This window comes from Carcharodon carcharias, chromosome 21 (assembly GCF_017639515.1).
Source record: "Carcharodon carcharias isolate sCarCar2 chromosome 21, sCarCar2.pri, whole genome shotgun sequence".
Taxonomy (NCBI): domain Eukaryota; kingdom Metazoa; phylum Chordata; class Chondrichthyes; order Lamniformes; family Lamnidae; genus Carcharodon; species Carcharodon carcharias.
Window position 1 is genome coordinate 84,227,440 of NC_054487.1, and position 118,374 is coordinate 84,345,813.

The following is a 118,374-nucleotide window of genomic DNA, read 5'->3' on the forward strand; positions in this document are numbered from 1 at the left end:
CAATGGCTTTCACTTTCCCATCACTAGCCGTTTCACTGGGGATCCTCGCTGTTTGGTAAGTTTACCGCTGCCACCATGGGGCGTATTTAAGAGAGACTGCTGGAAACAAGCATCCAGGGACTTCCAAATGTTTATTAACTATTTACAGTTATGTACACGGATCGATAAACACGAGGCTCCAAATCATCTCTCTCTCTCTGAGTTCCAGTGACACGGGATCTGACATCACTGATGATGTATATCAGCTGTTAGCACAAGTGGCTATTAACCCTTTCTACTAAATGGATGGGATGAAGTTACGATGGAAATACAGTACGTGATGGTGGCACCATGCAATTGCCAGTGCTTGGTGGTGTCACCACGCAGAGGCGCAGAAGGCTTGCACGAACTGGTCCTGGCAATGAGGCACTGATCACTGGACAGGCCGGTTAGGATGAGGTCACCAGACATGCAATTTTCCATTTTATACGGACATCTTCCCATCGGCCTCAGGGAGAACTCCTTTATAAATGCAACCCACACCCTCTCCGGTCCGGGGGATTTCAATTCCTCTGGGTTATGAGGAAAGACGGAGCTTGCATTTTTATAGCGCCTTTCACAACCATGGGACAGCCAAAAGCACTTTACAGCCAACGAAATACTTCTGAAGTGTGGGGCGGGATTTTACAGCCCCTCCTGCCAGTGGGATTTTCCAATCTGGCCGAAATCAACGAGTTTTCGGACAACTCGCTGCATTTACCAGCCCCATCCCCACAGCCACCTACAGTCACTGTTATAATGTAGGAAACACAGCAGCCACTTTGCGCACAGCAAGCTCCCACAAGCAGCAAGGCGATAACAGCCAGATAATTTGCTCTTGCGATGTTGATTGAGGGATAAATATTGGCCAGGCCACCGAGGAGAACTCCCCCGCTCCACCCCCCCCCGCTCCTCTTCAAAATAGTGACCATGTGAATCTCTTACATCTGCCTGAGAGAGCAGACGGAGCATTGATTTAACGTCACATCTGAAAGATAGCACCTCCGGCAGTGCAGCCTCCTTCAATACGTATCAGCTTTGATATTTGTACTCAAGTCCTGGATTGGAAGTCAAGTCAGAGACAAAAAGTGATGAAATTCCGTGTTTATGATATGATGCCAACTCACTCAGACAGGCAGTGAAGACAAGGGCAGTTAAATCAAGGGCAAAGGGCAAATCATTAATTGGGTCTTTTGTAAGGAATTAATAAGTGATTCATAATCTGGATAAAACAACTTGCACTTAGAAAGTAACTTAGCACCTCATGAACAAAAATCTCACATATCACCAATCACATTAATTGCTGTTATGCTGTTTGACAGACGACAAACTTCAATGAGTTGTTCAATCTGGTTACATTCCGTACTCGTCTCAATTCTCCGTATCTATGGTGATGTGGGCTGGATGCTGAAGCGGTCTCTGCTAACCATTAACCCAATGTGATGGGCAACTGCAGAAAGAAACAGTTCAACAGAGGCGCTATAGAAATGCAAGTCTTTTTTTTCTTTCAAACAGTTCCAGACTGAGAGGTTACAGTCATGGAAACATTACAGCACAGAAGGAGGCCATTCAGCTCATCGAGTCCCTAGAAAAACTCAGCAGGTCTGACAGCATCTGCGGAGAGGAACACAGTTAACGTTTCGAGTCGGTATGACTCTTCATCAGAACTAAGGAAAAATAGAAAAGAGGTGAAATATTTTTCCTTAGTTCTGATGAAGATTCATACGGACTCGAAACGTTAACTGTGTTCCTTTCCGCAGATGTTGTCAGACCTGCTGGGTTTTTCCAGGTATTTTTGTTTTTGTTTTGGATTTCCAGCATCCGCAGTGTTTTGCTTTTATTTCAGCCCATTGAGTCTGTGCTCGCTCTCTGAAATCCAGTCAGTCCCACACCCTCTGCAAGATGAAAGCTTAATGTCTCATCCAAAAGACAGCACCTCCAACAGTACAGCATTCACTCGGCACCTCGACTGGAGAGTCAGCCTTGAACTTTAATCTCAAGCCCAGAACCTCAGAGATAGGAGTATGACCAACTGACCCACAGCTGACCCACAGCTGATGCATTTTGCAAAGTAAGTTTGAGGCACGAGCAGTTATGTGTCCCACATTCCAGGGTCCGTGGGCTAACATTGCTGAGTGAATATCACAGTGTCTGTACATCACTCAGTTTCTGAGATCATTCTCTATAGTTTTAACAACAAAACAAGACTTTGGCTTTAGTTTTTCAGTCCAGCCTCTAGCTTACCAGTTTCTGAAACTCTATCCTGCAGGCTTGAATTACGCATTCACTTAGTAAATTCGTAAAATTCTTCAGGTGTCAAAGATACACATTGTGTCTGATGGATAAGGATCTTGGTGCTGTACTTCATAGTATTAAATGTATTCACATCAAATCTCAATGCTTGGGGCAAGAGCTTTGTAAAAATGTCCCAGTGTCAGAATGGTATGTGACTGAATCTATCATTCATGATGCTTCCTCTTTCACAATTTCATCCTTTATCTTCAAGTTTGGTTTGTTGATTGTTGCCCATCTTTTAGTTGTCCTGATTGCTTTGGGGTGTCAGCAATGTTGTCTGGGTCTGGAGACACATGTAGAGCAGACTAAGCTGGGTGGTTCCCTTCTCTGGAGGATGTGAGTGGACCAAGTCCTTTTTTATTTGTTTACGGGCTGTGAGCTTTGCTGGCTGCACCAGCATTTATTGCCCAACCCTAATTGCCCCTTCAGAAGGTGGTGGTGAGCTGCCTTCTTAAACCGCTGCAGTCCATGTGGTGTAGGTACACCCACAGTGCTGTTAGGGAGGGAGTTCCAGGATTTTGACCCAGGGACAGTGAAGGAACGGCGATATAGTATTCCCACAGATGTCATGTTCATTTTTCTAGGTGTCAGCCCAAAAATTAATTTCACAACATTAACTAATGAATTTGAGGTTTCTAGTTTGGTATCATAACCACACTACAATACATACTTAAACTATGGCCTAATCAGCAGCATCTCCCTACAACTGTTGCAGAGAGAGTGGAATATAAAGGCGTGCAAGGTATGTCAACATTATATAAAGCTCTGATCAGACCACATCTGGAGTAACTGTGTTCAGTTCTGGTCACCACACCTCAGGAAGGACATATCCATCACACTTCATCACGCCGGGTGCCATATTTAAAATCCAGCCGTGCGCACACATCTCAGTGCTTAGTGAGTTGTATCCTATCTCAGCGCGACTAGGGATGGGCTATAAATGTCAATCTTGTCAGCGATGTCCACGTTTCAAGAATTCATTTTGCGGATTAATGCAAATCCAGGACGATTCTGCCCGTCGTGTCAAATTTCGAATCCCACACGCCCTTCACCACAGCAACCCCAGAACCTGGGTAGGCAAGGAAATTTAGTGAGTAGACACAGCTCCTGTTCTACCAGTGATCATCCTGAAACAGTCTGTAACTCTTCCCACGGCACACTGAAGTTTGCTCAAGTCATTATTTTATCCCGAACTTGTCAAGACGTGCGATGCACATTCCTTGGCAACAATCACCAAGGTCTGAAGGACATCTTTTCAACAGCGCACTACATTAGTGCAGCTTTGGAGCACACCTTACTTTTCACCCAGCGTAACATTTCCAAAATCCTTTGAACATTCAGAGTCGAGTGGAAAGCAGCCAATAGAAACCTCCCAGGAATACTGCAGAAGCTGGCAGCCTGCAAATAGAACAGAAAATGCTAGAGATATTCAGCAGGTCCGATTGCACCTATGGAGAAAACAGGCAAGAAATAGTTGCTTGGGAGTACGGAACTTGAATGTTGCTGAAAAGAGAGACATGTTGTCAAAGCTTTTCGGCTTGCACTCATCAGGACAGATGCAAGAATGCCAAATTTCAAATGATCACAACAATTTATACTACAGGAGAAAATGGTGCTGATTGGTTGGGAAGTCAACTCTGATTGGCCAAGGCATTTCCACAGAGAAGACAATGGGGAAGTACAGGCTCCCCAAGCTCCTGGGTAATTCAAAACAGATGCAAGGCTTGAACATATCCTTTTTATTTGCAGAGAACAGGTCCCTGCAAATGACTGTATGGCATTTTATGCAAGTATAAATGAGCCACATTACAAGATCAACTTTAAGATTAAGATTATCTTAAATTGGTTTTTAGTGTAGCTATTACTCGGGATTGTTCAGCAAGCACTGAATTGTGGAAGGTTGTGACGGTTTGAAATTTGGCATTCTTGCTTTTATCCTGAAGAGTGCAAGATGAAAAGCTTTGGCATTATGTCTCTCTTTTCAGCAATAGACAAGGAACGTTTCTGTTGTGGATGCTTCATCAGCTCTGGCAGGTGTGACAACAAAGTCATAATGTCGAGGTAGAAATGGGTCATCAGGTGCCCGTGTTCCAGATGGAGAATGTGGGAATAATTGATCAATTTTGCAAGACACCCCAAGGATGCATCAAAAATATCTAATGTTATATTGGTCTCTGACACCTTCCAGGCAGATTTCCTTCACCCAGTCAATGGTGGTTATCTTGTCAGTCATCTCGGCCCTAAGTTTTGGAATTCTCACCCTATTGTATGCAGCATATTATATGCAGCATCTCAGAATTAATAGGAAGGGAATTCCAGAATTTAGGTCCGAGACGACTGAAAAGACAACCAGCATTGATTGGGTGAAGGAAGTTAGGGAATGCTCAAGGGGCCAGAGTTGAAGGAGTGCAGGGATCTCGTAGGGCTGGAGGAGGTTAGCTAGATAGGAAGGGGAGAGGCCAGGGAGAGATTTGAACACAAGGATGAGAATTTTAAAATTAAGGCATCAGTGGAACTGGAGCAGAGGGGTGAAAGGTTGGCAGAGCTTGGTGCGAGTTAGGATATGGGTAGCAAAGCACTGATCAGGGATAATTAATCAGTGAACAGTTTCAAATCCCCATTAGTCTCCTTGCGGGGAATCAAAAATCTGCAAAATGAAATGTTAAAACGTGGACATCATTGACAGGATTGACATTTGTTATCCATCCCTATTTCACTCTGAGATACGATACAACGGAATAGCTTAGTGGACTATTCCATTCAGGCGACACTTCAGAGTCAAGTTCATTCCATTGCTGTGGACTGGAGTTACATAGAGACTCTAGGACAGCAGGTTTCCTTCCTTCAAGGATATGCCAAGTTTCGGTAAGAACTAACCAATGATTTCAAATGGAAATATTTTAGACATGGGTTACACAAGCAGATAATTTGGTCTAATTTTAGAATCTAGACATCAGGCATTTTCTCTCCTGATCAGCCACTGTAGCTTTGCTACCAGTTTCGTGGAAATCCCATTGACGCTTCCATCTGGTGTCCCTGACAAAGCTTCAGTGGCTGACTGGGGAGAATCACTGAGGGGAATCCTTGATGATATTGTGGTTTAGTTTTTGGCTCTGATTTCATAGATCTGAGGTTAATAATATAGAATTTCCAGCACTGATCAACTGGTCTCCGCTGGTGTTTCACACTAGCCTCCTCCCACCTCTCATCACACCCCATCAGCATATCCCTCTATTCCTTCCTCACTCAAGTGTTTACCTAGTTTTGTCTTAAATGTAACTATGCTGTTCACCTCAAGCTAGGCCTTCTGATTAATGAGGTTAAAACAAATATTTGTTAGCACCGATCTGGAGCTCCGTTTGCAAAAGCTGGAAGTGACAGTGAGGCTGAATCAAGGTATGGACATATATTGCAAAACAAAAACAGAATTACCTGGAAAAACTCAGCAGGTCTGGCAGCATCGGCGGAGAAGAAAAGAGTTGACGTTTCGAGTCCTCTGTCCTCTGTCCTTTTGTTGAAGGGTCATGAGGACTCGAAACGTCAACTCTTTTCTTCTCTGCCGATGCTGCCAGACCTGCTGAGTTTTTCCAGGTAATTCTGTTTTTGTTTTGGATTTCCAGCATCCGCAGTTTTTTTGTTTTTATGGACATATATTGCTCCTCCTCGATTGCCAGCAGCTTCCCACTGGAATACTATTAATTGGCTAATTAAGCGAATATTAATTCAGATATTAAACAGCACTCGAGAGGTATCCTGATGGAGCAAGTTTCTAAGAATAAGTAAATTCTGTTGAATAAAAACATCACATAAAGGACTAAAACAATTAGCATAAAATGAACAGAAAGTGGAGAGTTTAAACCCTTGTTTCCTTTTGAAAGTGGAAAACATCAGACTAACTTCTGGTTCCAGGTTAACATTTATTCACCCAGTCTTTGGATTCAGGCACTTGGTGGAATTGAAGCTCTGACCAGCAAAATATGTACACAGATGCTCAAAGCACTCGCACACTATACCTGCTTCCCATGTCCTATCCCGCATCATCGCCCATCTTCCATTGTCCCAACCCACACTGGCTCCCAGTTGTCCAGCATGATTAATATTCTCATCCTTGTGTTCAAATCCCTCCATGGCCTCACCCCTCCCTTTCTCTGTCACACTCTCCAGCTCTACACCCCTCCAAGGTATCTGTGCTCCTCTAACTCCGGCCTCTTCAGCATCCCCAACTTTCTACACCCATCCATCTGCTGTCAGCTGCAAAGTCCCTAAACTCTGGATTTTCTCCTCTGAGCCTCTCCAACCCTCTGACTTTCTCTCTCTCTTACTTTAAATCGCTCCTTAAAGCATACTTATTGGAGCTAAATTTTGGTCATCTGGTCCTAATAGCTCCTCCTGTGACTCAGGATCAAATATTGTCTGTTAATGTCCCAGTGAAGCAGCTTAGGGCAGTTTACTACGTTGAAGGTGCTGACATGGACGGAAGTTGGTATTTTAATGTAAACGAGGATTGTTTTACGCAGCTGCCCACATGTCACATGACATCACCAGAAACTCCGGGCAGGATTTTCCATTCCAGGAGTAAGTCCCGTGGTGAAGGGGGGGTGGGGGAGGTGTGGAAATGGGGAGAGTTTCCCGCTCTGCAGAGGCTGGTGGGAATCTGCGCTGTATATTACGACACTGATCTAACGAACTACGCAGTCGGAGGTTTCCTGACGTGTTCCGTGAGCATCGAGGACTGGACCCCAGCGCCATATTTAAAAGGTGCCCTGACATCTACTGACCCACCACTGAAGATAGAAGCTCCATCTCCTGGAAGGTCTGGAAGATGCAAGATCCACATGGTTGATGCTCCACCCACCCCACTGCTGAACGTGGTGTTCCAGAGTCTGGTCACCGGGAAGCCTCCATCTTCCCTTCCGATGTCCACGAGCTGCACCCCTCCAACCACCACCCCCCCCCCACCCCCCAACGGGCCATTTTGTAGACAAGTCCGACATTCGCAATCCACACCAGGCATGTTCTGGGCCGGTGTGAAAACTCGCTGGCTGCACGGGTGATTGGGCTGGGGTGGGGGAAGCGATTCCGGTGGGACCTTCATCTGCATCCCGCTAACGGGGTGTAAAACGGTTTCACCGCCGGCCTCTGGCAGGAATGGTGGCCCACCCACCGCGACAGGCGGGAGTGCACATTTCCACCGTCATTTTACACTGGCGGGAAACCAGCTTTTCACCTCCCGCCACATTGTCCCCCCCTCCCTCCCCCCACCCACTCCCCCCACCCCGCACCCCCACCCCCCCACCCCTTCCCCATCTGCTATTAAAGGAGAGGGTGGGCTGGAAAATTCCACCCACAGTAACTCTTCCTGTTCAGGATGCAAATATGCCCTTAACTAAATCTACCCTAACACCAGCGTTCCAACTGATCTCTGAACAAAACCATAACCTGCATTTCTCTAGCACCTTTAATGCAGTAAAACATCCCGAGGTGGCTCCACAGGACAGATTTTCAAACAAAACGTAACACGGAGCTACGTAAGGATGTAGGAGGACAGGCGACCCAAAGCTTCGTCAGTGAGATTGGTTTCAAGGAGCCAACTGAAGGAGGAAAGCAAAGTGGGAGGGGGAGAGGTTTAGGGAGGGAATTCCAGAGCTTAGGCCCCGGCAATGGAATGTACAGCCGCCAATGGTGAAGCAGGTAAAATCCAAGATCCTCAAGAGACCAAAATCAGAGGAGCCCAGAGGTCTTGGACTGGAGAAGTTTGCTGAGAACTCAAAGGACACTGAGTCCGAAAAAGGAAATCCGTTTGCAAAATTGTGCATGAGATAAAAACAGAAAATGGCGGAAATACTCAGCAGGTCAACAACAGTGACGTGCATTGATGTAGCGCTTTTATGTAACAAAAGGTCCCAAGGCATTTCACAGGTGTGTCATTAAACAAACAATCCACCGAGGGACATGAGACAATATCAGCACAGATAGCCAAATGTTTGGTCAAAGAGGTAGGTTTTAAAGAGTGTCTTAAAGAGCGAAAGAGAGGGAGGGAATCGGAGAGGTTTAGGGAGGGAATTCCAGAGCTTAAGGCCTAGGCAAAGGAAAGTGCAACCACCAAGGGTGGACCAACTTAAATCAAGGATTCTCAAGAGGCCAGAATTAGTTGAGTGCCAATATCGTGGAGGACTGTAGGGCTGGAGGAGGTTACAGAGGTAGGGAGGGGCAAGGGATTTAAAAACGAGGATTGAGGCATTGCTTGGTCGAGAGTCAATGTAGCTCAGAGAGCACAGGGCCGACGGGCGTACAGGGACTTAGTGTGGGTTAAGACACCGGCAGCAGATTTTTGGATGACCTCAGGTTTACGGAGATTAGAATATGGGTAGCCAACCAGGAGTCCATTGTTATAGTCATGCCTGGAGGTCACAAAGACAGGGACGAAGGTTTCTGTAGCAGATGAGCTGAGGCAAGGACAAAGTCGGGGATATTGTGGAGGTGGAAATAGGCAGTCTTCATGATGCCAGCGATATGTGACCAGAGACTTATTTCAGGATCAAATACCCTTGGGGTCAGGGTAGACGTGAAAACTAACATTGTGTAGTAACTGAAGCTATAGCCTTTCCTACTACCTATCAGGAATCACGTGATTGCTTGCGGAGACTCCAACCAATCAGTCCGAAGCATGGGTAATCTGGGGGGGTGTGGCTTTCTTGTTGAGAACCTGGTTCAAGCAACGTAGCTACTGAAAAGCTCTCTGTAATAAAGTTATCCGTTTCAAGTAGAAACTTGTCCGGTGTGTCAAGTCATGGCAGCCTCTGTGGAGAAGGAAGTAGAGTTAATGTCGATGTACTTTCATCAGGCACATGGGGCTTGATTATAAGGGCGGGATTCTCTGGCCCTGTCATGGTGGGTTCCCCCACAACGGATGCAGCGAGCCAGCCAAAAGTCCATTGACTTTGGCGACGCAAATAAATCCCGCTGGCGAACGGGACCGGAAAATCCCGACCTAGGATTCCAATCTGCTGGCAGGGGAGTGAGCGTGGGGAACCCGGAATTTGCAGCAACACGTTTGTCAGCAGCTTCTGCACACAGGCACTGCATTTTGTGTCTGATTTGGAGTTGCACAGGTGGATTCACTTGGGTTCTTTGATGTTGCATTGAAATGTTACATTTCTGTTTCATTTTTCCGCACCATGAAACATATTTCATTTCTCCATTATCCTGCCTCGCCCATTTTTGGTGCAAATTGACACGCCAGCATTTCTGACCCTTTTAACCTGTCTTCCACTCGCAAAGCCACCCACCTGGTCAGGTTAAATTTCCCAGTGACATAGGTCTGCACTGGAGTGCTGCTTTGAGTGCGTTAGTGTGCTTAAGTTGGGATTTGGCGAGTGAGGGAGTTTGGTGAGTGAAGGAGTTCAGTGAAAAGGGAAAAGAGATTCTCCTTTCTTTTCCTACCTTTTGCAGGCTCCAGAAGCTGCCACTTGCTTTGTTAAAGGGGAAGAAGCTGATTGGTGAGTATCTGGTAAGTTATTCTGCTTATTCTAATTATAATAAATAGTTTTTAAAGTTACAGTATGGCAGGTCAGCTCGGCTGAGCAGAATGTACATCCTGTGGTATGTGGGAAGTCATGGACGCACCATGTGACCTAGACAAACACATCTGCAGGAAGCGTCACCAGCTGCAGAAGTTTGAGCCTCAGGTTTTGGAACTTAAGCAGCAGCTGGAGTCATTGTTGTGCATCCACGACGCAGAGAACTACCCAGGGACCTGGGTTTGAACCTCAACAGGGCAGATGGTGGAATTTGAATTGAATAAAAAGTCTGGAATTAAAAACCTAATGATAACCACGAAACGATTGTCAATTGTTGTAGAAATCTATCTGATTCGCTAATGTCCTTTAGGGAAGGAAATCTGCCATCCTTACCTGATCTGACCTACATGTGACTCCAGACCCACAGCAATGTGGTTGACTCTTAACTGCCCTCTGAAATGGCCACAAGCCACTCAGTTCATGGGCAAACAGGGAGGGGCAACAAATGCTGGCCTTGCCAACGATATTGACATCCCACAAAAGAATAAAAACTAGATGATTTAAAGGCATAAATATAGGTAAATCGGTATGATCTAATTGTTATTACGGAACCATGGCTGCAGGGTGTTCAAGATTGGGAACTGAATATTCAAGGATGTTTGACATTTAGGGAGGACAGGCAAAAGGAAGAGGAGGTGGGGTTGAGTTGATAATATGGGGTGGGATCAGTATATTAGTAAGGGAGGATCTCAGAGCAGAAGAACAAAATGTGGAAATTGTTTGGATGGATCTAAGAAACAGCGAGGGGCAGTAAACTAGGTAGAAGCTGTTTATAGGCCACTAAATAGTAATGGTAGTGCGGGACATGGTATTAATCAGGAGATTAGAGAAGCATGTAACATGGGTAATACATTAATGCAATACAGTAATCATAGGTGACTTCAATCTGCATATAGACTGGGTAAACCTAATGAACAATAATGCTGTGGAGGATGAGTTTCTGGAGTGTGTTAGGGATGGTTTTCTAGAGCAGTATGTTGAGGAACCGACTAAACAACAGACTATTTTAGATCTAGTATTATGTAATGAGAAAGGGCTAATGAATAATCTTGTAAAAGAACCTTTAGGGATGAGTGACCATAATATGGTGGAATTTTGCATTATGTTTGAAAGTGAGGCAGTTCAATCTGAAGTCAGGGTGTTAAATTTGAACAAAGGAAATATGTTAAGTTTTGTATGAGATTAAAAACAAAGGTCAATAAAGTTGCCAGAAATAGTAAAGCTGAACATTGGGAGGATTCTAGAATACAGCAAAGGAGGACCAAGAAACTGATAAAGAAAGGGAGAATAGAATATCAATGTAAACTGGCAAAAAAACATAAAAATAGACTGCAAAATCTTCTATAGGCATGTAAAAAGGCAACATTTGGCCAAGACAAATGTGGGTCCTTTACAGGCAGAGTCAGGAGAATTTATACTGGGGAACAGAGAAATGGCAGAGAAGCTAAATGATAACTTTGTGTCTGTCTTCACTGAGGGAGATACAGGAAATCTCCCAGAATCAGAGATCCAATAGACTAGGGAGAATGAGCAATTGAAGGAAATTAGCATAAGTAAGAAGGTTGTATTGGAGAAATTAGTAGGACTGAAGGTTGATAAGTCCCCGGGACCTGATGGTCTACATCCCAGAGTGACGAAGATAGTGAATGCATTGGTGATCATCTTCCAAAATTCTGTAGATTCTAGAATGGTTCCTGCAGATTGGAAGGTAGCAAATGTCATTTCACAATTTAAGAAGGGAGGGAGAGAGAAAACAGGGAATTACAGACCTGTTAGCCTTACATCACGAATAGGGAAAATATTGGAATCTATTCTAAAGGATGTAATAAATGGACACTTGGATAATAATGATCTGATAGGGTGGGCAGAGTCAGCATGGATTTAGGAGTGGGAAATCATGTTTGACAAACTTGTTGGAGTTTTTTGAGGGTGTTACTAACAAAATTGATAAACGAGAGCTGATGGACATAGTATACTTGTATTTTCAGAAGGCTTTTGATTAAGTCCCCCACAGGAGGTTGGTTAGCAAAATAAAAGCATACGGGATAGGAGGTAATATACTGGCATGGATTAAGGATTGGTTAGCAAGCAGAAAACAGAGAGCAGGAATAAATGGGTCATTCTCGTGTTGGCAGGCTGTGATTAGTGGGGTACCACAGGAATCAGTACTCAGGCCCCAGCTGTTCACAATATATATCAATGGTTTGTTTGTGTGGCCCAAATGTAATATTTCCAATTTTGTGGATCTCACAAAGCTAGGTAGGGATGGGTATTGTGAGGAAGATGCAAAGCAGCCTTAAAGGGATTTGGACAGACAGTGAGTGGTCAACAACATGGCAGATGGAATATAATGTGGAAAAACATGAAGATATCCAGTTTGGTAAGAGGAATGTGTGTGTACAGCATTTCCTAAATGGTAAGAGATTAGAAAGTGTATACATACAAAGGGACTGAGTGTCCTCATCAAAAGGTCATTAAAAGCTAACACGTAGGTGCCGCAGGCAATTAGAAAGGCTCATGGAATGTTAGCCATTATCTCAAGAGGATTTGAGTACAGGAAAAGTGAAGTCTTGCTTCAATTGTATAGAAGCTTGGTTAGACTGCACCTGGAGTACTGTGTGCTATTTTGGTCCCCTTACCTCAGAAAGGATATTATTGCCATAGAGGGAGTGCAACGAAGGTTCATCAGACTTGTTTCAGGGATGGTGGGATTGTCTTATGAAGAGAGGTTGGGGAAACTGGGCCTGTATTCTCTAGAGTTTCGAAGAATGAGAGATGATCTCATTGAAAGCTACAAAATACTTAAAGGGATAGACAGTGTAGATGCAGGTAAGATGTTTTCCCTGGTTGGGGAGTCTAGGACCAGGGGCACAATTTCAAAATAAGGGGGAAGCCACTTAGGAGCGAGGTGAGGAGAAATTGTTTTACTCAGAGGGTTGTGAATCTTTGGAATTCTCAACCCCAGTGGCTGTGGAAGTTCAGTCATTGAGCATGTTTAAAGCAGAGATTGACAGATTCCTAAATACCAATGATATAAAGGGATATGGGGAGAGTGTGGGGGGGAAAATATATTGAAGTGGATGATCAGCCATGATTGTATTGAATGGCAGAGCATGCTCGATGGGCTGAATGGCCTCCTCCTGCTCCTACATTTCTACTCTTTAGATGACAATCTTGCCAGCAGCACTCTATAAATATTTTTTAAAAAATGTTATCATCCTAAGTGTATGTTTACATTCCTGTATTCCACATTGTAATTGTAGATGCTACAAATCTAGGTTTACAGGCTGTTTATCTTCACACTCAACGCCCTCTGGGAGTTCCCCTGAATCTTTTGTGCATCTCTCCCAGAAAGGCAGCAGGCAGTGTGCACATTCTTTGAGGGCGGGTTTTCAAAGCAAGTGGCTGGAGGATTATTTTTATTCTTTCATGAACTGTCCATTTATTGCCCATCCCTAGTTGCCCCTTGAGAAGGTGGTGGTGAGCTGCCTTCTTGAACCGCTGCAGTCCCTGTGGTGCAGATACACCCAGGCGGTGCCGTCAGGGAGGGAGTTCCAGGATTTTGAGCCAGGTAATAGTGGGCTATGAAACCTCACTCAGCGCTAATTAGTCATACACAGGAGGCCAGTTGGTCCATCATGGCTGTGCCAGCTCCTAGCTCAGTTTCCCCTCACCCTGCCTTTTCCCTTCAGCCCTGCAAAAATTCTGCCCCATCAATTCATTACCCGATCCCCTTCTGAAAATGATTTGTGGAATCTGCTTCCACCATCCTTTAGGGACTGAAATGAGGTTTGCATTGATAAACTCCCCATGGAACAGGATGCCCGTGTACTATGAAAGGAAGTGTTGGCGAGTGAGTTAGCAATGAGGAAGTTTGCGATGTGTGTTGCAATCTGCAGTGTATTGGCTGGGGCTGGTTCTGTCTGTTCTGTTCTGTTCTGCAGACACACCTTTCCCCCTGGAAGGGCACCTGTGGGCGTGGGGACTCAGGCAGCAGAAGCACCGATCCTGCCTTCCGCCCCGACTCGCTTCTCCTCCCGGCAGAGACTCCCGAGATGGCAACAAGCCCGGACGCCTTTATCCGCACGGTGCTGAGGCAGGAGCCGCTTCCTGACCTGGACTCCAGCTTGGCTGTCCCCTCCGAGGAGAGACTCAAACTGTCCCGGCTCCAGCAGGATGACAAAAGCTTCCGACTCCGGCAGCAAGTCAGCCTCAGTTTGTCCCGGAGGAGCAGGAAAACCTCCACAGGTGAGACATACGCGCGCACACCCGGACAGGTGAGTCACACACGTCCACCTGGGCAGGTAAGAGAGAACCAGGTACCTGTAGCAGGGGGAGTGTTTCCCCACCTTGGAGGGGGAGTCTGTGCCCCTGGGAGGGGGATGGGTGGGAGCCTGTCCCCCTGTGGGGTTTAGGGTGGGGTCCCGTCCCCCTGTGGGGGTTTGGGGTGGGGTCCCGTCCCCCTGTGGGGGTTTGGGGTGGGAGCCTGTCTCCCTGTTGTGTTTGTGGGCAGAGCCTGTCCCCACTCACTGAGGTAGATTTACCAGCACCTGAGGTCATCACATTGTCTTGAATTTTAATTGCTTCACCATTGGCAGCCGTGCCTTCATCCACCTGGGCCCTAAGCTCTGGAATACCCTCCCTAAACCTCTCCACCTCCCTATCTTTCTCTCTCCTAATTTAAGACACTCCTTAAAACCTATCTCTTTGACCAAGCTTTTGGTCACCTGTCCTAATATCTCCTTAGCTGGTTCAGTTTGTTTGATTGTGTTCCTGTGAAGTGCCTTGAAAATGTTTCGCTCCACAAAGGTGCCATATAAATGCAAGTTGTTGTTTGAAGCCTACTTCATTTTAATTTAAATGAACAAATGTTTGGTGGGAGGCTCCTGATAGGATACGGCTTTTTACTCAGTATCAGGAAGAAGAGAGTCTACCCCATAGTGTGAAAAACACTTGAAGGTTATAGTTGGATGCTGACAGCATGTTGTCAGAGAATGAGGCCAGCACTGAACCTGTCAAGATGAGTCAGCTGTGTTTTGTTTGTAATCAACGGCTGGGAAAAACTGATGGGTGGACCCTCTGGCTGATTTACTTCATTTTTTAAGGTTATTTTAGCCACTGTGGGATTGTTGAATTACAATTTCTCTCCTTGATGGTCGTCTGTCAGAAGCAATGTTAAATCAGGGCTCCTATCTGCCCTTGCAGTTGGGTGTAAAAATCCCATGGCCACTGTTTCATCCCATTACATGGCATCTGCAACACAGAAACAGGCCATTTGGCCCAACTTGTCCATGCTGGTGTTTATGCTCAACACGAACCATCTTCCACCCCTTTTCATCTCACCCCATCAACATTTCCTTCCATTCCTCCCTCCCCCCACCCCTCCCCGTGTTTATCCAGCTTTCCCTTGAATACCTCTATACTACTTACACCAGCCACTTCCTGTTGTAATGCGTTCCACATTCTGGGTTAATAAGTTTCTCCTGAATTCTTTATTGGGTTTACTCGTGACCATCTTGCATTGCCGGCCCCTGGTTTTGGTTCTCTTTGCAAGCGAAACCATCTTCTGGAAGTCAACTCGAATGAGCTTTCATAATCCTGAAGACCTCTATCAGGTTTGGGTCAAAATCCTGGAACTCCCTTCCTAACAGCGCTGTGTGGGTGACCCTACGCCACAGGGACTGCAGCGGTTCAGGAAGGCGACCCACCACCACCTTCTCAAGGGCAATTAGAGATGGGCAATAAATACTGGCCCAGCCAGCAAAGCCCCCACCCCATGAATGAATTTTTTTTAAAAAAGGTTACCCCTCAGTTTTTTATCGAGAAAAGGGCTCTGGCCTGTTTAGTCTCTCCTGATAGGTATAACCTCTATAAGTGGCTGGTGCTGGGGATCCCTGCTCTCTTGTCATCTGCTCCACTGCCTCTGCTCATTTGAGACTCCAAAGAAGAGGAGGGGAGTTCTTCTCCCCGCTGTCCTGGCCAATATTTAGTTATCTCTTAACCAACGTCACTAAAACAGATTATCTGATCATTTATTGCTGTTCGTGAGGCTATGCTGTGCGAAATGTGGCTGCCTTGTTTACTGAATTACAACAGTGACTACACTCCAAAAGTACTTCATTAGCACTGAAACACTTTGGGATGTGAAAAGCATTATATAATTTTAAAAATTTATCTTGGGGTCTGGGCATCATTGTTACCCATCCCTAATTGCCCTTGTGAAGGTGGTGGTGAGCTGCCTCCTTGAACCGCTGCAGGGAAGCAATTCCAGGATTCGAACCAGCGATGATTAAAGAATGGTGATGTGGTTCCAAGTCAGAAATCCCTTCATTTAGATCAGAGGTAAATTATCTCCAAACCATCGCTGATAACAATCATTACAGCATTAGCTGTTGTGCTGAATGGCCTCTGAATGTTAATTGCATGCGTCCATTTCTGAATCTTGCACTGCAGTCTAGCCACTCAGCAATCCCATTCTGTCTAGAGTTCATGCCATGTTATTCAATTGTAGGCTCTCTTCATCAGTCCAGCTCCATCTAAAATCCATGTCAGATTATTCTATCAGACACTCGTCCTTTAGTTGATTCCAGTTTTACAATAGTCTGAATAACACAGTGGGATACGACTGTCTTAACTCTTCATATATTTGTCCTAAATTCTTCCTGTGTTATTTTAGACATTAACATCTTTAATATAAACAAGAAAAAAAGAGAGGAATTTCAGCGGGACTAGCTCCTGCATGCTGGTTTCTGACGGTGGAAATTAAAGAGCTGAGTTTCCTCCCCTTGTTTCTCTGAGCAAGATAGAGCGATTCTGTGATTATCTGTAAACTTTAATCCTGCCTCCCCACCCCAGTAAATTTTGGAGTGCGGTTAAGACTCCACCCTGCAACTGGAGAGCTCCTGCGGTGTTTCTCTCATTTTGATAATGTCAGTATGGGTAATGTGTTAACCAATTAGGCAGAAGGTCTGGAGTTCAGGTCCCACCCTAGAAAGTTGAGTGCAGCATTCAAGCTGAGAATTCAATGGTCTACCAGCCATCGAAGGTGGATGTTAAAGATCTCGTGGCAATATTTTGAAGACAAGCAGGGAGTGCTCCCATCTCACCAACAGTTATCCCTCCATCAACACTATAAACAAATGATTTTGTTACGTTCTACTGTGCTCATGAACTGATTGCACATTTATCTGTCAGCAAGCAAATCGATTACTGCAGACGTGGAGACCAATATAAAACGAAGCACATACTACTTACTTACACAAACAACAAAGCGCTAACATGATGTGTGCTTCTCCAACCAGACCCTACTCTAGACTAACATTAACATTGTAGCCTGTGCGACACAGCTATTGGGTCTTACAGTCACATGTTCAATCTGCTCACATTCTCTTAAAGGTGTATTACACCACAGATCTGATCATTTATTGCTGTTGTGGGATCTTGCAAATTAGCTTCCACCTTTCGTACATTACCACAGTGACCACACTTTAAAAAGCTCCAAAGGACGGCACCTCTGACAGTGCAGCACTCCTTCAGTAAATGCACCGAAATGTAATCTTAGATTGTGCTCAAGCCTCCAGAGTGGGGTCTGAACCAAGGACCTTCTGAACCAGAATGTTATCGAGTGAGAAAACCCATTACAGGAAACCATTATAAATACTTCCTGGTTTGCACCATGAAGAAGTGTAACCAGGGTAATCTTTTAATGAACGCATTGAAACAGTTGGACATGCACCTTGGTATGAACCCTTTATGGCCTCGATCCTCCCTACTCTCTAACCTCCTCCAGTCTACAAACCTCCAAGATCTCTCGCTCCTCCGATTCTGGCCTCTTGCTCATCCCTGATTTTCATTGTTCCACCATTGGTGGCTGCGCCCTCAGGTGCCAAGGCCCTAAGCTCTAGAATTCCCTCCCTAAATCTTCCTGCCCCTCCACCTCTCTCTCCTTCTTTCAAATGTTCCTTATAGACCGCCTCTTTGAACAAGCTATTGGTCACCTGGCTTATTGTCTACTTAAGTGGCTCATTGTTAAATTTTGCCTGATGATCGCTCGAGTGAAGTGCTTTGTATCCTATTAAAGTAGCAACCTTTTGTGTATAAAATCACTGCTCCCTCCTATTACAAAGCTTAAACTCCAAGACAACATTTTGTCGGTTGCATTGTAGCTTATAGGGTTTACAAAACGCTACAACCTGTGTGTGGTCTGCATGTTACTGTGACAGAATTGCTAATAGTACTATTTTATTCCTAGGTCGGATGCAGCGGACTCTCAGTGCCCCCGACTACGTTAGCTGCAAGACAACCACTCTGTTTGAGTACCCCACACTGCCGCTGCCAGTGCCTCGGTATGGTTACGCCAAGGTATGTCACTGGTGAATGATTGCCACTTATAGAGAGAAACTAGTCAGGGAGCCTAGGTCAAAGGGACATAAGTTTAAAATCAGAGGTGGGTCATTCAGAAGTGAAATTAGGAAGCACCTCTTCACACAAAGGATGTGAAGGGTGGTAGAAGGGTAGAACTCAAGCTCAAACAATTTTAAGTCAGAGTTGATTTGTGAATCAGGGATAGAAAGGGATATGGAATCAAGGCAAGTGGGGGGAATTCAGCTCTGATCAGCCATGATCCCAGTGAGTGATGGAAGAGGCTCGAGGAGCTGAATGGCCTCCTCCTGTTCCTGTGTTCCCAGCGCTGCGACTACAATGTGTTCTGTGAACTTTTACATCTTAAATTACTTAAAAGGCTGGTTGCTCCCTACGATACATTGGGCATAGTGAGTCCAGGTTACAGAGGGCAGGTTCCGACTCTAACCTGTGCAACCTGAAGTCGGTTCACCTTCTGACAATTATGGGACTGAAAGAAAAAGAATTTGCATTTGTATTGCACCTTTCATGACCTCAGGATTGTCACAAAATGCTTTACAGGCATTGAGAAACTTTTGAAGTGTAGTCAATGTTGTCATATAGGAAACACGGTAGTAAATTTGGGCATAGCAAGCTCCCACGAGCGGCAATATGATAATGACCTGATGATCTGTTTTTCTTTGTGTTGGCTGAAGAATAAATATTGACCAGGACACAAGGTAGAACTCCTTTTAACGTTTTAAACACTGCGATCTGACCCCCCGTCAACTTCGAAACAGGAGAGGATACAAGCCAAGTTGATCCAAAGTACTGAGAGGTTCAGGCACAGAGGGGTAAATTTGGAAAGTAGGCAAGTTATGGTGGATCCTTGATTTGACTAAGCACTGTGAGCAATTCTGTCCTCCATCTTATAAAAAGGATATAGTGGCACTTGAAAAGCTGCAAAGGTGATTGACAGGGATGATACCAGACTGAGAGGCTATAGCCATCAGGAGGGATTGAACAGGCTGGGACTTTTTGGAAAGGAGAAGACTGAGGAGTCACCTGATTGAAGCCTTTAAAATGATGAAAGAGTTTGATATGGTAGACGACAGGGAAGATGTTGCTGCCTGTGGGGAAGTCAAGAACTAGGGGCCATAAATATAAGATGGTCACTGATAAATCTAATAGTGAATTCAGGAGAAACGTCTTTACCCAGAGAGTGGTAAGAATGTGAAACTTGCTACCAGAGGGAGTAGTTAAGGTGGATAGCATAGATGTATTTAAGGGGAAGCTAGATAAACACAGGGTAGAAAGGAATAGAAGGATTTGCTGATAGGGTAAAATGAAGAGATGAGGGAGGGGCTCATGTGAAGCACAAACACAATGGACCTTTTGTGGGACTTTAATTACCCAAATGTAGACTGGGAAAGAGGTAGTGTAAAGGGTGCAGAGGGGGAAACGTTCCTAGATTGTGTTCAGGAGAATTTTCTACAGCAGTAGGTGTCCAATCCAACAAGAAAAGATGCACAGTTGACGTTTCGAGTCCTCATGACCCTTCAACAGAACTCATGAGGACTCAAAACGTCAACTGTGCTCTTCTCCACCGATGCCACCAGACCTGCTGAGTTTTTCCGGGTATTTTTGCTTTTGTTTTTGTTTTGGATTTCCAACATCTGCAGTTCTTTGCTTTTATCTAAGAAAAGATGCACTGTTGGACCTGGTTCTTGGAAATGAGGCGGGCCAAGTAGATCAAGTGTCAGTGGGGGAACATTTAGGAGACAGTGATCATTGTATTGTACATTTTATGATGATGATAGAAAAGGACGATAGGCAATCCAGAGTAAAAATAATTAAACGGACAAGTGCCGACTTTGGTGGGGCAAGAACAGAGCTGGGCCAGATAGACTGGAAAGAAAGATTGGTGGGAAAAACTGTAGCTGAACAATGGGCTACCTTCAGAAAAGAAATGATTCATGCATAGTCAAGGTATATTCCTTCAAAAGGGAAAGGTAGGACAAACAAATCCAGAGCTCCCTGGAAGAAAAAGGAGATTGAAATTAAATAAAGAAGAAAAAGTGTGCTTATATCAGGTAGAAAATACAATTGAGAATGGGATTGGGGGTAGTGTATTGAGATGGATAGAAAACTGGTTGGCAGACAGGAAACAAAGAGTAGGAATAAACGGGTCTTTTTACGAATGGCAGGCAGTGACTAGTGGGGTACCACAGGGATCGATGCTGGGACCCCAGTTATTCACAACATATATTAATGATTTAGATGAGGGAATTAAATGTAATATCTCCAAATTTGCAGATGACACAAAGCTGGGTGGGAGGGTGAGCTGTGAGGAGGATGCAGAGATGCTTCAGTGTGATTTGGACAAGCTGAGTGAGTGGGCAAATGCATGGCAGAAGCAGCATAATGTGGAAAAATGTGAGGTTATCCACTTTGGTAGCAAAAACAGGAAGGCAGATTGTTATCTGAATGGCTATAAATTGAGAGAGGGGAATGTGCAACGAGACCTGGATGTCCTCGTACACCAGTCGCTGAAGGTAAGCATGCAGGTGCAGTAGGCAGTAAAGAAGGCAAATGTTTTGTTGGCTTTCATAGTGAGAGGATTCGAGTATAGGAGCAGGGATGTCTTGCTGCAATTGTGCAAGGCCTTGGTGAGACCACACCTGGAATATTGTGTGCAGTTTTGGTCTCCTTATCTGAGGAAGGATGCTCTTGCTATAGAGGGAGGGCAGCGAAGGTTTACCAGACTGATTCCTGGGATGGCGGGACTGACATATGAGGAGAGATTAAGTCAGTTAGGATTATATTTGCTGGAGTTCAGAAGAATGAGGGGGGACCTCATAGAAACCTATAAAATTCTAACAGGACTGGACAGGGTAGATGCAGGAAGGATGTTCCTGATGGTGGGAGAGTCCAGAACTAGGGGTCACAGTCTGAGGATATGGGGTAGACCAATTAGGACTGAGATGAGGAGAAATTTCTTCACCCAGAGAGTGGTGAGTCTGTGGAATTTGCTACCACAGAAAGTGGTTGAGGCCAAAACATTGTATGTTTTCAAGAAGGAGTTAGATATAGCTCTTGGGGCGAAAGGGATCCAAGGATATGGGGAGAAAGCGGGAGCAGGCTATTGAGTTGGATAATCAGCCATGATCATAATGAATGGTGGAGCAGGCTCCAAGGGCCTATTCCTGCTCCTATTTTCTATGTTTCTATGTTGAGAACCAAGAGGAATACAGGAGGTTCACAGGGGAGGTGAAAAAGCATATTAGAGAAGCGAAGAGGGATTATGAGAAAAGACTGGCAGCCAACATAAAGGGGAATCCCAAAGTCTTCTATAGGCATATAAATATTAAAGGGTGGTAAAAGGAGGAGTAGGGCCGATGAAGGGAAAAAGGAATTTACACATAGATGAAGGGGCCGTGGCTGAGGTATTAAATGAATAATTTGCATCTATCTTTACCATGGTGGTAGATGCTACCCAGACCATGGTGACAGATGAGGAAACTCTGTGACTAGAAGGGATCAAAATTGATAAGGAGGAAGTGTTGAATAGACTGTGGGTACTTAAGGTTGACAAGGCTTAGGGGACCAATTGAAATGCATCCAAGGATATGGAAGGAAGTGAGAGTAGAAATTGCAGGGGCGCTGGCCATAATCTTTCAGTCTTCCCTAGGGATGGTGCCAGAAGACTGGAGAATTACAAACATCATGCCCTTGTTCAAAAAAGATTGTAAGGATAAGCCCCACAATTACAGACCAGTCAGTTTAACTTCAGTGGCGGGCAAGATTCTAGAAATGATTATTTGGGATAGAATTAGTAATCGCATAGAAAAACATGGGTTGATAAGGAAGAGCCAGCATGGATTTCTAAAGGGGAAATCATGTTTAACTAACTTGCTGGAATTTTTTGAAGAGGTAACAGAAAAGATCGATGAGGATAATGCTGTTGATGTGGTGTACATGGACTTTCTAAAGGCATTTGACACAGTGCCACACAACAGACTTGTGAGAAAAGTTATTGCTCATGGAATAAAAGGGACAGTAGCAATGTGGAAACATAATTGGCTGAAAAATAGGAAGCAGAGGGTAATGGATAATGGGTATTTTTCGGGCTGGAGGAAGGTTTCTTGTGGAGTTTCCCAGGGGTCGATATTGGGACCCTTGCTTTTCCTGATATATATTAATGATCTAGATCTTGGTGTGCAGGGGACAATTTCAAAATTTGCGGATGTCACAGAACTTGGGAGTGTTGTGAACTGCAAGGAGGACGGTGTGGGACTTCAGTAGGACATGGACAAGTTGGTGGAGTGGGCAGATAGGTGGCAGATGAAGTTCAAAGCGGAGAAGTGTGAGATGATGCATTTGGTAGGAAGGATATAGACAATATAAAATATGGGGTGAAATTTTGAAGGGGTGCAGGAGCAGAAAGACTTGGATGTATATAGATCATTGAAGGTGGCAGGACAGGTGGAGAGAGCAGCCAATAAAGCATATAGTATTCTGGGCTTTATCAATAGGGGCATAGAGTGCAAGTACAAGGGAAGTAATGCTGAATTTATATAAGACACTTGTTAGACCTCAGCTGGAATATTGTGTACAGTTCAGGGCACCACATTATAGGAAGGATGTGAACACATTGGAGAGAGTGCAGAAGAGTTTTACAAGAATGGTTCCAGGGATCAGAAACTTCAGCTATGAGGAAAGATTGGAGAAGTTGGGACTGTGTTCCTTGGAGAGGAGAAGGCTAAGAGGAGGTTTGATAGAAGCTTTCAAAACCGTGAGGGGGCTGGCCAGAGTAGATAGGGAGAAGCTGTTCCTGTTCGTAGACAGATTGAGAACGAGAGGGCACAGATTGGAAATGATTTGTAAAAGAAGAAAATGTGACATGAGAAAAATATTTTTCACACCACGAGTGGTTCAGGTCTAGAATGTGCTGCCTGGAAGTGTGGTGGAGGCAGGTTAAATCGAGGCATTCAAGAGGGCATTAGATGGTTATTTGAATAGAAACAAGGTGCAGGGGTACAGGGAAAAGGCAGGAGAACGGCACTAGGTCTCTAATTCTCATCTGGAGAGCCGGTGCAGACATGATGGGCCAAATGGCCTCCTTCTGTGCCATTAAGATTCTGTGAATGTCCTGTTTCTGCACTGTAACTCGTATGCAGTTCTCGATAAGCGCTACAAGATTTCAATCCAGCAATTAGTTGTACCCAGATTATCTGGGTTATGAGAGTTTTACTGGGTGCTCCCTAATTTCACAGGCCCTGTAGACTGCTTGAGTTAATCTGTCCCGTGAGCATTGAATCACAGAGTTGCGCCTTTTAAGAGTGTTTGGTGTCTCTTACCAAGTCCTGATCTTTACTGATTGTGATATAATATCAAAATGCTTCATGTTCTGACAATGGGCTGCTAAAATCTTAGTGCTGTGCAATTTTTCTGTGCCTATCTACCTGAATACTGATTCAACTTGTTTTAACACTGCACTAATCCCGTGGGCATTCACAGATGAGCCAACATTAACTGGCTATCAATCAAAGAAATGTCTACATTTTGCCTTTGGTTGTTACCAGGTTTCCTGACAGACGACCCCCTTCGGTTTGTGCATGTCACTCTTATAAGTTTGTTTCTGCTGATGGCCTCTCCCATTGACAGGGGAGAGCTCATCTGCTCTTAAAATTGCAGTCAGCTTGATCGGGGTGAGAATGGGAATGTGTTAGACACCCATTTAATTTCAACTGCTCCCCATTCTCCAACGACAGTTGGAGTTAAAATCCCCCTTAATAAGTTGAATCACGGGAATGCCAAGGAGGACAAGGGTGGGGCGCAGATACCAAACCAAAATGCCTACTCTTAGATGTGATTCCGTGATTGGACAGAACTTGCTGAACAATCCTGAGTGCGCTAATAGCTACACTAACAACCAATTTAAGATAATGCTGGAAAAACTCATCATGTCTGACAGCATCTGTGGGGAGGAATACAGTTAATGTTTCAAATCCATATGACTCTTCATCAATTGTTGAAGAGTCATACGGACTCGAACTGTTAACTGCGTTCCTCTCCACAGAGGCTGTCAGACCTGCTGAGTTTTTCCAGCTATTTTTGTTTTTGTTTCAGATTTCCAGCATCCGCAGTATTTTGCTTTTAATTTAATTTAAGATAATGTGTTGAATTAAAATGTGGCTCACTTATGCTTGCTAGAAGTGACATGCATTCATATGCAGGAACCCATTCTCTGCAAACAAAAGGAATATGTTCAAGCCTTGTACCTCTTTTGAATTACCCTAGAGCATGGGGAGCCTGTAGTACCCTGTTGTTTTCTTCATGGCAATGCCTCAGACAATTAGAGTCAACTTGCCAACCAATCAGCACCCTTTTCTCCTGTAGTGATTGTTTGAAATTTGGCATTCTTGTCATTGTCCTGATGAGTGCAAGGTGGAACGTTTCAGCAACATGTCTCTCTTTTCAGCAATATTTGAGCTCTGTCCTACCAAGTGACTGTTTAGATACCAGAATAATAAAATGAAGGTGGACCCAGGGCATCATGGAGATCTTCCATACACGATCAATAAAAGGTGTGAGAAGGAGAATAAAACCAACCTGGAACTGAAAGATATAGGTTATAGGAATAAATTAGGAACATAAGACTTAGGAACAGGAGTAGGCCATACAGCCCTTCGAACCTGCTCTGTCGTTCGATAAGATCATGGCTGACTTGCCTGTGGCATCAACTCCACCTTGCTGTCTGCCCCCTCATAATCCTTGACTCCCTTGTTCATCAAGAATGCATCTTGAATAAATTCCATGACCACTGCCTTCTGGGAAACAGATTTATCGCTGCTCCGGTCCCTCACTCACTCGCTGGGCCCGAACTATTCCGGGGCCCTGACGCCCTCCTCAGTCCCCCTCATCATTTAGAATCGCAGTCTCACCTTTGCTGGCTCCGACCCCTCATCACTCAAGGTCCTGGTGGAATGAATCTCTGGGTGTGTTTTTGTTTATTTATTCTTGAGATGTGGGCTTTGCTGGCAAGGCCAATATGTCTTGCCCATCTTTAATTGCCCTTGAGAAGGTCCTCCCTTCCCTGCACCAACCCTTGTGATTTTTGTTCATTTGTGATTTGTGTGTTGCTAAATTGATTTTTTTTCTTTTTCCCTTTTGACAGACTCCAGAATCTATGAGTTACACAATTAATCAGATGCTCGGCAACAGAGCTGCACTCTTTTCATCAGGGACCGGTCGGTTCTTGTCCCAAGGCCTGCAGAGCCAAACGATTAAACCAACTCGCCGGATTGAGGTTTCCCCAGAAAACAGCCCGGTCTTGTCCCGCGCTCGCCCCTGGATGGAATCGAGGTTTTTGAGGAAGGGGACAGTGGGGAGAGACCCTGCCATGTCCTACGGTCGCCATGCCAGCTACATCGAGAGAAAGCTGGGCAGTCGGATGAGCAACGTGAGGCCCGTTTTGCGCAGTAACACAAGGTACACTCAAACGGAGGTCGTTGCCACTCCCCGACCGACAGTTGTCAGCAGGGCCTCCTCTCAGAGTTCCCAGAAGCACATGGTCACCATGAGCAGGGAACCCCAATCCCCCGGGAGCGTTCTTGCCGATACGACCAACCCTATCGCAATCTTCCGTCCCGGCCTCAGTCAAAGCATGTCGAGGATCTATGAGAGGAACCAAACTGGGGCCTTGGATCAGCAGCCAGAGGGAGTGGCTTCCAGTTACCATGGTGTTTCTCACAAGAGGCATGCCCAGATTGTAAACAGATTTAACTGGAACCAAACGTCTTACCAGACTCATTACTCTACCACCAACAACGCCGTAGTTACTGAGGAGTTAACGCCAATGGAAAGCCCAACAGTGGAGGCCCAGATAGAGGCCCAGATTCAGGCCGAGGCCCAAGTCCAGGCACAGCGAGCTCAGGCCCAAGCTCAGGTCCAAACCAGCTATCAGATGTTGGCCTACCAGGAAAACTATGAGACACAAGGAGAGCATGAAAGCCTTACTGAAAGGTAATTAATGTCAGCACTGAGGGGGTAAACTGAATGGTAAGGCCAGCTTAATCACTTGGCATGGCTCCCATAATTATTCATGCTAAATCTGAAGCAGCATCAGCTATTCTCTGTACCAATTTCAGGAAGAGGATTCCGGCTGAATGATCCCGTGTTGCTGAATACTGTAGCTAATATTCCTTAGTCTAAGCAGGAGGTACGATACTTCAATAATATCAGGGATAAGGGACTTCAGTTATGTGGAGAGATTGGAGAAGCCGGGGTTGTCCTGCTTAGGACAGAGAAGGATAAGAGGAGATTTAATAGATGAGTTCAAAATTATGAAGGATTTAGATAAAATAAGGGGAAGCGGTTTCCAGCGGCAGAAGGGTTGGACACAGATTGAGGGCCTGAACTTTACATTTGTCTGGTGCACGCGATCGGCCGGCCAGAAGCGGACACAATATGTGCTTCTGGATGCGATCGCAACTGACAATTTCACGCTGGCCGGCCAATGAACTGGCTTCCAGCGTGAAACGCGGGCTGAGAGAAGGTCAGGGCTATCCGGGGACGCTGGAGGAGGACGGGCACCGAGACATGTGAGGGTTTACAATGAGCTCCCTGAAGGCTGACAACTGCTGTGGAGCTGCCGGAGGGAGGGAGCTGCAGTGTTGTTCAAAGGGATATTTACACACCAGAAAATGCCACAAACTATCTCTAATGTAACTACAACCAACTGACACCAATACTCTTAACTCCTCAACCTCCAAACACCTTCTGGGCATTTTATCCCACCCTGGATTGAGGAAGATGCAAACACGTGACAGCCGCCTGGCCGATTGGCCCATGTGCCAAGCGTAAAAGCGCAGGGGCCACTAAAAAAACCCCGGTTGACGGGGGCTGTAATTGGCTTAATTGGAACTTTGATTGCTGGCGGGCACACTTCCAACTCCTGCGTGCGCCTGCCAACTGTGGTCTGGCACGACGTCACTATGACATCGCGACCCCCCCCTTGGGTTAAGAGGAGTCGGCCATGCGTCCGATCGGGCAGGTAGAGTTCTAGCCTGAAGGTAATTGGCAATGTAACTGGAGGAGAGATTTGGAAAATTCATTTCGGTCAGTGGGTCGTTGTGATCTGGAACGCTCTGCCAGGTAGGAGGGTGAAAGAAGATCCAACAGGAACTTCCATAGGGGAATTGGATAAGTACTTGAAGGGCATAAACTTGCAGGGCAATGGGGAAAGAGCTGGGCGAGTGGAGTCAACTGGAAAGCTTTTCAAAGAGCAGGCACAGGCAGGATGGGCTGAATGGTCTCGTTCTGTGGCCGCCTTTGTTCCCATTGAAATGTTTTATGCTTTAGAATCAGGTCTTGTGTAACAACTTTCCATCACAAAGATTTGCACAGGTGAGGGAAACCCATCAGCCCATTTTCCCACATAATAGTCCCCGAAGGAGTATTTTGTGGGAAAATATTACAACACCTGGTGGCCCTTCTGAAAGAGTCCATTGAGGTTATTTCAACCATCGGCCATTGGCGTGTGTGTGTGGCAGCCAGCGGATTATCCCCAGGTGGCGAATCATTTTGATTTTAGGGTGGGGCCTGGTTAGTATGTCTACCAGCAAGTCACGTGTCACAAACAGACCTGCTCCATGACAAAGGAAAATTCTGCAGAAGCTGGAAATCTGAAATTAAAACAGAAAATGCTGGAAAAACTCAGCAGGTCTGACAGCCTCTGTGGAAAGAGAAACAGAGTTAACGTTTTGACTGTATGACCCTTCTTCAGAGCTGCTGTACGATGTGTAGGCTCCAGGTTTGTACAGTATCAGGAGTAGCACAATAACATGGGAAACTTCAATTCAACAAGAGAGAATCTAACCATCGCCCTTTGAGATTCAATGGCATTACCATCACCGAAACCCTGACGATTAGCATCCTGAGGGTTACCATTGAGCAGAAACTGAACTGGACTAGCCATATAAATATTGTGGCTACAAGAGCAGATAAGAGGCTAGGAATCCTGTGGAGAGTTACTCACCTCCTGATTCCCAAAGCCTGTCACCATATACAGGGCACAAGTCAGGAGTGTGATGGAATACTCCCCACTTGCCTGATGAGTGCAGCTCCAACAACACTGAAGAAGCTCAACACCATCCAGGACAAAGCAGCCCACTTGACAGGCACCCCATCCACAAACATTCACTCCCTCTACCACCGATGCACATCTCCCGCACTGTGGCGGTCCCCACTCCTCACTCTGCCGCGTTCCTCACTCCTCACTCTGCCGCGTTCCCCACTCCTCACTCCTCACTCTGCCGCGTTCCTCACTCTTCGCTCCTCACTCTGCCGCGTTCTTCGCTCCTCACTCTGCCGCGTTCTTCGCTCCTCACTCTGCCGCGTTCCTCGCTCCTCACTCTGCCGCGTTCCCTGCTCCTCACCCCTCACTCTGCCGCGTTCCCCGCTCCTCACCCCTCACTCTGCCGCGTTCCCCGCTCCTCACCCCTCACCCTGCCGCGTTCCTCACCCCTCACCCTGCCGCGTTCCTCACCCCTCACCCTGCCGCGTTCCTCACCCCTCACCCTGCCGCGTTCCTCACCCCTCACCCCGCCGCGTTCCTCACCCCTCACCCCGCCGCGTTCCTCACCCCGCCGCGTTCCTCACCCCGCCGCGTTCCTCACCCCGCCGCGTTCCTCACCCCGCCGCGTTCCTCACCCCGCCGCGTTCCTCACCCCGCCGCGTTCCTCACCCCGCCGCGTTCCTCACCCCGCCGCGTTCCTCACCCCGCCGCGTTCCTCACCCCGCCGCGTTCCTCACCCCGCCGCGTTCCTCACCCCGCCGCGTTCCTCACCCCGCCGCGTTCCTCACCCCGCCGCGTTCCTCACCCCGCCGCGTTCCTCACCCCGCCGCGTTCCTCACCCCGCCGCGTTCCTCACCCCGCCGCGTTCCTCACCCCGCCGCGTTCCTCACCCCGCCGCGTTCCTCACCCCGCCGCGTTCCTCACCCCGCCGCGTTCCTCACCCCGCCGCGTTCCTCACCCCGCCGCGTTCCTCACCCCGCCGCGTTCCTCACCCCGCCGCGTTCCTCACCCCGCCGCGTTCCTCACCCCGCCGCGTTCCTCACCCCGCCGCGTTCCTCACCCCGCCGCGTTCCTCACCCCGCCGCGTTCCTCACCCCGCCGCGTTCCTCACCCCGCCGCGTTCCTCACCCCGCCGCGTTCCTCACCCCGCCGCGTTCCTCACCCCGCCGCGTTCCTCACCCCGCCGCGTTCCTCACCCCGCCGCGTTCCTCACCCCGCCGCGTTCCTCACCCCGCCGCGTTCCTCACTCCTCACTCTGCCGCGTTCCTCACTCCTCACTCTGCCGCGTTCCTCACTCCTCACTCTGCCGCGTTCCCCACTCCTCACTCTGCCGCGTTCCTCACTCCTCACTCTGCCGCGTTCCTCACTCTGCCGCGTTCCTCACTCTGCCGCGTTCCTCACTCTGCCGCGTTCCTCACTCTGCCGCGTTCCTCACTCTGCCGCGTTCCTCACTCTGCCGCGTTCCTCACTCCCCGCCCCTCACTCTGCCGCGTTCCCCGCCCCTCACTCTGCCGCGTTCCCCGCCCCTCACTCTGCCGCGTTCCCCGCCCCTCACTCTGCCGCGTTCCCCGCCCCTCACTCTGCCGCGTTCCCCGCCCCTCACTCTGCCGCGTTCCCCGCCCCTCACTCTGCCGCGTTCCCCGCCCCTCACTCTGCCGCGTTCCCCGCCCCTCACTCTGCCGCGTTCCCCGCCCCTCACTCTGCCGCGTTCCCCGCCCCTCACTCTGCCGCGTTCCCCGCCCCTCACTCTGCCGCGTTCCCCGCCCCTCACTCTGCCGCGTTCCCCGCCCCTCACTCTGCCGCGTTCCCCGCCCCTCACTCTGCCGCGTTCCCCGCCCCTCACTCTGCCGCGTTCCCCGCCCCTCACTCTGCCGCGTTCCCCGCCCCTCACTCTGCCGCGTTCCCCGCCCCTCACTCTGCCGCGTTCCCCGCCCCTCACTCTGCCGCGTTCCCCGCCCCTCACTCTGCCGCGTTCCCCGCCCCTCACTCTGCCGCGTTCCCCGCCCCTCACTCTGCCGCGTTCCCCGCCCCTCACTCTGCCGCGTTCCCCGCCCCTCACTCTGCCGCGTTCCCCGCCCCTCACTCTGCCGCGTTCCCCGCCCCTCACTCTGCCGCGTTCCCCGCCCCTCACTCTGCCGCGTTCCCCGCCCCTCACTCTGCCGCGTTCCCCGCCCCTCACTCTGCCGCGTTCCCCGCCCCTCACTCTGCCGCGTTCCCCGCCCCTCACTCCGCCGCGTTCCTCACTCCGCCGCGTTCCTCACTCCGCCGCGTTCCTCACTCCGCCGCGTTCCTCACTCCGCCGCGTTCCTCACTCCGCCGCGTTCCTCACTCCGCCGCGTTCCTCACTCCGCCGCGTTCCTCACTCTGCCGCGTTCCTCACTCCTCACTCTGCCGCGTTCCTCACTCCTCACTCTGCCGCGTTCCTCACTCCTCACTCTGCCGCGTTCCTCACTCTGCCGCGTTCCTCACTCTGCCGCGTTCCTCACTCTGCCGCGTTCCTCACTCTGCCGCGTTCCTCACTCTGCCGCGTTCCTCACTCTGCCGCGTTCCTCACTCTGCCGCGTTCCTCACTCCTCACTCTGCCGCGTTCCTCACACCTCACTCTGCCGCGTTCCTCACACCTCACTCTGCCGCGTTCCTCACACCTCACTCTGCCGCGTTCCTCACTCTGCCGCGTTCCTCACTCTGCCGCGTTCCTCACTCTGCCGCGTTCCTCACTCTGCCGCGTTCCTCACTCTGCCGCGTTCCTCACTCTGCCGCGTTCCTCACTCTGCCGCGTTCCGCGTTCCTCACTCTGCCGCGTTCCGCGTTCCTCACTCTGCCGCGTTCCGCACTCCTCACTCTGCCGCGTTCCGCACTCTGCCGCGTTCCTCACTCTGCCGCGTTCCTCACTCTGCCGCGTTCCTCACTCCTCACCCCTCACTCTGCCGCGTTCCCCACCCCTCACTCTGCCGCGTTCCCCACCCCTCACTCTGCCGCGTTCCCCACCCCTCACTCTGCCGCGTTCCCCACCCCTCACTCTGCCGCGTTCCCCACCCCTCACTCTGCCGCGTTCCCCACCCCTCACTCTGCCGCGTTCCCCACCCCTCACTCTGCCGCGTTCCCCACCCCTCACTCTGCCGCGTTCCCCACCCCTCACTCTGCCGCGTTCCCCACCCCTCACTCTGCCGCGTTCCCCACCCCTCACTCTGCCGCGTTCCCCACCCCTCACTCTGCCGCGTTCCCCACCCCTCACTCTGCCGCGTTCCCCACCCCTCACCCTGCCGCGTTCCTCACCCCTCACCCTGCCGCGTTCCTCACCCCTCACCCTGCCGCGTTCCTCACCCCTCACCCTGCCGCGTTCCTCACCCCTCACCCTGCCGCGTTCCTCACCCCTCACCCTGCCGCGTTCCTCACCCCTCACTCTGCCGCGTTCCTCACCCCTCACTCTGCCGCGTTCCTCACTCCTCACCCCTCACTCTGCCGCGTTCCTCACTCCTCACTCTGCCGCGTTCCTCACTCCTCACTCTGCCGCGTTCCTCACTCCTCACTCTGCCGCGTTCCTCACTCTGCCGCGTTCCGCGCTCCTCACTCTGCCGCGTTCCGCGCTCCTCACTCTGCCGCGTTCCGCGCTCCTCACTCTCCCGCGTTCCTCGCTCCTCACTCTGCCGCGTTCCCCGCTCCTCACTCTGCCGCGTTCCCCGCTCCTCACTCTGCCGCGTTCCCCGCTCCTCACTCTGCCGCGTTCCCCGCTCCTCACTCTGCCGCGTTCCCCGCTCCTCACTCTGCCGCGTTCCCCGCTCCTCACTCTGCCGCGTTCCCCGCTCCTCACTCTGCCGCGTTCCCCGCTCCTCACTCTGCCGCGTTCCCCGCTCCTCACTCTGCCGCGTTCCCCGCTCCTCACTCTGCCGCGTTCCCCGCTCCTCACTCTGCCGCGTTCCCCGCTCCTCACTCTGCCGCGTTCCCCGCTCCTCAATCTGCCGCGTTCCTCGCTCCTCACTCTGCCGCGTTCCTCGCTCCTCACTCTGCCGCGTTCCTCGCTCCTCACTCTGCCGCGTTCCTCTCTCCGCCGCGTTCCTCACTCCGCCGCGTTCCTCACTCCGCCGCGTTCCTCACTCCGCCGCGTTCCTCACTCTGCCGCGTTCCTCACTCCTCACTCTGCCGCGTTCCTCACTCCTCACTCTGCCGCGTTCCTCACTCCTCACTCTGCCGCGTTCCTCACTCCTCACTCTGCCGCGTTCCTCACTCCGCCGCGTTCCTCACTCCGCCGCGTTCCTCACTCCGCCGCGTTCCTCACTCCGCCGCGTTCCTCACTCCTCACTCCGCCGCGTTCCTCACTCCTCACTCCGCCGCGTTCCTCACTCCTCACTCTGCCGCGTTCCTCACACCTCACTCTGCCGCGTTCCTCACTCTGCCGCGTTCCTCACTCTGCCGCGTTCCTCACTCTGCCGCGTTCCTCACTCTGCCGCGTTCCTCACTCTGCCGCGTTCCGCACTCCTCACTCTGCCGCGTTCCGCACTCCTCACTCTGCCGCGTTCCGCACTCCTCACTCTGCCGCGTTCCGCACTCCTCACTCTGCCGCGTTCCGCACTCCTCACTCTGCCGCGTTCCCCACTCTGCCGCGTTCCCCACTCTGCCGCGTTCCTCACTCTGCCGCGTTCCTCACTCTGCCGCGTTCCTCACTCTGCCGCGTTCCTCACTCTGCCGCGTTCCGCACTCCTCACTCTGCCGCGTTCCGCACTCCTCACTCTGCCGCGTTCCGCACTCCTCACTCTGCCGCGTTCCGCACTCCTCACTCTGCCGCGTTCCGCACTCCTCACTCTGCCGCGTTCCGCACTCCTCACTCTGCCGCGTTCCCCACTCTGCCGCGTTCCCCACTCTGCCGCGTTCCCCACTCTGCCGCGTTCCTCACTCTGCCGCGTTCCTCACTCTGCCGCGTTCCTCACTCTGCCGCGTTCCTCACTCTGCCGCGTTCCGCACTCCTCACTCTGCCGCGTTCCGCACTCCTCACTCTGCCGCGTTCCGCACTCCTCACTCTGCCGCGTTCCGCACTCCTCACTCTGCCGCGTTCCGCACTCCTCACTCTGCCGCGTTCCCCACTCTGCCGCGTTCCCCACTCTGCCGCGTTCCCCACTCTGCCGCGTTCCCCACTCTGCCGCGTTCCCCACTCTGCCGCGTTCCCCACTCTGCCGCGTTCCCCACTCTGCCGCGTTCCTCACTCTGCCGCGTTCCTCACTCTGCCGCGTTCCTCACTCTGCCGCGTTCCTCACTCTGCCGCGTTCCCCACCCCTCACCCCTCACTCTGCCGCGTTCCCCACCCCTCACTCTGCCGCGTTCCCCACCCCTCACTCTGCCGCGTTCCCCACCCCTCACCCTGCCGTGTTCCCCACCCCTCACCCTGCCGCGTTCCTCACCCCTCACCCTGCCGCGTTCCTCACCCCTCACCCTGCCGCGTTCCTCACCCCTCACCCTGCCGCGTTCCTCGCCCCTCACCCTGCCGCGTTCCTCGCCCCTCACCCTGCCGCGTTCCTCGCCCCTCACCCTGCCGCGTTCCTCGCCCCTCACCCTGCCGCGTTCCCCGCTCCTCACTCCGCCGCGTTCCCCGCTCCTCACTCCGCCGCGTTCCCCGCTCCTCACTCCGCCGCGTTCCTCGCTCCTCACTCCGCCGCGTTCCCCGCTCCTCACACCGCCGCGTTCCCCGCTCCTCACACCGCCGCGTTCCCCGCTCCTCACACTGCCGCGTTCCCCGCTCCTCACACTGCCGCGTTCCCCGCTCCTCACACCGCCGCGTTCCCCGCTCCTCACACCGCCGCGTTCCCCGCTCCTCACACTGCCGCGTTCCCCGCTCCTCACTCTGCCGCGTTCCCCGCTCCTCACTCTGCCGCGTTCCCCGCTCCTCACTCTGCCGCGTTCCCCGCTCCTCACTCCGCCGCGTTCCTCGCTCCTCACTCCGCCGCGTTCCTCGCTCCTCACTCCGCCGCGTTCCTCGCTCCTCACTCCGCCGCGTTCCTCGCTCCGCCGCGTTCCTCGCTCCGCCGCGTTCCTCGCTCCGCCGCGTTCCTCGCTCCGCCGCGTTCCTCGCTCCTCGCTCCGCCGCGTTCCTCGCTCCTCGCTCCGCCGCGTTCCTCGCTCCTCGCTCCGCCGCGTTCCTCGCTCCTCGCTCCGCCGCGTTCCTCGCTCCTCGCTCCGCCGCGTTCCTCGCTCCTCGCTCCGCCGCGTTCCTCGCTCCTCGCTCCGCCGCGTTCCTCGCTCCTCGCTCCGCCGCGTTCCTCGCTCCTCGCTCCGCCGCGTTCCTCGCTCCTCGCTCCGCCGCGTTCCTCGCTCCTCGCTCCGCCGCGTTCCTCGCTCCTCGCTCCGCCGCGTTCCTCGCTCCTCGCTCCGCCGCGTTGCTCACTCTGCCGCGTTCCTCGCTCCTCACTCTGCCGCGTTCCTCGCTCCTCACTCTGCCGCGTTCCTCGCTCCTCACTCTGCCGCGTTCCTCGCTCCTCACTCTGCCGCGTTCCTCGCTCCTCACTCTGCCGCGTTCCTCGCTCCTCACTCTGCCGCGTTCCTCGCTCCTCACTCTGCCGCGTTCCTCGCTCCTCACTCTGCCGCGTTCCTCGCTCCTCACTCTGCCGCGTTCCTCACTCTGCCACGTTCCTCGCTCCTCACTCTGCCACGTTCCTCAATCCTCACTCTGTCACCTTCCTCACTCCTCACTCTGCCGCGTTCCTCACTCTGCCGAGTTCCTCACTCCTCACTCTGCCGAGTTCCTCACTCCTCACTCTGCCGAGTTCCTCACTCCTCACTCTGCCGAGTTCCTCACTCCTCACTCTGCCGAGTTCCTCACTCCTCACTCTGCCGAGTTCCTCACTCCTCACTCTGCCGAGTTCCTCACACCTCACTCTGCCGCGTTCCTCACACCTCACTCTGCCGCGTTCCTCACACCTCACTCTGCCGCGTTCCTCACACCTCACTCTGCCGCGTTCCTCACACCTCACTCTGCCGCGTTCCTCACTCTGCCGCGTTCCTCACTCTGCCGCGTTCCTCACTCTGCCGCGTTCCTCACTCTGCCGCGTTCCTCACTCTGCCGCGTTCCTCACTCTGCCGCGTTCCTCACTCTGCCGCGTTCCTCACTCTGCCGCGTTCCTCACTCTGCCGCGTTCCGCGTTCCTCACTCTGCCGCGTTCCGCGTTCCTCACTCTGCCGCGTTCCGCGTTCCTCACTCTGCCGCGTTCCCCACTCCTCACTCTGCCGCGTTCCCCACTCTGCCGCGTTCCCCACTCTGCCGCGTTCCTCACTCTGCCGCGTTCCTCACTCTGCCGCGTTCCTCACTCTGCCGCGTTCCTCACTCTGCCGCGTTCCTCACTCTGCCGCGTTCCTCACTCTGCCGCGTTCCTCACTCCTCACCCCCCACTCTGCCGCGTTCCCCACCCCTCACTCTGCCGCGTTCCCCACCCCTCACTCTGCCGCGTTCCCCACCCCTCACCCTGCCGCGTTCCTCACCCCTCACCCTGCCGCGTTCCTCACCCCTCACCCTGCCGCGTTCCTCACCCCTCACCCTGCCGCGTTCCTCACCCCTCACCCTGCCGCGTTCCTCACCCCTCACCCTGCCGCGTTCCTCACCCCTCACCCTGCCGCGTTCCTCACCCCTCACCCTGCCGCGTTCCTCACCCCTCACCCTGCCGCGTTCCTCACCCCTCACCCTGCCGCGTTCCTCACCCCTCACCCTGCCGCGTTCCTCACCCCTCACCCTGCCGCGTTCCTCACCCCTCACCCTGCCGCGTTCCTCACCCCTCACCCTGCCGCGTTCCTCACCCCTCACCCTGCCGCGTTCCTCACCCCTCACTCTGCCGCGTTCCTCACCCCTCACTCTGCCGCGTTCCTCACCCCTCACTCTGCCGCGTTCCTCACTCCTCACCCCTCACTCTGCCGCGTTCCTCACTCCTCACTCTGCCGCGTTCCTCACTCCTCACTCTGCCGCGTTCCTCACTAACTCCTCACTCTGCCACGTTCCTCACTCTGCCACGTTCCTCACTCCTCACTCTGCCGCGTTCCTCACTCCTCACTCTGCCGCGTTCCTCACTCTGCCGCGTTCCCCGCTCCTCACTCTGCCACGTTCCTCAATCCTCACTCTGCCACCTTCCTCACTCCTCACTCTGCCGCGTTGCTCACTCTGCCGAGTTCCTCACTCCTCACTCTGCCGAGTTCCTCACTCCTCACTCTGCCGAGTTCCTCACTCCTCACTCTGCCGAGTTCCTCACTCCTCACTCTGCCGAGTTCCTCACTCCTCACTCTGCCGAGTTCCTCACTCCTCACTCTGCCGAGTTCCTCACTCCTCACTCTGCCGAGTTCCTCACTCCTCACTCTGCCGAGTTCCTCACTCCTCACTCTGCCGAGTTCCTCACTCCTCACTCTGCCGCGTTCCTCACTCTGCCGCGTTCCTCACTCTGCCGCGTTCCTCACTCTGCCGCGTTCCTCACTCTGCCGCGTTCTTCACTCTGCCGCTGTCCTCACTCCTCACTCTGCCGCTGTCCTCACTCCTCACTCTGCCGCGTTCCTCACTCCTCACTCTGCCGCGTTCCTCACTCCTCACTCTGCCGCGTTCCTCACTCCTCACTCTGCCGCGTTCCTCACTCCTCACTCTGCCGCGTTCCTCACTCCTCACTCTGCCGCGTTCCTCACTCCTCACTCTGCCGCGTTCCTCACTCCTCACTCTGCCGCGTTCCTCACTCCTCACTCTGCCGCGTTCCTCACTCCTCACTCTGCCGCGTTCCTCACTCCTCACTCTGCCGCGTTCCCCACTCCTCACTCGGCCGCGTTCCCCACTCCTCACTCGGCCGCGTTCCCCACTCCTCACTCTGCCGCGTTCCCCACCCCTCACTCTGCCGCGTTCCTCCCTCCTCACTCTGCCGCGTTGCTCACTCTGCCAGGTTCCTCACTCCTCACTCTGCCGCGTTCCCCACTCCTCACTCGGCCGCGTTCCCCACTCCTCACTCGGCCGCGTTCCCCACCCCTCACTCTGCCGCGTTGCTCACTCTGCCGCGTTGCTCACTCTGCCGCGTTGCTCACTCTGCCGCGTCCCTCGCCCCTCGCTCTGCCGCGTCCCTCGCCCCTCGCTCTGCCGCGTCCCTCGCCCCTCGCTCTGCCGCGTCCCTCGCCCCTCGCTCTGCCGCGTCCCTCGCCCCTCGCTCTGCCGCGTCCCTCGCCCCTCGCTCTGCCGCGTCCCTCGCCCCTCGCTCTGCCGCGTCCCTCGCCCCTCGCTCTGCCGCGTCCCTCGCCCCTCGCTCTGCCGCGTCCCTCGCCCCTCGCTCTGCCGCGTCCCTCGCCCCTCGCTCTGCCGCGTCCCTCGCCCCTCGCTCTGCCGCGTCCCTCGCCCTGCCGCGTCCCTCGCCCTGCCGCGTCCCTCGCCCTGCCGCGCCCCTCGCCCTGCCGCGCCCCTCGCCCTGCCGCGCCCCTCGCCCTGCCGCGCCCCTCGCCCTGCCGCGCCCCTCGCCCTGCCGCGCCCCTCGCCCTGCCGCGCCCCTCGCCCTGCCGCGCCCCTCGCCCTGCCGCGCCCCTCGCCCTGCCGCGCCCCTCGCCCTGCCGCGCCCCTCGCCCTGCCGCGCCCCTCGCCCTGCCGCGCCCCTCGCCCTGCCGCGCCCCTCGCCCTGCCGCGTCCCTCGCCCTGCCGCGTCCCTCGCCCTGCCGCGTCCCTCGCCCTGCCGCGTCCCTCGCCCTGCCGCGTCCCTCGCCCTGCCGCGTCCCTCGCCCTGCCGCGTCCCTCGCTCCTCGCCCTGCCGCGTTCCTCGCTCCTCGCCCTGCCGCGTTCCTCGCTCCTCGCCCTGCCGCGTCCCTCGCTCCTCGCCCTGCCGCGTTCCTCGCTCCTCGCCCTGCCGCGTTCCTCGCTCCTCGCCCTGCCGCGTTCCTCGCTCCTCGCCCTGCCGCGTTCCTCGCTCCTCGCCCTGCCGCGTTCCTCGCTCCTCGCCCTGCCGCGTTCCTCGCTCCTCGCCCTGCCGCGTTCCTCGCTCCTCGCCCTGCCGCGTTCCTCGCTCCTCGCCCTGCCGCGTTCCTCGCTCCTCGCCCTGCCGCGTTCCTCGCTCCTCGCCCTGCCGCGTTCCTCGCTCCTCGCCCTGCCGCGTTCCTCGCTCCTCGCCCTGCCGCGTTCCTCGCTCCTCGCCCTGCCGCGTTCCTCGCTCCTCGCCCTGCCGCGTTCCTCGCTCCTCGCTCTGCCACCTTCCTCGCTCCTCGCTCTGCCGAGTTCCTCACTCCTCGCTCTGCCGAGTTCCTCACTCCTCACTCTGCCGAGTTCCTCACTCCTCACTCTGCCGAGTTCCTCACTCCTCACTCTGCCGAGTTCCTCACTCCTCACTCTGCCGCGTTCCTCACTCTGCCGCGTTCCTCACTCTGCCGCGTTCCTCACTCTGCCGCGTTCCTCACTCTGCCGCGTTCCTCACTCTGCCGCGTTCCTCACTCTGCCGCGTTCCTCGCTCCTCACTCTGCCGCGTTCCTCGCTCCTCACTCTGCCGCGTTCCTCGCTCCTCACTCTGCCGCGTTCCTCGCTCCTCACTCTGCCGCGTTCCTCGCTCCTCACTCTGCCGCGTTCCTCGCTCCTCACTCGCGCGTTCCTCACTCTGCCGCGTTCCTCACTCTGCCGCGTTCCTCACTCTGCCGCGTTCCTCACTCTGCCGCGTTCCTCACTCTGCCGCGTTCCTCGCTCCTCACTCTGCCGCGTTCCTCGCTCCTCACTCTGCCGCGTTCCTCGCTCCTCACTCTGCCGCGTTCCTCGCTCCTCACTCTGCCGCGTTCCTCGCTCCTCACTCTGCCGCGTTCCTCGCTCCTCACTCTGCCGCGTTCCTCGCTCCTCACTCTGCCGCGTTCCTCGCTCCTCACTCTGCCGCGTTCCTCGCTCCTCACTCTGCCGCGTTCCTCGCTCCTCACTCTGCCGCGTTCCTCGCTCCTCACTCTGCCGCGTTCCTCACTCCTCACTCTGCCGCGTTCCTCACTGTGCTGCGTTCCTCACTCCTCACTCTGCCGCGTTCCTCACTCTGCTGCATTCCTCGGACTAGCCTAGGAGGTGGAAACTGCCCAATTTATTTACCCGCTTTCAGTTTCTGCCTTATAGCAGCATCAGCTGTAGCTCACCGAGAGGCACTCTTATCTCTGACTCAGAGGGTCGTGGGTTCAAGCTGCATTCCACAGGCCTAAGCGCACAATCTGGGTTGATACCCTTGGTGTAGTGCTGGGAGAACACTGCACTGTCAGGCCATCAGTGCCTAGGGAGTGCCGCACTGTCAGAGGGTCAGTACTGAGGGAGTGCCGCACTGTCAGAGGGTCAGTACTGAGGGAGTGCCGCACTGTCAGAGGGTCAGTACTGAGGGAGTGCCGCACTGTCAGAGGGTCAGTACTGAGGGAGTGCCGCACTGTCAGAGGGTCAGTACTGAGGGAGTGCCGCACTGTCAGAGGGTCAGTACTGAGGGAGTGCCGCACTGTCAGAGGGTCAGTACTGAGGGAGTGCCGCACTGTCAGAGGGTCAGTACTGAGGGAGTGCCGCACTGTCAGAGGGTCAGTACTGAGGGAGTGCCGCACTGTCAGAGGGTCAGTACTGAGGGAGTGCCGCACTGTCAGAGGGTCAGTACTGAGGGAGTGCCGCACTGTCAGAGGGTCAGTACTGAGGGAGTGCCGCACTGTCAGAGGGTCAGTACTGAGGGAGTGCCGCACTGTCAGAGGGTCAGTACTGAGGGAGTGCCGCACTGTCAGAGGGTCAGTACTGAGGGAGTGCCGCACTGTCAGAGGGTCAGTACTGAGGGAGTGCCGCACTGTCAGTACTGAGGGAGTGCCGCACTGTCAGAGGGTCAGTTCTGAGGGAGTGCCGCACTGTCAGAGGGTCAGTTCTGAGGGAGTGCCGCACTGTCAGGGGGTGTTATGACCGATGCAGTGTGTAAAGTGGAGTTATTTAAAAATTCTAGAGGGAAACTTTAAACAATCGTCAAAATCAATAATTTTAAATGTTATGTTGAGATGCAACTCTAAACTCAGGAATCAGACCACTAGTTCTCGAGGTTTTACATTAAACTAAATGAAACACTTTAATTTACACAGGTTAAAATATATGTACACATGGCCACAAATTACTACTATCATAACTTTTAACTAATTCCCAAACTTACCCCCATTAAGGTAGCAGCAACTCACAGACTTAACCAGACACCAGGCAAAGCATTTTCACTTTACACATTCAAAATGAGGCTCTTTTCACTGTGGAGCCAGCTGGAGGTTTGCAGCTGCCTTTTGATCTCACATTGCCTCTGCTCTACACACCCGCAAACTACTGAAGTTATCCCTACCAGCCCCATTGAATGTTAATTCTCATCATATCAACAACCTCTTTGAACTTCACCTTTTAACAATGAGACCTCTTTCATTGCACCAATTTTATTAGTAATATAAACATATTGCTTGGTAACTGTTAGAAAGGTGTCAAGTTTACATCCCACTTCTTGAATGCTCTATTCAAAAGATGCAAGTGCACGCTATCTCTCTTCCATATCAAAACTAGTACATATCAAAGCACCCACTAACTGGCTTTAATCCAATTAAGACAGATCCGCAGACTAAACCTCTATTTTAAAAGAAAAACATTTTCCTAAATATTATATATATTAATAACTTCATGACAGAGGGTCAGTACTGAGGGAGCACTGCACTGTTGAAGGGTCTGTACCTAGGGAGCACTGCACTGTCAGGGGTTCAGAACAGAGGGACTGCTGCACTGTCAGAGGGTCAGCACTGAGGGAGTGCTGCACTGTTGGAGGGACTGTACTGAGTGATTGCAGTACTGAGGGAGTGTCACACCGTCGGAAGTGCTGACTTTCAGATGGGGCATTAAACCACTCAGCTCTCTCAGGTGGATGCAAAATGCCCCAGTTATTTGAAGAAGAGCAGAGGAGTGTCCTGGCCAGTATTAAACCCTGAACTGACATCACTAAAGTCTGATCATTATCTTATTGCTGTTTGTGGGAGCTTACTGTGCTCCATTTCTTACAACACTTCAAAAACATTTTAGGGCATTCTGAGGCAGTGGAAAGTGATTTGAAAATGCAGACTCTTTCCCATGCATGAGAAATGTTGTTTGCAAATATAGGGAAATTTGCCTCTATTATGTCACAAACAAATATTTGCAAATGCAGCAGAAAACATGAGAACATTTTATTCCCTCCCTGTGCAGTGGAGCGTAAGGGTCAACAGATTCCAAGTGATCAAGTTAAGTACTCGCACCCCACTTTCCTTACAGGACCAGCAGGGAATTCTCATCCCCATTGCTTCTGTTCAAATCCATTTTTTGTTGCATGTTCAGTAAGTCTCACATGAAGGTTCTGTGTCTTGTGTGGTTGACATTACCTGTTCATTGTTAACACATTACAATGTACATATATACAGGGTTTAGCCCTAGCTAGGAGCTAACTCCATGCTTGCTTCTACACTGGCCTCTGTCCAGGACACAACTGACTGTAGTCTCAGGTCATGTGTCTCTTTACATTACACTCCTTCCCAGTCCCACATTAAGCCTTGCTAGGCCACATATCCTTATGCTACATTTTTCCCCCCAGCAGTGCTAGCATGTTGAATGCTCCTGGAGATTCTCCAACCCTGGATCTCCTCCACCACACATGAACAGGAAGTCGGTGCCGCTGTCATCACCATTGTGCAGCTGGTGTTACTCCCTCCCACTTTCCACTTCCGTCACTGTGCCAAGCACTGCTTCCCCCTTCCCCTTTATTCTTCCACGGAATGTGGGTGTGGTTATCACTGGCTAGGCCAGCATTTATTGCCCATCTCTTCAACTGATTGGCTTCCTAGGCCAGTTCAGAGGGTAGTTAAGAGTTAGCTACACTACTATGGGTCAGGAGTCACATGACCAGGTAAGGATGGCAGATTTCCCTTCCCTTAAGGGCAATAGTGAATCAAATGGTCTTTTACTTCAATCGATGATTGTTTCACCATAATTGGGATTAGCTTTATAATTCCGGATCACTAACTGAGTTTCAATTCCACCAGGACTCGAACCCGTGTCCCCAGAGCATTAGTCAGGCCTCTGGATTGCTAGTCCAGTGACATCACCACTATACCACCATCTCCCTATTGGGGAGGGGAATGAGGTACTGAGAGAGGCAGCGAGGGCTGAAGGGTTGGGAGTGGGGTGGCAAGAGGGTCACCGAGTGGGAGGTGAGCGGAATAGCGAGTGAGGTAGCGGGCAGGGTGGTGAGAGGTTGGGAGTGGGGCAGCGATCGGCAGGTATCCAAAACCTTGTTCTTTGATGCAGGCCGCTCCCTACGCCATTGCTGGCAGTGACATCACAGCAACTGCATGTGTGGTGAGTGCGCCCCCTGCAAGATCAGCCAATCTTTAATCTGTGTTATTCTCACTGTAGAAGCCTTGAAGCAATTGTCCAATCTAAGGCACCCGAACCCAGTGAAAGAAAGATGTACTGGGAATGTCAGCCTGGATTCTAAACTCAAATCACGAGAGAGGGAGTTGAACCCACAACCTCCTAACTGAGGGCAAGAGTCCTACCCACTGGACCACAGTTATATTTAGAAACCTGGTAGCTGCAGGCAGGATAAAGATAGACCAGAATTCAAAATAATTGAGACTGGGCAAAAGGTTCACCTGGGAATTAGCACCAAGAACTCTGATTGAATATGTGGATTTGGTTAATTTGATTGTACAGTTCACTGAGTGACCAGGAGATGTGAACAGTGCTGTATCCTACACGAGTACTTAACACACTGGTACTAAAGTCCTCCCCAAGCCTTATTAATAAAAGCATTGGTTCACTTTAAACCCTGCACTTCACAGCAAGGAGCACCTGTGATGTGGGGCAAATCTCACTCGGCAATAAAAAAGGATATAAATTAATACTGTGTTAACTTTCAACACAAACCACACGAAAGGAGGCTTATTATGGAGCAATCACTGAACTGCTGCGAGAAACCTCCCCTCCTTTTGAAGCTTTTATGTTTCTTGACTCTTGTAAAGTTGACTTATTATCAGGTTTTCCGACAGATAAGAACAGGAGGAGGCCATTCAGCCCCTCCAGCCTGTTCCATCATTCAGTAAGACCATGGCTGATCTGTATCCAAACTTTATCCACCCACCTTGGCTCCATATCATTTCATTCCCTTATCCAAGAGAAATCTATTGATCTCAGATTTAACATTGTTAATTTATGCAGCATCTAGGCCTCTTGTGGGAGAGACTTTCACACTTCCACCATCCTTTGTGTAAAGCGTTTCCCAGCTTCTCTCCTGAAGGGCCTGCCTCTGATTTTAAGTCCCCTTTTCCAACCATGGTTACAGTTTCTCTCCATCGACCCTATTAACTCCTCTCAAAAATCCTAAAAACCTCAATCAAATCACCCCATAACCTTCTCTATTCCTGGCAGCACCAGCCTATTCAGGTGAGGTGGTGGCGCAGTGATATTGTCAGTGGGCTTGTATTCCAGAGACCCAAGGTAATGCTGTGGAGATCTGAGTTCAAATCCCACAATGACAGACAGTGAAATAAAAATACCTGGAAAAACTCAGCAGGTCTGGCAGCATCTGCGGAGAGAAAACCAGTTAATGTTTCGAGTCCGTATGACTCTTCAACAGAACTAAGTAAAAATAGAAAAGGGGTGAAACATAAGCTGGTTTAAGGGGGGGGGGGGGGCGGGTGGTGGGACAGGTAGAGCTGGATAGAGGGCCAGTGATAGGTGGAGATAACCAAAAGATGTCGCAGACAAGGAGGTGTTGAAGGTGGTTTTGTCCTTTTGTCTATGACATCTTTTGGTTATCTCCACCTATCACTGGCCCTCTATCCAGCTCTACTTGTCCCAAATCCCTCCTTAAACCAGCTTATATTTCACTTCTTTTCTATTTTTCCTTAGTTCTGTTGAAGAGTCATACAGACACGAATGTTCCTCTCCGCAGATGCTGTCAGACCTGCTGAGTTTTTCCAGGTATTTTTATTTTTGTTTTGGATTTCCAGCACCTGCAGTTTTTTTTTGCTTTAATCTTGGTGAAATATGAATGCAGTTTTTTTTTAAAATCTAGAATTAAAAGTCAAATGATGACCATGAAAGCATTGCATTAAAATTCCACCTGGTTCACTAGTGTCCTTTAGGGATGGAAATCTGCTGTCTGGCCCATACCCACAGCAATGTGGTTGACTGTTACCCTATAGGCGATAAATCCTGGCCTAGGCATTGATGTCCACATCTGTGAATAAGGAAAAATAAATGTATTGGAAGTGAAGCTGCACTACACTCCTTTCAAATGTGAAGTGCTGAGGGATGTACACAGTCCTCCAGGTGCAGTGTTAGCCGCACAATTGTTGATTTTATTTCATCTTAAGGTATTTAATTTTGGGACACTCTTTAAATAAAACATTCTCACCCCTCTCCCTTCCAAAGGGCAGTGAGTGATGAGCGATAAAAGCTGTGGCCTGGCCAGCAAAGCTCCAACGCCACAAAGAAATATTTAAAAAGAGAGAAGCGGTGTTTCCTGTAGTTGACTGGTGAGTGAGGGGCCAAGGAATAAAGATTTAGAACAGGGGCGAGGAGAAACCTCTTCACACCCAGAGCTGTGAGGCTGCGAGATTCACTCCTGCAGCTATTGTTTGAGGCAGAAACTATGTCAACATTTGAGATGAGATTGGACAGGTGAGTGTAGGGAAAGAAACAATGGATAGGCCTGGAAACAGGGTGGTTCATTGTGATTAAATCTATTTGTTTGGCGAAGGGAAAACACTGACACAGCCTGTTTGGGCCTTGTGTTCGAATCCCTCCATGATCACAGCCCTAGGGTGGCCAGACGTTCGGTTTTGTACCAGACAGTCTGGTTTTTAGCCAGTCTGACCACTGTCTGGTACCAGAAGGCTTCACATCCAGTGTTTTGCTGCATAGCCCATTCCCTGGCTAAAGCACCAGGAGGCCTGGGCTCGTTCCCTTCCCCATCTGCAGCAGGCTCATTGCAACAGGAATGCAAATTGCCAGGTTTGTTTGGATACCTTTCCGATCTCTTAACCCACCATTCCACCCCCGCCCACCCCCCACCCCCCCCCACCACCCCAGCACTCCCCAACCACCCACCCCCACCTCACCCCCCACACCCGCTGTCTCTCCAACGGCGCAGAATCTTCGAATGGGGTGACACCACCGCACAGGTGAAACATCAGGCCTCGGACATCATCCTCCACGTGTGATGTCCAGATTTGGTGGCTTTGGGCTCTGGCAAACCTGCCCATCTGACCCAATCTGTGGTAACCCTCCCAGCCCTACCATCCACGGGACCAGCTGGCTCGGTGAGTATGACGATGCACTGTAAATGCATTACACATTGCGTCCACGCATTTGACTACTCTAATTGTTGATGATTTTTAGAGAGATATTGATGCAATGTGACGAAGAGAGGTGGGAGGAGGCTTGTATGGAGCATAAACACCAGCACCAAACCAACTGGGCCAGTTGGCCAGTTTCTGTGCTGTAAAGACCATTTGACACCATGTAACCCTCCAAGATTTCTGTACTCCTCCAACTCTGTGTTTTCGTGCATCCCCAATATCCATCACTCAACCATTGGTGGCTGTGTCTTCAGCTGCTTCGGCCCTAATACCCTCCCTGGACCTCCCTGCCTCCCTTCCTACGAGATCCCAACTACCCTTAATGTCTCTTTCTTTGGCTTGGTGTAATTCTGTCCATTTAGGCTCCTGTGAAGTGCCCTAGGATAGCTTTACTGTGTCAAAGGCGCTATATAAATGCAAGTCTATGTTGTCGTGAGTGTGCTTTAACGTCTGGGTGTTTCGGTGTAATCCCAGTGTGGAATTTTCTACGCTAAGGGGTTGTGGGTGCTCCATTGTTGAATATATTTAAGGCTGGGACAGACAGATATTTGGTGTCTCAGGGAATTGAGGGATATGGGGAGTGGTTGTGAAAATTGGAGTGGAAGCCCAAGGTCAGCCATGATTGAATGGCGGTGCAGGCTCGACAGGCCATGTGGTCTTCTCCTGCTACTGATGGTTGCATTTTTGTGATGTCATGAAAGCATAATAATTTTCATAATATTTTTCTGGTTTATTGTAAAGTACATTTATGGGGGTAAGAAGTTGGGTCCATCTGTGTGTGATTTAATCACATTTAGAGTTCAGTGGACTGCAAGCTTTATCTCATCAAAAGAAGCTAGGTGCTTGATATGCTAATGAATAAACATGGATGCTGGCTTAGTACATAAAGTATGAAGGGAATTTGCATTTTTAGATAGATGAAGGAAGATTTGGATTTCAAAGGGATTTTAGTTTGTTTACAATTAGCCAGATAAGCAAGGCTAAGGAATGTTTATTTTTCCCATAGGTTACTGACAATAAGTAGTAGCAACATGAAAGTTTTTATATTGTGAGGAATTTACAGTTTCAAAGGCATGTGAAACAATAGAATTTACATAATAAGAGAGAAACATATATAAAGGAGAATAAGGCTATGTGTCAGGAAAGGCATTGCGAGATCTAACAGAAGTGTGTGAAATAGCCTTAAGGGAACCTTCAGTATTTGTGCATTAGTCAGCTATCTACTGAAACTGAAGCTGGAGAAAGCCATTTGGAATTCCACTGTCCAGTGTATTGTGTTAATTTGCTGTAACTGTTTAAAATCTAAAATCTATTTTTGGACCATTGCTTTAAAGGTCGGGGCGGGGGGGGTAACAATGCGTCAGGTTAATTAGGAATTTTAGGAGTTATTATGGTAGTAATCTGTAGTCCTATATATGTGCTTGAAAACTTTTCTTTTATTAATAAATATTTTAATTTCGTTTTTTTTTAAATCTCTGAAAGTCGTGGTGGACTTATTATGTCTGAATTCAGTGCACACATCTCAAAATAAATCCAAATTGAAAAACCGTTGTGATAGTGCGACCAGGTCCACCCGGCAGACATCATCCACCACGTAGGGAATTCTGATCGCAGAATCATCCTTTATCTTAAACAGCCACTTAGTCACTGAGGGAGCAGGGCCACAGAGTCTAGGGACATTTAAATATTGTGGAGTGGAGCAATGTTGGAGATATTGCTGCTACTGATTGTTGAATATTTCCAGTCTAACATTTCACCTTAATTGGGTGTTAATGCTGCATTTCTAATATAAATTACTTTCTTTTAGCAGTGTAAGCGGGGATGATGACGGTGAGTGGACAATAGAAACTGCAGTCTCTGCCCTGACACATGATAACGTTGATTACGTACTGTATGGGGCTAATTTCATCCAACATGAGTGCTACCAAAGACCTGAGGCAAAGAAAGAGGTAACTTTGATTTCACCTTGTTTAAAGGCAAGGGTTTGATGGCGTTCAATAGGACTGAACGAATGAAAAGTAGTCTTGTTTTTACAAAGAGTTTCTATTTTCTGTTTAGCCAACTGGCTTGTTTTCAAATGTTTGTTTTCCACAGAATTATTTTTGATGTTCACCCTTACAGATATGGACAGATTTTTGGGCGTGGAAGGAATTTAGGGATATGGGCTGGTACGGGAATTTGCAGTTGAGGTGGAAGATCAGCCATGATCTTGTTGAGTGACGGACCAGACTCGAAGGGCCGCATGGCCTACTCCAGCTCCTATTTCCTTACGTTCTTACCTGGTCCGACATACAGGTGACTCCAGTCCCACACTTTGCAGGTGACCCTCTGGTAGGTCACCCGGTTGTAAACGTAATTGCTGGAAGAAAATGCCCATCATCACTTGCTCAAAAGTGCCTTGCCAGCGACAAGCAAGTGAAAAAGTTAGTTAATTAGTATGTGGAGAACGATCTGAAAGCAGTGCTACAAACATCACAAGACCACACTGGGAGTGTGCAGGCTTGCTAGAGAGGGATAAGTCCAATCTCCATCTTTCATAGCCATATCGGTGAGGGACCCTGGGCATCTCTCTCTGTCCTTGGCGGGAGACATAGCTTCAAGGGGCACCACTCCACATCAAACAATGACTAGGAATCTCTCCCACTCTTACCACCTGCCCTGGGCGTGTTGAAAGGGCTGGCAGGCTGATTGTCAACCTGTTTGGTTGAGTCATGAACGCTCCTGGAAGAACCGTCGGACAGAAAATACACCATCCTTAAAAAAAAAAAACACTCTACGCACGTCATCTGATTTTAAGCGACCTGAGACGCAGATCTCTCTTTTCTCAGTGGGAGAGACGTTCAGGTGCCCCGCCTGCCTATCTCCATAGATTGAAGCCCTTGAATCATCGGAGCCGCTGCGCGCTAAGATCCCGACCCCCGACCCCGGACCCCCGACCCCCGACCCTATGACGCTGCACATTCTTTACAGGATCTTCTGATCCCTGGCCGTCAGAGAAAGGCACGGCGCAAGTCTCCCGGGGAACTCCGTCCGAGTGGAGTGGAGTGGGGGTGGGGGTAGGGGTAGGGGTAGGGGTGGGGTCAGGACATGACCCCTGTTCACAGCAGCAGCTGCCGTATTCTGGTGGGTATTTAAAGGGCAAGGGTCGGGTGTAAAATCCCGCGCGATGACCCTGGGGCGAGGGTCCCCCCCAACGTCATCGCGCACTGGCGCCATTGATCAGTCGGCGGGCGCACGCGGGCGCCTGCAGCACGCCTGGCAGCGAATGAAGAGGCCGGGTGAGGCCTGGTGAGGCCCTGAAGCAGGCAACTGATCTTGCACTTTCCACCGACCGCCCGTCCGACCGTTTGGACTTCTTATGAAACCTCATCCGCGGGGCGGGGCGGGGCGGGGTTGAGGTTTCCAGAGGGAATGGAAATCTTAGACAGGTTTAAACACCATTTTAAACCGCGCCCCTCTCCGTGTGACTGAGGCGCGCCCATCGCGCCGGCCGGCCCGCCCGCCCAGCCAGCCAGCCGGGGTACAATCGCGATGGGGACCCGATCGCGGGCGGCGGACCATTTCACGGCCGCCCCCTGCGCCCGCCCGACAACAGAAACTCCTGCCCGCCCACCACCACCAACATCCAGTCTTTTAATGGGTGCTCGTGAGCGGGTGTGTGGGTGAATGGCGAGATTGAGGAGTGGGTATCTGGAGCGGGGTAGTCAGGGCTGGTCGGGGGTGTAGTCAGGAGGTTTGGTTGGGGTGGGGTGGGGGGGGTAGACGGGTTGGGTTGGGTTGGAGGTGTAGTCAGGAGGTTTGGTTGGGGGGGTTGGAGGGGGTGGGGGGGGTAGACGGGTTGGGTTGGGTTGGAGGTGTAGTCAGGAGGTTTGGTTGGGGTGGGGTGGGGGGGGTAGACGGGTTGGGTTGGGTTGGAGGTGTAGTCAGGAGGTTTGGTTGGGGTGGGGTGGGGGGGGGTAGACAGGTTGGGTTGGGTTGGAGGTGTAGTCAGGAGGTTTGGTTGGGGTGGGGTGGGGGGGGTAGACGGGTTGGGTTGGGTTGGAGGTGTAGTCAGGAGGTTTGGTTGGGGGGTTGGAGGGGGTGGGGGGGGTAGACGGGTTGGGTTGGGTTGGGGGTGTAGTCAGAAGGTTTGGTTGGGGTGGGGGGGTAGACGGGTTGGGTTGGAGGTGTAGTCAGGAGGTTTGGTTGGGGTGGGGTGGGGGGGGTAGACGGGTTGGGTTGGGTTGGAGGTGTAGTCAGGAGGTTTGGTTGGGGGGGTTGGAGGGGGTGGGGGGGGTAGACGGGTTGGGTTGGGTTGGGGGTGTAGTCAGAAGGTTTGGTTGGGGTGGGGGGGTAGACGGGTTGGGTTGGAGGTGTAGTCAGGAGGTTTGGTTGGGGTGGGGGGTTAGACGGGTTGGGTTGGGGGTGTAGTCAGGAGGTTTGGTTGGGGGGGGTGGTAGACGGGTTGGGTTGGGTTGGAGGTGTAGTCAGGAGGTTTGGTTGGGGGGGGGTAGACGGGTTGGGTTGGGGGTGTAGTCAGGAGGTTTGGTTGGGGTGGGGGGGGTAGACGGGTTGGGTTGGGTTGGGGGTGTAGTCAGGAGGTTTGGTTGGGGGGGGTGGGGGGGGGTAGACGGGTTGGGTTGGAGGTGTAGTCAGGAGGTTTGGTTGGGGGGGGGTAGACGGGTTGGGTTGGGGGTGTAGTCAGGAGGTTTGGTTGGGTTGGGGTGGGGGGGGTAGACGGGTTGGGTTGGGTTGGAGGTGTAGTCAGGAGGTTTGGTTGGGGGGGGGTGGGGGGGGTAGACGGGTTGGGTTGGGTTGGGGGTGTAGTCAGGAGGTTTGGTTGGGGGGGGTGGTAGACGGGTTGGGTTGGGTTGGAGGTGTAGTCAGGAGGTTTGGTTGGGTTGGGGTCGGGGGGGTAGACGGGTTGGGTTGGAGGTGTAGTCAGGAGGTTTGGTTGGGGGGGTGGGGGGGGGTAGACGGGTTGGGTTGGGTTGGGGGTGTAGTCAGGAGGTTTGGGTGGCGGGGGGGTAGACAGGTTGGGTTGGGGGTGTAGTCAGGAGGTTTGGTTGGGGGGGGTGGGGGGGGTAGACGGGTTGGGTTGGGGGTGTAGTCTGGCTGAGTCGGGAGGGTAGTGATGTCCCATCGGTTTTGGGGGGGGGGTATTCTGGTCAGGGGAATTACATTTGGGGGGGGGAGGGTGGTCAGAGTGTTAGTCGGGGGGGTGGGTGGGGGGGGGTAGTCAGGAGCCGGGCCGGATTGGGAGTCGGCGGGTAGTAGGGGAATAGTCGGGTCAGGTAACAAGGGTAATTGGGGGGGGGTTTCAGGGGGTTGGTAGAGTAAGGCCGGGGGTAGTCAGATGATCAGGAGGGTAGACAGTTCGGGTTGGGGGTAGTCGGGTTGGATTTGGGGGTGGGGGGGGGGGTGCAGGTTTAGATGGGTGGTTGGGGATAGTTGGGGCATGTTGGCTCAGTTGTGTATTTACCCCAAAGGTTAGATTAGATTCTACTTTGTCTCACATTTTCTGGGTGACTATCCAGGTAAGTACCAAAGTCTCAAGTCTCCAACCCTGGGTCAGAGTCGGAGACTTTCAGGCAGGGTCCTGGGAGAAGGGTAATTGCCTGTCGGAAGTTTAAAATTCCTGGCAAATTACCACATAGATCCCTGTGTTGGACTTCCACAGGGTCCTGAGGCACATCTTCTGTCGGACATTCAGGCCGGAATTTTTCCCTCGGCGGGGTTGGGGGGGGGGTCAGGAACCCGAGTGCCGCCCGCAATCAGCTCCGCACCGTGATTTTACCAGCGTTGGATGTGGCTGAAGACTGACCGAAAAGGGGCCGGGGTGTGGCAGGTGCTCGATGTCCACCGGGTCCAATGGTGACCCAGCGGCCACCGCAGCCCCGGAAGGCTCCCAGTGAAGGACGTTGACCTCGTGATGGACAGCGTCGCGGGAGGTCAGGTCGGAGGGGCAATCGGCCGCGCGTTTCTCTGAGGGGTGCCTCGTGCCCTCCTGGAGCAGGTGGCGTCCAGGAGAGAAACCCTTGTCCCCAGGGACTGGAGGAGGAGGTTCCCCCCCCCCCCCCCCCCCCCCCCACCACCCTCACCTCACCAAAAAGGCCTGGGAGGAGGTGGCATCCAGGGTGAGCAGCCTCAATGTGGTGAGGCACTCATGGGTCCGGTGCTGGAAACAGTTCAGTGATCTGCTGCGATCGGGAAGGGTGAGAACCCTGTTGGAATGGGTCACTTTGCAGAACAGGTAAGAGCTGCCCATCCACCACCTCCCCCCCACCCCCCCTGTGGACCTCAGAGATGTTAGAGTGTGAGCGGCAAATGTCAATGAAGCAACATCTGGCCAAGGGGGTGAGCCCCAGCTGCTCGGACTGATTGTCTTGCCCAGGGTCATGAATCGGCTGAGCCCTGCGAGGTGTTCCTCAGGTGGGATTGGCCAGGTTGCAATGGTGCTGCAGGTAGAGGGCGGACTAATCAATGCTCCACTGTCCTTTCAGGAGAAAACATCCCATAATAACACAGAGAGGTCACGGACAGGCGGGGGACCCCCAGACCTGCTAATCCTCACTCGATACGAGCAGGAGGCCCTGGAGCTGGAGAGGCCCCATGCCCCTCGGCCAAGCGGGTGCAGTGAGGTTGGGGTGCCAGAGGGAGGTAAGAGTGCAGTGCACTGAGGTGAGATCTCGGTTATTGCAACCATTCCAGTGCAGTCTCTATATTGATGTGACCCTCGAACCTGGAATCCCCATTGATAATGGAAAGACGAGGGCACCACGATGCAGATCTCTGTCTCATCTGGGTGCCAGACATGCACAGTAACAGACTAATGACTTCAACTAGTGACATGTCCTTCTTCTCCCTTTTAGGCTCACCAGCAGCCCATCGGGGTGAGGAGCCTGAAGGCTCACTTCTGACCCCTCAGCAAGCACCTGCGTCACACCCTCTCTGTCAAGCAGGCACCAGCACAGATACCAGCTCCTCGGTGGGTATAAGATCACTGTCTGGTATCTCAGTGCACATTGCTGAGGGCATTTTCACACTCGCTTGAGGTGAAGGTGGAGGCAGAGAGTGCCCAGGGCGCCGGCAGTCAGAGGACGGCTGGAGACCAGGATGATGCTCAGTCGATGGCTGAGGATGAGCCTCTGGAGTTGTCCCTGAGGCAGCAGATGCTGGAAGTCCAGCGAGATGTGTGGGAGGATCTGGCGGGGATACATGAGGGAATGTGTGTCATGGTCTCCATTGAGGAGGAGTCCCTGTGGAGCATGAGCACTGGATTGACCCTCATGGCCGAGCGCAATGCCTCCTCCATGGAGAGAACGGTGACTCTCATGGAGAAGCTCCTCCAGGAACAGAATCAGGAGTTTCTGGAGATGTGCTTGGACCTGCAGCCCTCACACTGACAATGGCCTCAGCTGGTCAGTATCAGTGTGGGAGATGGTTAAGGCACCCAGTATCCCAGCTCAGTGCCCATCCATCAGTGGTGAGCAGGGAGGTCCAATGTGACCTCACGTTGGCGGCCCCACACCTGCCAGTCCTCTCTGTGGGCTCCTCTCAGGGTGCTCTGGATAATGGCAGTAGCTCCTCCGCCCCTCTGTCAGTGACTGTGGTATCTGATGAGGCTGCGGTGACTGGGGAGATACCAGCTGTGGCACTGGCCACTCCCTCCCAGGAGGGGCCAGCACAGGCTCCACTGGCCAGAGGACGCCCGCCAAGGTCATCAAGGCCAACAAAACAGCAGAGTCAGCAGCTGCCTCCAATGCTGGTGCCAGCGAGGGGGAAGAACCCAGACACAGCACCTGTAAATGTAAAGCACCTTAAGCGCAACATGTCCTTATCACGGGTGATATTTGTTTCCCCCACTTTTACGTTAATTATTGTTAGGTAGGATGGATATCACCTCTCAATTTCATTTGTACTTTGCATGCCAGACACCACATCATTAAATGTGTTTTTATACAACGAGCCTCTGGGTGATTCATTAATTCTGCAGGTGCAGGGCCAGCCCATGATGTTATGAGTAATTTGTTTCTCATTAGAATTTATTGAAATGGCACATAGCGCTTGTTGTTCACCAAGCAAATGTTCCTGTCAGGGATGGAGTATGGAGCCAGCAGCCCTGGCATGTGGTAGTGGTTTGTATCTGGTAAGCGAGCTGAAGGAGCTTTGGATCAAAGCTTCCCCGGGTGTCCCTGCCTCCCTGGAGGTTGCCCAGATCAGAGTCTATCCCCTTAGCGTTCTCCTGACTGTGCTCATCCTCGGACTCACTACTGGACTCATCGTCTGTTGCTTGTGCAGCTGCATCAAGATCCTCTTCCTCCACAGTGTCCCCTCTTTCCAGCACCAGATTGTGGAGATCACAGCATGCAGCCGCTATCAGTGACACCCGCTCTGGGGGGTATTGGAGTGCGCCCCCTGAAAGATCCAGGCACCGGAAATACATCTTGAAAAGACCCATGTGGAGGCCTGGCTGTTGTTGTACCGCTGCTCTGCCTCTGTTCTTGGATGGCAGAGAGGCTTCATAAGCCACCTTTTCAATGGATAGCCCTTGTCACCCAGCAGCCACCCATCCAGCCGGGCTGGAGCACTGAAGAGCCTCGGCACCTGGGAGTGTCTCAGGATGTAAGCATCGTGGGAGCTGCCTGGGTACCTTGCACAGACTTGTAGAATCTGCATCCTGTAGTCACACATTATCTGCACGTTCATGGAGTGGAAACCCTTCCTGTTGATGAAGGCACCCGGCTGACCCACTGGTGCCTTGATGGCCACATGTGTACAGTCTATAGCACCCTGGACATGGGGGACCCAGCAATCGCTGTGAAGCCCCTGTCTTGTTCTGCCTAACAGGCCTTGTCCGTACGGTAATGAATAAAAGTCAACAGCCGCCTGAACAGAGCTTCTGTCACCAGGTTCACGCAACTGAGGACAACTGATTGGGAGATTCCACACAGATTCCCCCACTGAGCCCTGGAAAGAACCAGAGACATAGAAGTTGAGGGCCACTGTGACCTTTTGTGCCACTGGTATGGAGTGTCCATCTACATAGTCAGGGCTGATCTCAGGCCCGACCCTCTGACAGATGGAGGTTACAGTCTCCCTGGAGAGGCAGAGCCTCCTTTGGCATTGCACCTCAGAGATATTGAGGTAGCTGCCCTGGCAGCAGGATAGTGGCGTCTTCTGTGGCCCCTTCCGCCTTGAACTTCCTGCTGGCCCTACCCCCCTTGTGTTTGCGTCTCTCCCCCCACAGGTCACTCCCCTGGAGGCTGAATAGGGACAACTGCTCTCCTCGCCCTTCTGCCCCTCTCTTCCACCTCAGAGGAGGTGCCTCCAGCGGAGACCACAATCCCCATTCCCATGGTAAGGGAAGGCTGTCTGATAGCTGGAAGGCCCCGACTGGTATGAATCCTCCGGGGGCCTGGAAAACAACACTTGAGTCCTGAACTGAAGCCTCTGATTTCTGTCAAATCAGCTCTGAAGCAAAATGAAGGTGTCCTGTTCACATAAGCAAGAGCAGCAAGTTAGAAGCTAAAGCAGAAGCTACTTGCATTAACAAGCACACTCACCCCTCTTATGCTGCCCACGGATGAGGTTTTTGAAAATGTGGCCTGCCCGTTTACCCCTGAAAATCGTACAGGCCACGTAAAGTCAGAGACAATTGGTGTCTCAAGGGCCTTAACCAGCCTGTTAGTTAATAGTGGGCACGCCAGTGTCTTCATTGTGTACCCACCTGGCGAAATATGGCGAGGGTGCGCGGTGATGTCAGCATGCTGGGCCAACGCCAACGCGCTCTATTTCTCGCTCGGACGTGTCGGGCACACTCCCACACGTCGACCTGAAAGTTCTGCCCCCGAGTCTCCGACTATCCGGAGACCAGAAGATTTAGACCAAAATCTCTAACTGCGGTTATGATAAGTATTCTTTTAAAAAATCGGCTCCTGGGATTATTTTTAAAATAGGAATAGAATGCCGACAAAAACCTGCATTCGCATAGCACCTGTACTCTAATGAAATGTCCCAAGAAGCTTTGCAGGAGGCCAATCATACAAAAATTGACACTGAACCAAATCAGGTAGCGCTAGGGGGTGGGTCGGGGGGCGGGGGTGAGGGCTGGTTACTAAAAGCTTGGTCAAGGAGGAGAGAATGAGGTAGAGAGACATCCCACCATGTCCCTTCAGCTGAAAAGGCCCTGAGCTCTGGAATTCCCTCCCCTAGACTCCCTAGACACTCTCTACTTCTTTCACCTCAAGTTTATTTTTTATTCTTTCACAGGATGTGGCATTTATTGCCCTTGAGAAGGTGGTGGTGGTGAGCCACCTTCTTGAACCCCTGTCAACATCCTGGGAGTTACCATTGAACAGAAACTGAACTGGACTAGCCATATAAATACTGTGGCTACAAGAGCAGGTCAGAGGCTGGGAATCCTGCGGCAAGTAACTCACCCCCTGACTTGTCAAAGCCTGTTCATCATCTACAAGTCAGGAGTGTGATGGAATACTCCCCTTTTGCCTGGATGAGTGCAGCTCCCACAACACTCAAGAAGCTCGACACCATCCAGGGCAAAGCAGTCCACTTGATTGGCACCACATCCACATTCATTCATTCCCTCCACCACTGACACACAGTAGCAGCAGTGTGTACCATCTACAAGTTGCACTGCAACAATTCACCAAGGCTCCTTAGCACCTTCTAAACCCACGATCACTGCCACCTAGAAGGACAAGGGCAGCAGACACATGGGAACACCACCGCTTGGAAGTTCCCCTCCTAGTCACTCACCATCCTGACTTGGAAATATATCACCGTTCCTTCAATGTCATTGGGTCAAAATCCTGGAACTCCCTCCTTAACAGCACTGTGGGTGTACCTACACCACATGGACTGCAGCGGTTCAAGAAGGCAGCTCACCACCACCTTCTCAAGGGCAATTAGGGATGGGCAATAAATGCTGGCCCAGCCAGCGATGCCCACATTCCATAAATTAATAAAAAAAGTCCCTGTGGTGTAGGTACACCTACAGTGCTGTTAGGGAGGGAGTTCATTCCTTTTAGACTTTGTAGTGGTTTGACACAACCAAGTGGCTTGCTAGGCCATTTCAGAATAAGCCACATTGCTGTGGTTTTGGAGTCACATGTGGACCAAACAGGATTGGGACGGCAGATTTCCAAACCAGATGTTTTTTTTACGACAATTGACAGTGATTTCATGGTCACTAAAACTGAGGCTAGTTTTTAATTCCGGAGTTTAACTAATTGAATTTAAGTTCCACCGGCTGCTGCGGTGATTTGAATCCTTGTCCCCAGAGCATTATTCTGGGCCTCTGGATATTAAGGAACATTGGAACAGGAGTATACCTACACCACATGGACTGCAGTGGTTCAAAGAGGCGGTTCACCACCACTTTGCCTGCAATTAGGGAAGGGCAATAAATGCTGGCCTAGCCTGTGATGCCCACATCCCATGAACGAATTTTTAAAAGACCATTCAGCCCATCGAGCCTGCTCCACCGTTTGGTACGATCATGGCTGATTGCCCACTTCAATGCCTTTTCCCCACACTATCCCCATATCCCTTTATGTCGTTGGTATTTCGAAATCTGTCAGTCTCTGATTTACACATACTCGATGACTCTACTTCCACAGCTGCTGGGGTTGAGAATTCCAAAGATTCACAACTCTCTCTGAGTAAAATAATTTCTCCTCATCTCGGTCCTAAATGGCTTCTCCTTTATTTTGAAATTGTGTCCCCTGGTTCTAGACTCCCCATCCAGGGGAAACATCTTACCTGCATCTACCCCGTCTATTCCTTTAAGTACTTTTTAGGTTTCAATGAGATCACCTCTCATTCTTTGAAACTCTAGAGAATACAGGCCCAGTTTCCCCAATCTCTCTTCATAAGACAATCCCGCCATCCCTGAAACAGGTCTGGTAAACCTTCACTGCACTCCCTCTATGGCAGTAACATCCTTCCTAAGGTAAGGTGATTACGAGTCCAGTGACACTACCACTATGTCAGCATTTCCCCTGACACTTGTTAAAACCATCCTCTCTGACCAAGATTTTGGTTACCTGCCATAATATCGCATTATGTGGCTCAGTGTCAATATTGATCTGATCATGCTCCTGTGGAGCATCATGGGATGTTTCTCTACATTTTAAGGCGCTATACAAATGCACATTGTTGTGCCTTGCCTATAATGTTATACGACGTGAATCACTTACAGCTTGGACACACTCAAATGACAAGGAGCCCACCACAGTAGGTGGACTGAACGTGCTGCTGAAATGTTTGAAACATGCAATTTTCCTGCAGCTTTACGCCTTGGATGGGATTGGGAAACTTATCACCCTGCTCAATAACCAGAACGTCGAAGTTCAGAGGGCAACCTGCGGGGCCATCCGAAATGGGGTGTATGAGGAGAACGATAGCAAGCTAGAAGTGCAGGAGCATAACGGACTCCAAAAACTGATGCAGTTGCTGGGACAAAGCAAGGACCTTGAGACAAAGAAGCAAATCACTGGTGAGTTCATTGTAAAGTCCGCTCCGTGATTTTGAACATTGTCCAGATTTAAGCATTAAGGGGGTTTAACATCAGTCCCACCTTGGATACATTCATAGAATCATACACCACAGGAGAAGGCCATTCAGCCCGTCATGCCTGTGCCGACTCTTTTGAAAGAACTATGCAATTAGTCCCACTCCCCGTCTCTTTCCCCGCAGCCTTTCCTTCAAGTATTTACCCAATTCCCTTTTGAAAGTTACTGCTGAATCTGCTTCCACTGCCCTCCCAGGTAGCGCCTTCCAGATATTAACAACTCGTTGCATGATTTTGTCTTTATACCCATCTCCCCGCTGACTCGTTGAGCCCGTTTCTTTGTATGTGCCCTGACTGTCAAACCGCATGTTCTAAATTCTTCTCTGTACTTTCACTGTAGCAATTAACGTTTAAAAATAACCAAATGAATCAGCTTTGATGACCACGGTATTCATTTACACATGAACAGTGCCAGTCAGAAAACACTTTCTGACCCACTGTACTCGTTAGGGGTCTTTCTTGTGGATTTTCCCAATCATGAGGAAAGGTGGGGGGGGGGTGGGGGGGCTGGTGAAGCTGGGTGTAGAAGAACAACAGCTTACATTTATATAGCACCCCTAACACAGTAAAACATACCAAGTTGCCCCACAGGAGGGTTATCGAACAAAACTGACGTAAAGAGATATTGAGGCAGACGACCGAAAGCTTAGTCAAAGAGGTAGATTTTAAGGAGTAGCTTCAATGAGGAGAGAGAGGTTGAGGGAGGAAATTTCAGACCCTGGGTCCGAAGCAGCTAGGATGTTGATAGTTGGGGGGCGGGGGGGTGGTCAGTGATGGTAATGCCATTGAGGGTCAAGGGGCGATGGTTAGTTTCTCTCTTGTTGGTGATGGTCATTGCCTGGCACTTGTGTGGCGCGAGTGTTACTTGCCACTTGTCAGCCCAAGTGGTGGGGCGATCAAAATCGGGAAGGTGCAAGAGGCCAGAAAGAGAGCGCGCAGAGATCTCAAGAGAGTTGTGGGGCTGGAGGAGGTTACAGAAATAGCCGGGGTGGGGGGGGTGGGGGCATGGAGGGATTCGAACACAAGATGAAGATTTTAAAATTGAGGTGACCAGGGAGCCAGTGCGGATTAGCGATTACAGCCCGGGGGGGGGTGGGGCGTGGGTGATCAGGACTTGGTGCTAGTTAGGTTACTGGCCGAAAAGATTTGAATGAGCTGGAATTTGCTGAAAGAGAAATAAACCTTGGTTCTGTAGAGATGTGCGACAGAGAGAGAGAGAGAGAGAGAAATGAAATGATAATTGGAATTGCTCACTGTTACTGTTTTAGAATTTGGAAGAACCCGTAAAAAAAATTTACAGCACAATTGCCCCATTTTATCGATGCAAGCACGAGCCAAATCCAGTTTCTCTTCACTGCACTCTCCTCTTAACTCTGTGTTTTCCTGTGCTTTAAACATTAACTCACTTTTCCCTCAAAAGATGCAATGCTTTATATTTCACCTACGTCAATAACACTCTGCAGAAAGAAATTTCTCCAAATCTCCCTCATTCTGTTTTACATACATTATTTACTGAAGTTTTGTCTGGAAGCGAACAACTAGATGGAATTTTACAGTACAGGCCATTCATCCCAACAGCTCTATGCTAGCATGTATGCTCCATGCGAGCCTCCTCCGACCTCGCTTCATCTCAGCCTAACAACATATCTTTCTATTTCTTTCTCCCTCATGTACTCATCTAGCTTCCCCTTAAATGCACCTCTGGTCTTCACCCTAATTATACCACGTGATAGCAAATTCCATATTCTGACCACTCACTGGGTAAAGAAATAACTCATGAACATAGGAACGTAGGAAACAGGAACAGGAGGAGGCCATTCAGCCCCTCGAACCTGCTCCACCACTCAACAAGATCATGGCTGATCTTCTATCTCAACTTCATTTCCCCACACTATCCCCATATCCCTTGTTATCTTTAGTGTCTAGAAATCTATCGATCTGTCTTGAACATACTCAGTGACTGAGCCACCACATCCCTCTGGAGTAGAAAATTTCAAAGATTCACCATCCTCAGTGAAGAAATTCCACCTCATCCCAGTCCTAAATGACCTGCCCCTTATTCTGAGGCAGTGTCCCCTGGTTCTAGACTCTCCAGACAGAGGAAACATCCTTCCTGCAGTTATCTTGTATAGTCCCTTAAGAATGTTTAAAGTTTCAATGAGATCATCTCTCATTCTTCTAAACTGCAGAGGATACAGGCCCAGCCTCCTCAATCTTTCCTCATAAGTCAATCCCACTATCCCAGGAATCAGTCTGGGGAACCTTCATTTCACTCCCTCTATGGCAAGTATATCCTTCCTTAAGTAGGTAGATCAAAACTGTACACAATATTCCAGATGCAGTCTCACCTTGGCTCGATACAATTGCAGCAAGACTTCTTTACTCCTGAACTCAAATCCTCTTCCGATAAAGGCCAACATACCATTTGCCTTCCTAATTGTTCGCTGCACCTGCCTGTTAGTTTTCAGTGGTTCATGAACAAGGACACCCAGGTCCCTTTGGACATCAACACTTCCCAACCTCTCACCATTTAAGAAATACTCTGCACCTCTGTTCTTCCTACCAAAGTGCAAAACCTATCATTTTTCCACATTATATTCCATCTGCCATGTTCTTGCCCTTTCAATAAACCTACGCAAACCCTCTTGAAGCCTCTTTTCATCTCCCTCACAATACATACTCCAAACTAGTTTGTGCCATTGACAAACTTGCAGATATTACATTTGGTCCCCACATCCAAATCATTGACCTAGATTGTGAATAGCTGGGGACCAAGCACTGATCCTTGTGGTATCCCACTACTCAGACCCTGTCAACCTGAAAATTACCATTTATTCCAGCTGTTTTCTGTCCGTTGACCAATCCTCAATCCATGCCAGTATATTACCCCCAATCTCATGTGCTCTAATTTTGCTTATAATCCTCTTCTGTGGGACCTTATCAAAAGCCATCTGAAAATCCAAATACACCACATCCATTGATTCATCTTTATTTGTCTGCTGCTAACATCCTCAAAAAACACAAACAGGTTTGTCAAACATGATTTCTCTTTCATAAATCCATGTTGATTCTGCCCAATCACTTTCTCAGTGCCCAGCTATCAGTCCAGTTACTTGGGCTGACAAGTGGTAAGTAACATTCACGCCACACAAGGGCCAGGCAATGATCATCTCCAACAAGAGAGAATCTAACCATCGCCCTTTGACCTTAAATGTCATTACCATCATTGAATCCCCCACTATCAGCATCCTGGGGGTTACCATTGACCAGAAATTGAACTGGACTAGCCAAATAATTACTGTGGCTACAAGAGCAGGTCAGGGACTAGGAATCCTGCGGCGAGTAACTTACCTCCTGACTCCCCAAAGCCTGTCCACCATCTACAAGGCACAAGTCAGGAATGTGATGGAATACTCCCCACTTGCCTGGATGAGTGCAGCTCCCACAACACTCAAGAAGCTTGACACCATCCAGGACAAAGCAGCCCTCTTGATTGGCACCACATCCACAAACATTCACTCCCTCCACCACCAACACACAGTAACAGCAGTGTGTACCATCTACAAGGTGCACTGTGGGAATTCACCAAGCCTCCTTAGACAGCAACTTCCAAACCCACAATCACTAACAAATAGAAGGACAAGGGCAGCAGATAGCTGGGAACACCACCACCTGGAAGTTCCCCTCCAAACCACTCACCATTCCGACTTGGAAATGTATCACTGTTCATTCATTGTCGCTGGGTCAAAATCCTGGAACTCCCTCCCTAACAGCACTGTGGGTGTACCTACACCACATGGACTATAGTGGTTCAAGAAGGCAGCTCACCACCGCCTTCTCAAAGGGCAGTTAGGGATGGGCAATAAATGCTGGCCCAGCCAGCGAAGCCCACATCCAGTGAATGGATAGAAAAAAGTAAATGTAGTTCACTTTTTCAGGTTGAAAGGCTGTCTTCACCTGACCGATGCTTCCCTCTTTGTTTCTACACATGTCAGGTTTACTGTGGAACTTGTCTTCAAATGAACATTTGAAGCATGACCTAATCGAACGAACTCTAACACACTTGACGACATCAATTATCATTCCATTCTCTGGCTGGCCAGACGGAGATGTCAAGAACTTTGATGTAGACTCCGACATCTTCTACAACACCACTGGCTGCATGAGGTGAGCTGCCATTGAACCCCAGACAGAGTCTGCAAAGTTACAGAAAGCAAGGTCAGCGGGGCTGTAACTATGTTAGCACTTCCACCTCCAAACCACAAGGGTCATGTGTTCAAATCCCATTCAAGAGATTTGAGCTCAAACTGCAGGCTTATACTCCGAGGGTAGTACTAAGGGAGTGCTGCACTGTCAGAGGGTCAGTACTGAGGAAGTGCTGCACTGTCGGATGGTCAGTACTGCGGGAGTGCACACTATCAGCGGGTCAGTGCTGAGGGAGCGCCGCACTGTCAGAGGGTCAGTAGTGAGGGAGTGCTGCACTGTCAGAGAATCAGTACTGAAGGAGTGCTGCACTGTTGGAGGGAAAGTACTGAGGGAGTGCTGCACTGTATTATGATTATGCCAGGTGCTATGTGCCAGGCTGATCAAATCCCAGAGGGAAACCTGGCCAGGCTATCATAACAATTTTGCAATTTGTATTTATTACGAGGAGGTTTGTGCACTGAAGTCAGAAGTCACAAGTCCACTGCCACCTTTAGAGATTTTAAAGATTAAGCTAAAACATTTACTAACAAAAGAACAAATTAAACACACACAAGATTACAGTTACACAGTTACTTCACCTTATAAAAGTTCCCAAAACTTCTACTTCACTAGACCCCCAACTACACACCCCCTTCAGGCAACAGCCCAAAGTAGTTTATTAATCTATGACACATCCAGCAAGATTACCACGAGCACTGCCTGTTGCTATAAGTGAGGCATTTCACAGCTTCTTTTTCCCTCTCACTTGAAAGTGAAACTCCAAAGGCTTTTGACACAACCTTTGTTACTGGAACAGCAAACTTCTCCTGAGTGGCGAGAGGCTTTTCCCACAAGCCTGGTTCACATAGCGCAGCTTTCAAGATCTCACATGGCCACACCTCGTACAGCTTTCCATCTTTCTTTAAATATATTTCCTCCTTTTTGATCTGTAAATCCCGTTGTTTCAACCTGTCTTTGAAAGTTACTTCTCCCAGAATATAAAAATCTTTCACGTTGTCATTAGGACCAGCACTTTCGGGAAAAATAAACTTAATAAGTTTGCCTTATTTATCTTGCCTGTTGTAAACATCTTACCATATCCCTTTTGAAAAGCCAACACCTTCTCCACTTATCTAAAAATGCAAATTGCATTTTACTTAGCTTGCCCATTAGTATTTTAAATACCTGTTTTCATAGTGAACCCCTTTGATGATTCAAACCTTGCAGTCTAACAGATTACAACTTACTTAACTTATTCACACACACACACAAACAGAAACCTGCTTTAAAGTATCCCACAGGAAAAATGTGATAGTCCTTTACAACTGCTGAAGGGGCAGTATAGAGGTTGTACTGCGCTGTCAAAGGTCCATACTGAGGGAGTGCAGCACTGTCGGAAGGTCAGTACTGAGGGAGTGCAGCACTGTCGGAAGATCAGTACTAAGGGAGTGCAGCACTGTCGGAAGATCAGTACTGAGGGAGTGCAGCACTGTCGGAAGGTCAGTACTGAGGGAGTGCAGCACTGTCGGAAGGTCAGTACTGAGGGAGTGCAGCACTGTCGGAAGGTCAGTACTGAGGGAGTGCAGCACTGTCGGAAGGTCAATACTGAGGGAGTGCAGCACTGTCGGAAGATCAGTACTGAGGGAGTGCAGCACTGTCGGAAGATCAGTACTGAGGGAGTGCAGCACTGTCGGAAGATCAGTACTGAGGGAGTGCAGCACTGTCAGAAGATCAGTACTGAGGGAGTGCAGCACTGTCGGAAGATCAGTACTGAGGGAGTGCAGCACTGTCGGAAGATCAGTACTAAGGGAGTGCAGCACTGTCGGAAGGTCAGTACTGAGGAAGTGCGGCACTGTCAGAGAGTCAGTACAGAGAGAGTGCAGCCCTGTTAAATGTGCTGTCTTTCCAGTGAGCTGTTAAACCGAGCACGCAACTTCTCTCTCAGCTGAAAGTAAAATATCCTTTGGCCACTGTTTCGAAGAAGATGTGGGTGGTTCTCCCGATGTCCTGGGCAGGATTTATCCCTAAACCAATACCTAAAAAGAGATCATCTGGTAATTATCACATTGCTGTTTGTGGGATCTTTATATGTGTAAATTGACTGACTTTCTCAACATTACTACAGTGGCTCTCCTTAAAAAAATGTATCAGTCGTAAAGAACTTTGAGGCCTCATGAGTCTGTGAAAGGCATTATCGATAGCTTTTGTTATGTCTTTTAGATCATGCAGAGTGTGATTTATACCCTTTGGAACAGAGAGAGTGCAACGTATTCTCCTAGACTTTGTCAATAATTTAACAAGGTGACTCTGTTGACTTATTGTTTCCATGACAACTTTCGCCCAGAGACCTTCTGATACTGTTTTGTACGTTTCACTCTATTATAAAAAGTGGTTTAAGGTGCCTGCAGATAAATCTTTAAGCCAGGGCATTAATGTGAGGTGTAGTAACTGAGTGACCAATCATCTCAAAGACAACATCCAGACCGTTTTTGGCACCAAATATCAGAGGGTAGTGCCAACCAACCAAAAGACCTTTCCCACCAGTTAGACACTGTACCCCTGTGTCTCTGTGCTTTCTAATGCTGGGAAGGACGGGATGGACTTCCCACTTCGTCGGGCAGGAAGGTCCGGGAACAGCCACGAAACAGACAGCCACCCACGCTGGGGTAAGGGCGGGAGGAGCGCGGGCGCTGAAGTCTGCCCACGTGCGGTGGGGGAGAGGGGGGTGGTTGTGGGAGCGCACACCAGAAGCTCCCTGAAGGCACGGAGCTGCCTCAGGGGAGCTGAAGGATTTTACAATGAAAAATAAAGATCTTAAAAGTAAGGGAAACATTCCTGCGTGTGGCTCAGTCACATGAACAGGAACGTAACAAAAATGATGTTTCAAAATTGTTTTTTTTTAAAACTACCCGTTGGAAACCTCATTCCCACCCCCCCACCCCACCCCCCGTGAATGAGGTTTCCTCAAAAAATGCAAAGGCCGCCTGGCCTATTCACCAACCATAAGGTCGGACGGGCAGCGAAAAATAGAATTAAATTAATTGATTCGTGGCCTTAATTGGCCTCTTATTTGTCAGCGGGTGGGTGCGCTGCTGACTCTCGCGCGCTGACCAAAATATCGCAAGAGTGCGTGCTGATGTCAGGACCCTCGCCCGCAGGGTGTAAAATTCTGCCCTCCTTGTGGGAATTTTGGTGAATGGCTGCAGGGTAGATGCAGGTGAGCAGGGGCCATTCATCCCACCTTAAAAAAAAGACTATAAAGACCTACATTTATTTAACGCCTTTCACAGCCACTGGATGCCCCAAAGGGCTTTACAACCAATGAAGTGCTTGCGAAGTGTAGCCAATCTGGCAAATGCAGCAGCCAGTTTGTGCACAGCAAGCTCCCACAAACAGCTGGGTGATAAATGACTGGATAGTTTGTTTTAGTTATATTGATTGAGGGTTAAATATTGGCCAGGACACCAGGGGTAAAGGCCCTGCTTTTCTCTGAAACAGTGCCATGGGACCTTATCATCCACCTGACAGGTCTTCAGTTTAACCTCTCCTCTGAAAGACAGAGGTCCAGATTTTCTGGCGCTGTTGTGGTGTGACCCACCGCAGGAGATTCAGTGACCCAGCCAAAAGTCCATTGTTGTTCGGCAGGACTGGACAATCCCAGTGTAGGGCTCCCTCGGTGCTGCACTGGAGTGTCTCTGCCTAGATTTTTTTGTGTGCTCAAGTCTCCAGGGACTTGAACCCACAACCATAACTGACTCAAAGGCAAGGGAACTACCAACCGAGCCATTGCTGAGACACAACTTAACACATCCACACAGATCAAATAAATAAATAATGCAGTAACCAGAGAACCCAGATTTCAGATATTTGCAAAAGAGCCAGAGGCAGATGAGAACTTTCTACGCAGCGAGTTGTTGTGATCTGGAATGTGCTGCCTGGATGGGCAGTGAAAACAGCCCATTCAGCAGGAAGTTTCAAAAGGGAATTGGATAGATGCCTGAGAAGGAAGGGATTGTTGAGCATTATTAGGTGGTTGGTGCAGTTGGGAAAAGCTGGTAACTCCACTGATTCAGGGTTCCCTCTTCAGGGATTATTGCTGCATCAATACTCACATCTTTTTCTGGCAAATTTCGGAATGCGTTTGTAGCCAGAGGACGAAATAATGTAATATATGGTACAGTGGTCAAATTCGGGAAATTCCAGCCCAAATATTGCTTAAAACATGCTCGGGAATGCTTCTGAATGAGCTGTTATGATCTAGAATTTACTGCCTGCATGGTAAATTCAGTAATAGCTTCAGAAGGTTTCAGAAGGGAATTGTATAAATACAAGGAGACACGGGAAGGTGCAGGGGAGTGTGACTAACTGAATAGCTCTACCTAAGAGCTGGCACAGGCACAATGGGCTGAACAGCCTTCTTCTGTGCTATATCGTTCCATGATTCTGTATGGAGGTAGGTTTTCAAATTAACACCCGGCCATACAACTGGAACTGTAAATTAGTTGTCCAACTTTCTAATCCTTTGATTTTCAATGGAGTTCCTCTTGAGGGCAGGGGGTCCACCACATCATTGAGAATCTGCTCAGTGATGAGATGCTGCATTCGTAGATAAAAGCTTCCTTCTAACAATTCAGGCCAATTTCTTTCACATGAAAATCTTAGGGTTCCAGTTGTGATCTTTAGTTCTCCTTAGTGTTGAATTATTGAAGTAGCAGTGCACTCGCATGATGAGCGGTATTCACCACTAGCAGGATGCTGCCGTCAAGCCAAAAAGACTCAAGACACAGTGTCCAACATTAGATGTGCTTCCACAATTGGACAACATTTGCTAGGTAATCCTCAATGTGCTAAGAATTGCGCTGACACCCAATTTAAGGTAGTCAGTTGGGCTTGCAGTGTGGCCCATTTGCGTTTCCTGGACGTTACATGTGTCAGTACACAGGGCCCTGTTCTTTGCAGACAGAAAGAACATGTACACACGTTGATGATCGAAACGTCAACTCTTTTCTTCTCCGCTGATGCCAGACCTGCTGAGTTTTTCCAGGTAATTCTGTATTTGTTTTAGATTTCCAGCATCAGCAGTTTTTTGTTTTTATATTTATATATATATAATATATATATTTATGTACACAGGTTGTGCCTGTTTCAGTGAAACAAAATAAATGACAGCCATCTGCTGACTTATTCCCCAGGGCAATGTTTTGACCAAGTACAGTCAAGCTACCTGGTTTAAATTTTAAACAATGCTTGGCAGTTAACTATCAGTCACCACCAACTGGTGCTTTCTCCATGGTAACGTCTCTACCAATCAGAGTCCACTTACCAACCAGTCAGCACTCTCTTCTCATACAGTATAAATATGCTGTTTCCCTTGATATTGTTATTTACTTGCAAATTGTCCTGATGAGTGCAAGATGAAAATCTTCGACAAAAAAGTCTGATTTGTCAGCAATACCCAAGTTCTGTACTGCCAAACAGCTAATTATTGAAGCAGTTAGGTAGTCAAGCACGAACACTCGGTCCTCCTGCAGTAGACAGTTCTCGGTAATAATTAGCGAGCACAATTCTTTGTAACCACACCCTTTGTGTGTAGAAGTGTTTCCTGACTTCACGCCTGAAAGCTCAAAGTGTAAACATGCATCTCCTGGTGCTCGATTCCTCCCCCCCCAGAGGAAATGGTTTTGTTCTATCCATCCTATCAAATCCCTTAATCATTTTAAACACTTCAAACTGCACCGCCCTTGATCTTCTAATCTCAATTTGTCATCATAATTTAGTCCTGGTATTATTCTGGTGAATCTGTGCAGCCCACTCCCTCGAGCGTCTCCTGAGGTGCATTGCAAGGGGATTAGAGCACAGGAGTAAAGACCTTTGGCTGCAATTGTATAGGGCCTTAGTGAGACCGCACCTGGAGTATTGTGTACAGTTTTGGTCTCCTTACCTAAGGAAGGATATACTAGCCACAGAGGGAGTGCAATGAACATTCATCAGACGAATCCTGGGGACAGGGTGATTGTCCTGTGAGGAGAGATTGAGGAGACTGGGCCTATATTCTCTAGCGTTTTGAAGAATGAGAGGTGATCTAAACTTAGAAAATTCTTACAGGGTGTGACAGGGTGGATGCAGGAAGGTTGTTTCCCCTGGCTGGTGTGGGGGGTCTAGAACCAGAGGACACAGTCTCAGAATGAGAGATAGCCATTTAGGGCTGAGATGAGGGGGAATTTCTTCACTCAGAGGGTGGTAAATTGTTGGCGTTCTCTACCCAGAGGGATGTGGAGGTTCAATGATTGAGTGTGATCAAGATGGAGATCAATAGATCTCTCGACATTAAAAACAGCAAGGGATAAGACGATAGTGCGGGGGAATAGCGATCAGCCATCATCTGATTGACTGGTGGAGCAGGCTCAAGGATCCTAATGGTCTACTCCTGCTCCTATGTTCCAATGCTCTCAGGACTGAACACAGTTACTCCAGAAGCCGTCTGACCATTTTTAAAAAGTACAACCGAAGCCTAACTCCCACCCCTTTATATTCCAGTTAAAACCAGAACAAAGTTACACCTAAAAAGCTTCTGCTTTCAGGAAGGTATTAATAAGACTGCTGAGAGCAAAATGACACCCCGTCAGGTAACCATCCCAAGATGCTCATCACTTAACCCCTTCAGCCCCGCACATAACTTGAAAGGGGAAAAAAAAAATTGTAAGGCAATGGAAAAAGAGCTGAGGAGTGAGAGATGATCTTATTGAAACAAAAAAACATTCTGAGGGGGCTTGACAGGGTAGCTGCTGGGAGGATGATTCCCCTCAGGGGACACAGTAGGAAGAATGATGATAAGGGGTATCCCATTTAAGACAGAGATGAGGAGGAATTTCTTCTCTCAGAGAATCATTAGACTTTGGAATCTTCTCTCCCAGAGATCAATGGAGGCTGGGCCATCGAGGTCGAGTTAGACAGATTTTTGATAAGCAAGGAAGTCAAGGGTTATGGTGGGGGAGGGGGGGTGGGGGTGCAGACAGGAAAATGGAATTGAGACCACAATCGGATCAGCTATGATCTTATCGAATGGTAGAGCAGACTCGAGGGGCTGAATGGTCTACTCCTGCTCCTAATTCTTATTTCCAATGTTCAGTTAAATTGGTCTTTCAAAGAGGCATGATGGATAGCTATCTCCCGTGGTCTATCATTCTGCCTTGTTATTTGATACAACTTTAGTCCCAAAGTACAAAGCTAACAAGAATCAACCTTTGCAAAGTAAGCAGCTTCCAAGTGGACAGCTTAACTTTGTTAGAAGGTGCGTCTCGCTGGCAGATTTATTTGACATGGTCACCGTTCTTCCTTTTGAATTTGGATAATTGACCCAGTAGCAATCCGACAGAGGTTTATCCCAATTTGTGTGGTTGAATTACCCAGCAAAGCAGCTCAATGTTTAAGCATGAGCCATTATTAGTTTAGTTGAAAAGCAGGTCATTATTGGAACGTGCAGTGCACGGTCTGGTTTGTCTTTTGATCATTAAGGTCTGAAACTGCATAGACAGTCCCTTCTATTCCCTTAAATATAGAAGATCAAGGGTGATCTAATTGAGGAGTTTAAGATGATTGAAGGATTGATAGTTTGTCTTTATCTATCCTATTTCCTCAGGTGGGTAAGTCCAGAGCATCAGAATTAAAATTAAGAGTTAAGCTGCTCAGGAGTGATGTCAGGAAGCATTTTGTCACATAAAGGCTAGTGGAAATCTTGCACTCTCTCCCACACGGAGCTGTTGAGGCTGGCAGTCCATTCGAAATTGAGATTGACAGAGTTTTGTTAAGCAAGATCCTCATTACTAGAGGCTGAGAGTACAAAAGCAAGGAAGCTACGCTCAATCTTTATGAACAGCTGGTTAGATCCCAGTTGGAGTCTTGATTCCAATTCTGGGCACCATGCTTTGGGGAGGTGCAGAGGAGATTTTCTGGAATAGAACCAGAGATAAATCGCACCAGTTGTATTGGAGAGACCGGAGAAGCTGGGGCTGCTCTTCTTCAAACAGAGAAGGTTAATGGGAGATTTTATAGAGTTCTTCAAAAACATGAACAGTTTAGATAGAATAAATAAGGAGAAATTGTTTCCACTGTCAGAAGAGGGAGTACACAGATTTAATGAGGAAACACTTGCTTTAACACAGCGAGAGCATGATGAATCTTTGGAATTCTCTACTCCAGAGGGATGTGGAGGCTCAGTCATTGAGTATGTTCAGGACAGAGATCGATAGATTTCTAGATATTAAAGATATCAAGGGATAAGGGGATAGTGCAGGAAAATAGCGCTGGAGCAGGCGATCAGCCATGATCTAATTGAATGGTGCAGCAGGCTCAAGGGGCCAAATGGCCTCCTCCTGCTCCTATTTGTTATGTTCCTATGAGATGTAATCTGGAGTGCACTGCCCGAGAGGAAGGTGGAAGCAGATGCAATCGTACCTTTCGAAAGGGAACTGAAGGGAACAGAAAAATGACAGGGCCCTGGGGAAAGAGCAGGGGAGGAGGAGGAGAATTTGGACAGCTCTTTCAGAGAGCCAGCACAGGCATGATGGACCAAACGGCCACCCCCTGTGCTACATCATTCCATGATTCTATAACTCTAACACCACCTAGATTCGATTTAAATATTTATAGAGTGGAGTATCCTCTTTCCTGAATAGTTAAATAATTACCTGAAAGGCAGAACTTGCACCATATAGAAGATGTCTTTATAAATAAAGCTTGTTCTATGTGACCTTCTTTACATACGTACATACATACAAGTCTACCCAACCAAAGCCTCATACCTCATAATCTTACTGGCCTCTCCCAGGTACCCCTCAGCCTTTTCTTGAGAAAAGGGCCCAGCTTTTTCAGTCTCATAAGTATACCAATGATATTTGTGTACTGTACCATCCTCACCTATTGAGGCATTAGGGACATGAATGTCTGGTCACAGGGGAATTAAGCAATAACAGATTTTCATTTTGAGGGACAGACCACGCCCATGGGAGAGTTGCTCCTTGTAGCAGCAGCTCTGATGATTTGCTGCTGTGCCAACTTTTAACGTATGACTTGACACAAAATATTGGGTGCGTGAATACAGAGAAGACAAGGAGCTGGCTACTTGCCCTGTTGGACTCATCTGTGATTCACTTAAAGGGACAGGCGCATGCTTGGGGATGCTTGAATTGGTTTGGACATAGCCAATTGAGAAATACTTCAAGTAATAAGCAAACTGAAAACGCTTTGTGATACTCGGCAGCTCAGGCAGAATCTGTGTGGGAGAAAGAGAGTCGATGTTTCAGGTTGATGATCTTTTTCGTCAGAATTAGAAAAAGTTAGAGATGCGATGGGGTTTTAACCAAGTACAGAGGTGGGAAAATGCGGTGGGTATGGGGAAGGGGGGTGGGGTGGGGGGCAGCGTGGGGAGCGCAAAGAACAAAAGGGAAGGTCTGTGATTGGTGGAAAACAGGAGGAATTAAGTGACGAAAGGTGAAAAAGGAGATGATAATGGAGCAAGTAAAGGAATGAAAGATGGATTCTGATGTGGTACCTGTAGAGTTCCATTAGCAGCACCTGCTGGCTGAGAAGGACAGAGCCTCCAACAGTGCAGCACTCCCTCAGAACTGCACTGTGAATGTTAGCCTAGAATTTGTTCTCAAGTCTCTGGAGAAGGCCTTGAACCCGCACCCTTGTAGTTCAGAGATTTAGTTTTACAGAAGAGGTGTTTCCAAAAACTCTGGAACCCCCACCCTAAGCCTTTCCCTCTCTCTACCTCTAAGACGTCTCTTAAAATCTACCTCTTTAACCAATGTTTTGGTCATCTACTCTAATATTTCCTTGTGTGATTTGTGGTACAACCCTTGTAGCCACCAGTAACTTTTAAAAAGAGACTAATTTCCCAGAGGACCAGCAGAAATAACTGAGGAGGAAGATTTCACTTTTTAAGACTTTTACTGTAACAAACTATAATCAATAATGATCAAACATTAGTTAACAAGCAATTCATGCACCAGAGGAAAGAAAAAGGTAAGTTTTGCATTAACTAACTAACACAACCAAAATTGCCATATGAAACACTTTACTCTGCATCACACTTCAGGCAGATATGTAGCATTAAAGGAATAGGATGAAAGTCACTCCCAGCTCTCCAGCAGAGGTTTACCTTTCTCTGCCATGCTGGGTCGAAACTTCTAGTTTCCTTCGACAATTGTTCCACTTCACCTAGGTTTTCCAGATGTGGATTCTAGCCATTATGGCACACCTTGGTAAGTCCCCTTCCTTACATCTTCAAGACCCATGTCTGTTCTGTTCCCTTTCTTTTGAATCAAAAACGAACCCTTAAAAGCAGCCTACTTGGTCTCTAATGTAGATACTTTTCCTTGCTTTTCCACAGCAGTAGCTTCTCCTCTGTCCTGTGAGATACTGTGAGCAGTGTTAAAACTGCCACTCAACACATCAGTGGGTTTCTATTTGAGTTTTTGTCCTCATGGCAACCTGACATCATATAGGTACTTCTGCAAACTGAGGTGCTTACCAGGAAGTCACCATGCCCCTTTTCAGGACTATCTGTTTAACTTTAAGTCAAAGGGACATTTTAACACATTATTGCCTTGTAAAGTTCAGCATTCGTGGTAATTGGTGTCATCATTTTGTTTGAGATGCTCCTGTAAAACACCTTTGGGGGATTTTTACTATGGTATAGGTGCTCTATAATATTGTATTACTTTAGATAGCAAGTCAGATCAGACCTGCATTAACCATGAGGTGTTAAATCAGTTGAAATTGTGTTTCGTGTTATCATCCCAAAGTTTGCTGGAGAGGGGCATCTCATGATTTGTCCTGTTAGTTAGATTAGATTCCCTCACTCTTTTTAATTCAAAAGCTTTTGTGCTGTAACTTGCTGGGAGTTTGACTGATAACAGCACGGAGCGAGCAATGAGGCATCTGCCACCTCAGTGAACAATGGAACCACCAATCTATCTCCTTAACCAATGAGATTTAAGAATTGAGAAAGAAACAGAGGAAGGACGGAGAAGGAAATCAAACGAATTAGAGTCAAATCAGGTCCAGAAAGAGAAATAAAGGGAGGGAAAGAAAGATTAGAATATGAGAGAGAAAAAGAGGCATAAATAAAAAAATAAATTACAAAGCCTTAAAGAACAATTTACTAGCTGCAGGAATGAGACTCAATGGTTTGAATTGTTCCCTTTCTGGATTAGAGAGGTTGAGTGGCATTGAAGAACTAAATCTCCTCAATAACAGGGTCCTTACGCTGTTAATTACCAGCCTTAACTTTCAGCAGTGCGTTTAATGGGTGATTAATGTGCAAGTGCAGCAATTCCATGAAACTGACAGGGAGGTTGAGGGCGAGCTGCCATTTTAGAGAGGCTAACAGCAGAATGGCACAAATCGTCCAGCGACTTGTGGTGGTTCACAATTCACAGGGAATCTCTTCCTCACCACAGGTTAGTGGGCTATTTAGACATAAATAACAGTGAATGCCATTAAACTCACCTTGATTTTCCCAGTAAGGTTGAGGCCAACGTGTTTGTTCATATTCCTTTGTCTGCTAATTTAAGCATGGCTTTTAAAGGAGTTAGAATATCAAACAGAAGAATTCCATTCAAACTTGGAAACATAGAAACTAGGAGCAGGAGAAGGCCATTCAGCCCTTCGAGCCTGCTCCACAATTCATTATGATCATGGCTGATCATCCAACTCAATAGCCTGCTCCCGCTTTCTCCCCATATCCTTTGATCCCTTTCGCCCCAAGAGCTATATATAACTCCTTCTTGAAAACATACAATGTTTTGGTCTCAACTACTTTCTGTGGTAGCGAATTCTTGAGGCTCATGACTCTCTGGGTGAAGAAATTTCTCCTCATCTCAGTCCTAAATGATCTACCCCATATCCTCAGACTGTGACCCCTAGTTCTGGGCTCCCCCACCATCGGGAACATCCTTCCTGCATCTACCCTGCCTAGTCCTGTTAGAATTTTGTAGGTTTCTATGAGATGGTGTTCCTTGGTGAAAATGCACAGCGCAGCGTAAATCCAAAAAGACCTCTGATAACTGCTGATGCAGCTCCGTTGTGCTGCTGCTACTAGTTCCTTCATGCTTCATTCAGCTCCAGTTTATGTCTGGGCTCATTGCTTTCCAGCTACTGGTGACTCACCCTTACAGTCAGCATGTTCTGACGTGATGATCAATCAGATACCCACAAGGATATGGTTAGTTCTTATGTAGTAATGTGCAAATGCAGAGCTAAACACCGGAGACAGGACTGTAAGTGGAGTGCAAATTATGGGAAGGTAGTACGCAGTGCGAGTGTTTAATCTGCCAGATCTCTTGTAAATTCAGCAGTGTGGCTGATTGTTTCACAGCAGCTTCGGTTATGAGCCTATCTTTGAACAAATAGTTTGCATTACATTTAGGCCATGTGGAACGTCTACAGAAACTGCGATTGTTCTCGTTAGAGCAGAGGAAGATAGAGGAAGATTCAATAAAGGTATTCAAAATTATTAATGGTTTTGATTGATTAATTAAGGAGACACTGTTTCCAGTGGCAGAAGGATCAGTAGCGAGAGGACAGAGATTTAAGATAATTGGGTAAAGAACCAAAGGACAGATGAGAATTACTTAATGCAGAGAGTTGTTGTGATCTGGATGGTGCTACCTGAAAGGGTGGTGGAAGCAGATTAAATGGGAACTTTCAAAAAGGAATTGAAAAGGAGTTTGTTGGGAAAGAAGAGGGGAGTGGGACTAATTGGACAGCTCTTTCAAAGAGACAGCACAGGCACGATGGGCCGGGTATATAGGAAGAGAAAGGGATGACTGATAACACATTGCTTACATAGCTTGAAATCTATTTGTGTTCTGGCTGAGCAATTGAGTGGGATGAACTCCAGGCTGCTGCGCCAGAAGATAACAGGATACGAAGGTGAGGTTATATTCTGTCTGCAGCTATCACAAAGATGAGCACAGTTACATAGGCCGGGATTTTCTGGCCCCATTATAACGGGACCCGCCGTGGGAGATTCAGCAGCCCAGCCAAAAGTGCATTGATTTTTCAGTGGGACCAGACGATCCTGACGGCAGGAGGGGCTGAAAAATCCCACCCATAATCTCATCCAGTCCATCTAGCTCCTTCTTCACTCAAACCCCATGATTCCCATCACAGAAATCTGCAATCACCCCTGGTTTTTGGTATTCTAAATGTAGCATCATATTCTCATTGTGATGCAGATCTGCACAAGTCAGGAGTGTGATGGAATACTCTCCACTTGCCTGGGTGAGTGCAGCTCCCACAACACTGAAGGAGCTGGACACCGTCCAGGACAAAAGCAACCCACTTGATTGGCACCACATCCACAAACATTCACTCCCTCCACCACTGACGCACAGTAGCAGCGGTGGTACCATCTAGAAGATGCACTGCAGGAATTCACCATGTCTCCTTCGATACCATTTTTAAACCCGTGACCTCTAGCATCTAGAAGGACAAGGGCAGCAGGTGCATGGGAACACCACCACCTGCAAGTTACCCTCCAAGACACTCACCATCCTGACTTGGAAATACATCACCGTTCCTTCACTGTCACTGGGTCAAACTCCCTCCCTAACAGCACTGTGGGTGTACCTACCCCACGTGGACTGCGGAGGTTCAAGAAAGCAGCTCACCACCACCTTCTCAAGGGGCAATAAGTGCCGGCCTTGCCAGAGTCATCAACATCCGAATTTTTTTAAACTACTGATTAATTGGTTGCCAGCACCTCAGTGGTTGAAACCATAACCATGGTGATGTTGAACCCCCTTCTGCTGATAGAGGTATCCCTGACTCTGATCGGGTCAATAGTGGCTGTGCTGTTGGGGGGGGTGGGTGGGGGAAGTGTGGGGAGGAGAAATTCACAACGGGAGCAGGCTGAGGCAGACCAGAGTTGGCAGGACCAGCATGGAGGTACTTTGTTTCCGGAGGCATCAGCAACTTTTCCCAGAGAGGCTCTTGTACTTGTTGAGGTCAGTAACATTGCTTGCAGGAAGAGCCCCCTCATTAGACATTATCGGGTGTCAGCCTTGGATCAGTGGGTAACAGTCTCACCTCTGGGCCAGCAGCTTACGTTGTTCAAGTGTCACTCAAGAGACCTGATCACAAAACATCCAGACTGACACTCCCAACGCCGTACTGAGGGAGTGCTGCCTTGTCCAAGTTACTGTCTTTTGGATGAGATATTTAACCAATATATTTAACCCCCTCAGGTGGATTTAAGACATGGGGCATTCTTCTGGTGTGTTGGCCAATGTTTGTCCACCAGCTAACACTGCCAAAGTGGTTTAATTAGCTGCTAATTTCATTGGAAGCCCTGTTTCTCAACAGTATAAAAGCTTTGGGGTAGAGTCTGGTTGTCTGCAAAGGTGAAGAACGACCAATAGCTTGTTTCACATTCTCCCAATCTTAACTTTAATTTTCTTCACTATCACATGTTTCATACTTCTGCACAAACTGAAGATCTACCCCAGTGATTGCACTTTGAAACAAATTCATTGTCCGTGGGATATCCCTGGGGTTGTGATTGGTCTTTGGAAATTGCTCCTTCTCGCTTTCTGTCAAGAATCGAACAATCTCATGTGCTGAACTAAAACAACCGTCACCAGAAAAAAATCATATTCACCATATATCACCAAAAAATCACCAAAAGGTCACCAAAAAGTGACCTAAAGCTCACCATAAAATCGCCAAAAAAAAAATCGTCAAAAATTCGCCAAAAAATCACCATGGAATCGTGTGCTTGTTTAAAAATTCTCCTCCCACTCATGTGCATGGAAACCTGGCAGTAAATATTTCATGATAGAACCTAGCAGGTGTATGTCTCGCTTTTGTAATCTTTGCACCTGACTCTCTGTTAATTATTAATCTGAGTGGATTCATTTCAACTTTCCTATCTGCTGAGTGCTGGATTCCTGCCACTTAGCGTTTTAAGGGCTTGTTTCCTTTTCTTGCATAAATAATGCTCATTCTCAAACTGTAAGACTAGGCTAGACGAGGGAGCAATGAACATTTTGAAAACAAAATTCACTGTTCCGAAAGAAAGCCAGCGTACGGTTTCAGTCCCCCCCAACAACAAGTTGGACATATTCCCGGAGATTTAATCACATGAGCATCTTCCCCCAAATCTCCTGCCCGTGTACTCCTGCCACTGGACCCCCGACACATCAATCCGCATGATGCCCCTCCCCCCCCCCACTCCCATACCGCCCGACATTCCTGCTATTGGTCGCCCAACCTGTCCATCCCCACATCACCCCCCTCCCCTGCATCCAGTTGGACAGTAAGAAGACTATTCATACCTGATTGGGTGACTCCTGACTGTCAGTCAGACAGCCACTTCCCCGCCTCTGGTTTAAAGGGGTATACGAGCATGTTCAAAGAAATGAAAAAAAAACATTTTTTGTTTAGCCTCTGTGGTTTTTGTTTTCTCCTGGGTTGTGCTGGCAGTGGTGCCCTGGAAATTAACCTTCAACTCCTGGGCACTCCAGGCCAGTCCCACTCTGGGACAATCTGTGGCCCACAACAGGCCACAACCTGATACAGGGTGGGAGATACCGCACCCTCCCACCACTGGGACCTCCCGGTCCCACCGCAAGTCAATGGACTTGTGGCTTGGGTCGGGGGGGGGTGGGCCACCTCGCCCACGGTGGGTCCCACCCGCGACAGGGCTGGAAAATGCCGGCCTCTGAGCACTTTCACTCTTCCAGCACCTCGCCTGTCGGTTTGTTCACTGTTTACCGTTAGTCTGGTTGCCAATGTGACAGGTAACGGCTTAGCGGTTTTTCTGCTAAAGCTGCAACAGCGATTGATGGTAAGGTTAATAAAATAGATAAAAGGAAAATAAATAAGTGAATAATATAATTAAGTAATGAATTAAAATGCATTAAGGATGGCAGGACAGGTGATGTGTCAAGGCTGCAGCATGTGGGAGATCCTGGATGCCAGTGTGGTCCAGGGCAAACACGTCTGCAGAAAGTGACTGTGGCTCGAGGAACTTTGGCTCAGGGTCATTGAGCTGGAGGCTGAGCTGCAGACACAGCGACACATCAGGGAGGGGGAAAGTTAGCTGGATGCTTTGTACCAGGAGGCAGTCACACCACTTAGGATAGGGTCTTTTGATTTGGTCAGTGGTCAGGAACAGGAGGGTAAGACTGTGAGTGAGGCAGGAAAGGGGACCCAGAGGGCAGGATTGCAGAAGCCTCAGCCTTTGCAATTGTCCAATGGGATTGAGGTTATCTTAGCTCGTTTGGATGAGAGTGGGGGAGCTATAAGGTGGATGAGCAAACTGACCATGGCACCGTAGAACAGGACAATATTGGGGTGCAGAAAGGAACGTAGTGGTGGTAGGGGCTAGTATAGGAGGGATATTGACACTGTTCTCCACAACAAAGAGCAAGAGTCCAAACAGCTGTGTTACCTGTATTTTATTCATCCATGGGATGGGATGTGGGCTTCACTGGCCGGGCCAGCATTTATTGCACATCCCTGATTGTCCTTAGTGGTGGTGAGCTGCCTTCTTAAACTGCTGCAGTCCATGTGGTGTAGGTACACCCACAGTGCAGTTAGGAGGGGAGTTCTGGCTGGTTTCATTACATTTTTGTGACATTTTAACAATGGCTTGTTAGGCCATTTCATATTTAACCACATTGGCCAGACCAACAGATTTCCTTCCCTAAAGGGCATTAATGAACCAGATGGGTTTTTACAACAATGGTTTCACAATCACCATTAGATTTTTAATTCCAGATTTTTATTGAATTCAAATTCCACCATGTGCCTTGGCAGGATTTGAACCTGGGTCCCCTGGAATATTACCTTGGGTCTCTGGATCACAAGTCCAGCAACAATACCACTACACCATCACCTCCCCCTATTTGGGACAACTGTTCAGGCCTGGAGGGGAACTTGTAGTGGGAGGGGAAGGATCCAGTTATCATGTTCCATATAGGTACCAACAACATAGGTGGAACTAGGAAGGAGGTTTTACATCGAGAGTATGAGGAGTTAGGCACTAAATTGAAAAGCAAAACCTCAAAGTTAATAACCTTTGGATTATTATCTGAGTCACGTACAAATTGACATCGGGTAAATAAGATTAGAGAGATGAACGCATGGCTCCCTGGTGTGGGAGAAATGGATTCCGGTTTGTGGAGCATTCCCATCAGTTTTGGGGAAAGTGGGATCTGTACCCTTGGGATGGTCTCCACTTGAACTGTGCTGGGACTGGTGTTCTAGTGAGCCGCACAACTGGGGAGGTAGAGAGGGTTTTAAACTAATTAGAGGGGGCGAGGGATCAGATTTGGGAAGATGTAGTAAACCAAAGAGTAGAGACAAAGCAAGAGAGAAAGATATTAATATGGGAATTGATAAACAGAACATGACAGGAAAGGATAGAGAGTACAAGTCTAAGAGTAAAACTGCAAATAAGGCTAGAGGTTACAAAAATAATAAAAGGACAGAACAAAGGCTCTGTATCTAAATGCACATAGCATTCAAAACAAAACAGATGAACCGATAGCACAAATAGAAACAAATAAGTATGATCTGATAGTCATTACAGAGACATGGCTACAGCATCACATAGATTGGGACCTGAATATTGAAGGGTATGTGACATTTAGGAAAGACAGGAAGCTAGGAAAAGGTGGAGGGGTGGCTCTGCTAATTAATGATGGTATTATCACATTAAAGAGAAATGACCTAAGTTCAGGAAACCAGGATGTAGAGGTGGTTTGGGTTGAGATGAGGAATGATAAAGGCAAGAAGCCACTTGTGGGAGTGGTGTACAGGCCCCCTAATTGTAACTACACGGTAGGACAGAGTATAAAGGAAGAGATAATGGGAGCTTGTCAGAAAGAAATGGCAATAATCATGAGGGATTTTAATCTACCCATAGACTGGAAATATCCAATGGGCAAAGGTAGCGTAGATAAGGAGTTCATAGAATGTTTTCAGTTTCTTAGAACAGCACCTTTTGGAGCCAACCAGGGAGCAGTCTATTGGTATTGTGCAATGAGGTAGGATTGCTGATCTCATAGTGAAGGCACACTTGGACAGCAATGATCATAATATGATATAATTTTACATTCACTTTGAGGGAGAGAAGAGTAGGTCTAAGAATAGTACTTAACCTTGAATAAGGGCAATTATGTAGGAATGAAAGCAGAGCTAGCTAAAGTGAATTGGCAAATGAGATTAAGGGATAGATCACTAGAGGTGCAGAGGCAGACATTTAAAGGGATATTTCAGAATACACAGAATAGATACATTCCAACAAGAAAGTAAAATTCCAAGGGGACGGTCCACCACCTGTGGTTAACTAAAAAAGTTAAAGACAGTATCAAACTGAAAAAAGAAGCATATCATTGTGCAAAGATGGGTGGCAGGTCAGAAGATTGGATAGAATATAAAAAACAGCAAAGAATGACAAAGAGATTACTAAGGAGGGAAAAATTAGAGAATGGGAGAAAACTAGCTAGAAATATAGAGACAGATAGTGAGAGTTTCTATAGACACTTAAATAAGAAAAGAGTTAACAAAGTGAGCATTGGTCCTATAGCAAGTGAATCTGGGGCATTAATAATGGAAAATAAAGGAATGGCAGAAGAATTGAACAGGTAGTTTTCATCAGTCATCACAATAGAGGATACAAGTAACATCCCAGAAATAGCTGCAAAACAGGACGTAGAAGGGAGGTAGGAAATCAGTGAAATTATAATCACCAGGGAAGTGTTTTTATTCATTTATTTTATGGGATGTGGGCGTCGCTGGCTAGGCCAACATTTATTACCCATCCCTAATTGCCCTTGAGAAGATGGTGGTGAGGTGCCTTCTTGAATCGCTGCAGTCCATCTGGTGTAGGTACAGTTAGGGAGGGAGTTCTAGAATTTTGGCCCATCGACAGTGAAGAAATTGCGATATGTTTCCAAGTCAGGACGGTGAGTGGATTGAAGGGGAATTTTTAGGTGGTGGTGTTCCCATGAGTCTGCTGCCCTTGTCCTTCTAGATGGTAGTGGCCGTGAGTTTGGGAGGTGCTGCCTAAGGAGCCTTGGTGAGTTTCTGCAGTGCATTTTGTAGATGGTACACACACTGCTGCCACTGTTTGTCAGTGGTTGAGGGAGTGAATGTTTGTGAAAGGGTTGCCAATCAAGTGGGCTGCTTCGTCCTGTTAAGTTCCTTGCGTGTTGTTGGAGGTGCACTCATCCAGGCAAGTGGGGAGTATTCCATCACACTCCTGAATTGTGCCTTGTAGATGGTGGACAGACTTTGGGGAGTCAGGAGGTGAGTTTCTTGTTGCACGATTCCTAGCCTCTGACTTGCTCTTGTAGACATAGTATTTATATGGCTAGTTGAGTTCAGTTTCCTGTCAATGGTAACCCTCAAGATGTTGATAGCAGGGTATTCAGTGATGGCAATGCCATTGGACATCAAGGGGCGATGGTTAGATGATCTCTTGTTGGGGATTGCCTGGCACTTGTCTGGTGCAAATGTTACATGCCGCTTGACAGCCCAAGCCTGGATATTGTCCAGATCTTGCTGCCTTTGGATATAGACTGCTTCAGTACCTGAGGAGTCATGAATGGTGTTGAACATTGTGCATCATCAGTGAACATACCCACTTCTAACCTTATGATGAAGGGAAGGTCATTGATGAAGCAGTTGAAGATGGTTGGGCTGAGGACAGTAACCTGAGGAACTCCTGCAGTGATGTCCTGGAGCTGAGATGACTGACCTCCAAAAACCACAACCATCTTCCTTTGTGCTGTGTATGACTCTAACCAGTAGAGAGTTCTCCCCCTGATTCCCGTTGACTCCAGTTTTGCTAGGGCTCCTTGATGCCACACTCGGTCAAATGCTGCCTTGTCTCAAGGGCAGTCACTCTCACCTTAGCTCTGAGCAAATTGTTGGAGCTGTGGGCTGACAAGTCCTCAGGTCTTGATGGACTTCATCTTAGGGTCTTAAAAGAAGTGGCTAGTGAGATAGTTGCTGAGTTGGTTTTAATTTTCCAAAATTCCCTGGATTCATGGAAGGTGCCATTAGATTGGAAAATAGCTAATGTAACTCCTTCATTCAAAAAGGGAGGGAGACAGAAATAAGGGAACCAAAGGCCAGTTAGCTTAACATCTGTCATAGGGAAAATGTTAGAAGGTATTATTAAAGATGTTATAGAAAAATGCAAGGCAATCAGGCAGAGTCAACATGGTTTTGTGAAAGGGAAATCATGTTTAACAAATTTATTGGGGCAGAATCTTTGACAGGCAGGTGACATGTAGGATGATGCACGGTGGAGTCGGTTGCGCACCCACCAAACTGTCAAAGGCCTATTAAGGCCATTTAAAAACTGATTAAAGTAATTAACTGAGCTGCCCGTCCAACCTTAAGGCAGGGGGGGGGGCAGGTGAAGAGCCCAGGCGGCCTTCACATTTATCATGAAACCTCATCCACGGGCGGGATGAGGCTTCATGAAGGGTTTTATAAATTAAATAATTTTTTTTATTAAAGTTCATTGACATGTCCCAGCTAATGTGACACTATCACACAAGGGGACATGTCCTAAAATATTTTTTTTTCTTTATTAAAATTTTAAAGCATCACAATAGTCTCCCTGAGGCAGCACCGTGCCTTAGGGAGATCTCTGCGCTCTTTCACACACGTGTGCGTGACAGAGCACAGGCCCTGACTCTCCTTCCTCCCCTGACCCGCACAGGGAGCGCTCAGCGCTTAATTGGCCCGCTCACACAAAATGGCGGCGCCCAGCCGATCGTGGGCGGCGATCGGCTGTATGCTCACCCACGCCCTCTCCTGCCCAACCCTCCTCCCACCAATGGGTAGAAAATTCTCCCCATGGTGTTCTTTGAAGGAGTCACGTGTGCTGTAAATAAATGGGAACCGGTGGATGTACTGTACTTAGATTTCCAGAAGGCATTTTATAAGGTGCCACATCAAAGGTTACTATGGAAAATAAAAGCTCATGGTGTAGGGGGTAACATATTGACATGGATAGAAGATTTTCTAGCTAACAGGAAGCAGAGAGTTGGCATAAATGGGCCTGTTTCTGGTTAGCAGGATGTGACGAGTGGTGTGCCACAGGGATCAGTGCTGGGGCCTCAGCTGCTTATGGTTTATATCAATGACTTAGTTGAAGGTTTGGATGGGATATTTGCTAAATTTGCTGATGATACAAAGATAGATAAGATACAAAGTAAGTTGTGAAGAGGACTTAAGGAGGCTACAAAGGGACATGGATAGCTTAAGTGAGTGGGCAAAGATCTGGCAAATGGAGTATAATGTGGCAAATGTGAAATTGTCCATTTTGGCAGAAAAAATAAAAAAGAAGCTTATTATCTAAATGGTGAGAGGTTGCTGAGCTCTGAGATGCAGAGGGATCTGGGTGTTCTAGTGCATGAATCACAAGAGGCTATTATGCAGGTACAGTAAGTAATTAGGAAAGCTAATAGAATATTATCGTGAAGATAATTGAATATAAAAGTAGGGCGGTTATGCTTCAGTTATACAAGCCGTTGAAGAAACCTCATCTGGAGTACTGTGTACAGTATTGGTCTTCTTATTTAAGAAATTATGTAATTATGTTGGAAGCAGTTCAGAGAAGGTTTACCAGATTAATAACTGGAATGGGTGGGTTGTCTTATGAGGAGAGGTTGGACAGACTAGGCTTGTATCCACTGGAGTTTAGAAGAGTAAGAGGCGACTTGATTGAAACATATAAGATCCTGAGGGGTTCTTGACAGGGCAGATGTAGAGAGGATGTTTCCTCTTCTGGGAGAATCTAGAATTAGGAGTCATGGTTTAAAAATAAGGGGTCACCCACTTAAGACAGAGATGAGAAGAATTTTTTTTCTCTCAGACGGTAGTCAGTCTTTGGAACTCTCTTCCTCAAAAGCTGGTGGAAGCAGAGACTTTGAATGTTTACAAAGCAGAGCTCGATAGATTCTTGATAAGCAAAGGGGTGAAAGGTTATCGGGGGTTAGTGAGAGATTGCAGTCAGATCAGCCATGATCATGTTGAATGGAGGAGCAGGCTCAAAGGGCTGATGGCCTACTCCTGCTCCTCATTTGTATGTTTGTATGAAATGGTCCACAATGTCAAGTCAAGTTGGCCTGAAGTTGCCTCATCTTGGCCCAGATTATCCGACCACTTCCCTCGTCTTTCACCCGCCCAGCTTGGTTACCTTATCCCAAATCGGATGTCATTACCAGGTCAGCTAGTAAATATTGATAACTAGTGAGAACTCAATACCTCAATAGCCATGTGTGTCACACCGCAACCCATCAGCCTTGGCTGAGTTATTCCAAACCACCAGAATTCAGTTCTTTCAATTAATAACATAAAGACTTCCAAAAAATACAAGCAGTGCCGGATCTGACTGGATTGTAGGGACATGGTGACACAGTGTTATCGTTACTGGGCAGTAATCCAGAGGCCCAGGCTAATGTTTGGGAGACACGAGTTCACATTCCACCACAGCAGCTGGTGGAATTTGAATTAGACTAATAAGTCTGGAATGTAAAGTTAGTCTCAGTGATGGTGACCACGACGACTATGGTCAATTGTTGTAAAAACCCATCTGGTTCACTGATGCCCTTTAAGGAAGGAAATCTGCTGTCCTTACCTGGTCTGGCCTACATATGACTCCAGACCCACACCAAGTGGTTGACTCTTAACCGCCCTCTGAAATGGCCTAGCAAGTCACTCAGTTCAAGGGCAATTAGGGATGGGCAACAAATGCTGGCCTTGCCAGTGACACCCATGAAGAATGAAAAAAAAATTATACTGGGTTCCCATGAAAGATGGATCCTATGGCCTTCCAGTCACTCACCTGCTATTGGTCACTCAGAGGTTGGAAACTGGTCACTTGTATGCACATTATATAAAATTTGAGGTAATGATTGCTCTGAACTGTCCTGAATAGATTTTAGTTTATGTTGGTTACTGAGCCACCTCTCTCTCTCTATCTCCCTCTCTATCTCTCTCTCTATCTCTACAGAAACTTAAGCTCAGCCAGTCCTGAGGGACGGAAGCAAATGAGAGAATGTGATGGACTAATTGACTCCCTCGTCCACTACATCCAGTTCACAATTGCCAATAATCAAGAGGATGATAAGGTAAATAGAATAAATTTGAGCCAAGGCTGGAGACAGAAAGTCGCAGGAGATTCGTCAGAGCCGCTTGCACTGGTGCTGCTGCCCTTCTCCAAAATCCTGGTTTATCATCTGCAAATCCTTCTGCTCCTCTGACCACACTCTGCTCCGGCGTTTCCAGCCATTTCAGGTGCAGACCTAAAAATAAATAATCAGCAAATAACGACAGGGGTTCCTTCAAACTAAAGGAATTTGTGCAGAGAAGTGCAAAGTGATACATTTTGGTCAGAAGATGGAGGTAAAGGGTATGGTCATAAAGAGGGTGTGAGGGCAGAGGGACCTGATAGTGTACGTGCATAAGTCATTGAAGGTGGCAGGACAGGTTGAGAAAGTGATAAGTAAGGCAAAGCAATCCAGGGCTTGATAAATAGAGGCATAGAGCACAAAACAAGAAAGATGAACCTTTATGAAACGCTGGTTCGGCATCAACTGGAGTATTGGGCTGGATTTGATGCAGTCGCTCAGGGCGAGAAACATGGAGGCCAGGCCCACTTAATTGTGGGAGAGGCCAGGCCATAAGTCAGTCTCCTAGTGGCGGGAAAACCTCCCGCAATAAAGTTGGAGCCAGGAACAGCCCCACGGGGGCATGCTCGCCCCCTGGTGGCAGATTGTCAATTAGGCTCATTGTTGAGCCAACTGATGCCAATTACCCCTGCCTAGGGCCTTCTGGAGTTGGGGTGGGAGGGGGGGCAGGGGTGCGGTGTCCCTCTTCCAAAGGACTTTAGTGCCCGATCGATTGACTAGGCATCAAGCAGTGGGGGCCCAAGGCTGAGAGCAAGCCCCTGCCCATGCCTCTGATGCCCCAACCCCCATACCTCCCCCCACCCTCCCACTTCCTCACAAGCCCCATCCCACTCTCATTCACCTGGTGCTTCGGAATTTCACTCCCAGGCTCAGGAATGCCGCAGAAGGCCCGACGCTGGAATCCACTCCAGCCTCCTGCTCGGAAGTGACACAGGTTTCCCACCAGATCTCTGATCATCATTACATTAAATTCCACCCATCACGTCACTTCTGGGCGTCACATTTTAAGAAGGGCGAGAGGGCACTGGAGAGGCTACAGAAAAGATTCACGAGAATAGCTTCAAGGATGAGCGACCTCATTTATGTGGGTGGATTGGAGAAGCTGAGGTTCGTTCTCCTCAGGGAAGAATAGGCTGGGAGGTGATTGATGGAGGTGTTCAAAATCATGAGGGGCCTGGACAAAATGGATAGGGAAATACCGTTCCCATTGGCAGAAGGGTTAAAAACAGAGTACAAAGATTTAAGGTGATTGGCTAAAGAACCAGAGGCGACATGAGAGGAACCTTTTTAACACAGCGAGTGGTCCGGGTGTGGAATGCACTTCCTGAGAGTGTGGTGGTGGCAGCTTCAATCAAAGTATTCAAGAGGGAACAGGTTAGTTACCTGAAGAGGGAAAATTTGCAAGGCGATGGGGAAAAGGCGGGGGAGTGGGACTAGTTGAGTAACTCTTGCAGAGAGCAGGCATGAACAGGATGGGTCAAATGGCCTCCTTCTGTGCTGTAACCATTTGATGATTCTATAAAGCTTTGGCAGGAAGTAAACCCATAAACTTTGCAACGAGGACCTAGAACAGGACCTAAAACACTGAGCTAAGGAATCTTCCATCAGAAGGACCATGCCTCCGATGTAATAATGCAGAGAACGTGGGTTCAAATCCCACCTGAGCTGTTTGGGTATTAGAATTCGCTTTAAATCCATCTGGAAATTAAAAGATGATGTCAGTAAAAGTGAACATGAAGGTTTCAGATTTTCATTAAAACCCAGTTGGTCACTAATGCCCTTTTTGGGGTAGAAAAAAGCAGCCATTCTCAATCAACCTGGGCCTTTATGTGACTCCTTTCCAGCATCAATGTGATTGACACTTAACTAGACAAAGAACATGCTGGAAAAACTCAGCAGGCCTTTGAGTCCAATAGCAAGCCACTCAGCTGCATTAAAATTGCCTCAAGATGTTGGTTCATCACCATCTTCTCTGGGCAACTAGGGAATGACAATAAATGCTGGCCCACATCCTGAGAATGATCTCTAAAACAACCCTCCTCTTGCCAGTTTCGTGGACATTTTGTTTTGTTCATTCATGGGATGTGGGCATTGCTGGCTAGGGCAGCATTTATTGCCCATCCCTAACTGCCCTTGAGAAGGTGGTGGTGAGCTTCCCTCTTGAGCCGCTGCAGTCCATGTGGTGTAGGTACACCCACAGTGTTGTTAGGGAGGGAGTTCCAGGATCTTGACCCAATGACAGTGAAGGAACGGCGATATATTTCCAAATCCATAACCACTACCACCTAGAAGGACAAGTCAGCAGACACATGGGAACACCACTACCTGGATGTTCCTCTCCAAGCCACTCACCATCCTGACTTGGAAATATATCGCTGTACCTTCACTTGTCACTGGGTCAAAATCCTGGAACTCCCTCCCTAACAGCACTGTGGGTGTACCTACACCACATGGACTGCAGTGGTTTAGGGCAATTCATCACCACCTTCTCAAGGGCAACTAGGGATGGGCAATAAATGCTGGCCCAGCCAGCGACACCACATCCCATAAATGAATTTTAAAAAATATTTCCAAGTCAGGATGGTGAGTGGCTTGGAGGGGAACATGCAGATGTTGGTGTTCCCATCTATCTGCTACCCTTGCCCTTCTAAATGGTAGCAGTCATGGGTTTGGGAAGGTGCTATCTAAGGAGCCTTGTAAGTTCCTGCAGTGCATCTTGTAGATGGTACACACTGCTGCTACTGTGCGTTGGTGGTGGAGGAAGTGAATGTTTGAGAGTGTGGTGCCAATCAAGAGGGCTGCTTTGTCCTGGATGGTGTCCAGCTTCTTGAGTATTGTTGGAGCTGCACTCATCCAGGCAAGTGGAGAGACATGCTAGAAAGTTCGAATTATCATGTCGGACATTTGTTATAACCCTCAGCCTATATCCCATTCCATTAACTGAATATTTAAGCTGAGTGTATAAAGCACCTGTTATGATATCATGCATTTTCCATGACTGGTCAAGACCTCTTTATGTGTCCAACTTGTCTAAAATGACACCTTTGTGTAAATGGTCTTACACAGCCTCAGTCTGTTCCTGAGATCAAAGAACTTCAAATAACTTCTAGGGCCTTGAATACTCTTGTGCTAATATTAGACACAGTGCTGGTGAGACCCTGTGTTGCTGGACCCCATCGCAATGTCACTCTGCAACCATGCTCAGAGTAGAGGGAACAGAACGCCACCAGCAAGTTTCCCTCCTAGCCACTCACCATCCTGACTTGGAAATATATTGCCGTTCCTTCACTGTCACTGGGTCAAAATCCTGGAACTCCCTCCCTAACAGCACTGTGGGTGTACCTACACCACATGGACTGCAGCGGTTCAAGAAGGCAGCTCATAACCACCTTCTCAAGGGCAACTAGGAATGGGCAACAAATGCTGGCCCAGCCAGCGAAGCCCACATCCCTTGAAAGAATAAATTTGAAAAAAGGACACGTATTCTGCCCTTCTATTTGTCCCAGGAGGTTCCCCATTGTGGTGTAAAGATCCAAAGCTTGAGTGCTCCTGGCTTTTAGGAGTTGAACCGTCTCGCGATCGGCTTTGCTGATGATGCTGGGCTGCAATAAATCTCTTCATTTTCCTCTCAGTCGACGGAAAACTGCATGTGCATCTTACACAACCTATCCTTCCAACTCGAGAATGAACTGCCAAGCACTGACTCTGAAAGGCTCGCCTGGAAAAATGAGTCCTCGTCACAGAAGAAGTCGGCGGGCTGCTTTGGAGCACGTAGTTCAAGGCTGAAAGAGGTACGTGCTGATTCCCACCCTCGTTCCACTCCATACCCATACTCCAGTTCGAAAAGGTCTCGTAAGGTGGGTACATAAGGTGGCTCGGTGCAGAATCTTATAACTTTCAATTGCTGAAAAATATGAGGATGGTGGTGACACTGAATTAAATCAGCTAAGCCAAACTGTGACACATGAATTCCGTTTATTTATCTTTCACAAAGTCAGGATGCCCCTGAGCGCTTCACAGCCAATCAAGTGCTTTTGAAGTGTACTCAAAGTGTTTGAAGTGTTTTAGGGCAGCCAAATTATACACAGCAAGCTCCCAGAAACAGAGAAAAGATAATGGTCAGATAATCTGTTTCGGTGATGTTGGTTGAGGGATGAATATTGACAACAGAGAGAACCCGCCCCCGGCTCTTCTTTTCCCATGAGATCTTTGACGTCCATACGACAAGGCAAATGGTGTTTAATGTCTCATCCAAAAGTTGGAAATAAGAGATAAATTGAGTCCTACAATTAGAGTAGCTCTCGCTTTTCACTGCAGAGCAGTGCCAGGGAACATTGAACTGGCCCATGAGGTGTCTGACTTTTGCCTGTGGCAGATTTCATAGAATCACAGAATTGTTATAGCACAGAAGGAGACCATTCAGCCCATCATGTCTGCACTGGCTTTCTGAATGAGCAATTCACATAGTTCCATTCTACTGCCTTCTCATAACCCTGCACATTCTTCCTTTTCAATAACTATCTAAGTCCCTTTTGAATGCCTCTATTGACCCTGCCTCCCTCACGCTCTGAAGCAGTGCACTCCACACCTTAACCACATGAAAAAGTTTTCTCTCATATCACTTTTTTGCTTCTTTCGCCAATCACTCTAAATCTGTGCCCTCTCATTCTCGATCCTTTTCACGAGTGGGAACAGGTTCTTCCTGTCTACTCTGTCCAGACCCCTCATGATTTTGAGCACCTCTATCAAATCTCCTCTCAGCCTTCTCTTCTCCAAGAAAAATAGTCCCAACTTCTCCAATCTGCCTTCCTACTGAAGTTCCTCATTCCTGGAACCATTCTCATGTGCTTTTTCTGCACTCTCTCCAACGCCTGCATATCCTTTTTAAAGTGTAGTGCCCAGAACCGGATGTAATGGCCCAGCTGAGGCCGGAATGGTGTTTTATACAAGTTCATCATAACTTCCTTGCTCTTGTACCCTATGCCCCATTTAATAAAGCCTAGGATATTGTTTGCTTTATTAGCCGCTCTCTCAACCTGTCCTGCCAACTTCAATAAATAATGCACATATCCACCCAGGTGCCACTGCTCCTGTACCCACTCTAGAGTTGTAGCCTTTATTTTATATTGTCTCTCCAAGTCCTTCTTACCAACATGAATCACTTCATATTTCTCTGCATTGAACCACACCTGCTACCTGTCCGCCCATCCCACCAACCTGTCTATGTCCTTTTTAATGTTCTCCACTCTCCTCCTTACAGTTCACAATACTTCCAAGTTTTGTATCATCCCTGAATTTTGAAACTGTACACCAAGGCTTAGATCATTAATATGTAACAGGAAAAGCAAGAGACCCAACACTGACCCCTGGGGAACTCCACTACAAACCTTCCTACAGCCTGAAAAACATCCATTAGCCACTACTCGCTGTTTCCTGTCACTCGGCCAATTTCTTATCCATGTTGCTATTGTCCCTTTTATTCCATATGTATTTTTATTCCACTGTATCAGATGCCTTTTGGAAATCCATGTAGACCACATCAACAGCATTGCCCTTAATGAGGGCTTTCTTTAATTAACCTGAATTTGTCTTTGCGATTTAATTTTGTCCCGCGTTGCTGTTTCTGAAAGTTCCCCCATCACCAAAGTTAAGGTGACTGCCTGTAAATGCTGGGTTTATCTTTATACCCGTTTTTGAACAAAGTTGTAACACTTGTGATTCACTAGTCCTCTGGCACCACCCCTGAGGAAGATTAGAAGATTATTGCCAGCGCCTCTGCAATTTCCACTCTCACTTCCCTCAGACTCCTTGGATGCATTTCATCTGGTCCTGGGGCCTTATCCACTTTAAGTGCAGACAGTCTATCCAATACCTCCTCTTTATTTATTATCAACACTTCTAGTGTTTGAATTATCTCCTCTTTCACTGTGGCCTGGGTAGCATCTTCTTCTTCCTTGGTTAAAAACAGATATAAAGCATTCATTTAATACCTCAGTCATGCCCCCTGCCTCCATGCAAAATCCCCTTTTTGGTCCCTCATCAGTCCTACTCTTACCATCCTTTTACTATTTATATGTCTATAAAAGACTTTGGAAATTCCTTTTAAGTTAGCTGCCTGTCTCTTTTCATACTCACTCTTTGTTTCTCTTATTTGCTTTCTCACCTCCCTTCTGAACCTTCTGTATTCAACCTGGTTCTCAGTTGTATTTTCTATCTGACATCTGTCATAAGCACATTTTTTCTTCCTTATCCTAATTTCTATCTCTTTTGCATTCCAAGTTCTGGATTTGTTTGCCCTACCTTTCCCTTTCGAGGGAATATAACCTTGACAGTGCCTCAACTATCTCTTCTTTGAAGGTAGCCCACTGCGCAGTTACTGTTTCCTGCCAACCTTTGACCTCAGTTTATTCAATTTTTCCAGATATTAAAACTGTATTTGTAACTGGGATAGCTGGTTAGCACCAGAGGGAAATGTGAATTCTTTTCGGGTTAATGACGACAGTTTCTCAATCTATCACCATCAGGAGAACGTGGTCAATATCCCTTCGATCGAAGAGAAAAGGAATCCCAGAGGGGTTGAGTGGCTTTGGCACAGTCTGGTGGTGAGGATGTACCTTTCCCTCATCGCGAGGAGCACCAGGAACTGCACGCAGGAGGCTTCCCTTGGAGCTCTCCAAAACCTCACAGCCAGCAGTGGACCGGTGAGAGAAAGCCCAGTAATAGCGTCTGGAATTGGCATCAGCCCATCTCCTGCACATCTTACAACATACGCAGTGTTTTACACAGCAGCTGGCTGGATGGGACCAAGCTGCACCCCATCTTACTCCGGGGGGGGTGGGGGGCGGAGGGTACAGGTAGGATCCACGAAATTCAAATGCCATGCTGCTGGAGAGCAGGGGAAGGCTCAGAGTCAGGTAGCACGATAGCTAGATTGATAACTGGAGTGAGTGGGTTGTCTTATGAGGAAAGGTTGGACAGACTGGGCTCGTTTCCACTGGAGTTTAGATGAGTGAGGGGTGATTTAATTGAAGTATACGAGATCCTGAAAGGCCTTGACAAGGTGGATGTGGAACAGTTGTTTCCCCTTGTGGGTGAGTCCAGAACTAGGGGGCACTGTTTTAAAATTAGGGGTCACCCTTTTAGGACAAAGGGGAGGAGAATTTTTCTCTCTCAGAGGGTTGTGTGACTTTGGAATTCTCTTCCTCAGAAGGCAGTGGAGGCGGGGTCATTGAATATTTTTAAGGCGGAGGTAGATAGATTCTTGTAAGGCAAAGGAATCGAAGGTTATTGGGGGTAGGTGGGAATGTGGAACTCGAAACACAAACAGATCAGCCATGATCTTAATGAACGGCGGAGGAGGCTTGAGGGGCCGAATGGCCTCCTTCTGCTGCTATTTCCTATGTAGGTTCGTAAAGCTGAATCTGTGTTTACATCATTTCAAAGCAGAACCGTCTCACAGTGACACAACAACGGCTGTGTGAGTCCAATCTTAGTGAAATCAGTTCTGTTCATCACTGACATTAAATAGTATAAGATTACTGATATTAAATATGGACAGTCAGTGGCACAGTAATGAGGGGGGTGGCGATGTGTTACAGTTTATTCAGGCAGCCCAAGTTGCTGTGGCAACATACATTTTTACATTACATGCATGTTGTAGCCTGGAGCTATCGATGGTGATGGTAGAGTCTCCAATGTCTTTTGCATCACATGGACGACCAGGAATCTCTCCCATGCTTACCGCCTGCCATTGGCATGTGCTGGAAAGATTTACAGGTTGATATGCAATTTATTTGGTCACATTATGAACACGCCTTTCTCGGCTATCAAGACCTGGAGTGCGTCTTGAACCCGCAGAGACAGGTACACTACACCACAAGAGACACTGAGGTACAGCCTTTAACATGGACTGTTCACTCGTGGGCTGCTCGTCCACAGCTGAAACTTACCCCTAAATGTTTTATTTATTTTGATTTTGTTGGAATGGTTCACTGAAGTTTGTCTCCGTTGTACTGTCCCTGTGTGGGGCAGGAAGCTGTCTGAAGATTTCCCAGCGGAAGCAGTGAAAAAAACAAGGTGCCATGAGATATATAAAGTGGTTTAATCAGGTGCGTTTGGTCCTTATTAGATGGGATTCACCATTTCCGAGACCATCACATTGAAAGAAAACGGGCTCCAGCACATCAGACGGATGTTGTACTCGGAGGAGCCGAGTGTGCAGAAAGCTGCTGTCTCTTTATTGAGGAACATGGCACGAAACCGGAGGGTCCACGAAGAACTGAGTGAGTAGAGCTGCCGCCTTTGTCAACTCCGTGCGTAACTTACCTAAAGGGTTAAAAAAAAAAGGGTGCGGGAAATTAGAAAAAGCAATCACTTTTTAAATATCACCAGAAACGTGACTTAGAGCTGCACCTCAAGCTTGGGCCAGGAATTTACAGCGCTGGTTTGGAACTGGTGCAGGTCGCGTCAATTCACCATCCCCGACCTTTCACCAAGAGGGTGCGGAGCTGCTGTAATGAAGCAGCCGAGGGTTTCGCTCTGGGCACGATTCGAGGAAAGTGGCGCAGCGCAGAAGATCTGCCCTGAGTGACTGGTGGCTCAACCCAGCCTTGCAGAGCGGCGTGAAAACCGCCGAGGGCCAGATTCCGGGAAGCACACTCTGGGCGCCGACAGAGGGGCCTTGACCAATAATAGCGGACCGCGAAATCCCGCCATGGGACGAACCTGCCCCGCGCTGCGACTCTAATCCCAAACCCGCGACGCAAAGCGGGACCCGGTTTCTAAATTCCACATTCCTAGAAGCTGCCTGACCGCGGATTCAGGACGTGCACACCGCTCGGAAATCTTTACCGTTCCTCCTTTTCTTCCCCTCGTTCCCCCAGCCAGTCTGATCATGCCGGATTTGTTATCGATACTCCCCGAGCCCGACCAAGCCTCTTCCGTGCCCAACGAGACCATCTCCTTCACCTGCCACATGCTGAACAGCCTGATCCAGTATAACCTGCAGCACGCTCGCAATTTCGTGCAGAACGGAGGCTTGAAGAAACTGGTCAGCATCAGCAATGATGACAGGTAAGTGGGACTGACGCCTGGGACAGCGCAGGGACGTCCACAGCTCTCCATGTTCCATGTGCATCTGACACAAACCAGGCTTTGGAATCATTTTGACTTTGGGTGATAATCGTAAAATGAGCCATCGCCAATCAGCATCCATATTTATTTATTTTTTTAAATCCCTCCACATTTTTTATTCCCATTGACTCACAGCAGGATTCTGACCTGTAAAAGGTACCCACCAGCAACTGACAAGCCCCATCGATAGGTATTGGCACAGCCCAACTCACTGAGTCCCTTATCCAAAACCAAGTCACCCCTGCAAATTTGGTCCTGGCGCTGAATTGATGGGACTGCAGCCCCAGTTACCCCACATGGGGTCCATTTTGCTGGAGACTCCTGGCCTATTAGAATAATACAGCACAGAAAGGAGGCCATTCAGCCCATCCTTTCTGTGCTGGCTCTTTGAAAGAGCTACCCAATTAGTCCCACGCCCCGGCTCTTTCCCCATAACCTTGAAATTTTTTCCCCTTCGTGTATTTATCCAATTCTCTTTTGAAAGTTACTGTTAAATGTCTTCCCATTGCCCTTTCAGGCAGTGCATTCCAGATTATAACAACTCTCTGTGTGGAAACAAACACGTTCCCTTGGGTTGTTCCACCAATGACCTTAAACCTGTGTCCCTCTGGTTACCGACCCGTCTGCCACTGGAAACAGTTTCTCCTCGTTTACTCTATCAAAACGTTCCATGATTTTGAGCACCTCTATAAATCTCCTCTTAACCCTCTCAAACTTCAAAGGACAGGAGGGAAATAGGGTTTGGGGGAACGGTTATGTAAACAGAGCACTGGAGAAACGAAGGTCGTGAGGTGATCCGATTGCTATATTTAGGATTGTGAAGGGACTGGATAATGTTGGCCATGACGAGCCGGTTCACCTTGTCCAGAACAGTAGATCCAGAGACACAGCCCGCACTTGAGGGGAACAATATTTCAGTGAGTGAGTGACCAGCCCCTGCAGGTTCCCGAAGGAGAGAGTGGAAATAGGAAGCGTTGATAGATTCAAATAAAAATTAGACAGATTTCTTTCAGCTTTTAACAATCTGGGGTACAGTATGTAAGTAATTTGAGACCTGATGTGTTAATGCAGCTCAGGTAGAACAAGTCGCTGCGGGTCGATGGTTCCCAATCTCTCCATCACTTGGGCTCTCTTCACCTCATACCTGGGCCTGTTGTAGACCCAAGAGGCTGAATTGTACCCTCCGCCCCATGGGTGGGATTGACATTCAGTCTGGGAGGGAGGGGTGGAGGGCATGTGTAAAATTGGACACCATGCCTGCGGTGCCATGCCCATTACCTACCCACTCACCTCCGCCCCAGGATTATTTTACCAGTGGCAGTGGAAGTTTCCAGCGGTCCCGTCGGCCCATGGGCCAATTGAGGCGGGGACTTTGCCCACAACAGGAGAGGCCACCTGGGCACCAGACTGCCCACCTGGCGAGCATTGGGCTAGGTGTGGGGGAATGCCTCCTTGATGGAAAATCATTTGAGGCCCCTCCCCATAGGTGCAAACCACCCCCTAAATTCCCACCCCCTCGTCCTTTTCTAATCATGCTCCCTCCAACCCCTTACCCCTGACTGGGCCCTGCCAGCCCAGTCCCAGCAAGATCCTAGACCCACCTTACATCCCATTTGCAACGCCTTCCTCTTGGCCTTGCTGCAGTCCCAGCAGTGGCCACCGCTCTTGGTGGCACTGCTGAGACATAAGAGTTACCGAACCCCCACCCCCCACTCCCCCCCCACCCCACCCCCTCCAATTACCCCCCCAATTAGCTGGCAGCTCTCTGAGGCGGCACTTCCACATGGTGAAGGACGGACGTCCCATCTTGAGCCAATTAATGGCCCAATGGCCTGTTGAAAGACCGCGGGGCGAGCTGGCCAAGCGAAGGGGAGCTCATTCCTTTCTTTTACACCCCCCCCACCCAGCGTAAAATTCTGCCCGTTGATAGTGATTGAGGTAGAAATTGATGGCGGCGATTAGTCAATAAACTCCATTATTATTGTATCATGTGACCATCAGAACCAGCTGGACCTTGACCTCCTCTTGTCTGGCACTTCCTATTGCACCAGCCCATCCGTTCCCCGTGCCTCACTTAGATGGAGCGGCTGGAGTAGCAGTTTAAAGTCCAAGTCCAAAGTTCTCTGGCCCAAAGACTTTAAATCTGTTAGGGAGGAGGCTCATCCAGAGCATCAATGCTGGCATGGACCAGTCGGGCTGAATGGCCTGTTTCTGTGTTGATACGTCAATCAGGCGCAGTTTGCTGTTGACAAGTCTGTGGAAATCGCTAATGTCTGCGTGCTCTTGTCTTTTCAGTAACGTTTCCACCTCGGCTGGAAAAGCCGCCTCCAACCTGCTGTACAGCTTGTGGTTGCATCGGGAGCTTCATACGGCCTATAAAAAGGTAGCTGACCAAACTCTTTGTACGGGGATGGGGGTGGGGGCTGTTTTCATGGTGTGGCAGTGTTGGGGGCGAGGTGGGTTTCCCCTTTGCGCCAACGCAAGCCTTGCATTGTCTCAATCCAGCACCTCGCCCGAGCGAGCGCCAAAGCAAGGGTCCCGAGGCCTTGTCACATCCAATCAGGTCGGGTCAACCTCCCCCCAACCCGATCCCGGATTTACACACCAGCTCTTTGTATTGGTGCATTCAGAACCCACTGCTGAAAATTTGTAAAAATCCTCACCTTGTGTTCAAATCCCTCCAAAGCCTCCACCCACCACCACCCACCGATCTCTGCAGTCTCCTCCAGCCCTACAACCCTCCAAGATCTCTGCACTCCTCCAATTCTGGACTCTTGCACTTCCCCTACTTCGAACGCTCCACCATTGGTGGCAGTGTCATCAGCTGCCCTAGATCCTGTGCTCTGGAATTCCCTCCATAAACCCTAAGGGGGGGGATGTGAGGAAAAACTTTTTTTACCCAGAGGGTGGTGACGGTCTGGAATGAGCTGCCTGGGAAGGTGGTGGAGGCGGGTTGCCTCACATCCTTTAAAAAGTACCTGAATGAGCACTTGGCACGTCATAACATTCAAGGCTATGGGCCAAGTGCTGGTAAATGGGATTAGAGTAGGTGGTCAGGTGTTTCTCACGTGTCAGTGCAGACTCGATGGGCCAAAGGGCCTTTTCTGTACTGTGAGATTCTGCGAAAAATCAGGAAAACTTGGAAATGACGGGTACCAGTAAAACTTGCCCAAACTGGCCTTGCACGAATTAAAATGGAACTCCAGTAGCACTGGTGCCAGTCGTACTAGTTTTTAACAATTTTGAACTGGTTCCTCCTTCCGTTGCCTGGCGAGGGGTGGACAGAGGTTCTGATATTTACAAGGGAATGAGGAAAGTTCAGCAGGACCAAGTGTCCTGGGTTTACCTGGTGAGGAGGTGCCCATGGAATTACATTTGGAGATCAGCAAAACCATGGTTGGCTCTTGTGAAATGTCAGGGGTCAATGGGTTAAAATGACCTTGAAATTAATTTTAATATCAAACTGATTCACTAATGTCCTTCAGGGAAGGGAACATGCCATCCTCATATAAAAGCAAAATACTGCGGATGCTGGACACCTGAAACAAAAACCAAAAATGGCTGGAAAAACTCAGCAGGTCTGACAGCATCTGTGGAGAGAAAGACAGAGTTAACGTTCTGGAGACAGGAAACCACATTGGGAGCAGTGATTGGCATTGCGGTCTCCTCTACGTTGGAGAGACCAAACGCAGACTGGGTGACCGCTTAGCGGAACACCTTTGGTCTGTCCACAAGCATGACCCAGACCTCCCTGTCGCTTGCCATTTTAACACTCCACCCTGCTCTCTTGCCCACATGTCCGTCCTTGGCCTGCTGAATTGTTCCAGTGAAGCTCAACACAAACTGGAGGAACAGCACCTCATCTTCCGACTAGGCACTTTACAGCCTTCCGGACTGAATATTGAGTTCAACAATTTTAGATCATGAACTCTCTCCTCCATCCTCACCCCCTTTTTGATCCCCGTTTTTCAAATATTCATTTTTTAATTTTTATATATACATTTTTTCCCACCTATTTCTATTATATTTTTAAAAATTTATTTCCATTCATTGTTTTGTCCCCACCTTTTAGACTATTTTGATCCTTGCTCCCACACTGTCCCCTCCCCCCACCCCCACTCAGGCTATCTGTCACTTGCTCATCCTGCTTTCTACTCTTAATGTCACCATTAGCACCTCCTTTAGCCAGTATCACCACCTCAACACCCCGTCGACCTTTTGTTTGTGACATCTTTCGCAATCTCTCCTTTGCCTCCACCTATCGCTAGCCTATCCAGCTTCATCTGTCCCACACCTCCTTAAACAGTATATATCTCACCACATTTCTACTTCTCTTTAGGTCTGAAGAAGAGTCACTCGAAACATTAACTCTGTCTTTCTCTCCACAGATGCTGTCAGACATGCCATCCTTACCTGCTCTGGGCCCACATGTGACCCCAGTCCCATCCTGTCTGTCTGACCCCTGAGGCCCTCTGATGCTGCCTCATAAGCCTCTCAGTCCAGTAAAGAAGGTCAACCTTCACACAGTGGAACTCGCTCATTTCCTTTCCACTTAGGTTAATGGTTTCAAGCATCCTGCTCAGTTTTAGGGTGCACTTTTAACCCACTGACTCAGCAGGAATGGGATGGGTGAGTTATAATAGCTGCACCAGATCTTACCCCCACACCCCCCCATCCTGCCAACCCCAATTGGTTCCTGTCCAACCGCCTGAAGAGAACATCTGCACCAACACCGCCCCACCCCCACCCCCAGTACCCCCTCCCCCCACCTCCGCACCACCCCCTCTGCATCCAAGTTGAAAACTGGTGCCAGTATTGAGGAAACACTGTACAGTCTTTCAGATGACATATGAACTTAAGGCTCCCTTTACCCTCATAAAAGATGCTATTTCAGAGCAGGATGGGAGAGTTCTCCCTGGTGTCCTGGCCAATGTTTAACCCTCAATCAACATCACAGTAACAGATGATCTGGTTATTAGCATATTGCTGTTGGTGCGAGCTTGCTGTGCGCAAATTGGTTGCTGTGTTTCCTGCATTATAACAGCGACTACACGTTAAGCAAGAAAGTACTTCATTGGCTGTAAAGTACATTGGGATGTCCTGAGGTTGAGAAAGGAGCTATAAAAATGCAGCATCTTCCTTATTTATTCTGTTACTGACTGAGAATTTGTTTTGTTTTATCTGAAGGCCGGATTCACAAAGTCAGATTTCATCAACAGTCGGACAACAAAGGCGTACCATGCTGCTCGAGAACGAAAGTCATTTTACTGAGATGGACAGTGCCCAGAGAGATGGGGACAGCAGACTGAATGAAGAAGCCTTTGATAAGGAATTGGGAGGGATAGTCGATGTAGAAAGTTAGATTTCGTGAAAATCGCACAGTCTCTCGACAGGTTTATCCGAGCAGTGGCTGAGTGACACGGGCCAGGTTATTCCCCCAAGTTCGGCTTTGCACACTGCAGCTCCTGAACTCTGATCACCACCCCAGTTACTGTTACTCTGGGTGGAAGAACCAACAGTCAAATAACTCGCCGTCTCAAGCAACGAGGGACAATGGATGAGCACTCCCAGCTTCAGGAGAGAAGGTTTATCGGGGACATTATTGTGCAGGGCATCATATACTCGAATAATCATAGCCCCAATGTTATCTTTCTTCACCATGTTTATAAGGAGACGTGACGCACGTTTTTCATGATGACAACTTTCTCTGAGGAACGATTTTTCATGTTCAAAAAAACTAAGAGTTTCTGAGAAGAGTCACACGGACTGGGAACGCTAGCTCTAAGGATGAACGTTATGCTGATCGGGCGTGAAATCGCGTGAGATGACGCTGGGCAGGCGTCCCCACACCATCCCACTATGTCGGTCAGCGAGCGCGCACCAAAGTCAGAAGTGCGCCCGCCAATAATTAAGAGCCACGAGGGCAATTAATCCCGATAATGGCGCAGTTGCAAGTCAGTTACGTAGCCCGTAGAACCTCACAGTTGGCGGACGGGCGCGTTGATCAGGTGGCCTTTGCATTTTCCATCAAACCTCATCCACGGGCGGGCTGAGGTTTCCGTGACGACATAAAATAGATTCCTGTGGAGAGCATTTTCAGCAGCTAAATTTTCAGGTGATTGATTGTGACGTGCGGACACTTCCCTTCGAATTTTGAAACCCTCATTTTTTTGCTTTTCGGGTCTCCAGCTCCCCGGGGGGCAGCTCTCTACCTTCGGGGGAGCTCTCTCTCTCTCTCTCTCTCTCTCTCTCTCTCTCTCCCTCCCTCTCCCGCGTTGATGTCAGTGCCCACCCTCACCCCTCACCCCAGCAGCAGGCGTTTGACGGCTGGCTGGTAACTAGCGTGAAATCGCGGTCGGGAGCTGACTGTGGTCAGCGGTCCATTTCCTGGCCAATCCCTGGCCTGCCGATCGTGTCCACCCACCGAGCTAAAAATTCAGGCTTCTGTTTCTCTCTCTCCACAGATGCTGCCTAACCTGCTGATTTTTCCAACACTTTTGTGTTTTTATTTCAGATCTCCAGCCTCTGCAGTATTTTGCTTTTATTTTAGAATTTCCGTGCCTTTTAAAATATGCAAGTTTACATCATTTGCATTTATCAGTAATATGTCTTTAAAGAGTAAGTTGTTTTTTTATAATTCACTCTCAGGATGTGGGCATCATTGGCAAGGCTTTCATTTATTACCTACATCAGGCAGAATGCAATCCAATCTCTGGGCCATAGAATCTAACAGAACAGGAGGCCGTTCCCTAATTGCCCTTGAGAAGGTGGTGGTGGTGAGCTGCCTTCTTGAGCCGCTGCAGTCCATGTGGTGTAGGTACACCCACCATGCTGTTAGGGAGGGAGTTCCAGGATTTTGACCCAGCGACATTGAAGGAACGGTCGATATATTTCCAAGTCAGGATGGTGAGGGGCTTGGAGGGGAACTTCCAGGCGGTGCTGTTCCCGTCTATCTGCTGCCCTTGTCCTTCTAGATGGTAGCGATTGTGAGTTTGCAAGGTGCTGTCAATGCGAGAAAATATCAAAATACAGAAATCTGGGATGTGAGGAAAGGGCAGAGGGAGTGGGATTAATTGGGCAGCTCACCCAGAAAGACAATTCGAACACAGTGGGCTGAATGTCCTGTTAGATTCTGCCTGATGTGGGTAGCAGTGGGAGGTGAGCGGTGAAAATTTAACGTAATTGATAAATTTAATTTATCCACAACAAGGTAAGTTTAAAAACGTTCACACTTCCCTTTCCGGTCACTGTCTCCTGCGGCCCTTTGACCAGTGGCAGGATCAGTTGATGTCCGGTGGACGCTGACCTCTGCATCTACCTGCCACGGATGTCGGACACTGATGAACTTTGCAAAGGGGACACCTGGCGAGCATCCAGCCCCCAACCTGAATACTCGAAATGGGCCAGTTTCAGGCTTGTGTCACAGAGGAGCCTTGACCAATATGGCGGACGGCACAGGACAAGGATGCGGAGAGCAGCCTGCCATTTCGGACCCTCGGATGGCCATTTTATGTCCGTAGAACGGGCACAGCACAATCTCGTTTCTAGGCTGTGTTTGTTATTGGTCTAACTGGTGATCCCCAGAAGGCGAAAACAGTTCCGACCATTACTCTTATTTCCCAGTCTTTACTGGTGTTCCGTTTTAAGGTATACAAGACCAGTTCGGACTAGTACCCTGATTTCCCAGTTTTTCCTGGGTTTTTTTTCCTTCTGGGATGTTAGTATTTCCAGTCGGGAGGTGTTGTTGCTGGAACTCCTTGTCCTCTGCCCCTGTACGTTAAAACCACTGACTGATATTCCTCATCACAAAGTTCATGGTCATATTTTTCTATTTTGTTAGTTTGCTCTTAGGCTTTTTTCCCCCAGTGGAGTTTTTGGGGGCTTGGAGGGGGTGTTGGGGGGGCGGGGGGGACTTGGAGGAGGGGTGGGTTGGGGGGGGGGTGGTGTGCCGGTGGGGGGGTGCGGTTTAAGAGGGGTTTTTCTTCTGCTGGGGAAGGGAAGAGAATAATATGTATTTTCAGAGGTTACAAAGCTAGAGTTTGGCTGTATTTAACTTATGTTTGTTTGGTGTTATGATAAAGCATAAAAAGTCATTGAGTTTATATCCTGTACAGTAAGACTGTCACACTTACACCTGCTGCACTCTTGAGCTGAATAAAACTTGCCTCCTACATTGTTTCGTAACGTTGTGGGTGTCTTCGTTTTCAAACATGTGCAGCTCGGCTTCCTCTGGAACTGCCTGAGTAAAGAATACTGCAGGCCACAACACGCTCTGGATGTCAGTTATTGTGACTCAAGGCTGGATTGATGTTGTGTGTCTTTTACAGAGGTGGTCGGGAGGTGGGGTTGGGGGGGGGGACGCGGTGCAGCCTGGAGTTCTGTACTCCAACAACGTAGCTGACAGGAGACCCGATCGATCCTGGCCTTTAGAATTATGAAGGCCTTCAACAGGGGAGATTTTACAGAGGTCTCCAAAATCGTGATGGACCTTGATGGCGTAAATAAGGGAGATTGGTATTCCAGATACAACCGGTCCATGATCTCAACTCTCTGCACGACTGGGTTAAGATTGAGACGTTTCTATAAACCTCCCAAAACTTGTGAAACAGGTTTCAAAAATCGAGCAGCAGCAGATTGGCAGAAATGCTCCCATTGGACAAGTGTCAAAATGCTCAATCTTTATTGATGAGTGTTCAATCCATTATAAAGAGCGTGACTCAACCTGACAACAAAATAAGATTCCTTCAGCTCCTTTCAGTCGGTGGTCAGAGGGTGCATAGCAAGATCCCGGCAGCGTCACCAATTTGCCCCAAAGTGGCTGCTCTAATTTGCTTCCAGGTCACCCACTGCTAGGTGGGTATCCAACGCTGGTCTCACCCTTGCCTCCAGCAAGATGGCGAGGTGGAGGAACGTGAGGGAGCAGCTCCTCGATGTGAGGTTTTCAAAAACTCGCCACCCCCCCCCCCCCCCCCCCCCCCCACCAATCCCTCTCCCTTGATCCCAGCCTCCGGCCTCCAAAGTCACCTCCTGATAAGATTCTGCCCAGAACGTTGGTTAGCAACAATTGAAGGAAAGCCCAGCCTAACCGAGGCAAGAGGAAATGATGCTTGTTGCTGGAACATCAGGAATGTTGGGGATAAGAGTGGGAATTATTTGCACCAAAGTCCCAGACACCTCTGGGCCTCAGGAACCAATTACACCCATTGATGTGAAGGGTCCTCAGTCATTGGGAGATTAGGCTGAGGCTGTCCTTAGAATAGAGACAGTTAAGAGGAGATTTGACAGATGTGCAAAATGGTGAAGGATTTTCACAGAAAATAAGACAAAACTGTTCCCTCTGGCAGGAGAGTTGATAAACAGAGGACGCAGAATCAAGGTAAATTGGCAAAAAGGCCAGAGGACAGACAGGGAAACATTTTTTCCACTCGAGCAGATGTTACGATTTGGGATGTACTGACTAAAAGTCGGCTGGAAGCTGATTCAATAGTAACATTCAAAAGGGAATTGGAGAAATAGTTGAAGCATTTATGGGGCTAAGGGGAGTGGGACTAATTGGATCGCTCTTTTAAAGAGTCGGCACAAGCACACTGGGCCGAATGGCCTCGTTCTGTGCTGTAAAGGTTCTATGAAGATGCTGCAACTAACCCGAAAATAGGGAGTTAACCAAAGCATGCCCTGACAGGTTGGGATGTAATCATTAATCAAATAAATTCGAGCAAATTAAATTTTAAACATCGCGTGCACTGACTGATGAGTTTTATTACACTAGAACAAAGGCTAAACGCTTTGGTGAGCTCTGTCAAGTCATAAGCTTCCTTTCTGTTAAGTCAGTTTTAAAGGTTTTGAGCCCACAGCTTCAGGCCTCGAAGTCGATGTCCGTAAGTACGACACGTGGTGCCGCACAGGCTTTGATGGCCTAGAGTTTAGTTAACCCCACACTTGATTTGACAGTTACCAAGCGGATGCCTATGCCTCCAATATAGCGGATAGAGTACATCCGCACAATTCACACTGGAATTGCTTTGCCCACCACATTGACGAAAGCAGAAACGGGGTTTCTGGGTGCCGTGTTGGAACAGGCCCTTAGTGTGAGTGAATAAAGGCCTAACGCCCATTAAGGGCCTCTTCCTGAAATTGGGCCGTCCCTGAATATTGCCTATGGCAGGGGCCACTGCAGTCCTGACCAGAAAGGCTTTTTCATATATATATATATATATATAATTCTAAACTGAATATGGAGCCAGGGGAAGTGGAGTTCATCTTCTTAGATCTATGCTACGCTGAAAATCATTACTGACTGTTGTAAATTTTATATCTCAGATCTACGCAGAGTTGACACTAGTTTCTGAGTGTACAGGAACTTAATTTAGAGTTTTTTTTAACAATGCTTTAAAATGTCTACCCTCTCATGTTTTTAGCAGCTTCCAGCTCCTCCTGTGGCGTTTGTTTACTTTTCTCATAGTCAACACCTAGGCTTAACCAATCAAGCACAGTGAGCATAGATCAGTCTCACATAATTAAACACAGAGCAATTAAACAACATACTAACTCCGCTCAGTTCCGCTTGACCCCCATGTAGCCCCCTTCCTGATAACCTTCTCCCCTCCCCATACCCCTCCTAGGACCCATGTCTCGGGCATGATGGCTCTCATACCCATATGAACCTTCCAGGAGGCTGGACAGGAGAAGGCCAGCAGTCGCCATGCCTCGTGTCTCATGATAAAGACACTCCCCTTACGAACCACACGACCTCTGGGGAGAGTTGAGTAAAGCCGATAAAAACTGAGGCCAGTTAGGGGAATAATCTGGAGAATTTCTCTCCGATTTGATCAGGTGATGGGTATGAGTTCAGGAACAAGAAAAAGAAATTTTATTCCTTTACTGCCTTTTCCCACCCCAGGATCTTCCCAAAGCACTTTACAAAAAATGAAGTACTTCTGAAATATAGTCACTGTTAAAATGTAGGAAACAGCAGCCAATTTTCACACAGAAAGATCCCACAAATAACAATGATAATGAGCAAATTTTTTTTAAAGTGATGTTCATGAGGGGCAACGGGGAGAACTCACCTGTTCCTGTTTGAATAGTGCCAATCGGATCCTTTACATCCAATTAAGGGGCAGAAAGGGCCTCTGGTTAATGTCTGGTTTGAAAGATGGCACCTCTGACAGTGCAGCATTCCCTTAATACTGCCCTGGAGTGTCAGTCTTGATTATTGTACTCAAGTCTCTGGAATGCAGAATCTTCTGATTCAATGAACCCTGCCTGACACCTTATACATATATGCATGCATCCTATAAATTTATTCCATATATCCATACGCCTTGTGTACATATAATTCATTCCACACCTGGAACCCATGGAAACTCCTGGGAGAGGAGAAAAATCCAGGGCAATTAGGAGAAAATGATTTGCAACGCTCCTCTCTCACTGCTTTGTCAACTGAGGCTGGTCCAGGAGCTCACATTGACGCTGATTAATGTTACAGGAATCCCTGTCTCTTGGTAGAGGTGTTCCCCAGCTTAGCCCAAGGTTCTGCTCTGGGCCTGGATGTAGGGGTGGTGGATGGGGTGGTTAAAGAGAGGTGGGTGTAAGCTACACGTAAGGAGGACATGGGGGTGTGGGGGAAAGAGGAGGATACTGGAAGTTGGCTTTGAGGCCTCAATTCCCCAGTTTGAAAACAGGCCTCTTGCTCCTTGTCTTCCTGGAGATCACCTCCGACAACGACAACAGCAACTGTGTTTATATAACATGTTTAACTTAGACACATCTCGGAGTGTTAAAAAGAAAAAAATTGACAGCAAGTCACATTAGGATTGCCAACTCTCCCGGAATCTACTGGCATCAGCATCAAACTCCCGGTGGCCAAAGACAGCATTCCAAGAATTTGGAGAGCATCTGCTTCGTTGTTTCCAGTATCCAGTTTGCCAGTATCACATGTCTGCAAGGAGGTCGTTATGCTCCACAACATCCACAGCAAAGAGAACAGCAGGAAAGAGGGTGAAGCACTGCAAAAGGAACGGCAGGAAGCACTGGGAAGGGAATAGTGGGAAGCAGAGTGAAGGGAATAGTGGGAAGCAGAGTGAAGGGAATAGTGGGAAGCAGAGTGAAGGGAATAGTGGGAAGCAGAGTGAAGGGAATAGTGGGAAGCAGAGTGAAGGGAATAGTGGGAAGCAGAGTGAAGGGAATAGTGGGAAAGCACAGTGAAGGGAATAGTGGGAAAGCACAGTGAAGGGGATAGTGGGAAAGCACAGTGAAGGGGATAGTGGGAAAGCACAGTGAAGGGGATAGTGGGAAGTACAGTGAAGGGGATAGTGGGAAGTACAGTGAAGGGGATAGTGGGAAGTACAGTGAAGGGGATAGTGGGAAAGCACAGTGAAGGGGATAGTGGGAAGTACAGTGAAGGGGATAGTGGGAAGTACAGTGAAGGGGATAGTGGGAAAGCACAGTGAAGGGGATAGTGGGAAGTACAGTGAAGGGGATAGTGGGAAGTACAGTGAAGGGAATAGTGGGAAAGCACAGTGAAGGGGATAGTGGAAAAGCACAGTGAAGGGGATAGTGGGAAGTACAGTGAAGGGGATAGTGGGAAAGCACAGTGAAGGGGATAGTGGGAAGTACAGTGAAGGGGATAGTGGGAAGTACAGTGAAGGGAATAGTGGGAAAGCACAGTGAAGGGGATAGTGGGAAGTACAGTGAAGGGGATAGTGGGAAAGCACAGTGAAGGGGATAGTGGGAAAGCACAGTGAAGGGGATAGTGGAAAAGCACAGTGAAGGGGATAGTGGAAAAGCACAGTGAAGGGGATAGTGGGAAAGCACAGTGAAGGGGATAGTGGGAAGTACAGTGAAGGGGATAGTGGGAAGTACAGTGAAGGGAATAGTGGGAAAGCACAGTGAAGGGGATAGTGGGAAGTACAGTGAAGGGAATAGTGGGAAGTACAGTGAAGGGAATAGTGGGAAAGCACAGTGAAGGGGATAGTGGAAAAGCACAGTGAAGGGGATAGTGGGAAGTACAGTGAAGGGGATAGTGGGAAGTACAGTGAAGGGAATAGTGGGAAGTACAGTGAAGGGGATAGTGGGAAGTACAGTGAAGGGAATAGTGCGAAGTACAGTGAAGGGGATAGTGGGAAGTACAGTGAAGGGAATAGTGGGAAAGCACAGTGAAGAGAATAGCGGAAAAGCACGGTGAAGGGAATAGTGGGAAGGACAGTGAAGGGAATAGCAGAAAAGCAGAGTGAAGGGAATAGTGGGAAGCAGAGTGAAGGGAATAGTGGGAAGCAGAGTGAAGGGAATAGTGGGAAGTACAGTGAAGGGAATAGTGGAAAAGCAGAGTGAAGGGAATAGCAGGAAAGTGTTGGGGGGATGAAGTACAGTGAAGGAAGTGATGGAAGTTCCCTTCTGTGTTTGTTTGTTCTGTGCCGTCTATAATGCATGTGGCTGTCTCTGCGGGTGCAGAGTCTGTGCCTTCAGCACTTTGCTTGTTGCTGGGAGCAAATAGTTTGCGCCTGGGAGGGATGTTGCTCAAGTCTCATTCACTGAGGCGATGGGGAGAGTGTTTTGAAAATAGAGCCACAATGAGTAGCCAGCAACAACTCTGCTGAAACCAACCCCAGCAGCCTTCACTGCACGGAGTTTGTCTTCCATTGTACAATGCACAGACTCATCCCTGTTGATGCTGATTGTCATTAAAAATGTTATAATTAGGATAGACATAGTGTTAAGGGCTTGGATGGAGTAGATTTCGTGAAATATGTACAGGAGAACTTTTTAGGTCAATATGTAGAGGGTCCAACAAGGGACGGTGCATTGCTGGACCTAATTCTGGGGAATGAAGCCCGACAGGTGGCTGAGGTGGTGGTGGTGGTGGTGGTGGTGGTGGTCGGGGGTGGGGGGGGGTGCATTTTAGTAATAGCGACCACAACATGGTACAGTTTAAGTTTCTCATGGACAAAGAAATCAACAAGTTGCAAAAAAATGTTTTGGATTGGGGGAGAGTGGAATTTAGTAAAATAAGGCAGGATCTGGCCAAGGTAGACTGGGGAAAGCTACTTGTGGGGAACTCTACAGAGGAACAGTGGGGGGTGTTCAAAAAGGAAATGGGGAGGGTACATGCTCAACATGTTCCCTCTAGGGTGATAGGAAGGAGTAACAAGCCCAGAGAACCATGGATGACCAGAGATATTCAGGTTACGATGAGAAGGAAAAGAGAGGCTTTTAGCAGGTACAAGGGAAGCAAATCAGCAAAGGCATTAGTGGAGTACAGAAAGTGCAGGATGGAGCTTAAGAAAGCAATTAGGAGAGCAAAGAGGGGATAGGAGAAAGCTCTGGCTGGTAAAAGCAGGGAAAATCCCAAGGTATTCTATAAGTATATCAATGGGAAGAGGATAACCAGGGAAAGAGTAAGGCCCATAAGGGACCAAGGGGGCAATCTATGGGTGGAGCCAGAGGACATCGCTAGAGTGTTGAATGAATACTTCACATCCGTCTTCACCCATGAGAATGAGGATGAAGGTATCGAACTCGGGGAGAGAGACTGCGAGGTTCTTAAGCAAATTAATATAGGGGGTGACAAGGTATTGGAGGTGCTGGCAGGCTTAAAAGTGGACAAATCTCCAAGTCTGGATGGTTTGTGTCCCAGACTGCTGAGGGAGGCAAGGGAGCAGATCGCAGGGGCTCTGACCCAAATTTTTAATTCCTCTCTGGCCACGCGAGAGGTGCCAGAGGACTGGAGAACGGCTAATGTGGTTCTGCTATTTCAGAAATGGTGTAGAGATAAGCCAGGGAACTACTGGCCAGTGAGTCTCATGTCAGTGGTAGGGAAACTGTTGGAGAAAGTTCTGAAGGAGACTATCTATCTCCATTTGGAGAGACAAGGTTTGATCAGGGATAGTCAGCATGGCTTTGTCAGAGGGAGGTCATGCCTAACAAATTTGATTGAATGTTTTGAGGAGGTGACCAGGTGTGTGGATGAGGGTAGTGCAGTGGATGTAGTTTATATGGATTTCAGCAAAGCCTTTGACAAGGTCCCACATGGGAGACTTATAAAGAAGGCAAATGCACATGGGATACAGGGTAATTTGATAAGGTGGATTCAAAATTGGCTTAGTTATAGGAGACAGAGGGTGATGACAGAAGGATGCTTTAGTGACTGGAAGCCAGTGTCCAGTGGTGTACCACAGGGATCTGTGCTCGGTCCCTTATTATGTGTCATTTATTTAAACAACATAGATGACTATGTGGGGGGTGGGATTAGTAAGTTTACGGATGACACAAAGATTGGCCGGGTGGTTAACAGTGAGGTTCAGCGTTTTGGGCTACAGGAAGATATAGACGGGATGGTCAAATGGGCAGATAAGTGGCAGATGGAATTTAACCCTGAAAAGTGTGAGGTGATACACTTTGGAAGGAGTAATTTGACAAGGAAGTATTCAATAAACGGCATGAAACTAGGAAGTTCTGAGGAACAAAGGGACCTCAGCGTGTGTGTCCATAGATCTCTGAAGGCAGAGGGGCATGTTAGTGGGGTGGTGAAAAAGGCAGATGGGACACTTGCCTTTATCAATCGAGGCATAGATTACAAAAGTAGGGAGATCATGTTGGGGTTGTGTAGAACATTGGTGAGGCCACAGCTGGAGTACTGTGTGCAGTTCTGGTCACTACATTATAGGAAGGATGTGATTGCACTGGAGGGGGTGCAGAGGAGATTCACCAGGATGTTGCCTGGGATGAAACATTTAAGTTATGAAGAGAGGTTGGATAGACTTGGGTTGTTTTAGTTGGAGCAGAGAAGACTGAGGGGTGACCTGATCGAGGTGTATAAGATTATGAGGGGCATGGACAGGGTAGATAGGGAGCAGTTGTTCCCCTTAGTTGAAGGGTCATAAGGGCATTAGTTCAAGGTGAGGGGCAGGAGGTTTAGGGGGGATGTGAGGAAAAACTTTTTTACCCAGAGGGTGGTGAGGGTCTGGAATGCGCTGCCTGGGAGGGTGGTGGAGGCGGGTTACCTCACATCCTTTAAAAAGTACCTGGATGGGCACTTGGCACATCATAACATTCAAGGCTATGGGCCAAGTGCTGGTAAATGGGATTAGGTAGGTAGGTCAGGTGTTTCTCACGTGTTGATGCAGATTCGATGGGCCGAAGGGCCTCTCCTGCTCTGTGATTATGTGATTCTATTCGGTTCACTAATGTCCTTTAGGGAAATAAATCTGCTGTCTTACCTGACCTGGCTTAGAGAGCAATGTGGTTGACTCTTAAATGCCCTAGCCAGAAACACATACATCCCATTAATGAATAGAGAAAATGACAGCCAATTTTTTTTTATTCTTTCACGGGATGTGGGCTTCACTGGCTGGGCCAGCATTTATTGCCCATCCCTAATTGCCCTTGAGAAGGTGGTGGTGAGCTGTCTTCTTGAACCGCTGCAGTCCATGTGGTGTAGGTACACCCACACAGTGCTGTCAGGGAGGGAGTTCTAGGATTTTGACCCAGTGATAGTGAAGAAATGGTGATATGTTTCCAAGTCAGGATGATGAGTGACTTGGAGGGGAACTTCTAGGTGATGGTGTTCCAATTTATCTGTCCTTCTAGATGATAGTCGTCGTGCGTTTGAAAAGTGCTGTCTAAGGAGCCTTGGTGAGTTGCTGCAGTACATCTTGTAGATGGTACACACACTGCTGCTACTGTGTGTCGGTGGTGGAGGGAGTGAATGTTTGTGGATGTGGTGCCAATCAAACAGACTGCTTTGTCCTAGACAGTGTCCAGCTTCTTGAGTGTTGTGGGAGCTGCACTCATCCAGGCAAGTGGGGAGTATTCCATCACACTCCTGGCTTGTACCTTGTAGATGGTGGACAGGCTTTGGGGAGTCAGGAGGTGAGTTACTCATCACATGATTCTTAGCCCCTGACCTGCTCTTGTAGCCACAGTATTTATATGGCTAGTCCAGTTAAGTTTCTGGTCATTGGTAACCCCCAGGATGTTGATAGTGGGGGATTCAGTGATGGTAATGCCATTGAACATCAAGGGGCAATGGTTAGATTCTCTCTTGTTGGAGATGGTCATTGCCTGACACTTGTGTGGTTAGAATGTTACTTGCCACTTGTCAGCCCAAGCCTGGATATTGTCCAGGTCTTGCTGCATTTGGACATGGACTGCTTCAGTATCTGAGGAGTCACAAATGGTGCTGAACATTGTGCAATCATCAGCGAACATCCCCACTTCTGACCTTATGATGGAAGGAAGGTCATTGATGAAGCAACTGAAGATGATTGGGCTGGGACACTACCCTGAGGAACTCCTGCAGTGATGTCCTGGAGCTGAGATGATTGACCTCCAACAACCACAACCATCTTCCTTTGTGCTGGGTATGACTCCAACCAGCAGAGAGTTTTCCCCCTGATTCCATTAACTCTAGTTTTGCAAAGGCTCCTTGATGCCACACTCAGTCAAATGCTGCCTTGATGTCAAGGGCAGTCACTCTCACCTCACCTCGGGAGTTCAGCTCTGTTGTCCATGTTTGAACCAAGGCTGTAATGAGGTCAGGAGCTGAGTGGCCCTGGCGTTTCCCAAGCTAGGCATCAGTGACCAGGTGATTGCTAAGTAAGTGCTGCTTGATAGCACTGTTGATGACCCCTTTTATTAGTTTACTGATGATCAAGAGTAGACTGATGGGGCGGTACTTGGTCGGGTTGAATTTGTCCTGCTTTTTCTGTACAGGACAAACCTGGGCAATTTTCCACATAGCCGGGTAGATGCCAGTGTTGTAGCTGTACTGGAATATCTTGGCTAGGGGTGCGGCAAGTTCTGGAGCACAAGTCTTCAGTACTTTTGCCAGAATATTCTCAGGGCCCATAGCCTCTGCAGTATCCAGTGCCTTCAGCCGTTTCTTGATATCATGTGGAGTGAATCGAATTGGCATCTGTGATGCTGGGGGCCTCCGGAGGAGGCCGAGATGGATCATCCACTCGGCACTTCTGGCTGAAGATTGTAGCAAATGCTTCAGCCTTATCTTTTGCACTGATGTGCTGGGCTCCCCCATCCTTGAGGATGGGGATATTTGTGGAGCCTCCTCCTCCAGTGAGTTGTTTAATTGTCCACCACCGTTCACGACTGGATGTGGCTGGACTGCAGAGCTTAGATCTGATCCATTGGTTGTGGGATCGCTTAGCTCTGTCCATCACAGAGATATTTCTGAAAACTGAGTTATATTGGGCTCAAAACATTAATTCTGTTTCTGTCTCCACAGATTCTGGCCGACCTACTGAGATTTCCCATCATTTTCTGTTTTTTACTTAAGCAGATGTTTCGTCAGGTGACCAAGAGCTTGGTCAAAGAGAAAGGTTTGAAGGAGTGTCTTAAAGGACGACAGTGAGATACAGAGGTGAAGGCATTTAGGGAGCAAATTCAAAACCTAGGGCCCAGGCAGCTGAAGGCGCGGCTAACAATGGCAGAGCAATTAAAATCAGGGATGTTCAAGAAGCCAGAATTAGAGGTGCTCAAGGATCTTGGAAGGTTATGGGGCTGGAGAATGCAGAGGTGGGAAAGGACGATGCCATGGAGGGAGTTGAAATTAAGGATGAGAATTTTAAAACCAAGGTGTTGCCTAACCGGTGGCCATTGTATATCAGCGAGAACAGGACCGATGGGTGAATGGGGCACATTCCTTTAAGGATGGGTTCCTTTAAGGGCACAGCAGCAGAGTTTTGGATGATCTTCAAGCTTATGGAGTGTAGAAAGTGGAAGGCCAGTCAGAAGTGCATCAGAAACGCCAAGTCAAGCGGTGGCAAGGTGTGAATTAGGGTTTCAGGGCTGGGAATACTGTGTGCAGTTTGGCCTCCACACTAATGAAAGGATAGACTTGCATTGGAGGCGGAACTGTGAAGATTCACTAGATTACCCGTGCCACTATCAGCACCTTTTTTTAGCACCTACCACTACCATTAACACTCTGTTGTCCTTTAGTTCATGACATCTTTGTCTTAAAGAAAATAGCTCTGAAGAAGGGTCATACGGGACTCATAATGTCAACTCTGCTTTTCTGTCCACAAATGCTGTCAGGCCTGCTGTATTTTTCCAGAATTTTCTGTTTTTCTTCCACTAGATTAGTCCCTGGGATGAGAGGATCGTCCTATGATGAGGAGCTGAATAAATTGGGTTTATATTCTCTGGAGTTTAGAAGAATGAGAGTCGATCACATTGAAGCCTACAAGATTCAGAGGGGTTTTGATGGGGTTGGACATTGAGAGATTGCTTCCGCTGGTCGGGGAATCTGACACATGGGGGCACAGTCTCAGGATAAGGGGCCGATCATTTAGGGCTGAGATGAGGAGAAATTTCTTCACTCAAAAGGTTGCGAATCTCTCAAATTCTCTACCCCAGAGGGTTTTGGATGCTCCATTGTTGAATATATTTAAGGCTGGAATAGACAGATTTTTTGGTCTCTCAGGGAATGATGGGATATGGCGAACAGGCGGGAAAATGGGGTTGAACCCAAGATCAGCCATGATCAAATTGAATGGGGGAGTAGTGTCGGTGGGCCATGTGGTCTATTTTTTTTGTTACCCAGTGAAACAAACTAGCAATGAAGGATTTATGTGGAGAGACTGGAGATTGTTTTCTTTAGAAAGTTAAGGAGGAATTTAACAGAGTTGCTCAAAATTTTAAATTAATTTGTTTGCGTCAATAGAGAGAAACTGTTTCCAGGGGCTGGAAGGCCGATAACCAGGGGGTGTAGATTTCAGGTAATTGGCAAGAACCAGAGAGGAGAAGGTGAGAATTTTTTGACACTGCCAGTTGTTGTGATTGGCAATACGCTGCATGTAAGGGCGGTGGAAGCAGATTCAATAATAATTCTCAAAAGGGAATTAATAGAAAACTTGAAGGGAGCAATTTGCAGGACTATAGAGAAAGAGCAGGTGAGTGGAACTAATGAGGGAGTTCTTCAAAGAGCCAGCATAGACATGATGGGTCGCATGGCCTCCTGTGCTATATAATTCGATATAAAAAGTGCAGCGCTTCCCTTTTAAATCTGCACCTTGTGCTCTGAGTGGATCTGTCCTTTGGGCATCAACATGTCCTATGGAGGATGTGGAATGAGTGTCTGGTAGGTGTTTGATGAAAGTTGTACCTGCTCTAGCCACAAGTCTTTGTAAAGAGGGAGAAGGGAATAGAGGGTTACGATGATAGATTTAGATGAGGAAAGTTGGGGGGAGGTTCAAATGGAGCATAAACATCAGCATGGACCGGTGGGCTGAATGGCCTGTTTCTGTGCTAGATATTCTATGTAACCCTAGGTCACGCCTGGTGCACCTGAATGAACTTTAGGTGACTAAAGCGGAGAATGTCAATGAATGTTATTTATATGGACATGCAGAAGGCATTTGATAAAAGTCCTCGTAAGAGACTGTTTACTAACGTTGAAGCTCATGAAATTGAAGGGAAATCATTGGCCTGGTTAGGAAATTGGCTAAGGAACAGGAGGCAGAGAGTAAGCCTAATGGGCGGGCATTCTAATTGGCAGAACGTGGCGTCCCACAGAGACTTGTTCTGTTAACGGCTTAAATGGTGGGATAGAAAGCCACATATTCAGGTTTGCCAATCACACAGAGGTAGGCAGTGTTGTAAGCACTGTAAATGGAAGCGTACAATAACTAAGAGGTATTGATAGATGAAATTAATAGGCAAAATTGGGCAAGTGGATTTCAGTGTGGGTACTTGTGAGGGCATCCACTTTGGAACTAAAATAGATAGAACAGGGAACTTTCTAAAGCTAGAAACAGTGGAGGTGCAAAGAGACTTGGGTGGGGTGGTGAACAGATGCAGAAAATAATGAAAAAGCCAAATGGAATGCTGGTCTTTATGTCTAGAGGATTAGAATCCAAAGGTAGAGATTATGCTACAGCTATACAAAGCCCTGGTTAGACCACACCTGGAGTTACTGTGAGCAGTTCTGGGCACCACACCTTAGGAAGAATATATTTGCCTTGGAAGGAGTGCTGTGTAGATTCAGCAGAATGATACCTGGATTCTGGGGGTTAAATTGGGAGAGATTACACAAACTATGGTTATATTCCGTGGAATTTAGAAGGTTAAGGGGTGATTTGATCAAATTTTTCAAGGTATTAAGGGAAAACGATAGGGTGGATTGGGAGAAACTATTTCCACTGGTTCAGGAATCTAGCACTGGGGAACATGGTCAAAATAATGGAGCCAGACCTTTCAGGGGTGAAATTAGGAAACACTTCCACACACAAAGGGTGGTAGAAGTTTGGAAAACTCTTCTGCCATCAGCAGCTGATGCTGGATCCATTGTTAATGTCAAATCTGAGATTGACAGATTGTCGTTAATCAAGGGTCAAACGGAACAATCCTGAGCACACTAACAGCCACGCTAACAAGCAATTTAGGATAATCAATCAAGCTTGTAAACATGGTTCATTTATACTTGCTAGAAGCAAAGTACATTCATTCGCAGAGACCCATTCCCAGCAAACAAGAGGAATATATTCAAGCTTTGCACCTTTTTTGAATTACCCAGGAGTCTGGAGAACCTATAGTTCGTCGTTGCTTCTGCCATGGCAACAGCTCAGCCAATCAGAGTCAACTTGCCAACCAATCAGCACCATTTTCTCCTGTAGTATAAATTGTTGTGATCGTTTGAAATTTGGCATTCTTGTATTTATCCTGATGAGTGCAATATGAGAAGCTTCAGCAGCATGTGTCTTTTCAGCAAGATTTAACCAAACATCTTTAGGGATATGGGGCAAGGGCAGGTATATGGAGTTAGGTCGCTGATCAACCGTGATCTCACTGAATGGTGGAACAGACTTGAGGGGCTGAATGGCCTCCTCCTGCCTCTATGTTCCTAAGCACTCCTACCTCCTCTTGCAGGCTATCTCAATCAGCATGTGGCAGCTTGGCTCCCTCAAACAGATGAAACAAGTTCATAATAATCAGTGAATAATATCTGTAATATCTGCTCTACTTCTTTACCAAATGAGAATGGTCTTTTGAAGGTACAACAGAAAAAATTATAACTTAATCCAAATGATTTATGCCAAGAAGGGAAAGCTTTTTCAGACTTATAAAATTACTAAATATCCTTGAGGTGAATTTCCCAATACTGGGTCAATCCTTGGCTGAAATGTTGGCTCAAACTCTCCCTGAATAACTAACAATTGCACCATTCTGCTCCCCCTCCGCTATTGCACAGTCTTTCACCCTGCTCACACCTTTTGGCAACAAACCCCTTCAAACAAACAAAATAGCCCAATTATCCACAGTAAAACTCACCTGCAAATCCTTTAATGCTGTCATACTCCCTCATAGTTAGCACCTGTATGCATATCTTGGTGTCAATGTGAATTAATCATGTCAGAATTTCTTGTCAGAAACTCTTAATCTGTTGTCCCTTGGTTCTGCACAGTTCTTGCCTCAAGCAATGATGGAGGTGAAGTGAAGCAGAAATCTTAGATGAGTCTGAATAACCAAACTGGTTCTCTATCTGAAGCCTGTAATTCAAGTGTGAACTGTTCCTCGGTCCTCCATTGTAAAACCTGGGGATTAGTGAATACATACACTCCATCAACAGATGACCTGAAGCAATAGCTTTCAACCCGTATAAATGTCAGGCAATGTGCAGGGCCCAAGAACGTTATGGGGGCTAGGAGCAGAAAATGCTGGAAACACCCAGCAGGTCAGGCAGCAGCTCCTGGAGAGAGAAAAAAAAGTTAATGTTTCAGGTCATGGGGTGACACAGCACAGAAGTTTGAACTTCCAAAGGGTAATTCCCCTGCTTCCCGGGACCCTCCAAAAATGTCTTCAACTCTGAGTTAGAGCCCGAGACTTTGTAAAGTATTGACGCACTTACCTAGATAGTTACCTGGGAAGTGTTAGACAGAAAAAATCCTAGCCTAACACCCGGGTGACTATACAACTGACCCCCAAACCACTCACACTGATCCCCCCACCACTGACCTCCCTGTAAAACCTCGACTACCTACCCCCGACCTAACCTGACTACACCTCCCAACCCGACGCAAATAACAACCCCCCACCCCCTCCCTCCCCCCCAGCCTGACCTGACTTCCCCCACCATCCGACTACCCACACAATCTGATCCAACCCATTCGCTAATTTCACACTGGACATTTAAATGTACCTTATGGCAGCTAGTGTCATAAAAAAGGGGCATGGTTTGTCTTCACCCCACACCACCACCCAACCACTGACATTCCAGCAGCGCAACAAAGTTCTTTGAGGGCTGCACACTCGGCATTCCTGAAGAAGCCAGGCCTGAAAGGGTGGCCTAGGAATGTGGAGCAGCCTTGAGGCACAGGTAAGTAGGAGTGGAGCAGTAACCCGACAATGATTGTCATTTAGTGGAAGATCTGGGTCAGTGACTTGGACAAAGGTACAGAGTGTAATGCATCCATGTTTGCTGATGATACAAAGCTAGATGGAAATGTAAGCTGTGAGGAGGACACAAAGAGGCTGGGAAGAGAGATATGAGTTAAATAAAAGTTAAATATGAGATAAATAAGAGTTAATAAAAGAGTTAAATGTGTAGACAACAGGGTACCAGATGGAGTGTAATTTGTGGACATGAGGTTATTCACTTTAGTAGGA

At 48.6% G+C, this 118,374-nt stretch overlaps 1 protein-coding gene across 2 annotated transcripts; it reads left to right on the forward strand.

Moving 5' to 3' along the window:
- The first annotated feature begins 13,435 nt into the window (after positions 1 to 13,435).
- On the forward strand, positions 13,436 to 101,623 carry LOC121293360 (plakophilin-2-like). 2 transcript variants are annotated; one of them, XM_041216350.1, is made up of 13 exons: positions 13,436 to 14,141; positions 18,145 to 18,254; positions 25,414 to 26,261; positions 47,441 to 47,582; positions 57,925 to 58,132; positions 62,203 to 62,374; positions 85,443 to 85,560; positions 89,253 to 89,411; positions 92,145 to 92,321; positions 93,749 to 93,902; positions 94,503 to 94,692; positions 97,048 to 97,135; positions 99,940 to 101,623. In XM_041216350.1, the coding sequence occupies exons 1-13, from the start codon at positions 13,949 to 13,951 to the stop codon at positions 100,021 to 100,023; spliced, it is 2,643 nt and encodes an 880-aa protein (XP_041072284.1). In that variant the 5' UTR covers positions 13,436 to 13,948; the 3' UTR covers positions 100,024 to 101,623. The 2 variants fall into 2 exon arrangements, with proteins under 2 accessions (XP_041072284.1, XP_041072285.1); XM_041216351.1 differs by having other exon boundaries at positions 47,444 to 47,582.
- Positions 101,624 to 118,374: the final 16,751 nt, after the last annotated feature.

Coding starts and splice junctions, on each gene's coding strand:
- LOC121293360 (XM_041216350.1), top strand. CDS start 13,949: ATGGCAACAAGCCCGGACGCCTTTATCCGCACGGTGCTGAGGCAGGAG. Junction 92,322..93,748: donor TCACAGCCAGCAGTGGACCG/GTGAGAGAAAGC, acceptor GGTCCTTATTAG/ATGGGATTCACCATTTCCGA. Junction 97,136..99,939: donor TTCATACGGCCTATAAAAAG/GTAGCTGACCAA, acceptor TTTTATCTGAAG/GCCGGATTCACAAAGTCAGA.